The 144179-nt window shown below is 44.4% G+C and overlaps 1 protein-coding gene across 4 annotated transcripts; it reads right to left on the bottom strand.

The window, feature by feature from the left end:
• Positions 1-34132: 34132 nt before the first annotated feature.
• On the bottom strand, positions 34133-142141 carry ST3GAL1 (ST3 beta-galactoside alpha-2,3-sialyltransferase 1). Of its 4 annotated transcripts, none has more exons than XM_069957069.1 (9): positions 141941-142141; positions 108452-108511; positions 70846-70905; positions 59558-60163; positions 54097-54290; positions 51120-51299; positions 43304-43349; positions 38152-38271; positions 34133-36831 (listed from the first exon to the last, which is right to left on the bottom strand). In XM_069957069.1, exons 4-9 carry the CDS (start codon positions 59870-59872, stop codon positions 36658-36660), a joined length of 1029 nt encoding a protein of 342 aa, XP_069813170.1. In that variant the 5' UTR covers positions 59873-60163; positions 70846-70905; positions 108452-108511; positions 141941-142141; the 3' UTR covers positions 34133-36657. The 4 variants fall into 4 exon arrangements, with proteins under 4 accessions (XP_069813170.1, XP_069813173.1, XP_069813171.1 ...); XM_069957072.1 differs by lacking the exon at positions 141941-142141 and adding an exon at positions 118596-118680; XM_069957070.1 differs by lacking the exon at positions 141941-142141 and adding an exon at positions 113101-113298.
• Between the last annotated feature and the right edge of the window lie 2038 nt (positions 142142-144179).

Raw genomic sequence — 144179 nt, 5'->3', positions numbered from 1 at the left:
GCTATATAAATGGGGGGAGCGCACAGGGGGGCTATATAAATGGGGGGAGCGCACAGGGGGGCTATATAAACGGGGGGAGCGCACAGGGGGCTATATAAACGGGGGGAGTGCACAGGGGGGCTATATAAACGGGGGAGCGCACAGGGGGGCTAGATAAATGGGGGGAGTGCACAGGGGGCTATATAAACGGGGGGAGCGCACAGGGGGCTATATAAACGGGGGGAGCGCACAGGGGGGCTATATAAATGGGGGGAGCACACAGTGGGGGGCTATATAAACGGGGGGAGCGCACAGGGGGGCTATATAAACGGGAGCACACAGGGGGCTATATACAAGTGAGGGAGCTCACAGGGGGCTATATTCAAGTGGGGGAGCTCACAGGGGGGCTAAATAAGGGGGGAGCACACAGGGGGGCTATATACAAGTGGGGGAGCTCACAGGGGGGCTAAATAAGGGGGGAGCACACAGGGGGGCTATATACAAGTGGGGGAGCTCACAGGGAGGCTATATACAAGTGGGGGAGCACACAGGGGGTATATAAAACTGGGGGCAGCACACAGGGGGTATATACAACTGGGGGCAGCTCACGGGGGGCTATATACTAGTGGGGGAGCACACAGGGGGTATATACAACTGGGGGGGCACACAGGGGGTATATACAACTGGGGGGAGCACACAGGGGGTATATACAACTGGGAGCAGCACACAGGGGGTCTATATAGTATACTGGGGGAGCACACAGGGGGTCTATATAGTATACTGGGGGAGCACACAGGGGGTCTATATAGTATACTGGGGGAGCACACAGGGGGGCTATGTATAACTGGGGGATCACGCAGGTCTATATATAACTGGGGGAGCACACAGGGGGGGTCTATATACCACTGGGGACAGCACACAAGAGGTATATACTACTAAGGACAGCACACAAGAGGTATATACTACTGGGGGCAGCACACAAGTGGTATTTACTACTGTCGGCAGCGCACAAGGGGTCTATATAACTGGGGGCAGCACACAGCGGTCTTTATTACATTGGGACTGCACAGAAGTGCCTATATGCCTCACTACTATACTGGGGCACAGAACATACCTAATTATTAAGTGGGAGCACAGGGACACCTTTAATCTGTGGGGGCACAGAGGGGCGTAACTACTATATAGACGTAGAGGGGACCTAACTACTGTATGTGTTGGAGCCTAAAATATTTCTCTGACAGATTCTGGAGGGAAGATTCCCAGCCGGGAGAAGACTTCAAGGTGGCCGGCGCTGGATGGAGTGAGAAAGAAAAAGAAGTAAAAGACGCTGATCAGAGAAGACGCCTCCTGTAAGTCACTGGATGTAACTGCACTCTGTTATAGGGTCTGTAGTGATAGGGGTCATGGTGTGGCAGTATTATGTTATGGCATTATTGGTAATATCTTCCTGTTTTGTTCAGAGCAGTTTTGAGGTGATATGTAATCTCTGTATGGTGGTAGCAGGGTTATAAGAGGACTACTGGGGGGGGGGAGCGCATGTCGAGGGGGGGAGGGCATGGGGGGCCCCAGACATTACTTCGCTCGGGGCCCCAGAAATGCCAAGACCACCCCTGGCCACAGCTAGGGGAGTCTGGCGGCAGTTTTCACCCCATCCCGCATTTTACTGAGCTTTTCCCTTTTACGGTATCAAGAGGGAATACCCTCTATAACATGATTGTACTCTTATAAACAGGGGTCTCAAACTCGCGGCCCTCCAGCTGTTGCCAAACTACAATTACCATCATGCCTGGACAGCATGATGGGAATTGTAGTTTGGCAACAGCTGGAGGGCCGCGAGTTTGAGACCCCTGCTCATAAGGCATATGGAGGGGGGTCACAGGATGACGCAACCCTCCATATAGGCCTAGGGACAGATCACCAGATGCGGATTCCACAGCTCACCCCTGCTCACGGCCGCGTGCATCTCCGTCTGTGCCATAGACTCCATTCACATTATGGAGTCAGCGCCAAAATTCCTCTGGGAACCCCCGCCCGTGGACTCTGCAGCAAATCCCGTGACCTCCCATTGCAAGACATGGTGTAGGTGAGGGTTCTGAGCAGAATTTCTGCGCTGTTTCTGTAGTGTGAACAGGCCCTTACAGTCTTGGGATAAGCCCATTGCAGTATACACCCCCCTTGCTTTTCCCTTCCTTGGTGGTTGTGTTTTTTTCAGCCATACTAGCTATGTAACTATGTTACTATGACTTTTGCACTACTTGTTGTTGCTCTGGGATATTTATCGACCCATTTACCTTTTCTACATTTTTTTTCTACTTTACCTACAGAAATCTCTTCTTTCCTGGACTCGGTGCTGACATCTGCAGATAGAGGCTGATACAGCTACATAACCCGTCTTTGAACTTTGTGCGAATCATTGGCGTTATCAAGATCTCGACGCGTTTCGCTTCACATGGACAATATCCCTGCTGGTTGTTATTGGAATCTCATCAGCTACCAGCATGGGAATCCCTAGCCGCTGCTCACGTATCCCCCGTCACTAGTAACCTCTTCACTCCCATCCGTCTCCTACTCATTGTCCTGCACAATGCTCTCAGGCATGTGGACAAATATTGGCGGTGGGATTATCTGCCTGGTGTGGACAATGGGGTCGGAATTGATGATTAATATTCTTTTCCTTCTGTCCCTCTGTTTACATTCCTTATAGGTTAGAACAGGTGAAGAAGCTGAAGCACCTGCGACATCAATGACAGAAGAGAGTGAAGGGCTCTTCTACACAGGGGTAGGAACCATCTATGGATTGTCCCATTGGAGTGCACATTATGCTGCTAGAAGTCCAAGGCCATTCTACCAGTCACATGAAGAACAAGGAGCCATGCTGATCATGTGACTGGTGAATAGGTGGCACCGGGGTAGTAGAGTGGGATCTATGTCTGCCCATGACTCAAGATTGCTAAGATCCAACAAAAGCGAGAAGCACATACAGATGTAGCCAGGCTTAACATGAGTTGTAGCAAGGGTTAACTTGATCACAATAATACGTTTAACTTGACTTATTTAACTTGACTATATTTACGCCCTGTTGTCGGTAAGGGCGTTCAGAACGGGGCTGAGCTGCGACCCTGCTCTGAACCGCCGCGATCCCAGGTGCCGCAGCAGCCGAAAGCAAACAAGTGCTGATCTCATTGATCTATGCTGCATATCTATGCAGCATAGATCTTAATGAGAGATCAGTGCACTTATATTAGAAGTCCCCCAGGGGGCTTCTAGTATAAGTGTAAAAGTAAAAAAAAACATGATGTTTTTAATCAAAAGCCCCCTCCCCTAATAAAAGTCTGAATCCTTTTCCCATGTACTAAATAAACGTAAACAAATAAATAAACATGTTTGGTATCGCCACGTGCGTAATCGCCCGAAATATTAATTTATCCCATTACTGATCTTGCACAGAAAATGATGTAAGCGCAAAAAAATCCCAAAGTGCAAAATTGCGCAATTTTGGTCGCATCAAATCCAGAAAAATTGTAATAAAAAACGATCAAAAAGTCGCATATGTGCAATCAAGGTACCGATAAAAAGAACACATCATGGCGCAAAAAATGACACCTCATACAGCCCCATAGACCAAAGGATAAAAGCGCTATAAGCCTGGGAATAGAGCGATTTTAAGAAACATATATTTGTTGACAATGGTTTGAATTTTTTAACGGCCATCAGATAAAAGAAAAGTTATACATGTTATATATCGTTGTAATCGTAACGACTTGAGGAACATGTATATGAAAGTCAGTTTTACCCCAGGGCGAATGGCGTAAAAACAAATACCCCCCAAATAAACAAAATGCGTTTTTTTTTTTCCAATTTCACCATACGTTTATTTTTTTTCTGGTTTTTCCAGTGTAATTTATGCAAAAATTCAGCCTGTCATTGCAAAATACAATTAGTGACGTAAAAAATAAGGGCTCATGTGGGTTTCCAGGTGGAAAAATGCTATGGCCTTTTAAGCACAAGGAGGGAAAAACAAAAACGCAAAAATCGAAATTAAAGGGGTTAAAGGCGAAGTCCGGCGAAAAATTTTAAGTATTGTATTGCCCCCCAAAAGTTATACAAATTACCAATATACACTTATTATGGGAAATGCTTATAAAGTGAATTTTTTCCCTGCACTTACTACTGCATCAAGGCCTCACTTCCTGGATAACATGGTGATGTCACTTCCTGGATAACATGGTGATGTCACTTCCTGGATAACATGGTGATGTCACTTCCTGGATAACATGGTGATGTCATGACCCGACTCCCAGAGCTGTTCAGACTGTGGCTGCTAGAGAGGATGATGGCAGGGGAACACTGAGGGACACAGGGCAGTGGGGGGACACTGAGCATCCCCCTGCCATCATCCTCTCCAGCAGCCACAGCCCGCACAGCTCTGGGAGTCGGGTTGTGAATCACCATGTTATCCAGGAAGTGACATCACCATGTAATCCAGGAAGTGACATCACCATGTTATCCAGGAAGTGACATCACCATGTTATCCAGGAAGTGACATCACCATGTTATCCAGGAAGTGACATCACCATGTAATCCAGGAAGTGACATCACCATGTTATCCAGGAAGTGACATCACCATGTAATCCAGGAGGTGACATCACCATGTTATCCAGGAAGTGACATCACCATGTTATCCAGGAAGTGACATCACCATGTTATCCAGGAAGTGAAGCCTTGATGCAGCAGTAAGTGCAGGAAAAAAGCACTTTATAAGCATTTCCCGTAATACGTGTATATTGGTGATTTGTATAACTTTTGGGGGGCAATACAATACAATTCGCCGGATGTCTCCTTTAACATAGCTCCCTGACACAACCGTTGCGTCAGGGATCAAGTTAACCCTGGCTACAACTCATGGTAAGCCTGGCTCCATGCCATCTCCTAATTTTAACAGGATAGAGGAAAAGTAGATTTTTCCTGGAATACCCATTTAAAAAAACCTTTTTTTTTACCTATCTCATGCACACTCATCATCACTAGTCCTACAGCGCCATCTGTTTTATTCCAGCTCAGCTGCATCCATCTATTTCGTTACTGTAACTGGGCCATGTGATTACCGGCCTGACCCACAGAAAATAACAGTGCTTAATATGTCGGAGGAAGCGGTCTGTCCTGGGTCAGCTGACTTCCTGTGAATTACATGATGGCTTCATAACCTATCAATCTCTCCTGGCAGCTCACAGACTCCCCCACTTCACCTCCTACTTTCTTGAGGCCTTGTTCACACATTGAACTTTAACAGCTTTTTATTGTGGTTTGACACTTTTTTATGAGCAATTGCACATAAATCAATATAAATGCAATGTGTCAACCACCTGAAGCCTTCTGGTTATAGGTCAAATCACAAAATGACCAAAAAGCAAGAAGAACAGACCCCACCCCATCTATCTAGACAAGATCCTCGCCATTATTCTCTGATAATATACTTATCCCCTGACCCATAATATAAAGCGTCAGTGCTACATAGCAATCTGTATGCTAAATCCCACTGTCTTATTGCAGGAGCTTTATGAGTACAAGCCCTATAGCCCAATGGGAGGTCATCAATGGGATTTTTTATTGCTACTTAAATAAGATGGAGATGCGCCATGACCTTTACCGTCACAGTCCAGTAATGAGGCAAAGTCCATCCCGTCCATTGTAAATTACTGAAGGTGAATGGAGATCTGATATACCGTCCTATGTACAAGCTGCAGAAGGGATGTAGCCGAGCTTAGATACACACAGAGGGGGATTATATTGCTAGGAGGCGCAGAGTAGTAATGTCTTGGTTGATCTCACACTTGCATCTCTTGGTTCGGCCTTGCACCATGTACTACATACTCAGCTCTGCTACTTCCTCCCTCTGTCTATTGGACCATCTCCAGGTATCTTTTTTAGTATTTATTCATCTCATCATAATATGGCATCACCATGTAATCTAATGGAGGCCCCATGGCGGCCATCTTTGTACACCTATTAGGCCCTTTCAGAGGCGAGGCCTGCATGCTGGGTCGTGTTCTGGAAGAGAGAAAGAAGGGGGAAAAAAAGAGGACCTCTGATTATAGCAGAGTCCTATAAATAAAGGGAGGATGTAGCAGAGCTGAGCAGAGCCGGACTGGGGCTGAAAAGCAGCCCGGGCACAAAACCCCCACCAGCCCCCATATATATCGTTGCCCCCCCCCCACACACACACACACCCATTTTGCCAACTATTTCCAACAGAAGAATTTTTAGCTCTACTTAGTCACATTACTTTCTTACATATGTGAAGCCCCGAATTATCACAGAAGAAAAATAAGTGTACACTACCAATATAATTAATAATACCGCCATACACTGACCATATAGTCACCACATACAAGGTGTACACAGATGCAGCAGACTATTACACCCTCAAGACTACAGAATAGAATACAGCAGTGATATTACATACCAGGTGTACACAGATGCAGCAGAGTATTACACCCTCAAGACTACATAATAGAATATAGCAGTGATATCAGCTACCAGGTGTACACAGATGTTGCAGAGTATTACACCCTGCAGACTATAGAAGAGTATACAGCAGTTATCAAACGCAGTCACAGGTAGAATACTGAACAGTTACAGAGGCTCTGTCCGCTCTCCTGTCATTGTGCTGTTCCCCTATCAGACTCCCAAATATATTATCCCAGACCCCTGACTAAATGGAATCTGCCTCTTACTCGCACAGTAAACACTTGCTGTTATTATTACTATGTCACACACTATTAGTACTATTATATAGTGTGTGAGCAGCAGGACTGTCCTCAGAAGATGCAATATTAGCTGTCAGCAGGGGTGGACACAGACAGCAGAGGATCCCTGTGCAAGGATGTGCCTGAGCCCCCCATAACCTAAGTATCCCCCCACTCTTGCCCCTACATAAGTGATTACACTGGACTCACAGGTGGCGTCTTCTGTGATCAGAGTCGCTCACTTTCTTTTTTCTTTCCCATCAGGCCCGGCCATCATGACTATTCTCCCGAGCACAATTCATCTCCACAGAATCTGCCAGACAAACAATTTAGGCTCCTGGCATTAGCACCATCCTTACTTCTATACACAGTCCCCATGAATTGCCACACACTGTAATAGTGCCCACTCTGTGCCCATATAATAGCCCTCTCTGCACCCCCATATAGTATACATAGCCCCCTTTGTGACCTCATATAGGGTATATATATCCCCACTGTGCCCCCATATAGTGTATATATCCCCACTGTGCCCCCATATGGTGTATGTATATATATATATATATATATATATATATATATATATATATATATATATCCCCACTGTGCCCCCATATAGTGTATATATATATATCCCCACTGTGCCCCCATATAGTGTATATATATATATCCCGACTGTGCCCCCATATAGTGTGTATATATATATATATATATCCCCACTGTGCCCCCATATAGTGTATTTATATCCCCACTGTGCCCCCATATAGTATATGTATATCCCCACTGTACCCCCATATAGTGTGTATATATATATATATATATCCCCACTGTGCCCCCATATAGTGTATATATATATATCCCCACTGTGCCCCCATATAGTGTGTATATCCCCACTGTGCCCCCATATAGTGTATATATCCCCACTGTGCCCCCATATAGTGTGTATATATATATATATATATCCCCACTGTGCCCCCATATAGTGTATATATATATATCCCCACTGTGCCCCCATATAGTGTGTATATACATATATATATTATATATATATCCCCACTGTGCCCCCATATAGTGTGTGTAAATATATATATATATATATATATATATATATATATATATATATATATATATCCCCACTGTGCCCCCATATAGTATATATATATCTCCACTGTGCTCCCATATAGTATATATATATATATATATCCCCACTGTGCCCCCATATAGTATATATATATCCCCACTGTGCCCCCATATAGTATATATATATCCCCACTGTGCCCCCATTTAGTGTATATATATCCCCACTGTGCCCCCATATAGTGTATATATATCCCCACTGTGCCCCCATATAGTATATATATATCCCCACTGTTCCCCCATATAGTGTATATATATATCCCCACTGTGCCCCCATATAGTATATATATATATCCCCACTGTGCCCCCATATAGTGTATATATATCCCCACTGTGCCCCCATATAGTATATATATCCCCACTGTGCCCCCATATAGTATATATATATCCTCACTGTGCCCCCATATAGTATATATATATCCCCACTGTGCCCCCATATAGTGTATATATATCCCCACTGTGCCCCCATATAGTATATATATCCCCACTGTGCCCCCATATAGTATATATATATCCTCACTGTGCCCCCATATAGTATATATATATATCCCCACTGTGCCCCTATATAGTGTATATATATCCCCACTGTGCCCCCATATAGTATATATATATCCCCACTGTGCCCCCATATAGTATATATATATCCCCACTGTGCCCCCATATAGTGTATATATATCCCCACTGTGCCCCCATATAGTATATATATCCCCACTGTGCCCCCATATAGTATATATATCCCCACTGTGCCCCCATATAGTATATATATATCCTCACTGTGCCCCCATATAGTATATATATATCCCCACTGTGCTCCCATATAGTATATATATATCCCCACTGTGCTCCCATATAGTATATATATCCCCACTGTGCCCCCATATAGTGTATATATATCCCCACTGTGCCCCCATATAGTATATATATATCCCCACTGTGCTCCCATATAGTGTATATATATCCCCACTGTGCCCCCATATAGTATATATATCCCCACTGTGCCCCCATATAGTATATATATATCCCCACTGTGCCCCCATATAGTATATATATATCCCCACTGTGCTCCCATATAGTGTATATATATCCCCACTGTGCCCCCATGTTCGTATGCCCCCTCTATGCCCCATATAGTTTTTAAATGCCCCCTTTGTGCCCCATAGTGTTCTATGCCCCCTCTTGCCCCCTACAATGTATAAAGTACTTCTGTGTGCCCCCTTAGTTTTATATGCCCCATATGGTTTTTAAATATCCCCTCTGTGCCCATATATAGCTTTTTCCATGCCCCCTCTTTGCCCCAAATACTTTTCTATGTCCTCTGTGTCCCCTTGCTATGCTATGCCTCCTCTGTGCCCCGTATTTTGCCACCACCCACAGTGCCCCACCAGCAGTGACCCATCCATAGTGCCCTACCCCCGAAAAAAAAAAAAACATCATCTTACCTGTCACACGTTCCTGCCGCTCCTCCCCCGGCAGCGCGCGTCTTCTCGCTCATCTTCCGGCGCAGGCAGCATAGTACAGGAGACTCTGCCTGGGCCGGACGTCGCAGCCCCTATCAGACGTCAGAGTGTGCGTGTGTCTTTAAGACGCACACGCTGACGTCACACGCTGACATCACACGCTGACGTCTGATAGAGGCTGCGACGTCCGGCCCAGGCAGAGTCTCCTGTACTATGCTGCCTGCGCCGGAAGATGAGCGAGAAGACGCGCGCTGCCGGGGGAGGAGCGGCAGGAACGGGTGACAGGTGAGATGTTGTTGTTTGTTTTTTTCCCCCCTCCCGGCCCACCACGCAGTCTTCAGCCCGGCAGCGGCCCTCTGCTACTGATTAAGCAGCACAGCGGCAGAGGGCCGCGGCGGGGCTGTTTATTTATAATGTCTTTTTTTTTTTTTTCTTTGCAGTCTGGGCGGCCCCCGGACTGGTAATCCGGCCAGCCCAGCGGGCATTTGCCCGGTTTGCCAGATTACCAGTCCAGGCCTGGAGCTGAGTATGCAGTACAGTGGCTGCTATAGAACAGTGGTCAGTCAAGTTATTGTTCAGTAATGGACAACGACTGGTACAGAAGAATAGTTCATCGAGGAATTCTTCAGTAATGGAGATGTAGCAGAGCTGAGTATGAAGTACATAGACTGGTACAGAAGAATAGTCCGTTAAGCCATTGTTCAGTAATGAAGATGTTGCAGAGCTGAGTATGCAGTACAGTGGCTGGTACAGAAGAATAGACCGTTAAGCCATTGTTTAGTAATGTAGATGTAGCAGAGTTGAGTATGCAATATAAGAGAAACAAAGCAGAAGAGGCATCAAACGTGACAAAAAAGGGTCAAATCCAAACAGAAATGCAGGACGCCCCCTGTACTGTACATAAAGTCTAGATTAGAAATCTCTTACTTTTTCACCAATACAGCTCCTATGCAGACCTATGCAGACCTATGTGTTTCCCTGGTTACAGACTACAAATAAACCCAGTGTGTAGTCTGATCCTCCCCCCTATAAACAGTAATGGAAGAACTTACAAACCCCAGCAAGACGTTCACATCAGACACCTTGCCGGGTGTGGTGTAGACTTTTCCCAGCTCTATGACCTTCTTAGCTACGTCCCCGCACCAAGGAGTTAATATTGAGATCCCTTCCTTATGCTGCGTTCACACAGAACGATTATCGTGCGAATTTGCACGATATCGATCGAATCCGAACGATAATCATACATGTAAACGCAGCGAACGATCGAGCGACGAGCGAGAAATCGTTCATTTTGATCTCACAACATGTTCTAAAATCGTTGTTCGTCGTTCACCAAAAATTCGCAGATCGTTCCGTGTAAACAGTGGTTCACCGATTTTTCCTATGTGCGAGATAGGCTTAAGCGATCGCAAAACGAATTTTCCGTACGATATATCGTTCCGTCTAAATGCTGATCGTTATAAAAAAAATCGTTACTTCGAAATCGTTAATCGTACAATCGGGCGAATTATCGTTCCGTGTGAATGCAGCAATAGGTTACACAATCATAAGCAGTCATTACAAGGAGGACTTTTTTCTATTCTAGTATTCTTGTCCTTACTACTTCACATACTGTTCATAGGGCAGAAGACAGCGGTAGAGCGCCCCCTGCAGGACCATATCTATTACCAGGCGTTGTTTTTATGACATGGAAAATTACAACACGATCTCAGTATTTACAACACCCATATAAATCCCTGGGAAAGAGTGACAACCCTCTGCACGGCGGCCGGGACCTTGCAGGTGTCTGCAGGTATCTGTTTGTGTAAGAGGCTGAGAGACGTGCAGCTGCCACCAGGTCCATGTGGAGACAGTCAGGATTAACCCCCTCACCACCATGGCCCAGTTCACTTCTAAACTAGACAAAACAAGCAATCTGCTATTCATTTTCCTATTGGAGCATCTGCAATAAAAGGGGTTTCCAGGTAAAAGGCCCAGAGGGATCTCAGGCACATAGGAAACCATTAGTAGTATAAATGTAGGTTGGGGCCCTGTCACATGTAGGTAGGGGCCCTGTTCTGTACCTTGCATTGGGCCCAGGAGCTTCTAGTTTAAAGGATTGTAATGTAATAGCGCCACACTTGTCCATAGGCAGTGACTGGTATTGCAGCTCACCTCCATTCACTTGTAGCGGATCTTATAAAACTTTTCTTTCAAATCAACTGGTGTCAGAAAGTTTTATAGATTTGTAATTTATGTCATGTCAGGAACTGTCCAGAGCAGCAGGGGTTTTCTATGAGGATTTGCTGCTGCTCTGGACAGTTCCTGACATGGACAGAGGTGGCAGCAGAGAGCACTGTGTCAGACTGGAAAGAATACCCCACTTCCTGCAGGACATGCAGCAGCTGATAAGTACTGGAAGACTGGTGATTTTTAAATAGAAGTAAATTACAAATCTTGATAACTTTCTGAAACCAGTTGATTTAAGTGAATTTTTCCCGAAGTCCCCCTTTAATTGTAATAATTATAGATGAGCACAATTTGAGCATGCTTAAGTCCGATCGATCAGCATTTGAATATTGGTGATTGAAGAAGTTGGATGCCGCCCTAGGGAGTGTGGGTAATCATGGATACAGGCATAGGATGTCAGGGCATGATGGGAGTTATCATTTTGCAACACTTGGAAAGCCCCAAGTTGGAGAACTTTGTCTTATAGCATCAACTCAACATGGAGAACCAATACAAGGGGCAGAGTGACAGTCATGGTATATACTCCAGCTCATGGGCTCTGGGTGAACGGCACTTGGGATCAATTGCCCTGACTTTTCCAGCATAATGTCTATTGACCGTCCTGGCCCCTCGGGCCCCACCCAGGATCAGTGCGCTCGGGAATATAGCCAGGCCAGTGGTGCAGGATACTAGTGAGCGCACAGAACAATGGCCGGCTGTCGGTATGCCGGAGACAGGTGGATTTGTTTTCTTACGCCTTGGTTACTTATTAAGAGCTGATAAACAGCGGGCGGTGCGGAGAGGCGGTGGGAATCCATTATTACGGGATCGAGAGGTAATCATTAATCCTGCATCACGAGACCGCGCAGACAATGAGCCGCTCCACAAACAACACACGTTCCCAATAAAAACACTTTTTGTGACTTATAAAAACTTTATTTTTTGTGTAAGCTGATTTTTTTATTTATTTGTGTAACCTTCAGTCTGGACACGTTTAATAAATTTATTTATTTCTGATTAGAGACGAGCGGAGAGGCCGAGCTGTTCAGGTTCAGCAACGTTCTCCAAATTTGGCTACTAGCGGCTGGAGAAGTTGGATTCTGTAACGACTAGAGTTATGGATCCACAGTACCACCGCTAGCGATGACACAGCCGCACCAGGAAGTCTAAGGGTACGTGCACACTACGGAATGGCGATGGAAACCCGTTTCGGATCCCGCAGCTCGCACTGGCTCGCAGACTCTGGCGGCTGCACGTATTTCAGCCCGTGCCATAGACTCCATTCTGTGCACAGGCAGATTCCACCGTCCGTCCAAAGAATGAACAGGTCTGTCATTAACGGTGAGGGTCTGACTGCTCCCGAGTGCGCTTCATAGCACCTTCGAGACCCATGACATACAGTTGCGTCAAGGGTCATCTACAGGGGCTGGCTGGCACATTTTAGCCTGGGGGGCAGGTACACAGCAGTGGCCCATGAGTAGCCGGCTAGCGGCCCATCCTTCAAGGACCACTCTGGTCCTTACCTTTTATTACGCTCCCCACATCGGTGCGAGGAAGGTAGATGCCACCCACTCCAATACTTCCTCCAGCGGCAATGTTCTCACACTTCGGATAACACATTGAGCCCTTCCAGTCATTTGTAAACAAGGAATTCCTACTGTTCCCTGTGAAGGGGTCGGAAGACACTTTCCTGTATAAGTCCATGGGACGGCTCAGCGCTGACACAGAACCATAGTCCCATAGACTTACATTGACAAAGAGACTTCTGGCCCTTTCACACAGAGCAGTAGGAATTCCCTGGTCACAAATGTCCAGAAGGGCTGGAGACATTATCCAAACTGTGCTGCTGGCAGAAGTACAGGCCCGGGTTATCATCCACCATCCCTGCACTGATGTTGGGAGGGTAATATTTGGTAAGAGCACAATTGTGCTGATGTGGTTTTCAGCTGCACAGTATAGATTTACTGTGCATCTCCCCGAGGCTACCAGTCACTGAGTATAAGATGCTGGGAAAGCTGGGTGACCTCCATTACACTGAGTACAATACAAGATGCTGGGAAACTGGGGTTTCTGTATTTTCACCATAGTCACTTTTCCCTTCACATGATCACTTTTGCTGTCGAAATTCCCCCTGCCCCCCTCATGTGCGCACCCCCTATTAGTAAAAATAATAATAAATATGGGATGCTGTGTGTGTGTGGAGGGGGGGGGGGGGCTGCAGGGGATGCTGTGTGTGTGTGTGTGGGGATGGGGGGCTGCGGGGGATGCTGGGAGGGGGGGGTAGGATGGGGGGCTGCAGGGGATGCTGGGAGGGTAGGATGGGGGGCTGCAGGGGTTGCTGTGTGTGTGTTGGGATGGGGGTCTGCAGGAGATGCTATGTTCGGGTATAGGGTGGTCTGCAGGGGATGCTGTGTTTGGAGATGGGGGGTCTGCAGGGGATGCTGTGTGTGTTTGGGGATAGGGGGGGGGCTGCAGGGGATGCTGTGTGTGTTTGGGGATAGGGGGGGGGGCTGCAGGGGATGCTGTGTGTGTTTGGGGATGGGGGGGGGGCTGCAGGGGATGCTGTGTGTGTTTGGGGGTAGGGGGGGGCTGCAGGGGATGCTGTGTGGGGGGGATAGAGGGGGCTGCAGGGGATGCTGTGTGTGTGGAGGGGGGCTGCAGGAGATGCTGTGTGTAAGGATGGGGGGGTGCAGGGGATGCTGTGTGTGTGGGGATGGGGGGTCTGCAGGGGATGCTGTGTTTGGGGATAGGGGGCTGCAGGAAATGCTGTGTGGGGGGGATGGAGGGGGCTGCAGGGGATGCTGTGTATGGGGATAGGGGGGCTGCAGGGGATGCTGTGTGGGGGGGATGGAGGGGGCTGCAGGGGATGCTGTGTGTGTGGGGAGGGGGGGCTGCAGGGGATGCTGTGTGGGGGGATGGAGGGGGCTGCAGGGGATGCTGTGTGTGTGTGGGGATAGGGGGGCTGCAGGGGATGCTGTGTGGGGGGGATGGAGGGGGCTGCAGGGGATGCTGTGTATGGGGATAGGGGGGCTGCAGGGGATGCTGTGTGGGGGGGATGGAGGGGGCTGCAGGGGATGCTGTGTGTGTGTGGGGATAGGGGGGGCTGCAGGGGATGCTGTGTGGGGGGATGGAGGGGGCTGCAGGGGATGCTGTGTGTGTGTGGGGATAGGGGGGCTGCAGGGGATGCTGTGTGGGGGGGATGGAGGGGGCTGCAGGGGATGCTGTGTGTGTGTGGGGATAGGGGGGGCTGCAGGGGATGCTGTGTGGGGGGGATGGAGGGGCTGCAGGAGATGCTGTGTGTAAGGATGGGGGGTGCAGGAGATGCTGTGTGGGGGGGATGGAGGGGCTGCAGGCGATGCTGTGTGTGTGTGTAAGGATGGGGGGCTGCAGGGGATGCTGTGTGTGTGGGGATGGGGGTCTGCAGGGGATGCTGTGTTTGGGGATAGGGGGGTCTGCAGGGGATGCTGTGTTTGGGGATGGGGGCTGCGGGGGATGCTGGGGGGGGTAGGATGGGGGGCTGCAGGGGATGCTGGGAGGGTAGGATGGGGGGCTGCAGGGGATGCTGTGTGTGTGTTGGGATGGGGGTCTGCAGGAGATGCTATGTTCGGGTATAGGGGGGTCTGCAGGGGATGCTGTGTTTGGAGATAGGGGGGGCTGCAGGGGATGCTGTGTGTGTTTGGGGATAGGGGGGGGGCTGCAGGGGATGCTGTGTGGGGGGGATGGAGGGGGCTGCGGGGGATGCTGTGTGTGTGGAGGGGGGCTGCAGGAGATGCTGTGTGTAAGGATGGGGGGGTCCAGGGGATGCTGTGTGTGTGGGGATGGGGGGTCTGCAGGGGATGCTGTGTTTGGGGATAGGGGGCTGCAGGAAATGCTGTGTGGGGGGGATGGAGGGGGCTGCAGGGGATGCTGTGTGTGTGTGGGGATAGGGGGGGCTGCAGGGGATGCTGTGTGGGGGGATGGAGGGGGCTGCAGGGGATGCTGTGTGTGTGTGGGGATAGGGGGGCTGCAGGGGATGCTGTGTGGGGGGGATGGAGAGGGCTGCAGGGGATGCTGTGTGTAAGGATGGGGGGGTGCAGGGGATGCTGTGTGGGGGGGATGGAGGGGCTGCAGGCGATGCTGTGTGTGTGTAGGGATGGGGGGGCTGCAGGGGATGCTGTGTGTGTGGGGATGGGGGTCTGCAGGGGATGCTGTGTTTGGGGATAGGGGGGTCTGCAGGGGATGCTGTGGGGGGTAGGATGGGGGGCTGCAGGGGATGCTGGGAGGGTAGGATGGGGGGCTGCAGGGGATGCTGTGTGTGTGTTGGGATGGGGGTCTGCAGGAGATGCTATGTTCGGGTATGGGGGGGGTCTGCAGGGGATGCTGTGTTTGGAGATGGGGGGTCTGCAGGGGATGCTGTGTGTGTGTGGGGATAGGGGGGCTGCAGGGGATGCTGTGTGGGGGGGATGGAGGGGGCTGCAGGGGATGCTGTGTGTGTGTGGGGATAGGGGGGGCTGCAGGGGATGCTGTGTGGGGGGGATGGAGAGGGCTGCAGGGGATGCTGTGTGTAAGGATGGGGGGGTGCAGGGGATGCTGTGTGGGGGGGATGGAGGGGCTGCAGGCGATGCTGTGTGTGTGTAGGGATGGGGGGGCTGCAGGGGATGCTGTGTGTGTGGGGATGGGGGTCTGCAGGGGATGCTGTGTTTGGGGATAGGGGGGTCTGCAGGGGATGCTGTGTTTGGGGATGGGGGCTGCGGGGGATGCTGGGGGGGGTAGGATGGGGGGCTGCAGGGGATGCTGGGAGGGTAGGATGGGGGGCTGCAGGGGATGCTGTGTGTGTGTTGGGATGGGGGTCTGCAGGAGATGCTATGTTCGGGTATGGGGGGGTCTGCAGGGGATGCTGTGTTTGGAGATGGGGGGTCTGCAGGGGATGCTGTGTGTGTTTGGGGATAGGGGGGGGGGGGCTGCAGGGGATGCTGTGTGGGGGGGATGGAGGGGGCTGCAGGGGATGCTGTGTGTGTGGAGGGGGGCTGCAGGAGATGCTGTGTGTAAGGATGGGGAAGTCCAGGGGATGCTATGTGTGTGGGGATGGGGGGTCTGCAGGGGATGCTGTGTTTGGGGATAGGGGGCTGCAGGAAATGCTGTGTGGGGGGGATGGAGGGGGCTGCAGGGGATGCTGTGTGTGTGGGGAAGGGGGGCTGCAGGGGATGCTGTGTGTGGGGATAGGGGGCTGCAGGGGATGCTGTGTTTGGAGATAGGGCAGTCTGCAGGGGATGCTGTGTTTGGGGATAGGGGGGGCTGCAGAGGATGCTGTGTGGGGGGATGGAGGGGGCTGCAGGGGATGCTGTGTGTGTAGGGATTGGGGTCTGCAGGGGATGCTGTGTGTGTGGGGATAGGGGGGCTGCAGGGGATGCTGTGTGTGTGGGGATGGGGGGCTGCAGGGGATGCTGTGTGTGTGGGAGGATGGGGGGCTGCAGGGGATGCTGTGTGTGTGGGTATGGGGGGCTGCAGGGGATGCTGTGTGTGGGGAGGGATAGGGGGCTGCAGGGGATGCTGTGTTTGGAGATAGGGGGCTGCAGGGGATGCTGTGTGGGGATGGGGGGCTGCAGGGGATGCTGTGTGTGTGGGGATGGGGGGCTGCAGGGGATGCTGTGTGGGGGGGATGGAGGGGGCTGCAGGGGATGCTGTGTGTGTGTGGGGATGGGGGGCTGCAGGGGATGCTGTGTGTGTGTGGGGATAGGGGGGGCTGCAGGGGATGCTGTGTGGGGGGGATGGAGGGGCTGCAGGCGATGCTGTGTGTGTGTAGGGATGGGGGGTCTGCAGGGGATGCTGTGTGTGTGGGGATGGGGGTCTGCAGGGGATGCTGTGTTTGGGGATAGGGGGGTCTGCAGGGGATGCTGTGTTTGGGGATAGGGGGGGTCTGCAGGGGATGCTGTGTTTGGGGATAGGGGGGTCTGCAGGGGATGCTGTGTTTGGGGATGGGGGGGTCTGCAGGGGATGCTGTGTTTGGGGATAGGGGGGCTGCAGGGGATGCTGTGTTTGGGGACAGGGGGGGGGGGCTGCAGGGGATGCTGTGATTGGGGATAGGGGGGCTGCAGGGGATGCTGTGTGCGTGGGAGGATGGGGGTCTGCAGGGGATGCTGTGTGCGTAGGGATGGGGGTCTGCAGGGGATGCTGTGTGTGTAGGGATGGGGGTCTGCAGGGGATGCTGTGTGTGGGGATAGGGGGGGCTGCAGGGGATGCTGTGTGTGTGGGGATGATGGTCTGCAGGGGATGCTGTGTGTAAGGATGGGGGGGTGCAGGGGATGCTGTGTGTGGGGGGATGGGGGGGCTACAGGGGATGCTGTGTGGGGGGGGGATGGGGGGCTGCAGGGGATGCTGTGTTTGGGGATAGGGGGCTGCAGGGGATGCTGTGTGGGGGGGATGGAGGGGGCTGCAGGGGATGCTGTGTGTGTGGGGAAGGGGGGGCTGCAGGGGATGCTGTGTTTGGAGATAGGGCGGTCTGCAGGGGATGCTGTGTTTGGGGATAGGGGGGGCTGCAGGGGATGCTGTGTGGGGGGATGGAGGGGGCTGCAGGGGATGCTGTGTGTGTAGGGATGGGGGTCTGCAGGGGATGCTGTGTGTGTGGGGATAGGGGGGCTGCAGGGGATGCTGTGTTTGGAGATAGGGGGGTCTGCAGGGGATGCTGTGTGTGTGGGGATAGGGGGGCTGCAGGGGATGCTGTGTTGGGAGATAGGGGGGTCTGCAGGGGATGCTGTGTTTGGGGATAGGGGGGGCTGCAGGGGATGCTGTGTGTGTGTGGGAGGATGGGGGGCTGCAGGGGATGCTGTGTGGGGATGGGGGGCTGCAGGGGATGCTGTGTGTGTGGGGATGGGGGGCTGCAGGGGATGCTGTGTGTGGGGAGGGATAGGGGGGCTGCAGGGGATGCTGTGTTTGGAGATAGGGCGGTCTGCCGGGGATGCTGTGTTTGGGGACAGGGGGGGGGGATGCTGTGATTGGGGATAGGGGGGCTGCAGGGGATGCTGTGTGTGTGGGGATGATGGTCTGCAGGGGATGCTGTGTGAATGGATGGGGGGGTGCAGGGGATGCTGTGTGGGGGGGGATGGGGGGGCTACAGGGGATGCTGTGTGGGGGGGATGGGGGGCTGCAGGGGATGCTGTGTTTGGGGATAGCGGGCTGCAGGGGATGCTGTGTGGGGGGGATGGAGGGGGTGCAGGGGATGCTGTGTGGGGGGGATGGAGGGGGCTGGAGGGGGCTGCAGGGGATGCTGTGTGTGTGGGGAAGGGGGGGCTGCAGGGGATGCTGTGTTTGGAGATAGGGGGGTCTGCAGGGGATGCTGTGTTTGGAGATAGGGGGGGGGCTGCAGGGGATGCTGTGTGGGGGGATGAAGGGGGCTGCAGGGGATGCTGTGTGTGGGGAAGGGGGGCTGCAGGGGATGCTGTGTGTGGGGATAGGGGGGCTGCAGGGGATGCTGTGTTTGGAGATAGGGCGGTCTGCAGGGGATGCTGTGTTTGGGGATAGGGGGGGCTGCAGGGGATGCTGTGTGGGGGGATGGAGGGGGCTGCAGGGGATGCTGTGTGTGTAGGGATGGGGGTCTGCAGGGGATGCTGTGTGTGTGGGGATAGGGGGGCTGCAGGGGATGCTGTGTTTGGAGATAGGGGGGTCTGCAGGGGATGCTGTGTGTGTGGGGATAGGGGGGCTGCAGGGGATGCTGTGTTTGGAGATAGGGGGGTCTGCAGGGGATGCTGTGTTTGGGGATAGGGGGGGCTGCAGGGGATGCTGTGTGTGTGGGAGGATGGGGGGCTGCAGGGGATGCTGTGTGGGGATGGGGGGCTGCAGGGGATGCTGTGTGTGTGGGAGGATGGGGGGCTGCAGGGTATGCTGTGTGGGGATGGGGGGCTGCAGGGGATGCTGTGTGTGTGGGGATGGGGGGCTGCAGGGGATGCTGTGTGTGTGGAGATGGGGGGCTGCAGGGGATGCTGTGTTTGGAGATAGGGCGGTCTGCCGGGGATGCTGTGTTTGGGGATAGGGGGGGCTGCAGGGGATGCTATGTGTGTGGGGGATGGGGGGCTGCAGGGGATGCTGTGTGTGTGTGGGGATGGGGGGCTGCAGGGGATGCTGTGTGTGGGGAGGGATAGGGGGGCTGCAGGGATTGCTCTGTAGGCTCCAGTAATTACCTGGCTCCCTGCAGACCACCATCTCTTCAATTTTCCGGCTCCTCTATCCAGGCTGTATTAGTGGCAGCTGGGGGGAGAGAGCAGCCCCTAGTGGCCGGAGGGAGAAGGTGCAGCAGTTTACTTTTAACTATAAGCCTCATAGGCTTTAGTTAAAAGTATAGGGGTCTGCTAAGGGGGCGGGGCTTGATGGCGTGGAGGGGGCGGAGCTTCAGCGGCGGCCCGCAATACAGCCTGGCCTCTCAGCGCTCTTAGGTGACAGAGAAAAGAGCGCTGGGGAGGCAAGAAGCTGCAGGGCGGCCCTGACACCATCAACCAGCTGTCAGTGAGTGACAGCTGTGCGGCCCTTCAATGAAGTGGGGAAGAACGGCCCGGGGGGCAGATGCCACCCTGCCCCCCGGCCCAGCCCGCCCCTGGTCATCTAGAGGTTAACTGAGCCGGCACACGCTTACCCCAGGGGGCAGGCGGGCCAGCACCAGAGGAGACAGCAGGAGTGAAGAGTGGGTGAGCCGCCCTGCGGGACCAAAAAGGAGGCTACGCTGGGCACCTGCTTGTGGGGTCCGGCACCTGCCATCAGAGAGCAGAAGGAGAACGGGTGCGGCAGCATGAGGCACCGTCACAGCCATGACAGATGCCGCCTTAGGGCTGTCAGGAGAACATGGAAACAGACTATGGCCTATGGCCGGATCCATCTTTTCTAGTACTCCCTTGGGCTGCTTCCAACTTCTCCAGCCACCGGTGATCAAATGCAGAATATTCGGGTTCGGAGAACGTTGCCATAGCACTGTGTTTTATACCGTAGTTTTTATATAGTTATAATGTGTTCTTTTTTTTGTTTGTTTGTTTTTGTTTTATTACAGGAAAGTGGTAACAAAAAGTTGTAAATCTGCAAAATAAAATAAAGGAAAAAAATTATTATGAAATATTTACAAATCCTGACACATCAGGAGAGCGAACACTGATCTGCAACCAGGCTGTAGAGCTCACAGAGCATTGTCTACACTGGATACAGCTGAGAGCAGGACTAGCTATGTACAATGTATCAGTCTGGAGTCCGGGCTGTAGAGCTCACAGAGCATTGTCTACACTGGATACAGCTGAGAGCAGGACAAGCTATGTACAATGTATCAGTATGGAGTCCAGGCTGTAGAGCTCACAGAGCATTGTCTACACTGGATACAGCTGAGAGCAGGACTAGCTATGTACAATGTATCAGTCTGGAGCTCACAGAGCATTGTCTACACTGGATACAGCTGAGAGCAGGACTAGCTATGTACAATGTATATGTCTGGAGTCCAGGCTGTAGAGCTCACAGAGCATTGTCTATAGACAGGACTAGCCATGTACAATGTATCAGTCTGGAGTCCAGGCTGTAGAGCTCACAGAGCATTGTCTATAGACAGGACTAGCTATGTACAATGTATCAGTCTGGAGTCCAGGCTGTAGAGCTCACAGAGCATTGTCTATAGACAGGACTAGTTATGTACAATGTATCAATCTGGAGTCCAGGCTGTAGTGCTCACAGAGCATTGTCTATAGACAGGACTAGCTATGTACAATGCATCAGTCTGGAGTCCAGGCTGTAGAGATCACAGAGCATTGTCTATAGACAGGACTAGCCATGTACAATGTATCAGTCTGGAGTCCAGGCTGTAGAGCTCACAGAGCATTGTCTACACTGGATACAGCTGAGAGCAGGACTAGCTATGTACAATGTATATGTCTGGAGTCCGGGCTGTAGAGCTCATAGAGCATTGTCTACACTGGATACAGCTGAGAGCAGGACTAGCTATGTACAATGCATCATTCTGGAGCTCACAGAGCATTGTCTACACTGGGTACAGCTGAGAGCAGGACTAGCTATGTACAATGTATCATTCTAGAGCTCACAGAGCATTGTCTACACTGGATACAGCTGAGTGCAGGACTAGCTATGTACAATGTATCATTCTAGAGCTCACAGAGCATTGTCTACACTGGATACAGCTGAGTGCAGGACTAGCTATGTACAATGTATCAGTCTGGAGTCCGGGCTGTAGAGCTCACAGAGCATTGTCTACACTGGATACAGCTGAGAGCAAGACTAGCTATGTACAATGCATCAGTTTGGAGCTCACAGAGCATTGTCTACACTGGATACAGCTGAGTGCAGGACTAGCTATGTACAATGTATCATTCTAGAGCTCACAGAGCATTGTCTACACTGGATACAGCTGAGTGCAGGACTAGCTATGGATCAGTTTGCCAGCTGAATATAAACCAGATTGTTCTCATTCATGGACAACAAATATCTGTAAATTCTGAGCAGAAGAAACACACAGTATATAATGACGCGCTCGGTTCTTCTGTCCCATCCCTGCCCCCTCCATGAGGAATAGCGAGGTCTCCAGCACCTGCACAGGTGATCAGTTATAGATCGGCCCTGGAGGCCTCAATATGTGCTTGTTCCTTAGTGTTCTCTCCATTTCCCCCCTGACCTGGTTCCCATTTGTCTGGGATTAGTGACTGTGACCAGTGGAGCCAGTAAGTGGCCGTAATATCCCGGGGCCGCGAGTGATGGCCAGGAAATCAACAATTAACCCTTTAGATGTGTGCAGATAAAACTCCACCAAAAAGAAGAAACAATGGGAGTTTACTTTGTACTTACAGGTGGGAAGTGTCAGGCTGCGGACCAGCTTTGTCTGTCCAGGTATGATGGGATTAGTAGTTTTGCAACAGCTGGAGGGAGGCAGGTTCCCCGTCCCTAATCTAAACTCAGTATTTATCAGCTGCTGTATGTCCTGCAGGAAGTGGTGTATTATTTCCAGTCTGACACACTGCTCTCTGCTGCCACCTCTGTCCATGTCAGGAACTGTCCAGATCAGAGGCAAATCTTTATAGAAGACCTCACCTGCTCTGGAAAGTTCCTGACATGAACAGAGGTGGCAGCAGAGAGCACTGTGTCAGACTGGAAAGAATACAATAAATTCTGTATATCCTATTGAGTGGATTTAATCGCCGTCCACATCAATGTGAATATCTATGTATGTGTATACAGTATGTGCAAACATTGATGCAGATGGTCATCTAGACAGCAGGGCCCTATGACATCCCCAATCCCCTCATAGGACCATTGAGGCATCAGAACTATAAATGACTGCGCCGATCTCCCACACACAGGATAAAATGTATCCAGATTTTTCCATCTATCACTTGTGGAAGTTGTCACGTTCAGAATGGCGGACAGGTGTTATATGGGATTAGACCTGTCGCCTCAGGGCAAGATGGCGGAGGGCACAGGCGCAGCCACATCTCATTTACTGGAGTCATAAAACCTGCAAAATGTAAAGTAAATGACTTTAACATTCTCAGCAGAGAACACAGAGAGCGTGATCTGCGGATAACAAGGCCAATGGCTTATTAATAGAGCCGGAGTAGGAACACAACCTCCCCACCTCAGACCTAGAGGGCGATAAGGAAATTATTAATATTACACACACGTCTATAGCCTCAGTCATGTCTTCTACTTCTATATACATGTGTATCAGGTAAACATGGGGGGAGGGTGGAGTGTTATACAATACCAAGTGATAACCACTGTACTACCCAAATAACTAGGGGTATAATGGGGAACTCCAGCAAAAAAAAAAATTCTAATCTTCTGGTGCCAACAATTTGTCATTTACTTCTATTACAAAATCTCCAGTCTTCCAGTACTTATGAGATGCTGTATGTCCTGCAGGAAGTGGTGTATTCTTTCCAGTCTGACACAGTGTTCTCTGCTGCCATCTCTGTCCGCGTCAGGAACTGTCCAGAGCAGCAGCAAATCCCTATAGAAAACCTCTCCTGCTCTGGACAGTTCCTGACATGGACAGAGGTGGCAGCAGAGAGCGCTGTGTCAGACTGGAAAGAATACACCACTTCCTGCAGGACATACAGTAGCTGATAAGTACTGGAAGACTGGAGATTTTCAAATAGAAGTTATTTACTAATATGTATATCTTTCTGACATCAGTTGATTTAAAAGAACGTTTTTTTCGCTGAAGTTCCCCTTTAAATAAAAATCTAAAACACTCTTAACTATCCTGGAACATGGATATCAGTATTAATCTTGCCTCATCATAGACCAACAAGGATCCTGGATATTAACTGCTGAGGAAGTAAACGACAAGGGGTATTAATGTACAGTGATCCCTCTGTGGTGCCCCCCTGGGGCGCTCCACCGGTCACTTGCCAGATGGTGCTGTGTGAAGCCACTACTCTGGTGATTGGTCGGGGTATAGCTCAGCCTGTTATTGTACTGCTGTGACGCCAGTGCCGATTGGGCACACAGGTATGGGGGCACACCTGCTCTGATTTTAGGATGGCTGGCTATACCCTTTCCCCTGTGGTCGGTGACCTGCCGGGCTACTTATCACAGTAGTGGAGCTGTGACCCACACGGACTATTGGTACCGATACCCACAGAAAGGGGAGAGGACCTGAGGATGGAATAGTGACAGTGTAGGTGCCGGAACAATAATCACTGAGTCCTGTTACCATAAATAAGATCTTTACTGTAGAAATACTCGATACAGCAGCAGATAATAGACTTCTGAGACACAATCTGCGTTAAGAGCTTTTGGAGCAGAAGAGCTGAACTGACTTGGTTGTGCGCTAAGAGGTAGAGCGAGCTTAGAGTAGTAAAGAGGAGAGGAGTCCCAACCCAGGGTAGAAGTGTGCTCTGCCAGAACTTTAGAAGTAATATAAGTAGAATACTGAAAACTTGAGAATAGAAGACAACTTGTGCCCATGTTTCGACCTTTGTTGACGCTGTACCACCTGGTGCCCTACAGTGACGGGTGACCCATCCTCCTAGGGTGACACAAGCCCTAGACCTTGTTACCTGAGCTGAGCAAGGTGGCCAAAATACCTGTGAGATAGAGTACTTAGGCTTGTAGCAACTTTGCTCTATCCAGATCAGTTCGTCTTGTTTTAGGATACTGTCCTGCACTTTTAGAGATGTTCACGGCAGGGGTTGGGGTGATCTCTGACTTATCCTCTCCTGAACAGTTTAGCACTGCATAATAAGGGTAAGTTTTACTTTGGAGAAGAAAAGAATCTCAGTGCTTCCCATATGTCTGTCCACTACCACACTCACGACTAGACTACACTGGACTGTTCTTCTGTCCCTGTTAGGGGACCTGGCATAAGCCAGGGCCCAGCTTGACTTCAGCAGGGACTGTCCTGTCTTGTGTCCTCTCTGTACAGGAACCTGACTAAGACTGAGCTACTTCCACTTCCTCCCACCAGTGTAAAACTCCTCCTACAGGGACCTAAGTGAACTTCTCTACAGGGACCTAATGGCCCTATTCCACGGGTCGTTTTAGAGGAGCAAACGAGCGCTATTAGCGCTCGTTTGCTCCTCGTTCCCCGCTCGCTGCCGCCGCTATTCAACGCGGCTGCAGCGAGCGGGTGAGTGCGGGAGGGGCGGCGGGGAGCTGCGGGGGGGCTGCTCGGAGGATCGCTGATCGTCCGGGCAGCCCATAGGATATAGCAGCGTCTGCTGCCGATGCTCCTATTCAACGGAGCGCCGGCAGCAGATCGCTGCTATATCAGTCGCTTGTTTGTCAACATGTTGAAAAACAAGCGACTGCAACGATCAGCCGACATGAACGATGTCGGCTGATCGTTGCACTCTATTCCACGGAACGATTATCGTCCGTAGCGGTCGATATCGTCCGAAAACGAACGATAATCGTTCCGTGGAATAGGGCCATTAGTGTGTGTTCACCTCTTATTTAATATTTTCAACATGCAATGGTCCTTTCTTGGCCATCGTAACTTGAGACCAGACTCAACATACAATGCTATGCTATCTTCTACGTAGAAAGTCATTTACAGTCTCCAGTCGCTCTTTCTGACTGTTGTGTGTAAGGACTTGCTTTATCCATTTTATTTAGCTGCTTATTTTCCTTTAAATCTTATTTTTTTTCTAATTTTGGGACAACATTTTGGCGATTCAGAACCAATTACTAGTTTTCCATAGAATTTTTGGTCTCAACATACAATATTTTCAACGTACAATGGTCGTCCTGTGACCAATTAATATCTTATGTTGAGGGACCACTGTATAGCCCTCCTAAACATTTGGCAGTTGCAGTACCACTTATCACCACTGAGGGCAGCAAACACTTCCCATAGAAAACAATTCAACAACGCCCCTTTCCAAATAAAGAGAAACAAAGAGAAGGTCCGAACTTCAGGCATTTATTGGATCAACTGAAGGCAACTTGCAGTGAAATGGAATCTATAGTATCATGATCCTGAAAGGGGTTATCATTATGTGACACAAACCCTAAGAATGTAATTTTCATAACGAATTGAATGGTGGGTACACAGCAATTAATCTGATAGTTTGTATACGGGGCAGTTAGGGGTTTATATGGGTCAGTGCCGTACTAGTCATCGGGAACTTATAGCCATATAGTGGTCAGATGCTGCCCTCTAGTGGCGGAACAACAATTTACAGATAAGATTACAAGATAGAAAGTATTTTTTTTCTGTGATATTCTGTTCAATATTTTTTAAGGTAAGGTTGTATAGTTAGAGACAGAGGGAATTTATCAATACAGACATAAAAGGCATCATTGTAAGGGAAGGCGCCATTTTATACCAGAGTTACAGAAATAGCACAAGCTATGTCATAAAACGTCACAAATCGCTGGCAGATGCTTTACCTCACATCACACAATAACTGACAGACTACATACAGTATTTGTATAGAGCATAGTGCAATGGCTGACAGACTCTACATACAGTATTTGTATAGAGCATAGTGCAATGGCTGACAGACTCTACATACAGTATTTGTATAAAGCATTTTTTAGTGAAGCTCCACTTACCGGGGTCTATTGTCAGGTGAAGGTCCGAGCTGAACATCAGTAGGAAACGTGTTTTGTTACTTTTCATAAAGGTTGTTGAGCTATTTACATTCAGAATTGATGCCCCTGTGTGCTCTCCCCCTGTAGTATATAGCCCCCCTGTGCGCTCTCCCCTTGTAGTATATAGCCCGCCTGTGCGCTCTCCCCCAGTAGTATATAGCCCCCCTGTGCGCTCTCCCAGTAGTATACAGCCCCCCTGTGCGCTCCCCCCCAGTAGTATATAGCCCCCCTGTGTGCTCTCCCCAGTAGCATATAGCCCCCTGTGTGCTGTCCCCCTCCCATATGACATAAAAAAACAAACACTTATACTAACCTGGGTCTGGTGTCTCCTCTTCTCTTCCCTCTTGTGGCCGCACTGTAGCAGTCACAAGAGACCGCTCTCCCCTTGTCCTGGTGCCAGCGCAGTAACGTCACTTGAGTGCTGACACCAGGGGCAGAGTGCGGCCTCTTGCAACCGCTGTGGCTGCCAGTGAGGGGTGACTGACAGAGAGGGAGCCAATGGCTCTCTCTCTGTCAGTGCTGCCGCCGCATGGTAGGTGTGTGCGCTTGTTATCTATCTATCTATCTATCTATCTCCTATCTATCTATCTATCTATCTATCTATCATCTATCTATCTATCTATCTATCTATCTATCTCCTATCTATCTATCTATCTATCTATCTATCTATCTATCTATCTATCTCCTATTTATCTATCTATCTATCTATCTATCTATCTATCTATCTTCTATCTATCTATCTATCTCCTATCTATCTATCTATCTATCTATCTATCTATCTATCTATCTATCTATCTCCTATCTATCTATCTATCTATCTATCTATCTATCTATCTATCTATCTCCTATCTATCTATCTATCTATCTATCTATCTATCTATCTATCTTTACTCCATCCTTTTCACATGATTACAGGAGCAGCAGAGTTTTCCTTCAGATTTTCGGACATAACAGACAGAACTAATCTAATCTCTGTTGTCTCTGGGGGAGTGTAGTGGGCATGCTCAGCGCTGTACAGTAATCACACAGCAGGGAGAGGCAGAGCCGTCCCTATCACCAGACCAATGCTTCTGCCGGCATCACATTCATCTTTCTCACACTGAGTCTGTAGATGTAACGGTCGCATCCATCGTCCTATCGATTTCTATGATTGAGCTTTGGTCTTGTCCTAATGTGTTTTATGGCAGGAATAGCGATTGTTTTCTATCCAGTTACCTGACAGACAAATAGATATTTTTCTATCTCATCTGTTGCTATATAATGTGTTAGAGCGGCCATTGGACTTCCCATAGGAATCATTCTATGTTTCTGGAAGGAACTTTCATCTTACTATTTGGAAACCATCAACAAGCAGACTGACTGCTGTTTATGGATCTTATACCTGACTACCTGCATGGAATATTCATGAGTGACTAGAACTAGTTTGGCTGTGTGGTCCGGTGAGCAGGAAACCATAGTCCTGAGACTTCTAACAAGAGTAACAACCCCTCATTAGCCGCTTGCTGATGGTTTCCCGTCAGTTTTTTGATAATTTCTGTACAGTGAACTGAAAACTAAGTGAAAGACATAAAAAAAACCTGGAGATGTAAGTTCCCGAGGTGTCGGGGGTCACATCCAGGACGAGGCGTGACATGTTTTTTTATGTGTTTTTTCCTTTTCATGATATTTTTTTCCTCCTAAGACAGAAGCTGAAGATGAATCTCATCCGTGGCCGTTAATTTTTATGATGAGTAAAGTCATTAGAATCAATCTCCGGCCGTCATATCCAGGAGCCGCTCCACTTGTATCTTTCATTATTACCATCTGTTCCAGCAATAAAAATGTCGGAATCCCGTCCATAAAATAACATTATCTGCAGGAATAAAACTGATGGATTGGTTGTGTGACAAATGGAGAAGAGGAGGATCCTGGGAAACCGGAGAAAGAACACCGATACCTGACAAAATGACGGCAGCGTCCAGTGACATCACCATCCTATTATATACACAGTGACATCATCATCCCATTATATACACGGGTGACATCACCATCCTATTATATACACAGTGACATCATCATCCCATTATATACATGGGTGACATCACTATCCGGTTATATACATGGGTGACATCACCATCCAGTTATATACACAGTGACATCACCGCCCGGTTATATACATCGTGACATCACCATCCGGTTATATACACCGTGACATCACCATCCGGTTAAATACATGGTGACATGATCCCATTATATACACGGTGACATCACCATCCTGTTATATACACGGTGACATCACCATCCAGTTATATACACGGGTGACATCACCATCAGGTTATATACACTGTGACATCATCCCATTATATACACAGTGACATCACCATCCAGTTATATACACAGTGACATCACCGTCTGGTTATATACACCGTGACATCACCGTCCGGTTATATACATGGTGACATCATCCCATTATATACACAATGACATCACCATCCGGTTATATACACGGTGACATCACCATCCTGTTATATACACGGTGACATCACCATCCTGTTATATACACGGTGACATCACCATCCTGTTATATACACGGTGACATCACCATCCTGTTATATACACGGTGACATCACCATCCTGTTATATACACAGTGACATCACCATCCGGTTATATACACAGTGACATCACCATCCGGTTATATACACGGTGACATCACCATCCTGTTATATACACGGTGACATCACTATCCAGTTATATACACGGGTGACATCACCGTCCTGTTATATACACGGGTGACATCATCCCATTATATACACAGTGACATCATCCCATTATATACACAGTGACATCACCATCCGGTTATATACACAGTGACATCACCGTCCTGTTATATACACAGAGACATCACCGTCCTGTTATATACACAGTGACATCACCGTCCTGTTATATACACAGAGACATCACCGTCCTGTTATATACACGGGTGACATCATCCCATTATATACACAATGACATCACCGTCCTGTTATATACACGGTGACATCACCATCCGGTTATATACGCTGTGACATCACTGAACCACTTATAGACATAGATGGACTCCGCTATCCAATCATAGACTACGATACTACACAGTGAGGTCACACTGCAGCTAATATCTATTAGCTCGACAATCTGCTTATCAGCCTTTGAAGTCTGTGCTGCTCCACCTCAGGTGCCTGGAAAAGCTGGATCCAGTCCTGGCAGAAGTTTCCCAGGACTGGATCCAGCTTTTCCAGCCACCCAGGGTGGAGCGGCACAGACTTCAAAAGCAGCCGGCTGATCAGCAGATTGCCGAGCTAACAAAGCGATTCGCTTACTTTATACTGTAAATTCTCTCATCCCGATTTTTTAATAATTAACGACAACCCCGACAAGATTGTTTATCGTTAATCTGATCGTTAATCGTTCGCCATATTACACAGAACGATAGTCGATAGTTACTACCATCATTTACCCCATCTGATCCCAGCAAATGAAGGAACGACGTGCAATTACACTGAGCGATTAGTGAACGAATGGGGACCGATTAACGATGATTTTAGGGTCAGATCTAGATCAACAACATACAAACGATTTTTCGATTGTTGCCTGCAATTACACAGAACGATTATTGTTTAAATTCGAATGAAACAACGATTTTTCTCACAATAATCTTCCCATGTAATAGGGCCCTGACTAGTCTAATAGTCTACTTTTAAAAATTTTTTTTTTACTAAAAGTGGGAATTATGAGCCGACTCTAATCACCTCTTGTATAAATATGTCTAAATTTTTTATTTCCAAAACATATTCCGTCGATGTACCAAACATTCAGGCTGTACCCGTATAAAAAAAAAAAAAGTGTGGAAATTTTAAAATTTATGTGTCAAAATTAACATTTTGTGACATCATTGAGCGTTCACTAACTCCACAAAAAAACAAACAAAAAAAAAAAAAACAACAACCGCTTGCTTTAAATTCATTTCCGATTTTATTTCAAGTAAAATAAATGTGTATAGTAATTTAGAATACAAAACAATAAAAAGCAACATTGCACGAGAGACTTTGGTTTTCTACACAGAATTTTCAATTTTTATTCTTTTTTTTAAAAATTTTTTTGAAAATCAACATTACATGTAAACCATGGAGAAAGTATGAAAAAAATCATCAATGATACAAGAAGCCGGTGATCACAATGACGCAGGAAGTTACTTCTCTACTCATTCAATACCAGTGTCTGCAGATCTTTGGCACCCTATAGTCCGGGGGAGGGAAGCTTGTCGCTAAACTACAATTCCCATCATGCCTGGACAGCCAAAGCTAACGCTCCACAAGCATGATGGGAGTTGTAGTTTTGCAACAGCTGGAGAGCCAAGGTTCCCTACCCCTGCTGTAGTCTAATATTTTCCCATAATTCCAGATCATTTTCAAATAAGATTTATTGTTTTTCGAGACAATTGGAAATTCTTCTTTACTTTTTTAAAAAAAACTGTACCCTCTGGATGTCAGACTATAATACACAACCAGAAGCTATGTAATACACAATTCAGAAAGCTAAGAAGCACTCCTGTGATTTTTTTTTTATTAATTCATAAATATAATTCAGTTAGTATTACCTAATTTAGGTTTTCCTTTTTATCTAAAAAAAATAAAATAAAATAAAACAAATCCTGGAATCCTTTCCTTTAAATGGTCCATGTGATCTCATGGTGACCCCCCTGGAAAATATTTGTGTTTCTGTGCTCTCAATGCAGTCGCTATCTTAGCCAGAACTTCCTATATGATGAAGCTGCACGGACTGTTCCACACAAATTCATCCCAAGATTAAAGGGGTACTCCAGCAAATTTTTTTTTCTTTTAAAACAACTTGTATCAGAAAGTTATACAGATTTGTAATTTACTTCTAATAAAAAATCTCCAGTCTTCCAGTAATTATCAGCTGCTGTTTGTCCTGCATATCTATGTCTTTGTCTATGACATAAAGCAGCTGATAAGTACTGGAGACTTGAGATTTTTTAATAGAAGTAAATCACGAATCTCTGGCACTTTCTAACACCAGTGGATGTAAAAGATTTTTTTTTTCTGCTGGAGTTGCCCTTTAAATGATCCTTCATCCACATGATAGAGGATACCAATCTAATTGGTAGTGATTCAACCATTGGGATCCCCAATAATCAAAAGAACAAAGATCCTTTGTCCCCCAAGTGAATGGAAAGACATTGGACATTGGCAACCACCACTCTACTACACACTCTATCGGACGCTGAACTTGAGATAATCCCTTTAAGAACTCTCAATACCATCTATAAAAGGTGAGGGGACTTGCCAAGACTTGCAAAATTTCAGTCCCTAACAAATCTTTAAAAATAATAGTGGTGGCTCCATCTGTAACACCATGACTAGAGATGAGCGAACCTGGAGCATGCTCGAGTCGATCCGAACCCGACTTTCGGCATTTGATTAGCGGTGGCTGCTGATCTTGGATAAAGCCCTAAGGCTATGTGGAAATCATGGATATAGTCATTGGCTGTATCCATGTTTTCCAGACAACCTTAGAGCTTTATCCAAGTTCAGCAGCCCCCGCTAATCAAATGCCGAACGTTCGGGTTTGGATCGACTCGAACCCGAACCCGGTTCACTCATCTCTAATCATGACCAAGCTAACCTAGGTAGATGGTCCAGAGAAGGTTACAGAAGCATCTACTAACACTTGTTGACACCACGTTGACGTGGCCTCCATGTTTTTACCCCACTATCGTCATCACGCACATACATCTTTGTCTCCCCCTAATACCACAAACATCAAGGTTCAAAACATTTGGTGCCATAAAGACCCCTTGTTGCGTCAGGGGTGTAAGACCAGTAACACCTGCAGGTCCTACAGGAGAACCTTGAAGATACTTGCAGCAATTTTAATTCTCTCCATATTGGAAGGTCATAATATGGTCGCATATATGGGTCTGTATTATAGCATCATCACCTAGATCCTACATGGCGCCTGAAACTCAGAAAAGTTCTCTATTAGGGATGAACACGACTCCAGCAGACTCAGGTCTACATGGTCTACAAATCCTGGAGAACATGGATACCACCATAGGTCATAGGCTGTATCCATGACTGCCATAGGCTGTCTGTATCCATGTTCTCCAGGACTCCCGAGGGCTGCATCCAACTTCTTCAGTCACCGGTATTCAAAGCCAAATGTCGCGCTCATCTCTATTTTCTTAGAAATACAATGCAATAGACTAATGGAGGATCCAAGTGTTTTTGGCCACAATACAAACTATTTTGTAGCCATATTATTGTCTTCAGACAAGGGGCTTAAAGGGGTATTTCCGCCTACAAAATGTATGCCATATCCACTCGAAACTGCATAAAACAGTCTGCTCTGCATATCCCATAGCCTTGCAAGCAGGATATGCCATTAATGTTAGAGATGGGGGGGGGATCCCTTTAAGTCCTTCCTCTCTGCTTTAAAGGGGTTATCCTGCGCTACAAAAACATGGCCACTTTTCCCCCTACTCTTGTCTCTAGTTCAGGTGCAGTTTGCAATTAAGCTCCATTTACTTCAATGGAACTGAGTTTCAAAACCCCACCCAATCTGGAGACAACTGTAGGGGGAAAGTGGCCATGTTTTTGTAGCGCTGGATAACCCATTTAAATCTACTGCATGTTTCTAGCTTCCAGTGGTCAATCTAGCAGCAAATATTTGACTATATAAAAATAATTATAAACATATTTGGCACAGTTGCTGAGCTTCTACACAAAGTCAATACAGTTACAGTCTAAATAGAGTGGTTTACACGACAAAAAAAATTCAAAAATTCAAAAAGAAAACCCATAACAGAGGTAGATGATGTAATCCAAGATCGAGAAGGGATCATTTAGTCTCTGCAGTGATGGAAGGTGCATAGATCGGCTTTAAAAGATTTTATGGAAAATGAAAAAAATTACAACAACAAAAAAAGAATCACATTTTTTAAAGATGAAGCTTGTAGTGGAAAAAAAAAAAAAAAAGGATAATAGTCATCTATACAATAACTCTCATTAGAGTCCATTTGTTTTCCAGCAAAGGGTATAAAAACATTAAATTATTTTGAAAATGTATATAAATTTGTTTTTAACAATACAATAAAGGTATACACTGCATAGTATTTCTGACATCAACATTTGCACAGGTTTTACATAAAAACAAAAAAATTACATGTTTACACAAAGTAAATGGTAATACTATATTGTTCAAAAATTTAGAAATTTGAATTTTTTTAAGTAATACTTTTTATTTTAAGCTCCATTTAAAATGATGGATATTGGTGAGAATTGGTGTGTACGTGCAACACTTGTTTGGCTCAAAAGATAATAATACTAAAATTAATATTAATAAAATGGTGGTGGCCATTAAGTGGTCTGTTTGATCTCATTATAACTTTAAGGGATTTGTTTAGTACTATTTTCACACTCTTTTCGAGGCTTTTTGAACTATAAAAAAAAGTCTGTGCCCCAAGCAAAAAAAAAAAAAAAAAAAAGGTCTGAAAAGAATTTTTTGGCAGTATTTTCAGGTTGTTTTTTTTTTTTGGACCACCAGGAAAGCTATAGCCCAAAAAAGGGAGACACAAAATATGTGCCAGAATGCCAACATATTTTGGCACATAATTTGGCACTGAATTTTAAGGATGCAAAGAACAGTTTTCCCATTGTATTCCATAGGGAAAAAAATCATAACCATTAAAAAAACTTTAACGTGAACTCGTCATTAAAAATAAAAAAAAATTAAATCGATTATTTATTTTGAACATAATTTTTTGCTACTTATTTTTTCTATATTTATCTATATTCTAAAATAATCTTGGAAATTAAAAGCTTCACTCTCTGGGTCTAATAAAAAAAAAAAATGTTCTCAAAAAGTTCCCTTTAAAATGGCCCAAAAACATAGTGGGAGACTAGCGAGAGAAGTCTTCTGATTTGGGGTTATATGATTATATCCTGTAGATACAAAAAGCTAAACATACAAATTAGCCCTTACTGTAACATAAAATACTGCACAAGGCATAAGAACACCAGAATAAGACACCTGGCTCATGGACTACATGTCTACTGGTGATTTGGAGGTTTGTTCTGGAACCACATGGTAATTGGCAAATTTATGTAATACAGGGATAAAACGGGGGCCAATACTTTTACAATTTAGATTTGTATGTTTTAATTTTTTTTTTTTTTTTTTTTACCAATTACTAATTAATATTTGGTAACCAGGCTCTTTTTCTCCCAACACTATGGCGATAGCTAATCCCTATGTAAACAGGGATGCACAGGATAAAAATAAAAATAAAATAATAGCCAGTTCTTTTTTTCCCCCCTTGTTGCTTATATAGCACTACCCTATTCCACAGATTGTCACCATGTATGTGTCCCTTTCCTCAATGGGGCTTACAGTCTAATTTCCCTATTGCAAGCAATTTTATTGAAAGTCAATTAACCTATTGGCAAACTTTTGTTCTTCTGGGTTTCCTCCCACATTTTAAAATGGGTAAAATACAGATTCCATGCCATTGTTGCCTGTTGCCATTGGTTGACAAAGCTGTCCATTTGGCCAACAGCCCCTTCACACGTGAATATTTGGCTTGGCTGAGCATTTATGTGTTTTGAATGGAGATAGGTAGGGTAACCTGTTGGGTGGTGAGACTCCTCTGATGGCTGCTTATTGCTCAGAGAACTTAAGGATTGAGCAATTGAATTCTAACCTGCCCAACGCTTCTCTCTCTCAGCATCCTCGGGGGACAGTCTGGAGGCCATCATACAGGATAGGTTGCACTCATGTCATGTTTGAAGCCTTACATTGACCTACGCATCAACATTGTGTTTAAAAGGGACACTAAAGGGCAGCCTGAGATGTTGCTGATGGGCCCACAGAGCCAACCTGCCAAAAATCGGCAGGTCCAGAAAACTTTTTTCTAATGAATATGGGGGAATTTATTGTGGATCATAGGGATCAAACATCTCATTGGTGCATTGGCCAAATTGCCTAAAAAACTTTTATTCTAAGGATAACCTAAGCCATAGAACAATAACTTAAAGAAAGAGAAAGAGGTGTCCTACATGGGGACAGGAGGATAGCTTACAACCTATGCTAATACTTGGCCTATATTCACGTCAAGACCTTAAAATAAATTATAAGCCCCCACCCTGTCCATCATTTTCTGGAAAAAACAAACAAACATACATAAATACCCCAGTGGTATCCGTTACAAATAAATAACACTTGTGCTGAGGTAATAACACACAAAAAAAGTTTTAAAGCCAAAGTAACATTGTGTCTCTTTGTAGTGTTTTTTTTGTTTTTTTAATTTGGTGCATTTCCTTCGAGATATAAAAAGAAAAAAAAAAAAGAGAAATTGTTGCCGAAAAAGCTTAATCATGATGAAGATGTTTTGTTTTTTTGCCAGCTTCGATATGAAAGAGATTACCAGACATCAATTGTATAAAATAATGTACAAAAAGGTACAAATTTTTCGACATGGAGGTGAAGTTGTGACCTCAACTCACAGAGTACAAAAGTCAAATTTTAGGAATCTAAGACGCCAAGGATTAGAAGGTCGAGATCAACCTCGTCTTGGACGTACAACAGAGATTGCACCCAGATGGTCCTCTTGATCCCGGATGGTCCTCAAGATCCCGGATGGTCCTCTTGATCCCGGATGGTCCTCTTGATCCCCTGATGTTATCAAAAATATTTTGAATCCTTTATAATCTGATAAAGGTTCTATCAATCTACAACATGAACTAGAGGAACAAAGATACCGGAGGGTTTCCAGAGAATGTCTATTAGGTGATCTCCTTGGATTTTCAGACGATCACACAGTAGGACTTGAGTTCCATTTCGTGGTCTTTATTGTAAAGCCATACGAAACTCTTCTAGAAGAAGCTCCCAGACTTAACCAGAGAGTTTGCCCCATCTCCATCGGCCCATAGTTATTTCTCATAGTAAATACTTCAGAACTGATTGCACAAAAACCACGTTACCACTGTCTTCCAGAAGACCATAGATAGGGGATAGGACAATCCACCGTATACTGCCTTCAGGTGGGTCATCTGCCTCGGAAAACTTTGATTTTGTTGATAGAAGTAAGGTTTCCTATGATTTCTGCTTCAAAGTCTCCGTCATGGACACCAGTTTGCCTAAAGGCTCCAGCGGATGGGTTGTTCTCCCAGTAATGATGCCAATTTCCTTTGCTGTCAGCCCCAAAACCGTACAAGTCCACCTGCAAGAAGAGATGATTCAAAGCAAAAATTACAAAACAAGTACATTTTTGATTAGTTGGCTGCAAGACCCCCATCAACCGGTAGATCTAGCCAGGAGAACTGCATGGAAGTGTTCCACTCCCCAGCCTGGCATTTGATCCACCACTGCGACCAAGCCAGGAAGCCAGGAAGCTGCCCTGCTCTTCTCCTGGTTGTATCTAGAGATCAGTGGGGGTCGAAGCACGAGGACTCCAACTGATCAGAACTTTTAAAAAGTTCTTAAAAATTACCGTAACTTTAAAGTGACTCTGTACCCACAATCTGACCCCCCCAAACCACTTGTACCTTCGGATAGCTGCTTTTAATCCAAGATCTGTCCTGGGGTCCGTTCGGCAGGTGATGCAGTTATTGTCCTAAAAAACAACTTTTAAACTTGCAGCCCAGTGCCAAACTGCTGTGGCCTAGAGTATCTGTGTCCTAACCGTGCACCACCCCTCCGTCCCTCCTCCCCATCCTCTCCAACATTAGGAATGCCACTGGCAGGATTTTTCTTATTCCTCTGCAGTAAAAACTACACATGTGCCTAATGATCCAGCCCATGTGCCGTGCTAACACAGGTGATGAATAGGAGAATACCTGCCTGGAGCATTCCTAATGATGAGAAGAGCGGGGAGGAGGGCTGGTGCAAAGTTAGGGGACAGATATTGTAGGCCACGGCCGTTTGACACAGGGCTTCAAGTTTAAAAAGTTGTTTTTTAGGACAATAACTGCAGCACCTGCCGAACGGACCCCAGGACAGATCTTGGATTAAAGCAGCTATCTGAAGGTACAAGCGGTTTGGGGTAGGCAGATTGTGGGTACAGAGTCGCTTTAAGTGAATTTTTTAGGTTTCATTATGGTTGACTAAAGCCCTTAAAAGTGGTTCAAGTTTTTAGACAGGTCACTGTAGGCACTTAAAGGGGTTTCTCAAGGCGTTTACACTAAGGGCCTATCCTGTTCAACCATCAACAGGCCTGGAGCATCAAGTTACTGCAGTGCAACTCCTATTCATTTCAATGGGAGCTGAGTTGCAGGACCCCGACACTGTCACTACACAAAGAACATAGCCTGGCCGCATTCAATTGAAGAGTTGTGCTCTAGTTCTCTGCACTGGGTGACCACCATGACAACCACAGTAACAGGGAACCCTGCACTACACCAGCACCCTCACCCCTTTACCCCAGATTTGGAGGGGCTTCCGCCCCAACCCCCCCTTATCACAATGTAATCACATACCATATATTATATAGTGAGACTATCCCTTTAAGTTACACCTTATGTGCAGGGTATATGATTCCTACCTGATCACAGATGTGAAGAGCAAATATAACACTCAGCATCCCAGTAGACGGGTAGCGCCCATGGTGGAATAACCACCGGTCATATATGTATTTCATGAAGTCTGGGTGGTAGACAAGAATCTGTTACAGAACAAACACAATAAAAATATTATTCATTATAATAACAATATAAATAACAGTAGCAACAATAAAAAGTCCCAGAATTCCATGCGCTTTAGCACAAGCCCAGGAGGAACCGCCAGGACTGTACACATGGTTCATGAATAGAATATGAGCATTACAGTAATAAGAGAGAAGGTGCAGCAACAACAAGATAGAGGTACACCATGTACTTGAGCAGTAATACCCTCCACCTCTATATCTGGAGAGATCAGCGATTTCCCAGTCATTTATAGTATCTCTCCAACAGATGTAGCCCTAGCCTAAGGCGAAACATGTTGGGAGGGAGGCCACCTCTAATAACAGAACAAGTCATCAGCTATTAGTCATATGATAGGAGCCCATCACACATCACTGGGACTTGTTAGCACCGCTGACTAGTCAGATCCGAACTATATATAAGGCGACGGATATAACGCTGCATATAGGAGAACTTAGTATCGCAATTGCACTGGACAGAAAAAAAAAACGATAGGGGACTTGTGTTTGTTACATTGTTTAGATACTTTTGTACCACGCTGGGCAATGGATCATCAGGATGTGTTAGTGCACAAAACTAGGATCCTTATTTTTTTGTGGCGTAAACTTGGACCAGATGCACCAGATTTATCATCAGCCTGAGCCACAGGGTAAACTAGACTAAGGATGTTCCAGATTTAAAGGGGTATTCTGCTCAGACATAACTTTTGATATGTTGCTGCCTAACAATTCCTTCCATACTTTGTATTATCAATTCAGTCTCCTTCCCCCAGTTCTCAGCTCCTGCTTTAGGCTGAAGACAAAAAAAAATCTGAGTGTGAGCTTTTTTTTCTGTTTCTCCCTCCTCCCCCCTCTCTTTTGAGACGGCTAATGTAAACAATTTATTATTTAGCAAAAAGTAACACGCACTATAATGCTCATGAGCACCCTCCACACTTCCGAACTCCACCAGTCCGGACAAAACATCCAATATATACAATAGTAGTGAAGGAAAAAAGTGATTTGCTCACCATGTAGCCGCCAACTTCGGGTTATGAAACCCACTGTGCTCCAATTGTAAGGAGCAATATACTCACAGAGTCGATATGACTTAAATCTTTTTTATTTTATTTTCTTCTTTTAAAGTGAATGCAGCATAAAGTTAACATGCTCACAGCTGATGTTTCTCTCAGACTCGGACGCCCAAGTACGTCCTCCTCGCGGACGTTTCGGAGGATACAGACTCCTCCTTCCTCATGCGCGAGGACGTAAGGGAGAGGGCGGGATTATAATGAACCAACATTTAACCCTATAGGTATCGCCAATAAGTAGTATAACATGCAATATAACACAATGCTACAAATTCATTATAATACGCATGATAGTTGGGTGGGACTAAAGGTAATAACTATGCGTGCTCAATATTTACAAAAATGCACTAAAGCTACACACTTCATTGAGTCCGTTAGGGCTCAATGTTTCTAATTTGGAAATCCAATATGTCTCATGACGGAGTAACCGCTTGCGGTTCTCCTCTCTGTCTGCACACAGCTCAACCTGCTCCACAATTTGCCATCGTAAATCACAGATATTGTGTCGGTTTTCGGAAAAGTGTCTCGCAACGGTTGTCTCCCCAAACGGTCTCTGCTCTTCATTTTTTCTATTATCATGTTTAATGTCAAACTTACGTATAGCCGTTTTATGTTCGTTAAGGCGAATTTTTATCGGGCGGCTCGTCTGTCCGACATACCCTAGTCCACAGGGACATTTAAGAAGATACAACACATTTTTATCATTACAAGTAAAAAAGCCCTTCACTGGGTATTTAATACCTTTTCTAGGATGGCTAATATACTCCCCTTTTATGATGGCACTACAGTGTTGGCAGGATAGGCAGCTGAATGTGCCTTTACGTCTGCTAGCTAGAAATGTCTGTTTAGAAATTTTCTTTTTAGCTATATCGCCTCTAATTAATTTGTTACACAGTGACTTATTTTTTCTATAGCAGAAAATCGGGTTCTCTTTAAAGATGTTATTATACTTCGGATCACTTTTTAGCAGATCCCAATGTTTCAGAACACATTTTCTGATGATGTCAGCATGTCGGTCATAAGTAGTACAAAATACCAATTTTTCTTTTTTATCTGTTCTAGTATGTTTTTTCCTTAAATCATCTCTCTGTAACTTTCTTACTTCTTTTTCTGTTCTTTCAACCTCATTTTTATTATAACCCCTCTCTTCAAATTTCACCTTAATCTTCTCAGCATTTTTCTTATACTCGTTCTCAGTACTAGCTATACGTCTTGCTCTAATGAACTGTGATTTGGGTAAGCTTTTGAAGACATGGGGGGCATGTTGGCTTTCGCGATGTAACATATTATTACGATCGGTTGGTTTGGAAAACATCGTTGTCTCAAACCCCGTTTCCTGTTTTATGATCTCTACGTCCAAAAAATGGATTTTAACGGAGCTGTATTCCAATGTAAATTTTATGGACTCGTGACATTTATTTAAAGTCTCTACGAATGCCAATAAGGAAGATTCGTCTGACGTCCAGAGCAGGCACACGTCATCCACGTATCTCAACCACGTGGACGACGTGGGCATGATCGGGACGACAAACGTCTCCTCAAAGGCATGCATAAAGATGTTGGCTAAACTTGGGGCTACCGATGATCCTATGGAAACGCCATGGGTCTGCAGAAAAAAGTCGTCATCAAATCTAAAGTAATTCTTACTCAGGACGAGTTCTAGCAATCCCATAAGGAAATTTATCATATTATTACTCAACTTGATATCTTTGTTGAGTTGTTCTCTGATACATGCCATGCCCTCATCTTGCGGAATGTTGGTATATAAACTCTGCACATCAAGTGTACAGAGGTAAGTGACATCTTTACTATTTATTTGTTCCATCGCATTGAGGAAATGGCATGTATCCACAAGAAACCTGTCCAATTTCTTCACAATTTCCTGTAAAAAGGAATCAACATATACTGACAAGGACTGTAGCAGCGACCCGGAGCCTGAAACAATAGGCCGCCCGGGTGGGCTGCTACAGTCCTTGTGTATCTTGGGTAGGAGATACAGAATAGGGACACGAGGGGTCTCTATGTATAGAGCATCGGCTGTTTTTTGCTGAATGACGCCACCTACCACTCCTTCATTGATGAAGGAATCTACCTCTACTTTAAACCGCATTGTAGGATCTCCAGGTAGTTTACGATATGTTTTTTCATCACTGTGTAACAAATTAATTAGAGGCGATATAGCTAAAAAGAAAATTTCTAAACAGACATTTCTAGCTAGCAGACGTAAAGGCACATTCAGCTGCCTATCCTGCCAACACTGTAGTGCCATCATAAAAGGGGAGTACATTAGCCATCCTAGAAAAGGTATTAAATACCCAGTGAAGGGCTTTTTTACTTGTAATGATAAAAATGTGTTGTATCTTCTTAAATGTCCCTGTGGACTAGGGTATGTCGGACAGACGAGCCGCCCGATAAAAATTCGCCTTAACGAACATAAAACGGCTATACGTAAGTTTGACATTAAACATGATAATAGAAAAAATGAAAAGCAGAGACCGTTTGGGGAGACAACCGTTGCGAGACACTTTTCCGAAAACCGACACAATATCTGTGATTTACGATGGCAAATTGTGGAGCAGGTTGAGCTGTGTGCAGACAGAGAGGAGAACCGCAAGCGGTTACTCCGTCGTGAGACATATTGGATTTCCAAATTAGAAACATTGAGCCCTAACGGACTCAATGAAGTGTGTAGCTTTAGTGCATTTTTGTAAATATTGAGCACGCATAGTTATTACCTTTAGTCCCACCCAACTATCATGCGTATTATAATGAATTTGTAGCATTGTGTTATATTGCATGTTATACTACTTATTGGCGATACCTATAGGGTTAAATGTTGGTTCATTATAATCCCGCCCTCTCCCTTACGTCCTCGCGCATGAGGAAGGAGGAGTCTGTATCCTCCGAAACGTCCGCGAGGAGGACGTACTTGGGCGTCCGAGTCTGAGAGAAACATCAGCTGTGAGCATGTTAACTTTATGCTGCATTCACTTTAAAAGAAGAAAATAAAATAAAAAAGATTTAAGTCATATCGACTCTGTGAGTATATTGCTCCTTACAATTGGAGCACAGTGGGTTTCATAACCCGAAGTTGGCGGCTACATGGTGAGCAAATCACTTTTTTCCTTCACTACTATTGTATATATTGGCTAATGTAAACAAGTCACTGGCAAGCTTTATCTGCAACATTGTAACTTCTTTGTAATGCTGGGAGGATCAATCACAATGCATTCATTAGCAACCTCAGATTAACCCTCCCAGCTTTACAAAGAAACTACAACTTTGCAGATACAGCCTGCCAGGGACTTGTTTACATCAGCTGTCTCAGAAGGGGACGGGAAATACAGAGGGAAAAGCTCCCACACAGATTTTTGTGTCTTCAGCAGAAAGCAGCAGCTCATAACTGGGGGAAGGAGACTGAATAGATAATAAGTATGGAAGAAATTGTTAGTCTCACCAGGGGCAGCAACATATCAAAAATTATGTTTGAGTGGAATACCCTTTGGAAGGGATTTTTCTGATGAGCTATTCACAGGAAAAGTCAGTCAGTCAGTGATCATTGGGGTGGTGACACTGGCACCCCGACCGATCAGCTGTTCAGTGTTTAGGATAGAAGCAGCAGCTGGCTCCAGTCACTGTGTAGTGGTCGGACCTCGTTACTGCAGCTCAGCTGTCCATTTTAACTGTGCAGGTGATAAGTGGGGGGTGGCAGGTGTCGGTCCTCGCCGATCAGGTATTGATGACCAGTCAGGGGGACAACTCATTGTATGTTTTTTTTACCAGAAAACCTTGCTAAATATTATGCAATATTAGTAAATCTGCCCAATTGAGATTGCTGTATGTAACAAATAGATAACATTTATTAGAGATCCATAAATGATGTATCTATAGGGATCAGTGATCCTTCAGGACCAGTTGTAGATAGAATACTCTATACTGCTCACCTTGTCTTTGGTGACTTTGATCTTGCGCGGTACTGGAGCATATGTGCTGGAAAAGGATAAGAAGAGAAATATTACTACCAGAAAGTAGCAGCAACCATACAGTACACCTGAAAATACTATCCAGCTGCTATGTCCACGTCACTATAACAGTGGTTATCGCCTAAGGAGAGCCTATCTGCCTTATTCCTATAGAGGTTGGCCGGAGTGACAACGCACATTCATACAGAACAATGCTGAGAGCTGCTGTTCTAAAACTACATAGGAAGACTGCTCTCTGCTGGAGATAGGAGGAACTGCAGGAAGGACCTGTGACCAGGAACAGCTATTGCAGTGAGCAGGTGACCGACAATCGCTAGAGAAGTGTTGTCCGACCTATGGCAAAACTATCGAAGCTGGCAAACTAGGATATCACTGTATCCAGCAGCCGACAGGGTCTTCTTTGGCTGGTTTCCCTGAGATCAGTGATCTGTTTGCTGCACTGGTCTACTATGCATTGCTCCCACCTAGCCTTCACACTGATGAGGGGCAACACCCTGAAACAGCTGTCTGTGGATGGATACCTGGCCTTGGTATTCCCCTGGTCCTATCATCAGACTCGTAACTGAGTTTGATATTGACTGAAGGAGCCACTTAATATGGTGGTTTTGGTGGTCTCCATAAATGTCCTTCCCTGGAGGCATAGCTGGCCAGTCCTGTGTTTTGAGACTCCTAACTGAGGCTCTGCGGACCTTTTTGAATATCCATATATCCCAGGGAGCAATGCACCTAGAATATCACTGCATTGAGTGCTTTCACCAGCAGCCGACAGTGTTATCTTTAGCTGGTCTCCCTGAGATCAGTGATCTGTTTGCCTTAGTATCCTGGACTGTGGCCTTGTGTTAGGTCCATTCTTGATAGTTGTTAGTTACACAATTACTCACAGGGTCTACACCCAAGTACAATAAGAAAATCAAGGGAGGAACAATTGGGACTTGCCACAGAGTGGTCTCACCATAAGTGTCATACATAGGTAGAAGATAAGTGTCCCTTATGTTCCATTAGTTCACAGGAAGGTCTGGGTTCTGAAGATAGGACCTTGAGCTGGTCCGTCATGTCAGAAAGTCACGGTATCTTCCAATCACCAAGACTTGTCCTCTCCGTCACCTATGTCAACTCTACGTATGTCCCAATCTGTATGTTTGAGGGTAACATAATTTGTCCTCAAGATTTCCAACTCCCGACTCCCATAAGACAAAGGCTTTCTAAGGTCACAAGAAGCTGCCGATGGGAATTCCATATGAAATCGACCCCACCACGAGAAGTTCACAATCCAGGGCATGAATAGAACATTCATATGAGGAGTCTTCAGGGCACAATGGTTTCCTGTCTGAGGACCCCCTTCTCCTCCACCCGGCAGATGTATGGAGTCACAAGGGGACTCAAGAAAATAAATAAAAAAAAATCGGCTTATTGTTGCAGAAAGCAGCGGAGCCTTGTGACAGCCGATAAGGGGCAGTCAGTGGAGGAGGCGGCAGCTGTGTGACCGGGACCTGAAACTCAATCATCCAAGAATCCCCGAGCTTCAGGTCTCAAGGCGGCCACTTCAAGCCAATAAACCCGAGCGAATAGGGGCCATTGTCTCATCTGAGCAGACAAAGTGACTTCTTATTAAGCCACTGTAATGGATCCTAATCCCCTCTCTTAATTATACGGAAAATGAATGATGCATGCCAGGGCAACGGCGGGGAAGAACGGGGAGATTCTGGATTGAAAAGATAACTCTAACCAATTCTACAACAGAAATAAAGAAATTTAACGATTTCAAAATTTCAAATTTGTGACCATGTTTTCCTATGTATTCCTAAATCTGGATATTCACCTCCATTTACCACCCCCGAAAAGGATTAATTGAACGGTGAATTTGGTTATACAGGCTACAGGATTGCTCAATGCTTGCAACGTCTAAACACAGGGGCACATTTATCAAGACTTGCATACTCATAAACCAGTCTTAGAGGGGTTATCCAGTGCTACAAAAACATGGCCACTTTCTTTCAGAGACAACACGACTGTTGTCTCCAGTTCAGGTGCAGTTTGCAATTAGCTCCATTCACTTCAATGGAACTGAGAAGCAAAACCTACTCCCAAGCTGGAGACAAGAGCGGTGCTATCTCTGGAAGAAAGTGGCCATGTGTTTGTAGTGCTGGATAACCCCTTTAAATAAAGCCCCAGCCCCTTTTTCCCAGCCGGATTTACGCCTCTTAGTAAAGCCAGCCGGCCATTGTGACACAAGCCTATTAAATTATTAAATCTGGCGCGGGAGGAATCCATGCCTCCTCCCTGCTTGCTGTGAAAATCTGCCTCTTTTCCAGGACCACATGATGATGTCCCCCCCCAAAGTCTTTAAAGGGAACCCATCACCATTAAAATGCTACCTGAGCTATCACCATCATGTTATAGAGCAGGAAGAACTGAACAGATTAATATATATCTTTATGGGAAAAGATTCAGTATAACTTGTAATTTTTGATTGAAATCTCTGATGTTTCCATGCTAAAGAGTCCAGTCCATTAAGTGACCCCACCCACTGGACTCCTTAAAACAGAATGATCAGGATTTCACTCAACACGCTACAAGTTATACTGAATATTTTCCCACAAAGTTATATATCAATCTGCTCAGTTCTTCCTGCTCTATAACATGATGGTGATAGAATAGATAGCATTGTCTTGGTGACTGGAACCTCTCAAATGCTTAAATGGAACCTGTCACCCAGACAATGCTATTTAATCTATCACCATCATTTTATAGAGCTGGAAGAACTGAGCACATTGATATATAACTTTGTTGGAAAAGATTCAGTATAACTTGTAACATGTTGAGTGAAATCTCTGATCCTTCTATGTTAAGAAGTCCAGTGGGCAGGATCACTCAAAAGACTGGACTCTCTAGCATGGAAACATCAGAGATCTCAATAAAAAATTACAAGTTATACTAAATCTTTTCCCACAAAGATATATATCAATCTGTTCAGTTATTTCAGCTCTATGACATGATGGTGATAGATTAGATAGCATTGTCTTGGTGACAGGTTCCCTTTAAGCACCTAAAGAGGTTCCAGACTGTAGACAAGGAGGATTCCTTGACATTAAGCTTAACAGAAATTAAAGGGGTATTCCAGAGGAGAAAAGATATACAGATTTGTAAATTACTTCTATTTAAAAATCTCCACTCTTCCAGTACTTATCAGCTGCTGTATGTGGTGTATTCTTTTCAGTCACACACAGTGCTCTCTGCTGCCACCTCTGTCCATGTCAGGAACTGTCCAGAGCAGCAGCAAATCCCCACAGAAAACCTCTCCTGCTCTGGACAGTTCCTGACATGGTCAGAGGTGGCAGCAGAGAGCACTGTGTCAGACTGGAGAGAATACGCCACTTCCTGCAGGACATACAGTGGCTGATAAGTAATGGAACACTATAGTTTTTTTTTTAGTTTTTTTATTAGGAGCCATTTACATATCTGTATAACTTTTCTTATAACCTTTCGAGATGACAGGTACACTTTAAGGAGACGAGCTCTAAAGTTTACAACTTGCAGGTTTCTTTGAGAGATTTATTAGAAAATATTCAGCAAAAAAGTAGAAATATTTCGGTCCAGCATCGGGAGAACTTTGCTGTGTGTAGTCTTATTTTACCATCCTAAAGTAGGTCAGAGACGACGGCTCCTAATTACCAGGCGGCTCGGCCCGTCTCCGGCAGAATATCCCAAATTCAGCTTTTTTCTCCTCACTTTTAAGCTGTAAATTTTCCCAGCCGTCTGTGGATAGTAAGAGAGTGTGATGTATATAAAGGTGAAAGAAAGACGGTAACGGCGTGGGCATAACCGCCAGACACAGATCTAGCTGCCTCGGCATAACCGCAACGTAAGATTTATCAGAGGAGAGAGGCCGAATGTGCACGGTATATTCCGGAAATCCTGACAAAGTCCAAGTAAAGACCTCAAAACTCTTATCTGAAAAATGGAAGACAACCTGTACATTAGGCCTACAACTCTTTGACCCTGAAGCACTGGTTCCTCCCCTGCACAGGACACATGGTATATGCCACCAACACTTCCTGTATTCCCTGTATTCTGAGGCTGTTATTAGAGACAGATTTTCCCTAACAACAGGCAGTGGACGGAAGACTCCAGGGAATGAAGACACCTAGTGGCCAAGAGTTAACAGATGTTTTTCTAGGGTATAGGGTCCTTTTTGGTAAATGAAATGACATACAAAGATATTAGTAATCACACAGGCTATCACACGGAGGGAAGTTGTTCGAAATGACAGCGACCATAAGGCCATGCTGGTGGTGGGGTCAATGGTGCCTACGAGTAGGAGGAGTAGTTTGGTTGGAAAAGCTTCAACCCAATAGACCTGCATGTATCTCGTGACTCCATGTAACATGGACATTTATTCTGGACAGCGGCCCTAATGGCCATAGGGGGCACTGTGTTCGTGTGCACTGGGGCGTGGCTTCTATGAGCAGCTTACACTAAGGAAAAACTCTACTGCATTCCAATGAGATAACATGTTACGTTACATCCCACGGAGGACATAGCTGTCCAGGTCGGTGGTCTTCATCCTACTAGACGTTGGAGGGCCATGAGTTGGAGACAGCTGGTCTAGGCGACATTCATATGGCCATCATTTTCACATAATTTCCCCTGAAAATTGGATTTTCCTGCATTTTTGTTTCCATCCAGAACATGAAAACCAATCCTGATGTCCATTGGTGGAGGACTCCTCACCACACGTCGTCTTTTTTTTTTTTTTTGGACAGCTGTCATTTTGGGACCAAATAAAGGCTGTAATTTCAAAACAACGGCTGTTATTTGTAAAATAGTGGACGTTAACTGGGCTTAAAATGATGGCCGTCCAAAAAAAAGGCCTTCAAGTGACCTATTACTGATCTCTTTTGTAACAAACTGACCAAGTGCATAAAGAGTTTTTTTTTGTCTTCAATTACTTCAAGTGACTGAAATCTTCTTTGGGAAACCCATTAGGCCATCTGAGATACCGCCATCTTGGAGTCATCTACCATATGGGTGTCTCCTTACTTTTGAGACATTCTGTGCTGTTTTTTTTATTTCCCACGGATGAACATTAACAAAAAGAATTAGCGTACACTTCCTTTCAGGGACCGGTCCTCTGGTGGTCCATATCGGAGATACACCACCACTATCCACCCTGTGACAGCTCCTTTATATAACGGTGCGGGTAAGTCCTTGTACTCGGTAACCCTGATATCCAGGTAACTGTGTTTATAACAACTCAAGGGTAAAATCATAAATCTTGGAAAACGTTGGCTTTGTCTCCTTACATTGTTGTAACCAGCCGATCCGAGTCTGATCATAAGGTAACATTGTTATAATCAGCTACGGTTGCTGCTTGACTGATCGGGATGAATCGGCTCCGTACACGGATGATAAATTCTGTCACTGTAAGCGTCAACGGCCATAAATGTTTGTTTTGCTTCTTCAGGCTGAGAGACGGCACAGGACGATAACATGGAAACAGTAATATAGTAGTTATTATAGTAGTTATATTCCTGTATATAGGAGCAGTATTACAGTAGTTATATTCCTGTATATATGGGGCAGTATTATAGTAGTTCTATTCTTGTATATAGGAGCAGTATTATAGTAGTTATATTCCTGTATATAGGGGGCAGTATTATAGTAGTTATATTCTTGTATATAGGGGGCAGTATTATAGTAGTTATATTCCTGTATATAGGAGCAGTATTATAGTAGTTATAGTCTTGTATATAGGAGGCAGTATTGTAGTAGTTATATTCTTGTATATAGGAGAAGTATTATAGTAGTTATATTCCTGTATATAGGGGCAGTATTATAGTAGTTATATTCTTGTATATAGGAGGTAGTATTGTAGTAGTTATATTCTTGTATATAGGAGCTGTATTATAGTAGTTATATTCTTGTATATAGGGGCAGTATTATAGTAGTTATATTCCTGTATATAGGGGGCAGTATTATAGTAGTTATATTCCTGTATATAGGAGCAGTATTATAGTAGTTATATTCTTGTATATAGGAGCAGTATTATAGTAGTTATATTCCTGTATATAGCAGCAGTATTATAATAGTTATACTCTTGTATATAGGAGCAGTATTATAGTAGTTACATTCTTGTATGTAGGGGCAGTAATATAGTAGTTATATCTATGTACTCAGGTTTAAGTAATATAGTAGTTATTCTCATAACTACTTAGTCCTGTAACATTGGGGTTGCAGAACCATTCCATGGCCCCCCTTCCCTGTTTATGCACGCTTTGCGGGGTTAGCGGTCGCTGACCAACAGTGTGAAGTTAGTTTAGGGACCCATGTGAACCAGGAGATCGGCACGTGGTACATGGGGCAATATGGTTTGATCAAATTATATACCAACATCCTGGAGTTGGTTTTTAAATGTAACATAGTGGCATTAGTATCAGCCATAGATGTGATGTGCAGCAGCTCCTTTCTCTCCATGTCGTAGTTTATTTTTCTCCCTTATCTAAGCAGTTGGCACTCCCCTTCGTAAGACCCACATGACCCAAATTAGCCGGATATACCTGTGCTCACATGTCAGTACCTCCTGTCTTTCCCATTCTATCTGCAGCAGTAATGGCGAGTACAAGAGCATATTCACACTTGTGTTGTTTAGCGGCAGCTTTCTCCGCTGGTGGTGCCAACTGGTTTTTGGGGGGGCACTTGGGGATTGGTCCTGTGACATTGGGGTTGCAGGGCCATTCTATGGCCCTCCTTCCCTGTTTGTGCACACTTTGCGGGGTTGGCGGTCGCTGACCGACACAGTGTGGAGTTAGTGTAGGGACCCATGTGAACCAGGAGACCTGCACGTGGTACATGGGGCAATATGGTTTGATCAAATTATATACCAACATCCTGACGTTGGTAACCAAGTGGCATTAGTATCAGCCATAGGTGTGATGTGCAGCAGCTCCTTTCTCTCCATGTCGTAGTTTATTTTTCTCCCTTATCTAAGCAGTTGGCACTCCCCTTCGTAAGACCCACATGAACCAAATTAGCCGGATATACCTGTGCTCACATGTCAGTACCTCCTGTCTTTCCCATTCTATCTGCAGCAGTAATGCCGAGTACAAGAGGATATTCACACTTGTGTTGTTTGGCGGCAGCTTTCTCCGCTGGTGGTGCCAACTGGTTTTTGGGGGGGCACTTGGGGATTGGTCCTGTGACATTGGGGTTGCAGGGCCATTCTATGACCTCCCTACCCTGTTTGTGCACGCTTTGCAGGGTTGGCGGTCGCTGACCGACACAGTGTGGAGTTAGTGTAGGGACCCATGTGAACCAGAAGAGCGGCACGTGGTACATGGGGCAATATGGTTTGATCAAATTATATACCAACATCCTGGCGTTGGTTTTTTAATGTAGCCTTTCTCTCCATGTCGTATAAAAAACATCCACAGATCCATCCCACACAGCACTTAAGCTCGCCCCAAACACTAAAACTAAATGGAACATAAAAGAAACATGAAGAAAATAAAAGAGATATAGGCAAGGCCTATGCTAAGTGTCCCAGTCTCCCATGGCACCTGTGTGTCACTCTCTCAGCACGGCGTGGGCACAGATTGCTGATCTTGCACGGTGTTCGGTGAATACCAAATAACACATTAGTGATGCAGATACAGAACTAATGAGATTAAGGTCTTGTGGAATTGTAAGCCATCCTGGAGATGTGAGTACAAGACAATCTCCAGGGTCTGTGAGGATCAGGCCGATGCCTATAGTTTCTGAATACCACAAAGTAACTTACAAGTTTATCGTCCCAGTGGTCAGAGCGCTGACAATCCACTGCAGGTCAAGGGTCTTGAAGGGGATGAGGACCATGCTGACGTTATCCGGAAGGTTTCGCACGCTCTCTGGGTACACAAAGTGGTGGGTGGTCTTATTGCCAACGTCCTTCTCAAATCTTGTGGTTGGAGCATGGTTCATCCTGGAAGAAAGGCAAAGTTTGGTCAGACTATTAAAGATACAATGCACTATATTAACTTCAGTGAAATTCACTGAAAATCTTTTTTTCTAAAAAAAAAACTGTTGTCAAAAAGTTATATATATTAGTAATTTACTTCTATTTAAAAAATCTCTAATCTTCCAGTACTTATCAGCTGCTGAATGTCCTGCATGAAGTGGTGTCTGACAGTGCTCTCTGCTGCCACCTCTGTCCTTGTCAGGAACTGTCCAGAGCAGCAGCAAATCCCTATAGAAAATCTCTCCTGCTCTGGACAGTTCCTGACATGGACAGAGGTGGCAGCAGAGAGCACTGTGTCAGGCTGGAAAGAACACACCACTTCCTGCAGGACATTCAGCAGCTGATAAGTATTGGAAGACTGGAGATTTTTAAATAGAAGTAAATTACAAATCTATGTAACTTTCTGAAACCAGATGATTTTGCAGAAAATTTTCGCTGTACATGTAAAAAGTTTACCATTTCAAAAGTTGCAGTAAACTCTGGGATTGAATTCTACATCAGATACAAGATCTTTGCTTGCTGTCACTGAAATGGAGTATTTTTTGGAAACGTTGGCTTGGGCTGCCCAGGCATGATGGAAAATGTAGTTTTGCAACAGCTGAAGGGCCACAAATGTGACACCAGAGCCATATTCTCATATACCAGTTGCTGCGATACCAGTTACTAGTTGGTGAGCGGGTGAGGAGCGCTATATTGTAGATGTCGTCCCCACCAACACGTGTATAAAAAGCCTAAATAAATCTCATAAAGACCATTATGAAAAGTGATTTTCATTTAAATGTAATTCAACTCCGATAAAGAAAACATCTTTATTATATCAGAGAAGCGTCCCCAGAGCCCCAATATCTAACCCAATTTGGGAGAGGATGACATTTCATTTTAAATGACTGTCTGGCAGCTCATTTCCCATCTGAAGAATGAAAATACAATGTAGACAAGTTGTGAGCATGGATTCTGATCCCAGCGAGAGCGTCGGGATTAGGAACATGAGTCATAGGGCTGAGAAACAACCAATCAGGCTATTTATTGTCAGTGAAAGAAAATACACAGCCTTATACGTCCAATAGGTAAAGGGCATAAAAACAACTAACAACTATAGTACTGCTCCTATATACAAGAATATAACTGCTATAATACTGCTCCTATATACAGGGATATAACTACTATAATACTGCTTCCTATATACAGGAATATAACTACTATAATACTGCCCCCTATATACAGGAATATAACTACTATAATACTGCTTCCTATATACAGGAATATAACTACTATAATACTGCTCCTATATACAAGAATATAACTGCTATAATACTGCTCCTATATACAGGGATATAACTACTATAATACTACCCCTATATACAAGAATATACTACTATAATACTGCTCCTATATACAGAAATAAAACTACTATAATACTGCTCCTATATACAAGAATATAACTACTATAATACTGCTCCTATATACAGGAATATAACTGCTATAATACTGCCTCCTATATACAAGAATATAACTACTATAATACTACCCCTATATACAGGGATATAACTACTATAATACTACCCCTATATACAAGAATATACCTACTATAATACTGCTCCTATATACAGAAATATAACTACTATAATGCTGCTCCTATATACAAGAATATAACTACTATAATACTGCTCCTATATACAGGAATATAACTACTATAATACTGCTCCTATATACAGGAATATAACTACTATAATACTGCTCCTATATACAAGAATATAACTACTATAATACTGCTCCTATATACAGGAATATAACTACTATAATACTGCTCCTATATACAGGGATATACTACTATAATACTGCTCCTATATACAGGAATATAACTACTATAATACTGCTCCTATATACAGGGATATAACTACTATAATACTGCTCCCTATATACAAGAATATACTACTATAATACTGCTCCTATATACAAGAATATAACTACTATAATACTGCTCCTATATACAAGAATATAACTACTATAATACTGCTCCTATATACAAGAATATAACTACTATAATACTGCTCCTATATACAGGAATATAACTACTATAATACTGCTCCTATATACAAGAATATAACTACTATAATACTGCTCCTATATACAAGAATATAACTACTATAATACTGCTCCTTAACTTTTGATATGTTGCTGCCCATGGCAAGACTAAGGGCCAGTACACATGGAGTAAAACAGGCGGAATTATCCTGTCGGCCTGTCTCATACAGGTAGTCTATGGGAAGGCTTGCGTGCCTGCTCTCTGTGTCTGTCTACTCAGAAGAATTGACTGGCCCTAAAAATTCCTTTCATACTTGTTATTACTCTTAGTCTTTTTCCCCAATTCTCAGCTGCTGGTTTCTAATACAAAAATCTGTGTGTGAGCCATTCTCTCTGTCTCCCCCTCTTCCCCCCTCCCTTCTGAGACAGCTGATGTAAACAAGTCCCTGGCTCTAATGTTGCAGATAAAGCCTGCCAGTGACTTGCTTACATCAGCCGTCTTAGAATAGAGGGGGGGAGTAAGGGGAGACAGAGAGAACGGCTCACACAAAGTGTTTTGTGTCTTCAGCAGAAAGCAGCAGCTCAGAACTGGGGAAAGGAGACTGAATAGATAATAACAAGTATGGAAGGAATTGTTGGTCTCATCATGGGCAGCAACATATTAAAAGTTATGTTTGAGTGGAATACCCCTTTAATTCCTAGCGGGCCTGCTTGTCGCAATGTTGGCCCATCTCACCTTAACACAAAGTCGTGGCTATCAATATCCTGTCCGTATTCTGAGCCTTTGAGGTTCCCGGAGTTGCCCACTACGGCACACGTTCGGCAACGGTAAGGGTCATGGTCCAGCAAGTTGTCGTCCCCTGGAATAACTTTGAACATTTCTTCGATGGCTTTGTTGATATCCATCGGGTTCCTCTCGCCTTGTAACCTCTGTGTGCAGAATAAAAAGAGATGAATCATTTATATGAAAAATTTGCACTCAAGGAAATCAAGGGGGTCGTCCCACCACAGGGAAGTCAATGAGATATGGAGTCAATTTATAAATAATGGGGGTCTGGAGCTTTAGCTTTTCTTTTCAATTGAATAGGCCATATACTAGTGACTACAAGTGGCACTGTGCATGGAAAATCTGAAGGGGTCACTTCCTTTTAAAGGAGTACTCATGTCCATCTTTTTTCTTTCATCTTAACCATTGTCAGAAAGTTATATAGATTTGTAATTTACTTCTATTTAAAAATCTCCAGTCTTCCAGTACTTATCAGCTGCTGTATGTCCTGCAGGAAGTGGTGTATTCTTTCCAGTCTGACACAGTGCTCTGTGCTGCCACCTCTGTCCATGTCAGGAACTGTCCAGAGCAGGAGAGGTTTTCTTTGGGGATTTGCTGCTGCTCTGGACACTTCCTGACATGGACAGAGGTTGCAGCAGAGAGTACCGTGGCAAACTGGAAAGAAAACACCACTTCTGGCAGGACATACAGCAGCTGATAAGTACTGGAAGACTGGAAAATTTTATATCAAAGTAATTTACAAATTTGTATAATTTTCTGACACCAATTGATCTAAAAAGGAAAAAAAAAACAAATCGCCGGAGTTCCCCTTTAAGCCATGGCCACAAGAGTAGAAGTCTCAGTGCTTTATACTATTATTGTTAGACCTGTAGGGACTATGCTATAAATATATCTCAAATACCTGTGGTTGAACAAAAAACGTTCACCAGTGTACTTTACTACCTATCAAATATGTTGATATCCATACTAATAAGATTACCAATTTAAAGGGATATGTGGGCTCCAGAGAGCCCCCCATCATATATCAGCAAGAAGAGAGAAGATCTAAAAAGTTTGTCTGTCCCGGGAGAACGTGGCATGTCTGTTCAATATATAGAAAATATATAGGAAAAATGAGATGTGTAATACTTCACTTTGCCAGTGGTGGCACTGTAGGGAAGCTGAACACTTGCATTCAGCTTCCTTAACAGATCAGAGCTGATCACTGTAATTCCTAGACATATCATGTTCTTTATAGAGTCTTATTTGATCTGGCAACCCCTTTTAATTTTGAGCGATATATAAAATTCCTTTAAGTTGCTATGTATAGGGACCAAGAGTTATTATTAGATATAGGACCCTAAAGGAGTTCATCTCTACTGAAATCCTAAACGCAACCATAAATAATGAAAGAATGGGCTGGGGTCAACCCGAGGGGCAAACATGGGCCCATGATAGTCCCACTTAGTGTGTCTAGCTATGGTGGAGGTCAATGGGGCACACTGTGATTCAGTCATCCCTAGAGGCTATATCACAAGGCTTTGACACCAGGCTACAGCCCCGGCTCAATCTACCATTATACTAAATCCATTCATACTACTGGGAGATGTCCCCCGATGGCCTCACAGTCACGGATTTAGTCCTGGAAATACAGTTACTGAGTTCCTACCTCCTTGTAAATTAGAATTAATGAGCAAGACTCTGCCAGCACCCTATGTCAGCACTACATGAAATGGCAGCATATATGAAGTCACACCTGAACTACATATCCGGCCCCATAGTACCACTGATGACAGCCAATTAATGGAATAAGGAGACTTATAGTCTGAGGAAGCAAGTGTGAAGAGCAAAGTCACAGCGTAGGCGGACCCCAAGTGTTATAATAGCTACATTCATACATCTTCTCACATACTAATTCACATAACCTGACAATTTCTGACTACATGTGAAACAACCTAATGAGGGAGCAGAACTACAACCTGGAAGGAACCTACAGAGGAGGAAAGATTTTATTAGAAAGAGAATAGGAAAAGTGTAGGGAGTATGCAGAGGGTACCTAACAAAAGTCCTTAATAAGGGGGAAATTCTGCAGAGCGAAAGTAGTTATATTCTGCAAAAATATATATTACTGCTCCTATGTATAATACTATAAATACTATAATACTGTCCCCTATATACGAGAATACAACTACTATACTACTGCTCCTATATACAGCAATATAACTACTATAATGCGGTTCAGGGAAGAAACAGAGTGCTGCACCTCACACCAATGGCTGATACTAGTGCCCCTAGGCTAAATAAAAAACACATCAGAATTTAGTGTATGAATTGATCAAGCCATACTGCCCCATGTACCTCGTGCCGGTATCTGATACACATGGGTCCCTACACTAAGTCCACACCGTGCCAGTCAGTGGCCACCAACCCCGCCGGCGTGCACAGCCAGGGAACGGGGGCCATGGGACGGCCCTGCGACCCCCATGCCACAGGACCAGACCCAAAAACACCACACCAGAACCCGGCCAGCACCGCCAGCGGAGAAGGTCGCCCCCAAGCAGCACAAGTCTGGATAAGGTATTACACTCACCATAGCTGCAGCAAACAGAATGGGAAAAAACAGGAGGGATTAAAACCATGTGCACTCAGGTGTCTCCTGCTAATTGCGGTCATGTGGGTCTCACCAGGAGGAGTGCAATACACGGAGAAAAGAGAGAAACAAAGTGCAATACCTCATCCAGACTTGTGCTGTTTGGGGGCGACCTTCTCTCTCCAGTTCGTATAACTACTATAATACTGCTCCTATATACAGCAATATAACTACTATAATACTGCTCCTATATACAGTAATATAACTAATATAATACTGCCCCTATATACAGGGATAAAACTACTATAATACTGCTCCTATATACAAGAATATAACTACTATAATACTGTCCCCTATACACGAGAATATAACTACTATAATACTGCTCCTATATACAGTAATATAACTAATATAATACTGCTCCTATATACAAGAATATAAATACTATAATACTGCTCCCTATATACAAGAATATAACTACTATAATACTGCTCCTATATACAGGAATATAACTACTATAATACTGCTCCTATATACAGTAATATAACTAATATAATACTGCTCCCTATATACAAGAATATATCTACTATAATAATGCTCCTATATACAGCAATATAACTACTATAATACTGCTCCTATATACAGTAATATAACTAATATAATACTGCTCCTATATACAGGAATATAACTACTATAATACTGCTCCTATATACAGGAATATAACTACTATAATACACGGAAACTGGAGAGAAAGGAACGGCTGCACATCCCATCTATGGCTGATACTAATGCCGCCAGGCCTATATTAAAAATCAACACCAGAGTGTCTGTATATGAATTGATCAAGCCATATTGCCCCGTGTACCACCGTGCAGGTCCTCTGGTCCACACGGGTCCCTACGCTAACTCCACACCGTGTCGGTCAGCGACCGCCAACCCCGCAAAGCGTGCACATGCAGGGAAGGGAGGCCATGGAACGGCCCTGCAACCCCAATGTCACAGGACCACACCCAAAAAGCCCCACCAAAACCCAGCCAGCACCACCGGCGATACTGCTCCTATATACAGCAATATAACTACTATAACTACTGCCGTCAAACCCATCATAGCCCACCGCAAGAACAAAACCATCGCTGATGCCATTAAACCACCATCCTTGAGTAAAAGGAAAGAAACCTGGCTCAGTGCTTCCATACCTGATGGTAATAAGAGGTGTGGAAATTGTTCCTACTGTCCCCAACTATTAACTGTAGCTTTCATCACCCTGAACGGCGTGGAATGCCGGATCAGCAGTCTAATCACATGCAAAACCACATTCGTGGTTTATGCCATCATCTGTGACTGCGGACGGTTTTATATAGGGAAAACTAAACGAGCCCTAGCCACCAGATATAAAGAACATTGCTACTCCGTACGATCAGGGAAAGGCGTACCCAGACTTATTGAACATGTACGCCAGGCTCACCAAGGGAATACCAGATGTCTCAAGTTTTGCGGGTTGGAAAGAGTTAATTTAACCTCAGGAGGCGGAGATCGCCATCTCAACCTACTACGCAAAGAGACTCTATGGATCTCAAAGCTCAATGCACTTGGTCCTTTAGGGTTAAACGAGCGTAATGAATTTGCTCCGTTCGTTTAACTCCTATTTTAATCTGTCTGTTTCACTTACACTTATATGTATTTAAGCACCTCCTTAGTGGCATGGCGTCATTCCGTAGACCGGAAGAAGCGTGGGAACACGTGAAACAATTGTTGTCTACACCTGAGAATACACCTGCCTCCACTCCCCCCTCCCTGCACGTTTGGATGTAACCTCCATTAAAGTACCCCAGCGGCACACTACATCGGTGAGTGCACGTATCTTTGACTTTGCTATTGTACATAACTACTATAATACTGCTCCTATATACAGTAATATAACTAATATAATACTGCTCCTATATACAGGAATATAACTACTATAATACTGCTCCTATATACAGGAATATAACTACTATAATACTGCTCCTATATACAGGAATATAACTACTATAATACTGTCCCCTCCATACGAGAATACAACTACTATATTACTGCCCCCTATATACAAGAATATAACTACTATAATACTGCTTCCTATATACAAGAATATAACTACCATAATACTGCCCCTATATACACAAGAACATAACTACTTAGTGTACTTAGTGTAGTGACCCATGTGTATCAGATACCTGCACGCGGTACATGGGGCAGTGTGGCTTGATCAATTCACATACAGAATTCTGATGTTTTTTATGCAGTCGAGAGGTACTAGTATCAGCCATAGGTGTGAGGTGCAGCACTCTTTTTCTTCCCTGAACCGTATTTTGTTTCTCTCTTTTCTCCGTGTTTTGCATTCCTCCTGGTGAGACCCACATGACCGCAATTAGCAGGAGACACCTGAGTGCTCATGGTTTTAATCCCTTCTGTCTGTCCCATTCTATCTTTGATAGCTATGGTGAGTGCAATACCTTATCCAGACTTGTGCTGTTTGGGGGCAGCTTTCTCCGCCGGTGGTGCTGGCTGGGTTTTGGTGTGGCATTTTGGTGTGGTCGCTGACGGCACAGTGATGTTTTTTGGTTAGGGACTCATGTGTATCAGAAGACCTGCATGTGGTACATGAGGCAATATGGTTTGGCCAAATTATATACTAACTTCTGATGTTGGTTAAATGTAGCTGAATAAGCTTTCGTGTCAGCCATGGGTGCGATGTGCAGCCATTTCTGTCTTTTTGGCTTGTGCATATAACTACTATAATACTGCTCCTATATACAGGAATATAACTACTATAATACTGCTCCCTATATATCTATCACTCACCATCCACCACCTGTACGTGCTCTCGGACACCTCGTCGTTCTGCTTTGTCAGTAATGGCGGGATGCTGTGGTTAAATCTCTCATCGAACCAGGCAGAGAGATCAGTTTCGGACACACAGGTGTCACAGCTACACGGTCTTCGCACGGACGTCATAAATCGAATGAACGGACCTGAGAACCTGAAGTATTTTTCCGGGTTCCATAGGACAAGCCCAGAGCTCTGGGTGTAGTTAAAGAGGAAGGACATGAGGGTGATGGCGAAGAGCGCCAACGCCAGGGTGAAGAGCCGTATCCTCCTGCGTATTATGGCCACCATGATTTCGGTTGGGGAAAATCCTCTATAGAAGTTACCAGGAGCTGTAAAGCGTTCAAAAAATTGCTGCAAAATCCTGTTATTGGTCAGTGTACCAGTGTATGGTACTCTATAAATTAAGGGTGGTACTCCGGATAAGAGGTCCTCATTTTCATACACAGGATCTAGATGTGTCCAGGTCCTCAGTGATATCTAAGACGTCTCCACAATCACCAAATCCAAAAAGGTTTTGTATCCTACAAGGTTCCCAGATCGGCTCTTCTGGACATCCTGATTCTCCCACACATCTCCCACCTGTAGAGAGAAAGAGCAGAGTGTTACCATATGTGTGCTCGGCACCCACCAGCTGCAGCTGCATCCCCCTCCTCTCCCTCCTCCTCCTTTACTATTTTACACTAGAAGGACTCTGTGAGGACCAAGGAGGACACAGAGCAATGGAAGCTGCTGGAATGTGAGGAAGATGCCACGTTTAATGGTTGGGATTATAGTGGAAGGGACCCACGTGGAGGACCCCTTTAAATGACGTCTCTGTGGTCTGTTATCCTATATGGAAATGGTTCTCTTAGAAGGATGACCCCTTTAATGTCGGTCAGTGGAGTGACACACGAGCATGACTACCTCTATCTAAACAAGGATATTCCTCCGGCTTGTGGAGGGAAGGGCTAGACAGACTTTAGTCTAGACCGAACTAAACTAAAAGCTGAGCAGAATTATGAGTGCAGCTCCTGAGGTGACCACAGTGAATACAGCATTAGCACAGGGACAGCCTGAACTTGGATGCTGCAGTATATGGCGGTGCCATAGTAAAATTATTATATCATGAAATCCACAAAAAAAAAAAAAAAAAATTCCCCTCCATCCCTGAAATTAAGAACCCGATAGTTCACCCCCTGGTGACCTTCACTCTCTGGCTGTTGCAGCATTTTTTAATCCACTTGCAGCTGAGCAGCGGCTGCCAGTGCTGTCCGTGTATTAATCAGCGTCCTGACAGCGCCGCTGCCTGTCTGTGGATTCCGTGTGGGACCTAATCCCGCTCACAGCTGAGATGTAGATAGAACTGTATCTATCGACATCAATACAAAACTCTCTCTAGTTCTGTTACAATGTACTGGTCCAGATAGTCTAGACTGGATACTATTGTAAATTTACGGTATGTTCAACTATGACATTTATTTCATGTATCAGGAACGGGGTTGGGCTCGGGTTAGCTCCATGCCACGCGAGTTATCTACATCCTACATAGCAGGGGTCTTCAACTGGTGGTCCGCGAGGCCAGCTGTCCGGACCCCTGCAGCAGCTCAATATACCTGTATACTGAGCTGCGCACTGCACAGTAACTATGAGCTCCCTCGGCTCCCTCCCTGCCGGTCACCCCTCACTGGCCGCAGCGGTCACAAGAGGACGCTCTTTGCCTCTGGTTTCGAGTGATATCACTGGAGCGCCAATGCCAGAACAAGGGGAAAGCGGTCTCTTGTGACTGCTGCAGTGCGGCCACAAGAGGGAATAGAAGAGGAAACGCCGGACCCAGGTGAGTATAAGTGTTTGTTTTTTTATATTTTATGCTATATGGGAGGGGGAGAGCGCACAGGAGGACTATATACTACAGGGGCAGACTTCACAGGGGGGCTATATGGGAGGGGGAGAGTGCACAGGGGGACTATATGGGAGGGTGAGAGCGCACAAGGGGACTATATGGGAGGGTGAGAGCGCACAAGGGGACTATATACTACAGGGGGAGAGCGCACAGAGGGACTATATGCTATATGGGAGGGGGAGAGTGCACAGAGGGGCTATATGCTATATGTGAGGGTGCACAGGTGGGCTATATACTACAGGGGGAGAGCGCACAGGGGGGCTATATACTACTGGGGGAGAGCACACAGGGGAGCTATATACTACTGGGGGAGAGCGCACAGGGGGGCTACATACTACTGGGGGAGAGCGCACAGGGGGGCTATATACTACTGGGGGAGAGCACACAGGGGGGCTATATATTACAGGGGGAGAGCGCACAGAGGAGCTATATACTACTGGAGGAGAGCGCACAGGGGGGCTATATACTACAGGGGGAGAGCGCACAGGGGAGCTATATACTACTGGAGGAGAGCGCACAGGGGGGCTATATACTACAGGGGGAGAGCGCACAGGGGAGCTATATACTACTGGGGGAGAGCGCACAGGGGGGCTACATACGACTGGGGGAGCAACAGGGGACTATATACTACAGGGGGAGAGCAGACAGGTGGGCTATATACTACAGGGGGAGAGCACACAGGGGGGCTACATACTACTGGGGGAGCAACAGGGGACTATATACTACTAAGGGGGGGAGCGCACAGGGGGCTATATACTACAGGAGGAGAGTGCACAGGGGGCTATATACTACTGGGGGAGAGCGCACAGGGGGGCTATATACAACTGAGGGAGAGCTATATACTACTGGGGGAGAGCACACAGGTGGGCTATATACTACAGGGGCAGAGCGCACAGGGGGGGGCTATATACTACTGGGAAAGCGCACAGGGGGCTATGTAAGGGCTGGTGAGAGAAAAAAATGCCAGTTTTGCCACTAATAAGCAGCAATTCTGCATGTAAGTAGTTCAATAAAGTTTGTGAAAAGTAACAAAACACGTTTCCTATTGATGTTCAGCTCGGACCTTCATCTGACAATAGTTAGTGGACAGTCACTAAAAGTTGTTGAGTACCCCCTCATCTATAGTCATGTCTGGTCTGTACTGGTCTATAGGTAAAGCAGAAGGATCCCATTTATTGACAGCAAACAGAGATCTTGGAAATGATACAAAGTAACAATACATAATATAAAGCAGCAGAACTTTCCATGATATAATAACCTCTATTTACATAATACAGACCTCAATTTTTTTTTTGTAATGAAAACAAAACTTAGTTTCCGCTCAGAGACAACAACCATGATCAGCTTACCTGCCGTCATGCAGACGCAGCAGAGCTCAGCTTGTTAGATGTAGCAGAGCTGAGTGGAGGGAGCTCCTGCATTATTATATGAAGGCAAACTCAGCTCTGCTACATCTTTCCATATGAATGTTCTAAGCAAATAAACAGACTGGACACTGGGGAAATCACTGAAGTGAAGCAATGAGCGGCTGAAGCTCTGGGCGCCTGTCATGCTTAGTCAGGGGATACCGGCTGAAAAGAAGGTGTCATCGCCCCAGAATTTTTTTTAACCCTGATGAAGTCATGTCTGGTTCCCGCTATAGAAGGGCTGGAATCTGCTGAGGTCACATTTACAGCACTGAATGACACAGAGGAAATCACCCAATGTCCACAGCGGCCAGGTCATTCAGAAGACTGGGCCGTCCATTCATCCCAGAGCCAGGTTTGTATTAGTCCTCACGCAATTACATGTATTGCTACATAGAAGGGAGGGGGGTGTACGGAGGTGGCCTGGTGCAGGAATAGAATGCAAGAACTACAGTGAGTACTGACACAGCCGGGGAGGAAGGGGAGGCTTCCATTTATAACAATGATGAGGACGCTCCAGCTGTTGTACAACTACAACTCCTATCAAGCTTTGCTAACCAAACCTTTGGATTTCTTTCAAATCAACTGGTGCCAGATATTTGTAATTTACTTCTAGTAAAAAAAAAAAAAAAGAATCTCCAATCTTCCAGTACTTGTCAGCTGCTGTATGTCCTGCAGGAAGTGGTGGATTCTTTCCAGTCTGACACAGTGCTCTCTGCTGCCACCTCTGTCTGTGTCAGGGACTGTCCAGAGCAGCAAATCCCCATAGAAAACCTCTCCTGCTCTGGACAGTTCTTGACACAGAGGTGGCAGCAGAGAGCACTCTGTCAGGACAGGAAAGAATACACCACTTCCTGCAGGACATATAGCAGCTGATAAGTACTGGAAGTCTGGAGATATATATATTTTATATATATTTTTAACAGTAGTAAATTACAAATGTCCGTCACTTTGTGCCACAAGTTGATTCGAAAGAAAAACATTTTTGGAAAACAATCCCTTTAAGGGCATAATGGAAGTTGTTCCCAAACCTGGGGCTCTGTATGTGTTGCAAAATTATGACTCCCATCATGCCCGTTATAGGAGTTGCCCAATTTCCCCTTTGTTTGTCCAAGATAGTTTTCCCCAACTTGTAGCTCTGCACCTACTGCAAAACTACAACTCCCATCAGCCAAATTGTGGCAGTGCATGCTGGGTGTTCTAGTTTTGCAACATTTGCATTCCCTACATGGGGCTCAGGATAGACGACAACTTCTCTATTATATGCATATGCTACGACAGGGAATTTACACTGTATTGGGTATGTTGATGTAATATAGGGATCAACCTAATTAGCCAGAAAAGAGAAGTGTTGCAAACTGCACCTCCTGTTCTGCTGCATTGGCCCTGACCATGTATAATATGTGGATGGGCCCTGACCATGTATAATATGTGGATGGGCCCTGACCATGTATAATATGTGGATGGGCCCTGACCATGTATAATATGTGGATGGGCCCTGACCATGTATAATATGTGGATGGGCCCTGACCATGTATAATATATGGATGGGCCCTGACCATGTATAATATATGGATGGGCCCTGACCATGTATAATATGTGGATGGGCCCTGACCATGTATAATATATGGATGGGCCCTGACCATGTATAATATATGGATGGGCCCTGACCATGTATAATATGTGGATGGGCCCTGACCATGTATAATATGTGGATGGGCCCTGATACATGTATAATATATGGATGGGCCCTGACCATGTATAATATATGGATGGGCCCTGACCATGTATAATATATGGATGGGCCCTGACCATGTATAATATGTGGATGGGCCCTGACCATGTATAATATGTGGATGGGCCCTGATACATGTATAATATATGGATGGGCCCTGACCATGTATAATATATGGATGGGCCCTGACCATGTATAATATGTGGATGGGCCCTGACCATGTATAATATATGGATGGGCCCTGATACATGTATAATATATGGAAAGGCCCTGACCATGTATAATATATAGATGGGCCCTGACCATGTATAATATATTGGGGCTTTATCATGAGAAGGACAAATAGCTCAAGGTGGACTCCCCCTTTAAATGTCCTGGGAACTGCATAGACATGTGTGTCCCTCCAGCACTGGTCTGCATGATAACACAGAAGCAAACAAACTCCCTAGATTGTGGTATAAGCGGCCATGACCCCCCACCCCTCACATGTCAGCAGCCATGACCCCGCCATCCGTCAGCAGCCAATCCAACTTCCCTGCTAAAAGAAAAAACATTTCTTATCTGTTGAAAAACATTCCCCACATGCCTGCTGCATGTGGTCAGCGGATGCCGAGGACTCTGCCCATCTGCTGCTAGGTGCACAGCTGTATATACTGGGACACGACCACTGCCCAGGAGGGGCGCTGTGCCTAAAGTCAGCAGACAATTCCTATATCCATTGGATACAAGTGCAGCGGCCAATGGCCTCAGGAAATACGGGTGTCAGAATATCTGCAAAAGGTAAAGAACAGCGCCCCCTACTGCCAATTACATAACAGGAGAAGGGAGTAGCTGAATAATTCTGAGCAATACTTAAAGGGGTATTCCGTCCAAAGTGACCATCTAATATGGTGCTGCCTTGGTGCAGAACATAACAAGCAGCTTCTTCTTACCTTTCTGCGCCCCCCAGGTCTCCTCCTACAGCATTTTTAGGTCCCTGGCTGAGCAATCCCGCCCCCACTTCCCGCCTCAGTCAGCGATTGGCTGAGCAGGCTGGTACCGCCAGACAAGGCGGTCTTAAAAATAGAAGCGGGATCTCTCAGCTGGGACCCGAAGATAATATAGGAGGACACCTGGAAGTGCACAGAAGGGTAAGAATAGGCTGCTTGTAATGTTCTGCCCCAGAGCAGCAACATATAAAAGTTTACTTTGGGCGGAAAACCCCTTTAAGAAAGTCAGGGCTCACAAGGGGCACCCTAGGTTGTCCATGTCTTCTCCCACCAGGGACTGTTCAAACAAAACAAATAAAAACAATAAATAAATTACTGCTTTGTTCCAAAAACAGTGCCACACCTGTCAACTGGTTGTGTTCAGTATTGCAACTTGGCCCTATTCTCCTGGCAGCCATGTTTTTCCAATCCTTGATGACCCCCCCCCTTAAAAGGGTTATACCCATTCCCTATAAACATTTATATATATATATATATATATATATATATATATATATATATATATATATATACTGTACAGCAATATAACTACTATAATTCTGCTCCTATATACAGGAATATAACTACTGTAATACTGCTCCTATATACAGGAATATAACTACTATAATACTGCCCCCCTATATACAAGAATATAACTACTATAATACTGCCCCCTATATACAGGAATATAACTACTATAATACTGCTCCTATATACAGGAATATAACTTCTATAATACTGCTCCTATATACAGGAATATAACTACTATAATACTGCTCCTATATACAAGAATATAACTACTATAATACTGCTCCTATATACAAGAATATAACTACTATAATACTGCTCCTATATACAGGAATATAACTACTATAATACTGCTCCTATATGCAGGAATATAACTACTATAATAATACTGCTCCTATATACCAGAATATAACCACTATAATACTGCTCCTATATACAGGAATATAACTACTATAATACTGCTCCTATATACAAGAATATAACTACTATAATACTGCTCCTATATACAAGAATATAACTACTATAATTCTGCTCCTATATACAGGGATATAACTACTATAATACTGCTCCTGTACATAGGAATATAACTACTATAGTACTGGTGAATGATTTCTGTTTTCTGCGTATTTCAGACGCCCCAATTTTTTTTTTTTTAACTTTCAGATAAAATCTGAACTTACCCAGAGGAAACATAAACCTGCCCCCCTCCATATGTGCTGCACTATCTCAACCTGGAGGGAAGGAATGTTCCGGACCCCCGAGTGCCTGTGCCTCACATATCTCTGGACAAGGGGCAGGTGGGACACAGATGCTGGAGTCCAGGGGTCTGTGCGTCAACATGTTGTATATTTGCATTTCTGTCCTGCAGCTATTTAACCTGTCTGATGGCAAATACAGATGTAGCAGAGCTGAGGTTGTCATTTAAATCAAAACTGTGCATCAGTGACCTCAGCTTAAAGGGGTTGTTTACCTTTTTTTTCTTTTGAATCAACTGGAGCCATAAAGCGCAAGAGATTTGTAATTTACTTCTGTTAAAAAAATCTCAAGTCTTCCAGTACTTATCAGCTGCTGTATGCCCTGCAGGAAGAGTTGTATTCTTACCAGTCTGCCACCTCTGTCCATGTCAGGAACTGTCCAGAGCAGCAGCAAATCCCCATAGAAAACCTCTCCTGCTCTGGACAGTTCCTCACATGGACAGAGGTGGCAGCAGAGAGCACTGTGTCAGACTGGAAAGAATACACCACTTCCTGCAGGACATACAGCAGCTGATAAGTACTTTAAGACTGAAGCTTTTTTTATAGAAGTAAATTACAAATCTCTGGCACTTGCTGGGACAAGTTACTTTTAAAGATTTTTTTTATGAACTACCCCTTTGAAGGCATTGTCTCTTGGAGTCTCTAGAGATCTGAAACCAACCCTCTGTATCAGAAGTCTGGGCCATTACTCTGTCCCCCCACAATACAGCTTCATTTCTACAGATTAGGAGCAGTGTATAGCCACATGCTTCTACAGAAAGCTAATACATTGGATGGCCCCTATGATACTGGGGTCTATGTAGTCACTGTACAGCCCAGGGCTGATTAATGTGGGACCAAAGGGGTTAAAGAAAAAATAATATTTACTGAAACTATTCAAAACACTAGTTCTCCATCTACGTCATGTTCTCTCACTATGAAATACAGGAAGGGAGGACGGCTGTATCAGTCTGATGTACTGCACCGCACCCTGGTACTGCCAGCCTGATACTACAACATGGAACAAAAACACAAGGAAATGATCTGAAAGTATAGAAGACTGATGTCATAGGAGAAAGTTACCAAACCTCCACCTAATACTCCTGGAAAAAAAGACCTGATGGTATATTATATTGTTGTATATAGCAGCAGTATTATAGTAGTTATATTCCTGTATATAGGAGCAGTATTATAGTAGTTATATTCTTGTATATAGGAGCAGTATTATAGTAGTTATATTCTTGTATATAGGAGCAGTATTATAGTAGTTATATTCCTGTATATAGGAGCAGTATTATAGTAGTTATATTCCTTTATATAGGAGGCAGTATTATAGTAGTTATATTCTTGTATATAGGAGCAGTATTATAGTAGTTATATTCTTGTATATAGGAGCAGTATTATAGTAGTTATATTCCTGTATATAGGAGCAGTATTATAGTAGTATATTCCTGTATATAGGAGCAGTATTATAGTAGTTATATTCTTGTATATAGGAGCAGTATTATAGTAGTTATATTCCTGTATATAGGAGCAGTATTATAGTAGTTATATTCTTGTATATAGGAGCAGTATTATAGTAGTTATATTCCTGTATATAGGAGCAGTATTATAGTAGTTATATTCTTGTATATAGGAGCAGTATTATAGTAGTTATATTCCTGTATATAGGAGCAGTATTATAGTAGTTATATTCCTGTATATAGGAGCAGTATTATAGTAGTTATATTCTTGTATATAGGGGCAGTATTATAGTAGTTATATTCTTGTATATAGGAGCAGTATTATAGTAGTTATATTCCTGTATATAGGAGCAGTATTATAGTAGTTATAATATTGTACACAGGGAACACTATTACAATAGATTATGCATTGTCCAATACTATAATTTCTTTCTAACATTGTTATGCCTTGTTCTATAGTAGTGGGGCCCCTGTATACCATATAATTGGGAATTGTCTTTTCAGACTTACCTTATTAGTGTTTCTTTGAGTCAATGACTTTCCTCACAGCTCACCATTCAAACCCTCTATGTTGAACATGTAAGTATATCTGTGTAATAATACAGCACTGTAGCACCTGACACACAGTATAACATTACAGCTTCAATATTTTATAGGGAGGAATTACAGCAGGAGCTCAGATATTACTGCTCCCTGTGATCTCTGCACATTGCGGATGGAATCACTTCACCATGCAGCGACCCTCCCAGTCACTGTGATTACATGGCCGTAAAAGAGTCAGATTTACCTTCCTATTGTTCAGAATCTGATCATTCAGAAACCCTTATAATCCAGTACAGAAAAAGTGCAAAGTACATCCTCCAGCGATTTACAGTGAAAAGCAATGTGACCCCCCCCCCCCCCCACTTCAATGTGAGGGAATACAAACACAATGTTATGGATGCCGCAACTGGAACGGTCCATGCCCAATATGAATCTGTGTTATATACCCTACACCCCCAAATAGAATTCTATGGGTCCACTAAAAATCTTACAGTAATCTGAAGGTGACATATCTTTAGTACTCGTCATTACAATAATGCTCATTTGGCCGATAGCTGTTTCTAACATCCCCACTATATTCATGCATGCTTCTCATTTGAGCGTACAACTGTTTTAAAGGGTTTGTTTACAATTTTTTTTTTTTTACAAATCTCTGGCACCAGTTGATTTAAATTTTAATTCTAATAAAAAATCTGCAGTCTTCCAGTACTTATCAGCCACTGTATGTCCTGCAGGAAGTGGTGTATTATCCAGTCTGACACAGTGCTCTCTGCTGCCACCTCTGTCCATGTCAGGAACTGTCCAGAGCAGTAGCAAATCCCCATAGACAACCTCTACTGCTCTGGACAGTTCCTGACATGGACAGAGATGGCAGCAGAGAGCACTGTGTCAGACTGGAGAGAATACACCACTTCCTGCAGGACATACAGCAGCTGATAAGTACTGTAATACTGAAGATTTTTTAATAGAAGTAAATTACAAATCTCTGGCTATTTCCGGCACCAGTTGCTTTGAAAGAAAAAAAAAAATAGTGAACAACCCCTATTCAACATTCCTGATCTTGCTTACCCTGACACCATTTGCCAGGGATACAGCTGGGACAACCCCATATACGTCATATAGATGAGCACTTTAATGCATATGGCCACCATATCTTTGCTTCTGTTGATCCGTGGGACGTCCACATATTACAGTGACATCTCCAAACATTAAAAGGCTAATATCACTAACATATGAACCAAGTGAGCACCATATGGCGGCACACAGCACGTCTGTACTACATGTGCCATTCTAAAATCTCCGCCAATTGCGCAATCTCACCATAGGGGTAAGAGATTTTTTTTTACTTATTTCAACATAATTGTAAATCCGCCGCCGTATCCTTCTCATTATGACCCCAAAAAAGTGACACATGCAAAGATTTTACCTTTCGTGTCTCCGTCTTAGGTTGTAGGGAAAAATCCTTTTACAATGAAGGGGGTGGGATGGGGCGAGGGGAGGGGGTAGGGTCGGGATTTCTTAGTTACTTTCTTTTTTGGAATTCAGCTCCAAGCATACAAACAGCTGAAATCTGGATTTCATCAATCTCCCCCCCCCCCCTGGGTCTGCGGCCCCTCCGGCAAGTGAAAGGAATCTGCTAAGGAGAAGCGAAGATGGACGGGATCTGAACAAGCAGTAAAAGAGAAACTTTTATGGTGCTACATGGGGACAGCCATTGTGATCCTTCTCATTATTCTTTATAAGAAATTGCCCCTACATTGCTACCACCAGGGGGTGCTGTGGAGCCAAAGTCATTAGCAGCCTCAATCACAGAGCCTATATACACTGCCACACATTACATCATATAGAACCACATACTGGAGTCAATGGGGTATAAACTCATGGATCCCTGATCACTACACTGATTATAGGGATTTATAAATGCCCCCCATCCCCCCAGCTCTAATCCCCACACTTCTCCCTAATCCAAACCTTCTATACATTCAGGACACACAAAGAGTCATACCTGCAGATAAAAGGACGCAAAAGCTGCTTCCAAATTCACAATGACGGGTGGATGTCACACCTGAAAAATAAAAACAGCAGGTATATAAAAAAAAATTGAGTAGATACATTGGATTAAGTGTGAGTGCAGCTCTGGAGTATAATACAGGATGTAACTCAGGATCAGTAATGTAATGTATGTACACAGGGACTTCACCAGCAGAATAGTGAGTGCAGCTCTGGAGCTATCACCATTATAAAAATATGTCAGTAAATTATTTTGTGCTAAATATTCTGTCGAAATGTTGCTATAAGCTGGGCATTCCCCCCCTTTAAGCCCCTCTCTCCTCTGCCCTTGAATAGTCTTGTTAGCTGAGCTTCATCCCTCGCTTCTTAAAATAAGTGCGTCAGTGAAGTATGACATAAATATCTGGCGCACCTGCAGTCTCTTTATGTTGCCTTCCTCGCCCGTCCCCGCCAGTCTCATCAGATGGAAGGCTCTGACTTTACCGTCTCTGGGTAATTAGCGGCTAATTGCAGGGAATAGCTGTTTGGAATTAGAGATACGGAGCGGCGTACGTGCGATAATCAGGTGCTAAACAGCGCCGTACGGTTTTCTGCCGCCTCTGGGCACCCCCGGCTGTTATTATACATAAGCATAGGGGGAAAATTGAATTAATGGCACTTATTACCACCGCAATGGCGCTGATGAAGGTAGAAAATCTCTCTGTGTTCTTTACTAAATGTAGGTGGCGTCAAACGAGCCGTGATTGCTAAAATGTGACATAATCTCCGGGGAGCGGATGAAGGCACCGCCATGTAGATGCTGACATCCCACCTACTATATACCGCCATGTACATGCTGACATTCAACTGACTGTATACTGGCATGTAGATGCTGACATCCCACCGACTATATACTGCCATGTACATGCTGACATCCCACCGACTATATACCACCATGTACATGCTAACATCCTATTGACTGTATACTGCCATGTAGATGCTGACATCCTACTGACTGTATACCACCAGGTAAATGCAGGCCTGTGTACTGACATCCCACCGACTGAATACCAGCATGTAGATGCAGGCCTGTATACCGACATCCCACCATGTAAATGCAGGCCTGTATACTGACTTCCCACTTACTGTATACCGCCAGGCTTAGCCAAAAAGACACTTGTTATGTTCATTTGCCCATTTAAGTCTATAGAGTGTACATAGCAGAAGTTTGCCTCCTAAAATCTGTTCATGGGCCCTATACCTAGCAACCAATGATTTTAAAGATTTGTCACCAATCTCATGCAAAATGTCACCAAAAATGTGGTTTTATCCATCTCTGAATTTGTGGGCATTGGTTATCAATCAATAACACACAGGAACAGTGACTCGTCTCTAAGACAGGTGTCCCTGCTGCTGTACAGTTTACGCCTTGCGCTTCAGTTCCTATAGGAACAGAGGCTCGTCTCTTAGAGAGGTGTCCCTGCTGCTGCACAGTTTATGCCTTACAGGTCAGTTCCTATAGGAGCAGGGACTCCTCTCTTAGACAGGGGTTCCTGCTCTTGTAGTTAGTTTCCATGGCACCCTTCAATGACAGAGTTGGATGAAATGGAAATTACATACAGAAGCAGGGACTCCTCTCAAAGGCTCCTGTACACTGAGTGCTAGGCGTACACGCTATACCCAGTCACACAGTTTATTGAATTTTAGTGAATGCACGCCTCACTTCTCAGTGTACAGGAGCAGGGACTCCTACCCTTTGACAGGTGTCCTTACTTCTGTACAAAAACCAAACTGACCATTGAATTTCATGGCTGATTCTAATCAATCCTCTTGAATAGAATTTCGAGACATTCTGGCATCTCTATTTTTAAGCCTTTGAAGCAACCTTGAATCCCTCAGAACCTACAATCAAAGATACACATTGTGTCAACTCTGACTTTTATGGGAACTTCACATGAAGAGGAAAAAAATGTGACAATGGGAATCAGAAATACTGGATTTGCTATTAAATACAGGTATCTGAGATTAGAAAAAGAAAGGAATATCTAGGCTGCGTCTGGTCTGGTATTATGTATACCACTGTTGATCAGCGTATCTAAGCCATTCTTGTAGAATCCTCTCTGTTGATCATGCGTGATACTTTTTGACCAGTGTATCTAAGCCTCTATCTTTTGGCCTGTAAAACAGTGTACCATGATACCCTGCTGCTCAAGGTGTCTACGATACCATTGTATCTAATCTTCTAAAATGTGATAATACAATACAGCACCACCTTGATGTCCACGCTAGAGCATGTTACGCTTATTTATATCTCCTGGAGACCCCCTCATACTGAGGATGAATAGCAGAATTACTGTAAAACGAGTCTGACTATAAGAGGGGAGCTGCCCCATACACTTTACACATAGTGGGGGTATATCAAAGACTCCCTCTTCTGAAAACGAGGACCAAAATTTGAAGAGAGTGTGATATGTCTAGTACATGCTCCTAGGGGGCGGGACATGACAAGGATCCACCCCTGAGGTTCTGTTGTAGATATAACCACATTGAGAAGGGACATCAGGGAAAACATTTTTGTCCATTACCCAGGACCCATATCATCTACTTTCAATATGTGACCAGTAGACGTCACTGTGTTCTTAATATGCAGCGACCCCTGGTGGCAGGAGATTAACCAGTATACATGACCTGTCTCTTGGTTCTTTTTGTCTGTCTAAATAATGACCAAAATCCCCATGACTGCATTTCGCTCACAGGAGTGTTTCACGCTGTTCTAACCCGTCGATCACGCAAATGTAATAAAACGACTCCTGTGACGTTGGGCGTGAGTCACTTCTCTTCCATTAACGTGTCAGCGTGTTGGCTCGGATGGATCATTAGATTCTCTTGGATCTGCCTTGTACAGATGTTGCTCAATTTTTCTTCTGCTTAAATTCATTTAAGATAAATGTAAAAAAAAAAAAACACAAAAACCATCGCACAGAGCAAAAACATTCAGAGCCGAAAATGCTCCAACCTAAACAGAAACACATGTGTAACGCTACAGATATTATCCATGAAGAACAGAGAGCTGGAGGGCAGGGGGGCGGCTATGGGGAGAACCATTCCAGCCATGGTGTCTACGGGACCCGAAGGCTCCTGTGTCATATAAGGTGGCGCAGATATTACAGGAATAAATGGTAGGTGGGGAACTTGTCATAGATTCTGCCTTGTGCCCCAGGAGCTTGACATTTTACTTCTTAAAATCTGTTCATGGGCCCTACACCTAGCAATGAATGATTTTTAAAGATTGGTCACCAATTCCATGCAAAAGGTCACCAAAAATTTGGTTTTATCCATTTCAGAATTTTTGGGGATTAGTCATCAATAAATCACACACACACAGGAGCAGGGACTCATCTCTAAGACAGGTGTCCCTGCTGCTGTACAGTTTATGCCTTGCAGTTCAGTTCCTATAGGAGCAGCGACTCCTCTCTTAGACAGACGTCTCTGCTGCTGTACAGTTTATGCCTTGCACTTCCTATAGAAGCAGGGACTCTTGTCTTAGACAGGGGTTCCTGCTCTTGTACTAAGTTTCCATGGCACCCTTCAATGACAGAGTTGGATGAAGCAGAAGCAGGGACTCTTCTCAAAGGCTCCTATACACTGGGAGCTAGGCGTACATGCTATACCCAGTCATACAGGTAATCCTCTGCACCTAGTTCATTGAATTTAAGTGAATGTACGCCTCACTGATTATCCTACAGGAGCCGAGACTCCTGCCCTTTGACAGGTGTCCTTGCTTCTGTAGGAAAACCAAATAAGCCATAGAATTTCATGGCTGATGCTAATCAATCCTCCCAAAGAAGAGATTCTCGCATCTGGTATTGCAACACTCACTTAAAGGGGTATTTCATACAGGTAAAATAATTGTTAAATCTTCCCCGCTCTGGAGCACTAATAATTCATTCCATATGTGTCCAGGCCCGGATTGGTAATCTGGCAAAGCGGGCACATGCCCGCTGGGCTGCCAGTATTACCAATCCGGGGGCCGCCGTTCCTGGCCCCCATGTGCGCCGGCCCTCAGCAGTGGCTGCAAGAATAGCGCAGCCGGCCGCTGCGCTATTCATTCAGCCTCTGCAGAGGGCCGGCGCCCTGGCCCTTTAACTGTGAGCGTTCAAGATGAACGCTCACAGCTTGCAGCGGCCGCACTCTGCCTCTGACTGACAGAGCCAGGGAGCCATTGGCCCCCGGCCCTGCCAGTCACTCCTGTGGCCGGCCAGTCTTCCTAGCTGGAAGGTGTCAGGGCCGGCCCGGGGCTGCAGACGTGCCGCGCGCAGGCACGTCTGCAGGCACCTCTAACAGGACCCCAGCGGCTGACGTCACTTCCCTGACGCGCCGCTGAGGACCTGTGAGAAGAGACGCCGCCGACGCGCTGCAGCAGGGAGAAGAGGCTGCAGACTAAAGATCCGGGACCGGAAGGAAGAAGCTGCCGGGAACGAGGTGACAGGTGAGAATGTGTGGTTTTTTTTTTTTAACCCCTTAACATGTGGCCATGGTGGGGGGGGGGCACAAGGGGGGGGGGGGGGTATTCGATATTGGGGGGGAGGCACAGGGGGGGGGGGCTATTCAATATTGGGGGGGAGGCACAGGGGGGGCTATTCTATATTGGGGGGGAGGCACAGGGGGAGGCTATTCTATATTGGGGGGGAGGCACAGGGGGAGGCTATTCTATATTGGGGGGAGGCACAGGGGGAGGCTATTCTATATTGGGGGGAGGCTATTCTATAGTGGGGGGAGGCTATTCTATAGTGGGGGGAGGCTATTCTATATTGGGGGGAGGCTATTCTATAGTGGGGGGAGGCTATTCTATAGTGGGGGGAGGCTATTCTATATTGGGGGGAGGCACAGGGGGAGGCTATTCTATATTGGGGGGAGGCACAGGGGGAGGCTATTCTATATTGGGGGGAGGCACAGGGGGAGGCTATTCTATATTGGGGGGGGGCTATTCAATATTGGGGGGGAGGCACAGGGGGGGCTATTCTATATTGGGGGGAGGCTATTCTATATTGGGGGGAGGCACAGGGGGAGGCTATTCTATATTGGGGGGAGGCACAGGGGGAGGCTATTCTATATTGGGGGGGGCTATTCAATATTGGGGGGGAGGCACAGGGGGGGCTATTCTATATTGGGGGGAGGCACAGGGGGAGGCTATTCTATATTGGGGGAGGCACAGGGGGGCTATTCTATATTGGGGGGGATGCACAGGGGGGGGGGCTATTCTATATTGGGGGGAGGCACAGGGGGGACTATTCTATATTGGGGGGAGGCACAGGGGGAGGCTATTCTATATGGGAGGATGCACGGGGGGAGGCTATTCTATATTGGGGGGATGCAGGGGGGGGCTATTCTATATTGGGGGGGGTGCACGGGGGGGCTATTCTATATTGGGGATGCACAGGGGAGGCTACTCTATATTGGGGGGATGCGGGGGAGGATATTCTATATTGGGGGGATGCACAGGGGAGGCTATTCTATATTGGGGGATGCACAGGGGGGCTACTCTATATTGGGGGATGCACAGGGTGGCTACTCTATATTGGGGGATGCACAGGGGGCTATTCTATATGGGGGGATGCAGGGGGGGCTATTCTATATGGGAGGATGCACAGGGGGGCTATTCTATATGGGGGGATGCTCAGGGGGCTATTCTATATGGGGGGATGTTCAGGGGGGCTAATCTATATTGGGGGATGCAGGGGGGCTATTCTATATTGGGGGATACACGGGGGGGCTATTCTATATGGGGGGATGTACAGCAGGGGGGCTATTCTATATGGAGAGATGTGCAGCGGGGGAGGGGAGGCTATTATATATGGAGGGATGTATAGATGAGGATGTATAGAGGAAGATGTTGCTGGAGCATGAAGCCTAAAATGTCTGTCTGGCAGATCCCGTGGAGAGGAGTCATGGCCAGAGAAGCCTTCATGATGGCCGGAGCCAGATGGAGAAGAAAAGGTAAAGTGGACATCTCTTCATGCAGAGAAGACGCCTACTGTGAGTGACAGAATGTAACTGCACTATAATCACTTATAAGGTCTGCAGAACCTTTATACAGCTGGGATCTACCTCAGTATCAGGGGTGTCAAATTCAGGCCCTCCAGGTGTTGCAAAACTACAATTCCCATCATGCTTTAGCTGTCCAGTCATGATGGGATCTGTAGTTTTGTAACAGCTGGAGGGCCGGAGTGTGACACCTGTGTTCTCTGGTCACTGCTTTGGGAGAATATTGGTCTTTATATAGCGGCTGTTATTTGGTGGATAGTGGTATTATCCAGTCACCGTATGCTGAGAGTAGTGGACATGGTGTGATGGTATTACTCGTCCTGTGTATTCTGGTATTATTGGTAATATTAGTGTTTTATATAGTGGATTGTATTCAGTCACAGTGTAGTGGTATTAGTCACTATGTGGTGATAATGGCCGTGCTCATGGTGTGGTGATATTATTTGTTACTTATATACTGGTAGTATAGGAAATATTGGTGGGTTTGCTTAGTAACAGTATGGCAGTAACGTGTACAGTATGGTGATAATATTTGCTTACTGGTGTTATTAACTATGAGAGTATCATGCACAGAAAGTTCTAGATAGATAGATAGATAGATAGAGAGATAGATAGGAGATAGATAGATAGATAGATAGATAGATAGATGGGCAATAGATAGATAGATAGATAGATAGATAGATAGATAGATAGATGGGCGATAGATAGATAGGAAATAGATAGGAGATAGATAGATAGGAGATAGATAGATAGATAGATAGATAGATAGATAGATAGATAGATAGGAGATAGGGAGGGAGATGGATAGATAGGGAGGGAGATAGATAGATAGATAGATAGGAGATAGATAGATAGATAGATAGATAGATAGATAGATAGATAGGAAATAGGAGATAGATAGATAGATAGATAGGAAATAGGAGATAGATAGATAGATAGGAGATAGATAGGAGATAGATAGATAGATAGATAGATAGGAAATAGGAGATAGATAGATAGATAGATAGGAGATAGATAGATAGATAGGAAATAGGAGATAAATAGGAGATAGATAGATAGATAGATAGATAGATAGATAGATAGATAGATAGGAGATAGATAGATAGATAGGAAATAGGAGATAGATAGATAGATAGATAGGAAATAGGAGATAGATAGATAGATAGATAGATAGATAGATATCCAGTAGGAAATATCTATCTACCAGCTTATTATGTAGCTTTGATTACACATGAGATCACAACCAGCAGACACATTTTAATAATTAAAACCTTACTACTTATACCGCCATTATATGGAGACATAGTCAGGATAAAAGGATTAAAAAAAATATAGTAACTTTTGTCCAAAAACAGCACCACCCCTGTCTTCAGGTTATGTGAGGTATTACAACTTGGCTCCATTCACTTCAATGGAACTGAGCTGCAATACCTCACTCAAACTGAGGTATGGCGCTGTTTCTGGAAGAAAGTGGCCATGTTTTTCTCCTTTAAAGGGAATCTGTGAGGTCCGTACCAGGTCTAGGGCTGTAGATCTCAGCAGACAGGTGTGAGGGAGATATCACTGACAGGACCTTTAATCCAGTGTAAACTTTTATAATTGTCCTTTTCATTACCAACTAAAGTTTCACAACAGCAGCCGCAGCAGCAGCACCCTATACGTCCATCAGTCAGGGCAGGAAGGGGCGGAGGCAGAAGGTGCTGCTGTGGTTCCACCTCTGTGACACTTCAGCTGGTAATGGAAAGAATGATTATAAAGGTTTACACTGGACTAAAGGTCAGGTCCCTGACCTGTACGCTGGGTTCTACAGCCGTGTACCTGGTATAGACCCCACAGGTTCCCTTTAAGGGCACGTTCATACCTAATCCAATGCAGATTTGATGCTTCAGATTTAATCAGTTGAAATGAATGCATAAATATGCCGCATCAAATCCACAGCAGATTATGTTATAGCATTATTTTTAGGTGCTGATGGTGGGTTTCACATGTTTAAAGGGAACTAATAAGCCCGTTTGAGCTGATATGATTTTTATTCCCCGGCTCGTGACTAGATACAAGCGGGGAAGTAGTCATGGTGGTCGGCTCCCCGCTCGTATCTAGTCACTGCGCTCTGCCTGTCAGCGCGCTCAGAGGGGATGATTGACAGGCAGAGAGGTCCGTTACTGGCCTCTCTGCCTGTCAATCATCCCGCCGAGCGCGCTGACAGGCAGAGCGCAGTGACTAGATACAAGCAGGGAGCCGACCACCATGACTACTTCCCCGCTTGTATCTAGTCACAAGCCGGGGAATAAAAGTCATTTTCTCCGTTATAAAGCACCTGCTGCGGCCGTGGTCGGTACTTGTCGCGGCAGCTCCAGGTGCTTTATACAATGCTCCAGGGAACTGATCGGTTGATTGTTTCCCTTTAAGGGAGTAGTGGGGGACATGGCTAAATGAAGCAGAATTGATATACCATGATATGGTATGTGGGCTGCTGGGGTTTGATTGCCAGGGCTGATTTTAAGTCCCAGTCCGGCCCTGTATGTGTCATTACCTGTTCTGTCTCCTATCCCCAGTTCTGAGCTGCTACTTTCTGCTGTACACACAGAAAATTGTGTATGAGCTGTTCTCTCCATCAAATGCCAAACGAGGGGAGGTGGGTTGATAAGGTGACTCCATGTACCTTTGGAATGAGCCTATATGGAGAGCCACCTCCTGTAATTTCAGCTGTGGGACTCTAGAATCATTTCTGTTGTTTGTTTAGAGTGTCACATGATCTGTCTCAGTGCTAAGAAGGATAACCTGAGGGCTCCATATGGGATGAGTCCTAACCCTGTAGTCTGTATAAACAAAAACTCCCACCGCTATTCATGTTTCGCTGATCGACCGGGCAGCCCATAGAATATAGCGGCGGTCTGCTGATGCTGCTCCTATTGCGCAGATCGCTGCTATATAAGTCGTATGTCTTTCAACATGTTGAAAGACGAACGACTTCCAACGATCAGCCAACATAAACGATGTGGGCTGATCGTTGCCTCCTATTCTACGGGAAGATTACCGGCCGTTATGGCCGATATCGGCCGAATATGGCCGATTAGCGTTCCGTGGGATAGGGCCTTTAGGGTCCTATTAAACTGAGCGATTTTTAGCGATTAACGACTAATGATCGCAAATGAGATTGTTTATTGTTAACCTGAAATTGTTCACCATATTACACAGAACGATGGTCGTAATGCTGCGTTTACACGGAACGATTGTCGTTCGAATCTTCACGATAACGATCGCATTTGAGCAATAATCGGCTTGTGTAAACACAGCAAATGATCAAGCGACGAGCGAGAAATCGTTCATTTTGATCTTTCAACATGTTCAAATCATCGTTGGTCGTTCGCTAAAAATTCGCAGATCGCTTTGTGTAAACAGTCTTTCATCGATTTGCCCTATGAGAAGGGCTTAAGCAATTTTAAAACGATAGCAATAACGAATTTCCCAAACGATATATCGTTCCGTCTAAATGCTGATCGTTATAAAAAAAAACATCTCGTTACTTCAAAACCGTAAATTGTTCGATTGGGCGAATTATCGCTCTGTGTAAACGCATTAGTTAAGATCGTAAATACGATTGTTATTGCGATCGTTATTAGGATCGTTTGCTCCATCTGTTCCCAGCAAAACAATGGACAATGTGCAATTACACTGAACGATTAGTGAACAAATGCGGAACTGGAGTGAACGAATGTGGAATTACAGCGAACGATTAACGATAATTTTAGGTTCAGATCTAAATTAACGGTCAACGACATACAAACGATTTTTCGATCGTTGCCTGCAATTAGACAGAATGATTATCGTTTAAATTCGATATGTCGCACGATAATCGTCCATGTAATAGGGCCCTCAAATGGGTTTTCCAGGATTAGAAAAACACAGCTGCTTCATTCCAAAAACAGCGCCACCCCTGTCCTATGGTTGTGTGTGGTATTACAACTAGGCTCTAGTCACATCAATATAACTGATCTTAAAAGTGGCCCCACGTCTGGAAGAAAGCATCTATGTTTTTCTAATCCCAGATTACCCCTTTAAGAAAAATTTTGAGAGGAGTGAAATAATTGTCCCCTGATGAAGAGCAGATTCATAATGTAATGGAAACTCCAGTGATCACCTGTAATCTGTGGATTTACAGTGTTCACAAGTGTCCAGTTTTTTCAGCAGCGCCACCACAGGAGAAATGAAGTATTACACCGTGAAAGTAATGCATGGAGGTGCCTGGTCCTCCAGAGGGAGCTCCCTGTATCTGTTCTTTCTAACAGATGAGTCCAGAACATGGAGGAAGTTTTGTATGAAGTTGCACTTTAAATAACCCCATGTTCTCAATACCTGGTAAAGCTGCGATATTGAACTCAGTTTTTCACAATCTTCTAAAAAAAAAAAAAAAAAAAATAGTAATGGGAAAAAAAACCCCGGTCAGAATCCCCCGCGGTGACCTCATTGGCCATGGAGTGATTTGCTCTGTACACCACCATGATTATAAGAGCCAAGCAGATGATCGGAGCTCACCGGGGCTTACAGCCACTGCAACATGTGAAGATTGGCCGAACATAACGCAATATAAAGCTGGGAATTGGGGATTTGTTCTGATGAGGACGGAGGATTAGGGGAAAAAAAAAAATCTTTGCAGCAGGTCAAACTGGGAAATCGAGAGAAGAAAAGTGATGGAAGAAAGTTAGGACGGACAAAGGCGATTACGGCAATGGGGTATAAGGATAAAAACGGGGGGAAACATCCTAAATACCCTAACTGTAGGGGGCGCTATAGGAGCGGAAAAGGAGGGAAATCTAATGGAGAGAAAATAGTTAAAGAAAAAAAAAAAAAAAATGATGCAGACCTATGTGGCCCTATTGTTACAGACTATAGGGAACCCTGAGCCCTATATACACATAAATGTTCGGCTAACTGCTACCTCTCCTGATCCCTACATAGGCATCAATGTTTGGCCGACCACTATCTCTCCTAATCCCAATATACACATGAATGTTCCGCAGATCACTATCTCTCCCGATTCCTACACATCAACGTTTGGCCGACCACTCTCGCCTAATCCCTATATAAGCATTTATATTTGGCTACCCGCTCTTTCGCCCGATTCCTACCTATAAATGAATGTTTAGCCGACCACTATCTCTCCCAAACCATACCTATACATGAATATTGGCCGACCACTATGTCTCCCGATCCCTACATATACATGAATATTTGGCTGACAACCATCTCTCCCGATCCCTACCTATACATGAATATTTGGCCAACCACCATGTCTCCCGATCCCTACCTATACATGAATGTTTAGCCAACCACTATGTCTCCCAAACCCTACCTATACATGAATATTTGGCCAACCACTATTTCTCCCGATCCCTACCTATACATGAATGTTTAGCCAACCACTATGTCTCCCAAACCCTACCTATACATGAATATTTGGCCGACCACTATTTCTCCCGATCCCTACCTATACATGAATGTTTAGCCAACCACTATGTCTCCCAAACCCTACCTATACATGAATATTTGGCCAACCACTATGTCTCCCAAACCCTACCTATACATGAATGTTTGGCAGACCACTATCCCTCCCGATCACCACATACACATGAATGTTTAACAGCTCTTGCTCCCGATCCCCCGATGGTTAAGTGTCTTTTAAATAGCGGTGACTGGGACTAACCTCCGATTGGTGGGAAAAGTACTAGGAAGATTGGTGGAGACAGCGAGGCACCCAAGCTAGTGATTGGACAACAGATAACAGTGGAACATACAAGTTAACCCTTAGCATAGCTTCAGATGTGCCCAGAGACACGGGAGAGTGAGACACCAAGTGGTGATGGTGCGGAAGGGCACCCATCATCCCAGAGTGTGACACCTGACGAGGTTACCTTTTGACAGGTGGCATAAGACTTAGTGGCACACCTGTCCTGGGACACTACAGAGGCAGGTGTACTGGGGGGACTGTAGCATAGTCAGGAACATACCCAAGGGTCATTCCCATATAAGCAACCAGCCAGGGGGGAAATAGTTGTAGTTTTTACAACCTATCTATAGAGTGATCTTCCATGCCTTACACTAACTAATCATCCCTTTCTCTAGTTCTCGGATATCTTTATGCAACTATTGCCCTAACTTGTACTGCATACTGAAAACATAGCGGCAAAACCAGTGCATTATAAAGGGCTAATATAATCCTTTACTCTATAGAAGCCAGGGCTATAAAGTACAATATCTCATCGGCTTTTGATGCAGCAGACTGACATTGAGTGCTATAATTTAGTTAATCATTGCAGACACATTCACAGAGTCCTATAAAAATTTTCCCATGTAATGTAACTTTATGGTGACTCCCACCTACTCCCTCACATTCTAAAATATCAGAGGATCCCTCTCCTCCCCCGCTCCCCCCCTCCAGCGGCAAGCGCATACGTTAAATTACAAAGCAGCCTGTAATTACCATCCTAGATCCCTGCAGTGCCGGCGCTCTGTCTCTGTCTTGTATCGCCAAACAGAATATTTTTCACTTAAAATTAACAGATCAATTATGTGTGTGCGCCGCTGCATAATCGGATGAATTATTAAACGCCCTGACAAATAGAGAGGATGCGCAAATCCTACAGGACGCCTGAGGGACGAGCAGCACATCTCACACTGAGAACAAAGTTTGCGGAGTCCGGAAGATCTGTGCCAAGTTTAATAGGTTTGATCATCACAACGAGAGGGGAATGGTAATGGAGACGTATGCAGAGTGGGACACAGCCTGGCCCACACATCCAGCAATAGTGACTGATGAGATAGGAGTATACATAGCATATAGAGGGATCAGCATGGAGATAATAATACATAGACTATGTAGTTTACTACTAGGAGGTGGAGGGGGTATATTGAGTATCCTTGCGCATAACACCCTGTGCAGCCAAAACATGATAAGGGAGCGGCCTTTTTGGCAAATATTTAGAGATTTATTCTTCTACATAGGGGAAGAATTAAAGTAGTTATATTCATGAATTTAAAGAGCAATATTATAGCAGTTATACCTACTATTGTAGTGGCCCATATGTACAAGAATATAACTAATATAATACTTCTACTATATACAAAAATATAACTACTATAATACTGCTCCTATATACAGGAATATAACTACTATAATACTTCTACTATATACAAAAATATAACTACTGTAATACTGCTCCTATATACAAGAATATAACTAATATAATACTTCTACTATATACAAAAATATAACTACTATAATACTGCTCCTATATACAGGAATATAACTACTATAATACTGCTCCTATATACAGGAATATAACTACTATAAACCACTATAAACTACTATGACCAGGGTCGGGTTTTTACCTGGAATACCAGAAATAAAACAAAAGGCCATAGCAACAAAAAGAAAAGCACTTTCCATCAAAAAGCTATGGATTACGGCACAACGGACTCTGACTCTAGTCAGTCTGACAATGGCAATAAACATAGGTCGGACCCCAGCAGATCCAGGGGTAACCCTTTAGGAGGCCGATCCGGAGAGGGCGTACGAGGAGGCGGAGACACAGACCGCAAGAGAGCCCCCAAACGGAAGCAGGTATCCTGGAAATAACCTCTACCAACACAACTCCCCTTGATCCTCCTAACGTTGTCAACATTTCAGGAGTAGATCTACCGGACGGCTGCGATTCACTATTAAGTAAAGGGTTAAATTTCGGCCTTCATGAAGAATTCTCGTATGAAAATTTTGAAGTTGATTTTTTCAAGGCTATTAGAAAAATAAATCTACATAAGTTTTTCAATATTCATAAAACATCTATGCCTAACTCAGAGCTTTCCACCCCTCAGTATCATATTGGCCCTCTGGGCTTCTTCATGCCAGAAGAATTGACTATCCAAGATTTATCAAGTATCCATACCTTATCCACCTTAGACGGGGAACAACCTGTATCACATCTAGTGGTTCAAACAGACGAGCCTTTTTTAGGAGGAAAGCCCTCAACATTTTCTCCTCAGATTCCTCCAGGCGGAGCCATTGATATTTTTTTTAAATCTGTACTCCGGGATGCTAAAGCTCAAGTATACCCTAAGCCTGAGAACAATCTGACACAGAGTGAGAAACGAGCAATGGATTGGCTTAAAAAACGACCCGACCTGAAAATTGTGCGTGCAGACAAAGGTGGCTCTACTGTCATCATGCAAAAGAAACACTATTTAGAAGAGGCTTATCGCCAACTCGGCGAGACGATCACATACGTCAAGATTGACAAAGATCCCACCATCAAGATTAAAGAGCGATTGCGGGGACTACTGCACAGAGCAGTGGCTAATAAAGCCCTTGATCAGAAAACAGCTGAAAAGCTCATCCCTGATTCCCCTCGCATCCCAAAATGGTATTTGTTACCAAAGATACATAAGTCGCTGAGCCGGCCGCCGGGCCGTCCTATCGTTTCGGCGGTCGGCTCGGTGACGGAAGGAGTATCACAATATCTTGATTGGGCCCTTCGCCCCCTGCTCCCCACCTTTGCTACTTATTTGAAAGACACGAATGACTTTCTGCACGCTTTAGATACCATCTCTTGGCAGTCCGGTTATTCTATGGCGTCCATCGATGTCGAGAGCCTGTACACCCGCATCCCTCATGATGCGGGTGTGGGGGCTGTCGACCACATCCTTGGGCGCACGGGTCAATCACCTGCCTATAGATCCTTTATTAGTGAAGCCCTTTTGTTTGTCCTAGGTAACAATTGTTTTACGTTTGAGGGAGATTGGTATCGTCAGGAGACCGGCACTGCGATGGGCACGCCGGTCTCCTGTACGTATGCCAATCTCTTTCTCTCTTGGTTGGAACAAAATTTGATTTTTTCTGTTAACAACCCTTACATTAAGTATATTGTTTCTTTTTTCAGATATGTGGATGACATTTTCATTGTTTGGAATGCCTCATCTGAGACATTCCTTGAATTCGTCACATATCTGAATACTCATAATTTTGTGAATATGTTTTTTACATCCAATTTTGGTGGTACCAAGCTTGAGTTTTTAGATGTTGAAATTGAAATTATTGATAATTCTATCCACACATCAGTCTTCCGCAAGGAAACTGCATCTAACGCCTTGTTACACTACTCTAGTTCACACCCTCCATCTGTGAAAAAATCCATACCCTATAGCCAAATGATCAGAATTAGACGCATCAATAACCATGACGAGTCCTTCCATGTACAAGCCAATCAGTTGCGCAGCCGTTTGTTGACCAGAGGTTACCCCTCTGACGTCATCAACGACGCGTACCTTAAAGCCTGTAACATAAGCATTACCTCTCTACGTAAACCTAAACTAAGAGAAAATAAGTTCCACAATGACAGCCTTAAAAGGTTCACGTTCTCCTTCCAAAACTCTTCCATGAATGAGACCCTGAAAAATATTATCAGGAAGCATTGGTACATTTTGGAGCAGGATGAGGATATAAAAAGTGCCGCCTTTAACAAACCCCTATTCACTTTCAAGAAAAGTAAAACTATAGGTGATATATTTTCGGCCGGTAAAGTTAATCGCCCTAAGTCCTGGCTTACTAAGTCCCTGCCCTCGGGCAATAGACAATGCGGACAGTGTCAATACTGCCCCCAGGTGTTGGCACAGTCATACATCGTCCTCGGAGGCATTGAATGCTTTATAAAGCAATTCATAACATGCAAAACGACCCATGTTGTATATGCAGTCATCTGCCCCTGCCATAGATACTATATAGGGAAAACCAAAAGAGCCATGTGGGTCCGTTTTAAAGAGCACCTCTATTCCCTGCAATCCGGTAAGGGTGTTCCGCGCCTCATTAATCACATACGCAATGACCATGCAAATGACGCTAAATGTTTAAGAATTATAGGCTTGGAAAGGGTTAATCCCCCTAGCAGTGGTAGCGATTGGCTTAAACTTCTTTTGAAATGCGAGACAAAATGGATTATCCGATTGGATGCCACAGGGGTGTCCGGTCTCAATGAGAGAAATGACCTCAATGCTCTACTATTTTAGCATGTTACTCCGGCTTGGTTTTAATGTGTTTTTCATATGTGTTTTTTGTAATTTATAACTTTTTGTATTATTTTCACATATGTCACATGACCTATAAACACACCCCCACCTGTGTTAGACACGCCAGACCTGACGAAGCGCGATAGCGTGAAAACGTTCGTCTGATTGCACCTGCTCCTCCACCTTCCCCCTTCCTTGCTTTGTTCATGCCTGGATGAATAAATGAATGTTTTCGGCATCTAATGGTGAGTGACCGCCTCTCTCTTTCTACCTTGTTCCATAACTACTATAAAACTGCCCCTATATACAAGAATATAACTACTATAATACTGCTCCTATATACAAGAATATAACTACTATAATACTGCCCCTATATACAGGAATATAACTACTATAATACTGCTCCTATATACAGGAATATAACTACTATAATACTGCTCTTATATACAGGAATATAACTACTATAATACTGCTCCTATATACAAGAATATAACTACTATAATACTGCTCCTATATACAGGAATATAACTACTATAATACTGCTCCTATATACAAGAATATAACTACTATAATACTGCTCCTATATACAAGAATATAACTACTATAATACTGCTCCTATATACAAGAATATAACTCCTATAATACTGCTCCTATATACAAGAATATAACTCCTATAATACTGCCCCTATATACAAGAATATAACTACTATAATACTACTCCCTATATACAAGAATATAACTACTATAATACTGCTCCTATATACAGGAATATACTACTATAATACTGCTCCTATATACAGGAATATAACTACTATAATACTGCTCCTATATACAGGAATATAACTACTATAATACTGCCCCTATATACAAGAATATAACTACTATAATACTACTCCCTATATACAAGAATATAACAACTATAATACTGCTCCTATATACAAGAATATAACTACTATAATACGGTTCAGGGAAGAAAAAGAGTGCTGCACCTCACACCTATGGCTGATACTAGTACCTCTCGGTACAGAATTCTGTATGTGAATTGATCAAGCCATACTGAACCATGTACCTCGTGCAGGTATCTGATACACATGGGTCCCTACACTAAGTCCACACTGTGCCGGTCAGCGACCACCACCCCCGCAGGCATGCACAGTCAGGGAAGGGAGGCCATGGAACGGCCCTGCAACCCCCATATCACAGGACCAGACCCAAAAATGCCACACCAAAACCCAGCCAGCACCACCGGCGGAGGAAGCTGCCCCCAAACAGCACAAGTCTGGATAAGGTATTGCACTCACCATAGCTATCAAAGATAGAATGGGACAGACAGGAGGGATTAAAACCATGAGCACTCAGGTGTCTCCTGCTAATTACGGTCATGTGGGTCTCACCAGGAGGAGTGCAAAACACGGAGAAAAGAGAGAAACAAAATACGCAGGGCCGTCCCATGGCCCCCCTTCCCTGACTGTGCACGCCTGCGGGGTTTGGTAGCCACTGACTGGCACGGTGTGGACTTAGTGTAGGGACCCATGTGTATCAGATACCGGCACGCGGTACATGGGGCAGTATGGCTTGATCAATTCATACACAAAATTCTGATGTGTTTTTTATTTAGCCTAGGGGCACTAGTATCAGCCATAGGTGTGAGGTGCAGCACTCTTTTTCTTCCCTGAACCGCATAACTACTATAATACTGCTCCTATATACAGGAATATATCTACTATAATACTGCTCCTATATACAGGAATATAACTACTATAATACTGCTCCTATATACAGGAATATAACTACTATAATACTGCTCCTATATACAAGAATATAACTACTATAATACTGCCCCTACTGTATATACAAGAATATAACTACTATATTACTGCTCCTATATACAGGAATATAACTACTATAATACTGCTCCTATATACAGGGATATAACTACTATAATACTGCTCCTATATACAGGAATATAACTACCATAATACTGCTCCTATATACAAGAATATAACTACTATAATACTGCCTCCTATATACAGGAATATAACTACTATATTACTGCTCCTATATACAGGAATATAACTACTATAATACTGCTCCTATATACAAGAATATAACTACTATAATACTGCTCCTATATACAGGAATATAACTACTATATTACTGCTCCTATATACAGGAATATAACTACTATAATACTGCTCCTATATACAAGAATATAACTACTATAATACTGCTCCTATATACAGGAATATAACTACTATAATACTGCTCCTATATACAAGAATATAACTACTATAATACTGCTTGCTATATACAGGAATATAACTACTATAATACTACCCTCTATGTACAAGAATATAAGAGTAATATATAATATTATAACAGGATTCAAATGGGAAGAGCCATACATCCATATATCTATAGATAGATTGTAAAAAGTTTTATGTTTTTCGTTATGGCAGGTAAACGTTAAAAGTAGACGCTGCCTGCCCTAGTTATACATGTCAGGAAAGTAGGAAGTTCTATGCCGGTTAGCACCATACACGACCAGCAATTGCTCATCTCTGGCTGCTCTTCTCTCTCTTTGATCTACTTCTTTTGTCTTTGCAGAAAATATTCATCAAAGCTTTTCCATCTATAGAGGAGTCGGCGATCACCTGTGATTCATTAGCCGGGTGCACAGCTGCAGAACCTTCTTATTTACAGAGACTTGTACTGGAGCAGGACAGGAGCTCATTACATCCTCATTTGTCACTTCAAAGAAGAAGCTCTTAGATCTGCGGCTAATAGGAGTAATTGTTATGAAGCTGGAGAAGGATATCCAATGAATATGTATTTATTGGGTAATAAAAACTAAAAGTATAGGAAGCAAAAAACATGCGGCTAGGTCCACGCTTCTGCCGGAACTCCATTAACAGTCTGCATCATTAAGTACAATGAATTTAATGGGGTCCAATGGGTTTCCGTCCCGTACAGAGTTTTCTTTGTCCTGTCTTTTAACAGAACCTACAAAGGAGCTCTGGATGGAAAACTTATAGGAGCAGTATTATAGTAGTTATATTCCTGTATATATAGGAGCAGTATTATAGTAGTTATATTTCTGTATATAGGAGGCAGTATTATAGTAGTTATATTCTTGTATATAGGGAGCAGTATTATAGTAGTTATATTCTTCTATATAGGAGCAGTATTATAGTAGTTATATTCCTGTATATAGGGGGCAGTATTATAGTAGTTATATTCTTGTATATAGGGGGCAGTATTATAGTAGTTATATTCCTGTATATAGGAGCAGTATTATAGTAGTTATATTCTTGTATATAGGGGGCAGTATTATAGTAGTTATATCCCTGTATATAGGAGCAGTATTATAGTAGCTATATTCTTGTATATAGGAGCAGTATTATAGTATATTCTTGTATATAGGAGCAGTATTATAGTAGTTATATTCTTGTATATAGGAGCACTAGTATAGTAGTTATATTCCTGTATATAGGGGCAGTATTATAGTAGTTATATTCTTGTATATAGGGAGCAGTATTATAGTAGTTATATTCCTGTATACAGGGGGCAGTATTTTAGTAGTTATTTTCTTGTATATAGGAGCAGTATTATAGTAGTTATATTCCTGTATATAGGGGGCAGTATTATAGTAGTTATATTCTTGTATATAGGAGCAGTATTATAGTAGTTATATTCCTGTATATAGGAGCAGTATTATAGTAGTTATATTCTTGTATATAAGAGCAGTATTATAGTAGTTATATCCCTGTATATAGGAGCAGTATTATAGTAGTTATATTCCTGACTATTATTCTAGTATAATCAGAGTTGCCCTTTATAAACACTCAGTATATACACTATGACTGCACAGTCTCCTAGCACTCTACAATATAATATTAGCAGTAACATCTCCAGGTGATTACATGATATATTCAGGACTACAGATAAACTTTCTCGGCTTCCTGATCCCATTATATAATCTAACAAAGTACAATGACAAACCTGGCTCTTTAAATCCATTCACAGAAGGACACATAGCTCTGTAGCCGCCTATATAACCCTAATGACTTGTGCTTTTGCCTGGAGCGATGTACTTTTCAGAGCTTTACGTACAGGTTATTAGCACACAATAGTATAGGATTACCAGGGCACTTGAGTAAGCGTGCAGAGACAGGCCGAAACAATGACAAGGTAAGTGACTCATATCCCGAGTGCTGCCGTGCCCAGGCTCATCCCACCAACATCAGACAACCAGAAATATTACTGTCACATGCAGTTTATTTAAAAAAAATGACATAATGTTAGTGTCCCTTTAAGTCTTCGAGTCCCAGTAGATGTCTATAGAAATTGTTGATCTGGTTCCATCCCTCGCACGGACATCTCTGAACACGCAGGACGTTATAAGATACAGAGTGTTGTATATAGAAAGATCAGCAGGTCCCCTCAGGCACATGTTCCGGGATGATCCGCCTGCTGGGAGGACATTAGGATATATGCTGACCATGATAGAAATACACAGGGGCACAGTCCCGTACGCTGCACTTCTGGGTTAACCCTTTACTCTGACACTAGTTCTACATCATTGGCTAACAGCACAATCGGGAGTTTAGGGGGGTCTCCTTTTTTGGGGTTCTGAGACAGATCCTATAGGTAAGCGTGCTTTACAGACTGTCACTGCCATTTACCTCTTAAAGCTCAAATCTTCCAGCTGCTGTATGTCCTGCAGGAAGTGGTGTACTCTCTCCAGTCTGACACAGTGCTCTCTGCTGCCACCTCTGTCCATGTCAGGAACTGTCCAGAGCAGGAGAGGTTTTCTATGGGGATTTGCTGCTGCTCTGGACAGTTCCTGACATGGACAGAGATGGCAGCAGAGAGCACTGTATCAGAATGGAGGGAATACACCACTTCCTGCAGGATATACAGCAGCTGATAAGTACTGGAAGACTGGAGATTTTTAAATAGAAGTAAATTACAAATCTGTATAACTTTCTGACACCGGTTGATCTGAAAGAAAGATATTTTTGCCGGAGTACCTCTTTAAATCACCATGGCCTATCCTTCCTGCATCATCAGGGGAGAGTCAGGACACCCTATTACACAATAGATAGTCATCCCGTCCTGTTAAAATTGAAGGGTTTGGCAGATATGATGAGGGTTATCTGGGATGAGAAAAACAAAACGTCTTATCCCCATTCACTTCAATGGAAAAGAGGTGCAATACCACACACAAACTAAAGACAAGAGTGGCGCTGTTATGTATTCCTGGATAACCGTCTAATCTGTATGGGCTCTTATCACAATAAGAATGCTGGCAAGATTTTTCATTTTAGTCTGTATTCAGAACATCATATAGCTCTTGTATTGGAAAACAACTTTAGAACAGATGTAGCAGAGCCGAATTACTATCTCTTGTACAAAAAGCATGGTACCACAGACTCAGCAGCAAGGACTTTGTTATGATGCACTATGGCAGCGGTCTCCAACTTGTAGCTCTCCAGATGTTGCAAAACTACAACTCCCAGCATGCACAGACCGCCACCACATACTTTGGCACCGATTAGAAACAGCAACAATGAATTTGTCATGATGCTCTATGGCAGCGGTCTCAAACCTATGGCTCCCCAGCTGCGGGAAAAGCAACTATGGCACCACAGGTTAGAGATCTATGCCATAGTGAATAAACAACAGCCTTACTGGGCATGTAATGGTTGTGTGGGCATGCTGGGAGTTGTACTTCTGCAACAACTAGCAAGCCACTGCCATAGTACATCATGACAGTCATCGCTGCTGCACGGACTCACAGCTGGTTATGTAACTTTCTTTTGCACTATGATAAAGCAGAGTCTGTACCTATGGACTATCTATGGTTCCTTTGGCCCTTTATGGACCATAAAAAGTTGTGCCAAAGAAACCAAGCTCAGCAAAATATCCGACAAACTCAGCTCTGCTACATTCGACAAACTCAGCTCTGCTGCATCCGACAAACTCAGCTCTGCTACATCAATGAACGGTCCATGCTGCAGTATATACTTAGACTACCTTGTGCCCAGATCCCTGCAGCGGGACCCCAGGGTGACTCCGCCAGCCTTATGTAATGAAGCCCCTCACCCTGCGCCCCCCGCTGTGTCTCTTCCAGTCCCGTACTGAGGCATCACTCACAGATCTGTCTGCATGTTAATCATGGCGACATCTTGGCTCTGAAGCTCCGAAACTAATCAAATTTGGAAGGGCAGTTTACTCTTGGAATTGAATGTACTTGAGTCGTGGCCATCTGATATCTGACCAAGAACGTGCGCCAAAGATGATGAGCCGCGCTATAAAAGCTGTCAATGTGCGGAGCTTATTAATTCACGGCCTTTTATCTGACAACACGGCAACCGAAAACGGATCAAACAGGATCCCGTACACATGAACACCGACCACATCAGGTGCCGATATCTGGCGGAGTTTGATGTACATGGCAGCGTCCCTGGCGGCAGGCAGGTGATGGGTTTCAGAGTGAGCAGAAGAGATAAGCTGCCATCAGCGATGCCTGGCAGCGGCTTATTAGCTTCTACCCATTATAGGGGAACTCCAGGTGATTTTTCTCTTTCAAATGAACTGGCGTCAGTAAATTATATAGATTTGTAATTTACCTCTATTTAAAAATCATTAGTTTTTCAGTACTTATGAGCTGCTGTATGTCCTGCAGTAAGTGGTGTATTCTCTCCAGTCTGACACAGTGCTCTCTGCTGCCACCTCTGTCAATGTCAGGAACTGTCCAGAACAGTAGCAAATCTTTATAGAAGACCCCTTTTGCTCTAGACAGTTTCTGACGTGGACAGAGGTGGCAGCAGAGAGCACTATGCCAGACTGGGAAAATACACCACTTCCTGCAGGACATACAGCAGATGATACATACTGAAATTTTTAAGTAAAAGTAATTTACAACTTTGTATGACTTTCTCACACCAGTTCATTTGAAAAATGTAAACTCATTACTGTGGTCACGGAATCCCTAGAATATGAAACTCAGACTCAGAACAAAAAGTCAGGACTTTACATTGGGTAAATGTCAATCTCCACAGAACATTCTAGTCCAATGTTCAAAAATTATAGATTAAAAAAAAATTACAACCAGTTCAGAATGGAGACGTCTCCAAGTTGTAGAGCTACTAGTTCCGTGAAACCTCTGTCCTGTTACTTTTCATCTAATCCCCCCTCTTTGTTACTTTAACCTAAATATTTCATCCGTCATGGATACAAAGAGCTGCAGGAGGCTGGCGGCTGTCAACAAGACCAAGGAGCAGCCCTACAGGGTACGAGGATAGGCAAGTACTTTGTTTATTATGTTCCCGCACCCCTCTGCCTTCCTCTCATTTTTTATTTTCATGGCACTTCTCCTTTAAAGGGGTTATTCAGGCTTACAAAAACATGGACAGTTTTTTTTTCAGAAACAGGCCCTTTCTGTCATCACTTTGGGTGTGGGGTTTTGCAGTTCAGTTTCATAGAATTGTAATATAACCACCAACCTAAACTAAAATCCTGGGTGTAGTAGTCCCCATGACCTTCTACCAGGAAGGAAAAACCAAGCTGAGGAAGGTCTCCAATCAAGGGAACCACCCAAGTAAGGTATCCATCCATAGGCAGCTGTTTCGGGGTATTTGTCCCTCATCAGTGTGGAGCAGGATTCTTACTAGTGGGAGCAAAGCCTAGTAAGTGGATGCAAAAGAATGATAGTTGACCTTAGGGAAATCAACCAAAACACCATGCAGACACCATCACGTGTTTCTCAATGTCAGTGAGCTAGCCAGACCTTTTATCGAGAAGGAACAACCAAGCCAGGGAAGGTCTCCAGTCAAAGAAACCACCCAAACAAGGTATTCCATCCACAGACAATGTCATGGTGTCTCTTCAGTACATTTGCATATTTGATTTCCCAGTTCCTATATTTACTGACATTAAGAAACAAGTGATGGTGTTTCCGCATGATTGGGTTGATCTCCCTGATGTCAGCCATCATTCTTTTGAATCCACTTACTAGGCTTTGCTCCCACTAGTAAGAATCCTGCTCCACACTCATGAGGGACAAATACCCCGAAACAGCCGCCTATGGATGGATACCTTACTTGGGTGGTTCCCTTGATTGGAGACCTTCCTCAGCTTGGTTTTTCCTTCCTGGTAGAAGGTCATGGGGACTACTACACCCGTGATTTTAGTTTAGGTTGTTGGTATATAGCCCGAAACAGCTGTCGGTGGATGGATACCTTGCTTGGGTGGTTTCCTTGACTAGAGACCTTCCTTGACTTGGTTGTTCCTTCCCGCTAGATTGTTTGGCTAGCTTACTGACATTGGGAAATACATGATGGTGTCTCTGCAGTGTTTTGGTTTATCTCCATCATACTTTTGCAGTGACCATGACTTACGGAACACTAACAGAGAAAGTCTTTGTTGTAATGCATTGGAAAATGGAACATCAATATCACAGGACAGTCGTGGTGATCGTGACCGCTGGAACACTCACAGAGCAATGTCCTCATTATAGTCCGTTTTATTGAGAACCATTGAAATCACAAGACAGATGTGGAGACCATGACCAACTGAACACTAAGTCCGAACATTCGCTGTGTAATAAACTTTATAGAGAAACATTGAAATCAAGTGACAGTCGTGGTGACCGTGACCGACGGAACACTAAATCTGAGGAACGTCCTTGTTATACAACATTACGTTGGGAAACATTAAACTCAAAAGACAGCGGCGGTGACCGTGACCATCTCAACACTAAATCTGAGGAGCGTCCTTATTGTAATAGGGTTCATAGGGAAATATTGAAATCATACGACAGTCGCAATGACCGTGAAATCATATGACGGGCCTGACCAAGAGAATCGGAGAGGCATCAATTATAGAAGAAACTACATAGGGAAACGTTGAATTCAAGTGTCGGACGCAGTGACCGACCTGAGAGGTAAGGGCCCTATTACAGAAGGTCCTTACTGTTATTCTTTTCATAGGGAAACAATACAATCCCACGACAGTCTCTGTGACTGTGACCATCTGAACACTAAATCCAAATTGTCATAAGGAAACCTTAAAATCCCCCGACAGTCGCGGTGACCGTCACCGGATGAACAGCAACGCTGAGGAAATTCCTTGTTGAAATATATTTCATTTCTCTTCAATTTTCGAAAATCAAATTGTGTGGAAACCCGGGGGAGGGCGTCTTCCCAGCAGAGCTGAGCGGGAAGGTCTTGGCATCCAGGAATGTGATAAGTCATCCACACCGCTCCTTCACTCCCAACCGCCACCCGCTGCCAAGTGCACTAAATAAGGTCTGTTCAGAGACCCTGAGACCTGAGCCGTGCCCAGAGGGGGCCCCAGACAATGAGGCAAAAATTGGAGTTTGGACAAGAGCGAAATGAGCTGATGAGAGACAGGTAGATTTCCATCCTGGCCCCGATGTTATATGGTAGATTACAGGGAGGAATAGAAGAGGAGAGGAAAATCTCAGGACATGATCCATTCTCATTATGTGGATCCTTTTTCCACTACGCCCCACAGAGCCCAATGGCTTACAATACACCGCCGGTGTCAGTCTTCACTGCTCCTCTGCCATTATGTTCACAGCAGATGCCAAAATCGAGATCCTCTGTAAGCTAAATATATTGGCAACATCTATCTCCAGTTCTGATTTGCTACAATGTATCTATCTATCTATATTATATATATATATATATATATATATATATATATATACACACACACACACACACACACACACACACACACGAGTCCTTATCAATCCCTCACTATAGGTGAAAGCACATGGGCAGCATCCAATCACACCATTGGCTGATACGTCCCGGCCCAGGAACCACGTGAGCTCACATTAGCATGATATGGACACTTTATTATCCATCTGTCCATTGCATCTAACAATAACTGTTTGCTACAAAGTATCCAGTGCAGGCAATCCTCTGGTTTGTTACAATGTACCAGTAGACAATGTCTGCTAATGTAACGGCGGTAGTCCAGGCTCGTCCCCCACAACAGGGATGACAAAGATTGGACGTCATTGGAGCAAACTCTTATGGTGGGTTTACACAGACAGATTTATCTGACAGATCTTTCAAGCCAAAACCAGGAACAGACTATAAACAGCGATCAGGTCATAAAGGAAAGACTGAGATTTCTCCTCTTTTCAAATCCATTCCTGGCTTTGTTTTCCAAAATCTGTCAGATAAATCTTTCTGTGTAAACGCACCCTTAGACCCCTTCACACATTTGTGATTTGTTATCAGGAAATTCTGTAAACTTCTGGACCCCAAGGTTTCTATTGGGCATGGATACCCTTCGGGATATTGCCTGGAATTGTGGCACGGAGGCCCCATAGAACCCCAGAATTCTGGACAGCTCAGGATGCACTTGAGGAATCTGTCCAGAATTCCGGATGCATAGCATGGCAGCCCAAGCTGGCTCCAGCACCCGGGCAACTACCACCTGGTGCTGGCCCTTTAACTGTATTTGCTCCTAATCAGGAGCACATACAGTTAATAGCAGTGATGTGATGGACCGGGCTGGGAGCCATCAGCTGAAGACCCTGTCAAACCCTTTTGTGGCCAGAGGCAGCATTATACCTCTGTCCACAAGAGGCCGCTACCTCCCCCCGGCCTTGTGGCTCAGGAGTGATGTCACTCATATGCACACTGGTGTCACAGGTGACATAACTGTAGTCAGTGCATCAGGTATTATTGCAGGGGATATAACTATAGTCAGTGTATCAGGTGTTATTACAGGTGATATAACTGTAGTCAATGCATCAGGCATTACAGGTGATATAACTGTAGTCAGTGCATCAGGTATTATTACAGGTGATACAACTGTACTCAGTGCATCAGGTATTATCACAGGTGATATAACTATAGTCAGTGCATCAGGTATTATTACAGGTGATATTATACACAGTGCATCAGGTATCAAAGGTGATATAACTATAGTCAGTGCATCAGATATTATCACAGGTGATAACTATAGTCAGTGCATCAGGTATTGTCACAGGTGATATAACTGTAGACAGTGCATCAGGTATTAGCACAGGTGATATAACTATAGTCTGTGCATCAGGTATTAGCACAGGTGTTCTTTGTATTGGATATGCTTATAACATGACCTGTTGGTGGGCCTTCAGTACTGCAGTTGGGGGAACCCTGCCATGGTGCCGACCCATTATAGTCTAACAGTGACTACGTTCCATCCATGTGTAAGCATAGTCTCATAGCCTAAGCCGTCACTGGATTAGATTCCCTCACAGACAGCAGAGATCTTGAAATCCATAAGGAACCAATACAGGCAGGACGCTGGGAAAGTGAAGAATGACTCTTTGTGACCAGAATCATCATGGACCCCGCATCTCCCTGGCAATAAGGAGACGTATTCCTTGTTATGTCCTAGTAAAGTTCCTCGCCATTGTCTGCCCATAGTGATGTAGTAATGACGCCGCAGCATTCCCACCGCCCACCACATCCTGAAGAATAGACTTAATTAATTTGATTTACGCCGCCGTCTTACGAGTGTACCGCAGGGAAGGATTACATGGCGTACATCGGCCAGCGGCCAGGAGATGGCACTACAGGGCGATTACTCAACGTCCACAGAGATGATGAAGAAATCACACTTATATGGGCAATACCTGCCAACTCTAAATCCCTACTTTTTGGAGTTTTTATTTAACAATGAGTTACCTAAATGTTGATGAGTGAAGCACTGTAATGTACCCCCCTATGGTGGCGGAGCACTGTAATGTACCCTCCCATGGTGGCGGAGCACTGTAATGTACCCCCCTATGGCGGCAGGCACTGTAATGTACCCCCTATGGTGGCGGAGCACTGTAATCTACCCCCCTATGGTGGCAGAGCACTGTAATGTACCCCCCTATGGCGGCAGGCACTGTAAATGTACCCCCCTATGGTGGCGGAGCACTGTAATGTACCCCCCTATGGTGGCGGAGCACTGTAATGTACCCCCCTATGGCGGCAGGCACTGTTATGTAACCCCCTATGGTGGCGGATCACTGTAATGTACCCCCCTATGGCGGCAGGCACTGTTATGTAACCCCCTATGGTGGCGGAGCACTGTAATGTACCCCCCTATGGCGGCAGGCACTGTAATGTACCCCCCTATGATGGCGGAGCGCTGGCGCAGGAATTCACGCGCTTCCTTGAATTTCACATCTCATTAGACGGAGCAGCGTGACCCGATCACCGAGCAGGAAGGATTAGACTTTCCTCTAATATTATAATTCACTGAGGAATTCTGCGTCCAGGACGATAAGAAGGAACTAATGAGGAGCTGGAATGTGAGCGGTGCTGATCCATGATACCGTATCTAAGCCTGACCGATTACACCGTATCTGAGCCCGACACATTACACCGTATCTAAGCCCGACCCAATAAAGGAACCCCTCATAGCTTCCTACAGAATCACAGCAGATCAGATAGAGACTGTCCGCCATCACGATATGAGTGCTGTCATTTATTAGACACCCCGTCCATAACTAAACTTCTGTTCTGTTACTTCCCAATATACTTGTTCGCAGTTCTTCACTAATTCAAGATCTCTGCTTGCTTTCTGTGAATGAGAATGTTCCTGCTTATTTGCAGAATCTAAAAAAACCTATACAGATCTAATACTTCTCCAGTCTGAGGGTTATCTAGAATAGTATCCAGTCCAGTCCAGTAGACAATGCTCTGTGAGATGAACAGTCTGGAGTCCGGGGTTACTTACCTGCACCGATACATCGTAGCAAAATATCACTGCACGCAGAGTTTCAAAGTAACCTACTGAAATCATTGTCTATCCAGGCATCTCCTACTCTTCCATCTACTCTCCTGTCTCTTATCCATCTCCCCATCTATTATCCATCTGTGCTATCCCCCTCCCATGCCTCTAGAATAGCCTTCTAAGCTTCTGTGCTACCCTACTACCATCTATTGTCCTATCCATTGATCTTATCCTCCTACCCCGCTATTGTCTTCTATATCCTATCCTCCTCCCCCTCTATTGTCCCATTTTTCTATCTTCACCCTTCCATTTCTCCTAACCTTTACCCATCTATCATCTATTCTTCCGATCATAACCATCTATCATTTATACTGATAACCATTCACCAACCCTTCTCCATCTTCCCTCCTATCACTCTATCCTCTAAATCCAAAGTCCATCCTTTTCCAACATTACAAACTGCTGGGAGTTGAAGTTTAGCAACACTTGGAAAACCACAGGATGGGGAACTACTCCAATACATCTATCCTTCAAACCTCCTATCCACTACCCTACAAACCTCCCGTCCACTATCCTCCAAACCTCCTGTCCACTATCCTCCAAACCTCCCGTCCACTATCCTCCAATCCTTCCATCCACTATCCTCCAATCCTTCCATCCACTATCCTCCAATCCTTCCATCCCCTATCCTTTAATCCTTTCATCCACTATCCTCCAATCCGTCCATCCACTATCCTCCAATCCTTTCATCAACTATCCTCCAATCCGTCCATCCACTATCCTCCAATCCTTCCATCCACTATCCTCCAATCCTTCCATCCACTATCCTCCAATCCTTCCATCCACTATCCTCCAAACCTCCACACTCTCTTTTCCTCTCTTTTATTACTATAGTATCCCACCATACATGCTGCTCCCCTATGGGGTTAATACCCATCATGGCGTCCGGACCATTAGCACAGCAGGGTGATGAGGTTTAGCTCAGGTCACCGTCGGCTTACGTGGAGGCTTTGTTAATCACAATGGCATTTATAATATCACCAGATTGGGGGGGAGGGGTTGTATTATATTGTATTGGGTTATTTTAATCCAGTAATTCTCCCTTTCTCTTTGCCGCGGACGGCAGGTCAGCTTCGCCCACAGCTGGGGCTGGCAGATAATGGGCAGCGCTGTTATTAGGGATGTCATCTGCGCCTGGCTGCCGCTTTCACTCTGCACAATGGCGGATAGATTCTCATTTATCGGACAGGACGCATCACAATCTCTTTATAGTTGGTGACATTTGAAAGGCGTTGCCACCGCCAGCGAAAGCGGCTTTAGGTAGCGGCTCGGCACCAGTCCAGCACCCGGTTATCAATTTTACCACACAAAACCCGAACGACGCTGACAATTGGCATCAGTCAAATTGCTTGTGACAGCGGCTGATAGTGACAGCTATTCCAGGCAGTGGGAGCATCTATTGCGCTAGTGTTCGAAATAACTTTATTAGGTCATCTTTCCATAAACAACAGCTAGACTAGATCTAAAGATGCAGCTCATCCTGAGCTTCCTGTTTCATAAATAGAATACAACCACTACAGTGAAGACTGCCACACCGAGGGAAGGAAGGAGCGGGCGGGGGGGCTGCACATGGATGGGGATTTATATGGCTTTTGTATGTTTTACGTCTCTTTCCGTCAGGTGCTTTTATCAAATGTGACCTTTCCAGAAATCAGTCGCTATGGCGCGGAGGGGGGGGGGGGGGGATTTGGGCGTGCACGAGGGTTTGGGTTGCGTTAATGGCCGAGCACTCGGCAGTAAATACCATTTTAACGTATTTCTGGGGGCCGTTAAGAGCAGATAACGGAAGCGCCAGGCGCTCGCTGGCTCGCGATCCCGCAGAAGAGGATTTTTTTTTTAAAGAAAAGTAAGTGCTCGCCCGTGGGATGAACGCAAGGGGCACGGTAGTCTGATTTGGGAAACGGTTGCGTGTTTGTGCCAAGGCTTGTGGTCGATCAATGCTCACAGTCACATGCGTCACTTAAAACTGTTACTAATTTAAAGGGGCCGCTAACACAAGTTGTCGGCTTATTACAGTGCAGGAGCGTTATAAGAGGACACTCCTATCAATGCTTTTGCAGAGCAGGGAACTTAAAGGGGTTGTACAGGATGAGAAAACAAAGCTGCTATCTGCACAAAAGCGCCACCCTGTCGTCAGGCTGTGTGTGGTATTGCAGTCCAGTTGCATCAAAGTGAATAGGGCTGCGTTGTAATACTAAACACAAACTGAGGACAGGGGTGGTGCTGTTTTGGGACTAAAGCAGCTTCATTTCTGGATAACCTCTTTAAGCTCTAATCTCCACCATTCAACACATTAAATGGGGGAGATTCATCAAACATGGTGTAAAGTGAAACTGGCCCAGTTGCCCCTAGCAACCAATCAGATTCCACCTTTCATTTTCCCAAGAGTCTGTGAGGAATGAAAGGTGGAATCTGATTGGTTGCTAGGGGCAGCTGAGCCAGTTTTACTTTACACCTTGTTTGATAAATCTCCCCCTATGGGGATGACTAAGGGTCAATTTACACAGAAAGATTATCTGACCGATTATCTGCCAAAGATTTGAAGCCAAAGCCAGAAACAGACTATAAACAGAGATCAGGTCATAAAGAAAACCCTGAGATTTCTCCTCTTTTCAAAATTATTCCTGGCTTTTCCTTCAAATCTTTGGCAGATAATCTGTCAGATAATCTTTCTGTGTAAATGGACCCTTAGCTCAGAGTCAGGCTCCATATAGCTCTTGTTACAGGCCATGCAACTTCTGTACAAGTTAAAAACATAGCTGTCTTCTACAAAACACAACGCCACCCCTGTCCTCAGGTTGGGTGTGGTATTACAATTCAGCTCCGTTCACTTCAATGGAACTGAGTTGCAATACCACACCCAACCTGAGGCCAGGAGAGGCGCTGTTTCTGAAAGGAAGCCGATTTATTTGTTATCCTGGATAACCCCTTTTAGACTTGCAGTTTTCCATGACGTAACCTTAAAAGATGTGAATACGCCTTTAAAATAAAATATGAATTCAGCTCTAAAGACTCAATTGCTAATTTTTTATTTATTTTTTTGCTAAATCCTCCATTGTATCCGGATTTAATTGCACGGTTTGCGGTACGATCCGGCAAGATAAAAAACTGTCAGCACAAGACAGCGGTGCTCGCCTCATACCTGGAAGAACAAGGCTTGGTACAAAGGCTGAGAGAATGGAACAGCTGCCTGAGAAGCTTTCAGAGCCAAAATACCCGGCACCGAGAGAACACAAAACCACAGGAAAAAGGGAGCCAATAAAACAACACAAATCGCTGGAAAAATTGCTCCAATTATTAATTGGTTGACGGCGAAACAAGGAGTCAGGGCGACCGCTCGGCAGACGGGGCGGCAAAAAATAAAAAATAGGTATTTAAAGTATGTTTTTATATATTTCATTATACATTTGTTGGCGGTGAACATTAGGTCAGACCAGGTAACAGGACAAGACGGCCTATATCTGTTGGTTATGACCTATATGGGTCCACATGCTTCCCCAATGAGGGGTACTCTTGAAAAATAAAATAAATAAATTCACCAATCAACAGGTGTCAAAAAGATATAAAGATTTTCAAATCTCCAGTCTTCCAGTACTTATCAGCTGCTGTATGTCGTGCAGGACACAGTGCTCTCTGCTGCCACCTCTGTCCATGTCAGGAACTGTCCAGAACAGCAGCAAATCCCAATAGAAAACCTCTCCTGCTCTGGACAGTTTCTGACATGGACAGAGGTGGCAGCAGAAAGCACTGTGTTAGGGCGGGTTCACACAACGGACAGCTGACGGAATTCCGCGGACATTGTCCGCGAGAATTCCGTAGTGTGAACCCGCCCTTAGACTGGAAACAATACACCACTTCCTACAGGACATACAGCAGCTGATAAGTATGGGAAGACTGAAGATTTGATTTTGAAAAACCGCCAGAGTACCCCTTTAATTAGTCAAAAAAATTTTTTTAAAAAAGGCCACTTTCTCTGCAGTTTTGGCAGCATTATATGTTCTTGGGGGAAAGTCACTAAACATACACTTTTGGAGTTTGCAAAGTTCACTTCCCTTTTGTGGTCTGGTTCAAAGGATTTTCCTGCCAAATTTGGTACCCCTATGGGTACAGATCTTGCTCCCCACATGGCCTCCCTCGCTCAATTGGCGAACCGCGCGGTCTGCAATTGTGGACGACATGTGGATGGCGCTCCAAGTGTCACTAACAATCACGGTCAAAACACTTTGACGACTATGGAGCCCAGACTGCAAATAAGAAGGACCTGCTCTTATACAGTCCGGGCTCCGGGCTGTGTCACAGATATTCTCCATAGATTATACAGTCCATACTTGCAGATGCCCGATTGCTGACCACAAAATGCGGTCGTGTGAAGGAAGCGTATTACAGGTGATAAAATGTCGCCAGATTACAACCCACTTAAAGGGGTTCTCCACTTTAGACAGGGCTAATTGTCAGGTCATGTTCACATACCGATTGGTGTCAGTGAAGCAAAAATATATTGGCGGTTTGTTGGGTGTTCTTGGTGCAGGAATAGACAATAAGGCCAAGTTCAATGACAGCAAGCAGGGATCTTAAAAATGGTGAGGCAACAAGGCTGCAAGATTGTTTGCATATAGCCTTTAACATTATCTTTACTAATCAGTAGTCTCATTATTTGTAGTTATTTATACCGCCATGCTATCCCCCCGAGGGCTGTACAACAGATGGCGACAGCGTATAAAACCCTGCAAAAATATAATTTTACGGATTTTACGCTCGGACCGGTGACAGGGAACCATTTTTCTCCCACAGAATTGACCATTATTGTTTGTGTCAGTTTATGGGACGTAGGAATGAACTCTGGCAATGAGTGGCAGGTTATTAATAACACCGCATAACAATACTGCTCATTCTACCAGAAGCTGAGAGTGTCTGACCATCTGCTGGACAGGAAAGATGGAACATTTAAGAGGGCACTGGGGGTAATAATATATCACACGGATACTATAATAATAAGTGACTAATACACTGTCATCCCCAAACACTGCCTCATAGTACTACAATGCATAACTACTATAATACTGCTCCTATATACAAGAATATAACTACTATAATACTGCTCCTATATACAAGAATATAACTACTATAATACTGCTCCTATATACAGGAATATAACTACTATAATACTGCTCCTATATACAGGAATATAACTGCTATAATACTGCCTACTATATACAGGAATATAACTACTATAATACTGCTCCCTATATACAGGAATATAACTACTATAATACTGCTCCTATATACAGGAATATAACTGCTATAATACTGCCTACTATATACAAGAATATAACTACTATAATACTGCTCCTATATACAGGAATATAACTACTATAATACTGCTCCTATATACAAGAATATAACTACTATAATACTGCTCCTATCTAAACATTTCCTTTAGGCTGGGTTCACACACAGTATATTTCAGTCAATATTTAGTCATTATTTAGCAACCTCAACCAGGAGTGGATTGAGAGCACAGAAAGGCTCTGTTCAATGTTGAAATTGAGTGGCTGGCCGCCATATAACGCCAAATATTTGCTGTTAAATTGAAATAATGGCAGTTCTTTACCGTTATATGGCGGCCATCCACTCAATTTCCACATTGTGTGAACAGATCCTTTCTGTGTTTTCAATCCACTCCTGGTTGAGGTTGCAAAATATTGACCAAATACTGACTGAAATATTAGGCTGGGTTCACACTACGTATATTTCAGTCAGTATTGTGGTCCTCATATTGCAATCAAAACCAGGAGTGGATTAAAAACACAGAAAGGATCTGTTCACACAATGTTGAAATTGAGTGGATCGCCGCCATTTAATAGCAAATATTTGCTGTTATTTTAAAACAACGGCTGTTATATTGAAATCATGGCCGTTATTTACTGTTATATGGCGGCCATCCACTCAATTTCAACATTGTGTTTAATCCACTCCTGGTTTTGGTTGCAATATGAGGACCACAATACTGACTTAAATATACGTAGTGTGAACCCAGCCCAACTCTGTAAAGATCATTGTCAGGAAAACAATACACAGACTCCCCCATCCCCTCCTCCTCCTCGGGACTCTGGCTGATAATGTGGTAATATTGTTATGGATCAAAACAGGAAATTAAAACAGATATTATCACCGGGAAGATAAATGCCAATATTATTACCGGGAGCGGAAGACAGTGACATCACACGCTATTGTCACTGCCAGAGCAGGGAGACCGAGCTCCTAAATACTCAATCAGTGGTAAATAAAAGTTATAATAAAGGGAAAGCTGATAGATAGATAGATAGATAGATAGATAGATAGATAGATAGATAGGAGATAGATAGATAGATAGGGGATAGATAGATAGATAGGAGATAGGAGATAGATAGATAGGAGATAGATAGATAGATAGATAGATAGATAGATAGATAGATAGATAGATAGATAGATTAGATAGATAGGAGATAGATAGATAGATAGATAGGAGATAGATAGGAGATAGATAGGAGATAGATAGGAGATAGATAGGAGATAGATAGGAGATAGATAGATAGGAGATAGATAGATAGATAGATAGATAGATAGATAGATAGATAGATAGGAGATAGATAGATAGATAGATAGATAGATAGATAGGAGATAGATAGATAGATAGATAGATAGGAGATAGATGACATAGATAGATAGATAGGAGATAGATAGATAGATAGATAGATAGATAGGAGATAGATAGATAGATAGATAGATAGGAGATAGATAGATAGATAGATAGATAGATAGGAGATAGATAGATAGATAGATAGATAGATAGATAGATAGATAGATAGATAGGAGATAGATAGATAGATAGATAGATAGGAGATAGATAGATAGATAGATAGATAGATAGATAGATAGTTAGATAGATAGGAGATAGATAGATAGATAGATAGATAGATAGATAGATAGATAGATAGATAGGAGATAGATAGATAGGGTCTGAGGGTCACACTTGGCCTCGGCTCAACCTATAAATAACAGAGATTTAAAGGCCAGTCCAGAACTCCTGTTGTATAACCTAGTATATACCCGCCTCAGTCCCAGCCGTGCAGTATATAGAGAATTCCTCACATACCCTTTGCCAGAAATAGATCTACTTGGTCATTTGAGGTTAATGGAAACAGTCACAGGGAGGTGCGAAATGCGTCCGGAGAGCGAAGGAATTTAGCAAAAGGACGATAATTGCATTTTACATGACGGGAATCCCGACTAAAAAGCCTTTGTCCACTAGAGACGGTGCCTGGTTTATCACAGTGCACAGAGGACGTGCAGGATGAGACGGAGTCCACGCATTTCATTACAAATCCGGGAAAACATGTATAGGAAAAAGAGTGGAAACTCCAGATCACTATGGATTCTTATTACACAGAATGGGAGAAGACGCCCAGAAAGATCAACAAGTGAAAGTCATCGCGTTTCATCGAGTATTTTATGACTGTGTATGGGCCAGAGCCAAGACAAGAAACAGATGACTAGATAATGACATCACTTCCTGGGCAGTCTGATAGAGTTATAACAAATTCAATTTGAAATTCTAAAAAAATAATTGGCAATTCTGCAAATCTGACAATTTGCTTCAGATCAATCACATCTCCTGCCTTGTCCATCGTATTCCGTTCCTGTAAGGGTATACAAAACACCGGCAGATCACCTTCTATTGGTCCTTTCAATTACTATTTTAAAAGCTTTAATAAGCCCCGCCCCTGAGGAGCCTGAAATCATAAAAAGGGCAGAAACCAGCTTACAAATCTCACCCCATTTCAGACCAGTTTACAGGATTGTCCCAACAAAGTTGCGGCTGTTGCCAATAGTCCCTTAGTGAGTCCGGCAAAGTCCTTGTTAATTCTAGGCAGGACCCTGTAAGCGGGGGTGGGGTTATAGAAATGAGCACTAAAATCGCAACATGGGGGTCAATCACCGATTTCTCCTCTCTACACCCCCTATAAATGGAGGATCTCTGGGCTGTTCCGCTCCATGTAGCTGATTTTCCGGGAGAAGTATGGTGGATAGCTGAGACTCCGTAGAATATGACTGGGGAGGATTAGGCAGCAGATTTGCTTCTTGTGTGTAACAACCTTCATTTTCCCTATGATAATGCGGAGCGCAGCTTAAAGGATTGAGCGGCCAATTATAGAAAGACTTGTCGCCTCCTAATCCCCCAGGAACCAGCTAATGTGTTCTTCAGGCCTAAGCTCCACTCACCGATTTCACTGCTTTTAATTATTATCCAATTCATCACTGGCACCGAGGAAAAAAGCGTGAGGTGAACGGCGCAAATGTTACCGAGAAAACGGGAAATCTACATAAGGGGGAAGGGGAGGGGCGACTGTAGTGATGGGCCTCAGCAATGACTGACAGGGAAGGGAGAGAAGTGCAGGGAGCCTGAAGCCAGGTCATACTGCTACTCCAATCTATCTATCTGTTTATCAATCACATACCTTTTTGTTATAATTTTAGGAGAAAAAAATTAGTTGCAAAAACCATAAAAAATAAAAAACAATCTACTGATCCAGTTCTACCCTGTATTATATGTCAGTGCTGGATTATCAGTCTTTCTGGATTATAAAGTGATAGTAAACCAATTCTGCAGTCCTTTCCATTGATGGTGCATTGAGATGGTAACAATGATTTGTACTCACGTTTTTGTCGTGCGGTCCGTGCGGCTACACTAAGGCTGCGTTCAGCGATGTCGCTGTATCCTATGAAGAAGAGAGCGGTGTTAGTGGATGATCCTCTATGATACATACAATGTCTGCTTCATGCCCCCATAGGCCCTATGCTTGCCTCTGATACTCTCACATAGTGTTATCGGGTTGTCAATGCTCCTCGCCCTTCAGTACATGTACTGTTATATAGTTAAAGGGGGAGTACATCTGCTCTTAGTCAGTGTTTCTAGGCCTGGATCCAGTTTCTAGGATACATGGTTGTCATTTCAAAAAACTTTATTCACAATAATACAATATCACCAAAGCCTCCGCCCCTATCCAGCCGCCTCAGGTTAGGGCCCTACCAGCTAACAGCCCCCATGCTCACAGGATAGTCCCAAAAACCAGACCCCTAGATGTGACTTCACAGAGACATTCATAGTTATTTGAGGGGTTATCAGTCAGCTTAAAATAAAATCCCGATGTCTTGTGACCCTTTAGACCAGGGATAGGAAACCTTTGGTCCTCCAGTTGTTGCAAAACTACAACTCTCATCATGTCTGGACAGCCAACGGCTGAAGGGCCAAAGGTTCCCCATCCCTGTTTTAGACAAAGGGGGAGATTTATCAAACATGGTGTAAAGTGAAACTGGCTCAGTTGCCCCTAGCAACCAATCAGATTCCACCTCTCATTCCTCACAGACTCTTTGGAAAATGAAAGCTGGAATCTGATTGGTTGCTAGGGGCAACTGAGCCAGTTTCACTTTACACCATGTCTGATAAATCTCCTCCACTTAGTGTGAAAATTGCGCAGATTTGCCATTCAGGATCCTAGAAAGCTGAGTGACAAGACAAAGAACACTGTCATGGCAGCCATACTGATTGCCACCCAGCTTTACCGGAAACTGATGCAACCTGCTTAGTGGTCATTAAACATTCACCAACATTGTTGCGGTCTATTGTCTTTTCCAGAATCCTGAAACTTCATAATCATCCAGGAATATATCCGCCATTTCCACAACGCTGTGTAACAATGTCACACACACAACATTCATAACCCTGGGAAAGCTGAGTGACAATTTCTGGGGAATCTCATCACACAGCTTTCCCGGACTCCTGAACACAGAATTTGCCAAAATCTTCATATTGCGGCACAATCGTCTTGCAGGATCTTAGTGAAGCTCGGTCACAATTACTGGGGATTCACTCAGCTTTCCTGTACTCCTGAATTCCATATTTGCTCAGGTAGAGTAATGTTTATATTTAGGCACAATAGCCATTCAGGACCCTAAAAAGCTGGTAAGGGCAACCACATTTGTTACATCCATTTCTCTGAAATGATTATATGGATGTTCACATTTGGGCACATCAGCCATTCAGGATCCTAAGAAAGCTGAGTGACAATTCCCAGGGTATCTAATCACTCAGCTTTTCCAGACTCCTGACTGACGAATTTGTTTGATTATAGGAATCAGCACATTAGCCAGTGAGGATATTAGGGAAGCTCAGTGACTATTACTGGGATTCACCCAGCTTTCCCAGACTCCTGAATGCCATATGAGCTCAGGTATAGAAATGTTCATGTTTGGGCACATTAGCCAATCAGGATCTTAGGAAAGCTCAATGACAACTCCTGTTGCATTACTCAGCTTTCCCAAACTCCTGAACTCCATATTTTCCCCCACGCAAATTTAGGTAGTTTGCAATTCAGAAATCAGGGAAAGCTGGGTGACTGACATTATCCGTTGCATCTGATCACTCAGCTTTCCCAGACTCCTGAATACTATATTTGATCAGGTATAGAATGGTTCATATACAGGGACAATAGCCATTCAGGATCCTAAGAAAGCTTAGCAAGCTGAAATGGGAACCACATTGGTTTCTTTGAATCGTAGGGTGATGACCAGTATGGCAGCTGTTACAGTCACCTCTTATATGGATTGTCACTGAACTTTTCCAGGGTCCTGAATGGCAAATCCATATAAGAAGAATGGGAAAGCATAAGACGACTGTATACGGGGTGTCACCCAGCTTTCCCGGATGAAACTGAAACTATCTACATTTGTGGGTGTAGACTGGGGGATGGTCAGCACTTTTGGGGCTTCATAGAAAGATGGATGTTTGAAGCATACTCCTCTCCCCAAGACTGTGGCCCCTAAACGTCATCCCCTGCAGCGGCGACAGCTCCTTCCCCCAGAGCAGAACTCGCCTCGTTGTTCTTCCCTTCAGGACCCGATGACTATAATGACGCAGGGAGGGAAGCGGCGGCTGCAAACAAACACATTACGGCTCCGCTGATTTATGACTATTGCCTATAAACGCGGCTGATGGATCGTGTTTTCTCGGCGTAAATTCATTCCCAGACTGGATGACAATAAATTGGCAACAAGAACACGACGCAAATCATAAAAATATGAAGAGAAAGACGTCAGAGACGGCGCTGCGATCAGTAGGGTTCAATATATCGATGCAGCAGAGTTGTGTGTGTTGTTTAACTCTATATTAGGATAGCTCCGAACCAGTGTGCTCCAATCTGCTGCACAACTACAACACCCAGCATGCCCTGATAGGCGAAGGATGTAAGGACATGCTGGGCAATGTAGTAGCTGGAGAGCTGAAGGCTGGAGATTACTGCTGTAAATGGGGCATGCTTGGAGTTGTAGTTTTGAAAATCACAGGCTAAATATTACTACAAGCGAACAAAGCCTAATATAATGTACACTGTGCAAACACCATTCACAGGATTGCCCCATCCAATAGACATCTTGACGGGTCATACTGCAAAAATAAGCAACCTAGGGGGCGACCCCATCAAGATCCCTGGAGAAATGTGGATTCTTCATGGATCACCATAAATACTTTGTTGCCCAGGGCCTCATTCTACAAAACCCTTCCTGGCCAGATGGGGGAAGCCAGTGGCATAGCTACCATAGAGGCAGAGTAGCAGTTGCTATGGGACCCGTGCAGGAGGGGGGCCCAGGGGAGAAGGTAAGGTGTCCTACTGCTTAAGCCCTTATGTACTGCAGTGTGTAAGTGTCCCAATGTTTACTTAACATGCTGCAACAGAAAAAAGGGTTGACAAGCAGAAGACAGGAGATCTCTCCTTCACTGCTCTGTATACCTCTGACCTCTGTTCTCCAGCTGCGCAATCAAGTAGGAAAATATACAGAGCTCTGTGGAGAGGTCAGGGGTTATCAGTGCATCAGCAGTAAAGCATATTATATATATATATATATATATATATATATATATATATATATATATTATATTATATGCGCAGTGCTTTGTGTTGTGCATAGGGGAGGAGGGGCCCCTAAAAACCTTTTGCTATGGAGTTCCATGAATCCTAGCTACGCCCCTGAGGGCAGCCCAGTTGTCAAAGGTCAAAGACAGATGACAACATGGCCCCGAGACCAGCCCAGCCAAAGGGGTATGACGGTACATCAGTGGCTTCCTGCTCCCTACTGAAATAAATAGGCGGGCTAAGCGAGCGGGTTTATGGGGAAGCAGAAAAGATCATTGATAGCTGAAGGCTATTTGCACAGGGGTGAAGATCATCACTTCTAGAGTCCCTCTGTGCATCTGTGCATTACCCCAGATGAATCTCAACATGGCCAAAGGGTCATCTGACAGACGTGGATATCTCTCCATTGAAAAAAGTATATACAACGAATAGTCCGCAGCACTCCAAGTTGTGAAACAAAAAGTGGTATGCCATTCTCAAGCGTAGAGGCTGCCGAAACGTCGCGTCTATTTGCTGCATGTCACTATTTTTGATATTATGATATATTTGGAATAAATACCACTTTTTGTTTCACAACTTGGAGTGCTGCGGACTATTCGTTGTATATGGACATTCATACCCCTGGTTGGGGAATCTGCTGGCACCAAACTACGTTTTACAAGGTAGTGCTGCTTTTATATTCTTTTTCCATTGAAAAAAGTAGCCATGATGAGCAAGCGGGTTTATGGGGAAGCAGGAGAGGCCAAAGAAGAATTGCTGCACAAGGGTCAGGGCATTAGCCTTGATGGATTTCAATGTGGCTCGTAGCCCAGGAGGGCTATATAGCAGTAAGTAAGAAGATGTGATGAGCGAGCGGGTATATGAGGAAGCAGGAGAGGTAATTTTGTTATAAAAGCATTTTTGACCCAGGGTCATAGTGGTCACTTACAAATTGTGAATTATCCCCAGAGGGCTGAAGCCGACACAACCAGAATAACCCTACTACAACTGTGCGGCCGCACAACCCCACGACTGTGCGGCCAGGTAACCCTACGACTATACGGCCAGGTAACCCTACGACTATACGGCCAGGTAACCCTACGACTAAACAACCACATAACCCCACCACTAAACAGCCACATAACCCTACGACTAAACAGCCACATAACCCTACGACTAAACAGCCACATAACCCTACGACTAAAAAGCCACATAACCCTACGACTAAACAACCACATAACCCTACGACTAAACAGCCACATAAACCTACAACTGTACGGCCAGATAATCCCGCTACTGTGCGGCCAGATAACCTGACAACTATACGGCCAGATATTCCCAAGATTTTTCTCTCTTTGGAATAACTGTACAGGGATAGATAGAGCTGTACAGAGAGAGATGTAAGGTAAGAAGCTGCGTACCGTCTGCTCTAGTGTGAACGTGACGCGAGGGCGCCGCTCCGGCTCCAGTGTCACAGCGCAGGGTTATAAATAGAGGCGGCTGCTGCGTGCGTGAAACGAGGGGACACGGAACGAATGTCGACAAGGAGGCACTTCTCTGAGCAAACACCATTATTAGCCGCGTACGCTTCCATTCCCAGAGCCGCGTCCGCTGATGAAGTCAAGTCAGATGTCAACCGAGCAAGACTTAAAATAGGACGAGAGAGGGAAGTCATGTGCCCCCCACCTCCCTCCCTCCCCCCTCTAATCGCAGCCCGGCATGTCACAATCTATGTGCACACAGCAGACACATTGTACCCTGCAGGACTGTACACAATGGCACAAGAAACAGACGCTCCTGTCAGATGTAGCAGAGCCAAGTCTGTCCGCGTTTATAACGACTGATCTCACACAGTGTTACCTGTGGATTTGCTTCGGACTGCAGCTAGACCTACTGAGTTAGCAGAGCTGAGTTTGTCGGCTTATATACTTCTCATATGTGGAGTTGTGGCAAAGGACAAAGTCAGCTCTGCTATATCAGAAAAGCTAAACTCTGCCCCCTAACTACCAAATAGATTTGGAAACTGACAAACTTAAAGGGGTTATCCAGCCTTAGAAAAACATGGCCACTTTCTTCCAGAGACAGCACCACTCTTGTCTCCAGTTTGGGTGCAGGTTTTGTAACCAAGTTCCGTTGAAGTGAATGGAGCTTAATTACAAACCACACCTGACCTGGAGACAAGAGTCATGGTGTTATTGAAAGAAAGCAGACCTGTTTTTAATGCTGGATAACCCCTTTAACTATACTGACAACGCTAACTCTGCTGTCCCCAGCAAACTGGTCAACTACTAAAGTCTTCCATTTCTGCAAAGTTAGCTCTGCTATGAACATGGGCGGCTTTAAAGGGGGTTTTCACCAAAAAGTTTTTTTCTGTCAAATCAACTGGTGTCGGAAAGTGCTAGAGGTTTGTAATTTTCTCTTATTAAAACAATCTCAAGTCTTCCTGTACTTATCAGCTGCTGTATGTCCTGCAGGAAGTGGTGTATTCTCTCCCGCCTTACACAGTGCTCTCTGCTGCCACCTCTGTCCATGTCAGAGCAGGAGAGGTTTTCTATGGGGATTTGCTGCTGCTCTGGACAGTTCCTGACATGGACAGAGGTGGCAGCAGAGAGCACTGTGTCAGACTGGAGAGAATACACCACTTCCTGCTAAACATACAGCAGCTCATAAGTACTAGACGCCTTTTAAAGTAAATTACAAATCTCTTGCACTTTCTGGCAACTGTTGATTAGAAAGTTTTTTAGTTTTTTTTTGTGAACTACCCCTTTAATATCCCTAATGATTTCAGCTCTGCTACTCCATCAAACTAATCTTGGCTACCCAGCTATGCTCTGCTGACAAATTCAACTCTGCTAGACCCAGAAGCTTTGATCCACCCACATATGATAAGCTCAGCTCTGCTACACTCAGCTCTGCCAAATATTGTATATTTCAGTCAGTATATTTCAGTCAGTATTGCAACCAAAACCAGGAGTGGATTAAAAACACAGAAAGGATCTGTTCACACAATGGTGAAATTGAATGGATGGCCGCCATATAACAGTAAATAACGGCCATTATTTCAATATAACAGCCATTGTTCTAAAATAACAGCAAATATTTGCCATTAAATGGCGGCCATCCACTTAATCTCAACATTGTGTGAACAGATGCTTTCTGTGTTTTTAATCCACTCCTGGTTTTGGTTGTAATACTGACTGAAATATACGTAGTGTGAACGCAGCAATAGAGAGTAAATGGGTCGTGTTACGCCGCAACTATAATCTGACAATCGCTAATTTTTTTGCAGCTATGGGGCGGCTGACCATGTGACTCTATTCACCTACATCAGCTGCCATTCACTATGATGGTGATATCCTGCAATGCCAAAACTCCGGCCTAATGGAATATCCTGAGGATCATATGCCACAGATGTCCGGAGTGTGAATATATATATATATATATATATATATATATATATATATATATACATATATATATACACATATACACACATACACTAATGAAGCCTCCAGATTCCCCCAGCGATCACAGGAAGGAGAGCAGAATCCCAAAAGGAAGAGGAGTTCTCAGAATCTGGAAAAGTAAAGACAATTCCAGAAGGATCCACAGATTACAGCTCCAGATGCAGCTCCATACACTCCACATGGGGCTCATAAAGCCATCGTATATCTCTAGGACAGTGGTCTCCATCCTGTCGCTCTCCAGATGTTGCCAAAGTACAACTCCCAGAATACATGGACAGTCAGCTCCTGCAGAACTACAACTCCTATCATGCCTGAACAGCCAGCTCCTGTAAAACTACAACTCCCAGCATGCCTGGACAGCTATCTCCTGCAGAACTACAACTCCCAGCATGCCTGAACAGCCAGCTCCTGCAAAACTACAACTCCCATTATGCCTGGAAGCCGGCTCCTGCAGAACTACTAATCCCAGCATTACCTGGACAGCCTTATGGTACTTTTCCACGGAGCGATCGCACGATTAACGATTTTGAATGAACGATGTGTTTTTTATAACGATCAGCGTTTAGACAGAACGATACATCGTACGGAAAAATCGTTATGCGATCGTTTTGCAATCGCTTAAGCCTATCTCACACATAGGTGAAATCGTTGAAAGAATGTTCACACGGAACGATCTGCGAATTTTTTTGCGAACGATCAACGACGATTTGAGAACATGTTGGAAGATCAAAATGAACGATTTCTCGCTAGTCGTTTGATCGTTCGCTATGTTTACACGGAACGATTATCGCTCAAATGTGATCGTTATCGTGCAAAAACGAACGATAATCGTTCCGTGTAAAAGGACCATTAGTCTTACTTTTTTCTTCGGTATATGCCATCATTTTATGATCATGGTGGTCTAACTTCTGTTCCCGCAGAGAAGAGGAAGTACCAGGCTGCATGTTACATAACACAGATTACATGTTAGTTACTATCTTCTCTTATCTCAGTGACAACCACAATGTGCCATGCAATATCTGTAGTAATAGTAGTCAGGAGGCACGTGCCACCTAATCGTATCTCCAGCCACGCAGAATATAAGGAATTTGGAAATCTTCTGCACATCTGAGACCAGGGATACAATGTGGCTGGAGAGTTCCAGGAATAGATCCAGCATCCAGGGGTCTGGGGGCTGCGGGGAGTGGGCTGACTTCTCACAAGAAGAAGCTGACTCAGGATTCTAACAAGAGGCAGAGTAAGCTCAATGCCCTGTGCATGTCCTGGAAGCGTAAAAGCAGCATAAGACAGGAGCGACAAGGTAAAACAATACAACATAATGTAACGTCACTCTATGGGTGATAAAACTTTACTATCATATATCACTACAAGGGCAGGTCAACAATTACCATACAAATAACAACTCTGCGCATAATAATACCATCATACAGCGCAGCCAGAAATGTACTGTACAGTGACCAATAGTCATGATACACAAATACTATATTACAGTACAGAAATACTACTATAACATAGTGCAAATACTACTATAAAAAAGTGCAAACAATAACAACCCCATGCATAAATAATACTGTCATACAGTGCAAAGATAAATGTACTGTACAGTGGCCAATAGTCATGATACACAAATACTACATTACAGTACAGAAATACTACTATAAAACTGTGCAGAAATAACAACCCCATGCATAAATAATACTGTTATACTGCGCAAAGATAAGTGTACTGTACAGTGGCCAATAGTCATAACACACAAATACCACAGTACAGTATACAAACACCACAAAAGTCCCCAAATGCATGATTCTAATGCCAAACAGTGCACAAATAAATCTACCATACAGTGCCCAAGTAATAGAATACGGCGCATAAATAACACACTACAGTTAACAATTACAATACAGAGCAGAAATACCACAAAAGAGTGCACAAATAACTGTTTTGAATGATAACTGTACGTTGTGTGAATAAAATAGTCCAATATCAACACACAGTGCCCAATTAATAGTGTTGCAATATAATGCACAAGTACCGCCACACTGTACACAAATAATATCACAATATAGTACAGAATCACCATAATACACGCTGTGATTATTCACATAATCACAATAAAGTAAACACATACTGCCGCAATAGAGAAAACATGTAACAAAGAATATCAAAATAAAGTACACAAATATACAGCAAACATATAATAAAGTGCTCAAATAATAACAGAATATAGCACACAAATAATACCACAATATAGTGCAGAATTATCATAGTAAAGTGCTCGAATATCACAATAGAGTACACAAATACTAGAACATATACATATTAAAGTGCTTAAAATAATATCACACTATAATAGACAGATACCACAATACAAGAAGCATAGGAGAGTCAAATAACACCGCAATATAACTAACATATAATATAGTGTGCAAATAATATGTTCATGCACTGTACAAATAATTCCACCACCTACTGCCCAGATCCTACCAACATACAATCCACATACATAACATTACAATACTACAACTATCCTGCCCAGACAGCAGTAGGTGGCGGTCATGTGTTCTCAACTGCACCGAGCCCCCTCCATTACGTGCTGCAGAGGTCATCAATGTTATAGTCCTTTAGTTTAAAGGGTTTGTCCAAGTTAAAGGGATTATCCAGTGATAGAAACACATGGCCACTTTCTTCCAGAGACAGCACCACTCGTCTTCAGTTCATGTGCGGTTTGCAATTAAAGGGGTTGTCCAGAGAAAATCGTTTTCTTTCAGATCAACTAGTGTCAGAAAGTTATATAGATTTGTAATTTACTTCTATTAAAAAATCTCTAGCCTTCCAATACTTATCAGCTGCTATATGTCCTGCAGGAAATGTTTTAGACTCAGTGCTCTCTGCTGACATCTCTTGGCGAGACAGGAACTCTGTCTTGGTTTTCTATTAATCCTAGAAAACTCTAGAAAACCTCTTCTGCTCTGGACAGAGGTGGCAGCAGAGAGCACTGTGTCAGACTGAAAATAAAACAACATTTCCTGCAGGACATACAGCAGCTAATAAGTATGGAAAGACTTGAGATTTTTTAATAGAAGTAAATTACAAATCTATATAACTTTCTGATTTCAGTTGATTTGAAAGAAAAAGATTTTCGCTGAACAACCCCTTTAAGCTCCTTTCACTTCAATGGAACAGAGTTTTTCTATTGCTGGATAAGCCCTTTAAAAAAAAATGGCTGCTTTCTTCCAAAGCAAAGAAGTTGAGCTGCAATACCAGACATAACCTGAGGACAGGGGTGACGCTGTTTCTGGAAGAAAGTGGCAATGTTTTTCTAATGCTGGACAAACACTTTGTGTGAGCTGCAACCAAATATGACAAACGTCTCCAGAGAAGAACTACAACTTTCAGCATGCACGGTACAGTTTCCATAGGAATGGATTTTGCTACAAAGTACAACCTACCCCAAGGGATGCGGTGCATGCTGAGAGTTGTAGTTGCAGCCTGTACCATCCATTGCAGATCAGAACGTTCCTTGGTCCTCCTCCGTCTGCCAGACTAAACCCCCCTGTGATCCCTCCCTCCGCCGTTCTGGCGGGAGTCTCCGAGGAATGGAAGGCGCTAATCTCCTTTCGCACATTTGGAGAGTCGACACAACGTGATCTCTCATCTTCCACGCAGACAATTCTGGCAGTAAAAAGTTATCTCCCACTTTAGTGACAGATGGTCGCCGTAAAACCTGCCGCAGGACACATCCGCCTGGAATATGGACGCCGCTTATAAAAGGCGACACGAAGCCGGAGAGGAATAAAAAGAAGAAAAAAAACAATTCATAACGGAAGCTGGAGGACTAGAGATACGGTGAAACGCCGAGAATCCGGGGAAATCTGGAAATACAGGAAATGTAGAACAATGTCTCATCTACCTCCCCTGTACACAGGCTGTGTGTGTGCGGTACTACAATTCACCTCCATTCACTTCAATGGAACGGGGCTGCAACACCACATACAACCTGGATAATCCCTTTACAACATGATTCTCATCTCCACTACCTGAGTTGGCTGATACCAGATAGCAATACAGTCAGGGTCAGCTAGAGATACTGTCACCATCTCCAGTCACCTAGAGATAACCAGAAATGGCTGACACCAGATAGCAATAGCTAGCAGCCATATCCTCTGCACAGCAATAGATTGTGATCCACCTGAGATCCAGACCCCTCCCCGCCCCGACATAACGGAGCAGGAAACCCAACTAGAGAGAGAAGGGAATGGCTGATAACAGTGAGAACTAGAGGAAGATGCTTAGGGCTGAGAGAGGAGTATACTGTAGGAGAGGACTAATGACTGTCCCTTTAAGTGTGGATGCTGAGCTTTAGGGTCCTGTATGTCCACTGAAGAGGTAATGGCAGCACTGAGCAGAAGTGGCAGCCACCCAGCCTGAAGCTTAAAGGGATATACACCTAGAAATACTCAGACTGGATGTGCAACGCAATGGCAGGGCTGCAGCCGAGATAGGTGACCATGCTGGATCTGAGACAGCTGTGTGTTATACTGGTGCTGCTGGTCAAGGGTGTACATGCCATAGAGACAAAGGATGCTGGGAGTTGTAGTTTAACAACAGTTGGAAAGCAAAAGATTTGGGAACACCGGTATGAATATCCTAGGAGTTGTAGTCTTCCATAGCTGGAGAGGAACAGGTTAGGGAACACTGGTGTAGGCATGCTGGGAGTTGTAGTTTTCCATAGACGGAGAGCCACAGTTTAGGGAACACTGGTGTAGGCATGCTGGGAGTTGTAGTTTTCAATAGCTGGAGAGCCACAGGTTAGGGAACACTGGTGTAGACATGCTGGGAGTTGTAGCTCTGCAATAGTTTGAGGGTGTTCGTGCAGGCAATGGATTTAATAATAAAGATGTGAGAAGTGAGGTTGTACATGGCAGATGTTGTGGCCAGAAGGGATGGAGTAATGTGGCCACAGGAGCCCGGCACACACCGTGCACAGGAGGCCGGCACACACCGTGCACAGGAGGCCGGCACACACCGTGCACAGGAGGCCGGCACACACACACCGTGCACAGGAGGCCGGCACACACACACCGTGCACAGGAGGCCGGCACACACACACCGTGCACAGGAGGCCGGCACACACACACCGTGCACAGGAGGCCGGCACACACACACCGTGCACAGGAGGCCGGCACACACACACCGTGCACAGGAGGCCGGCACACACACACCGTGCACAGGAGGCCGGCACACACACACCGTGCACAGGAGGCCGGCACACACCGTGCACGGGAGGCCGGCACACACACACCGTGCACAGGAGGCCGGCACACACACACCGCGCACAGGAGGCCGGCGCACACCGCGCACAGGAGCCCACCGGCCTCTTACTACTTCCCATGCACTCCCTGGCTCAGCCTATAGATGGCAGCGATGAGCAGCAGCTGGGATACAATGTAACTATTACACAAAGATACAAAGTAACAAATCATCAGCAGCACATCCTCCTGAAACCCGGATATTATTGCAGACGGAGCATCCACAACCCTTCACAGAAGCGGGCGTTGGCTAAAGACCATGAATGACTGGATATCCTCCACTTCTCCGCATACATGAAGACTCCTTCAATCCACATTTTCTTATCTAGTTTGACGGAAACCATATCCTGAAAAATGCGGCAATGGGGATTTTGCTTAAAGGGGAACTCCTGCAATTTTTTTAATTAACTGGTGTCACAAAGTAATATAGATTTGTAAATTACTTCTATTTAAAAAAAAAAAAACTCCAGTCTTCCAGAATGTATCAGTTGCTGTATGTCCTGCGGGAGGTGGTGTATTCTTTCCAGTCTGACACAGTGCTCTCTGCTGCCACCTCTGTCCATGTCAGGAACTGAGCAGAGCAGCAGCAAATCTCCATAGAAAACCTCTACTGCTCTGGACAGTTCCTGAATTGGACAGAGGTGGCAGCAGAGAGCACTGTGTCAGACTAGAAAGCGTATACCACTTCCTGCAGGACATACAGCAGCTGATAAGTACTGGAAGATTACAAATCGGTATATAAAGTTCTGGTACCAGCTGATTTGAAGGAAATAATTTGAAGGAAATAAGTCCCCATAGATGTGTATGGGCATCATACTACAGCTCTACACAACCAAGAATAGTGATTTACAAAGTAGCTACCTATAGGTGGCACTAGAGAGACTCTTCCCTCTGGGGAGACTTAATTAGCATATTTTTTCCCAGGGAGCATTGCCCGACCCATACACCAGCTGCATCTCCTCAAGGAGTAGGTCAGTTTGCAGGAATAGGGGTGTGCATCAGTAATATTGTACTGGAGGGTCTGAAGTGCCAAGGGGGAGGGGTTTGTCTATGAGGGCACCTACAATGGCAGACATGACAAAGAGCACCTCTCCTGATCATAACAGCTGAAAATGGAAAAACTTGTTAGAGTGAAAAGCAAATAAAATAGAAAACCTTCCCGGAGACGACCCCCCCCCCAGACCGCCAGCGTCTGATAATCCGGTAATGGGAGCTGTGTAGCTTTCCTGCTACTAGTGATGATTCATGGCACACATCCCATCTGCCGCACTCTGTCTGGAGATCATTGTCTGTGCCGGCAGAAATCTCATCCCCCAAAATGAGGCAAATATTTGGTCTCCGGCCGCTCCGCGCTCTGTCATTTGTACTCGGCTCAAAAGTCAATGTCCTGTGCAATGTGATCAGAGACGTCCTGCAGGAACAGCCAGAAAGATACACAGCTCCGGACAGGGAATCCTATAGGGGTGTTATGTGTGGTATCTAACACTGAGAAGTGGGGTGCAGGATAGTGACACTTGGGGTACAGGATAGTGACACGCTGACACCTGGGGTACAGGATAACGACACTTGGGGTACAGGATAGTGACACTTGGGGTACAAAATAATGACACACTGACACTTGGGGTACATGATAATGACACTTGGGGTACAAGAAAATGACACTTGGGGTACAGGATAATGACACTTGGGGTACAAGATAATGACACTTGGGATACAGGATAGTGAAACTTGGGGTACAGGATAGTGACACGCTGACAATTTGGGTACAGGATAATAGCACGCTGACATTCGGGGTACAGGATAGTGACACATGGGGTGCAGGATAGTGACACTTGGGGTACAGGATAATGTTATACTGCCATATAGTACGCAGTGTAATTGGCTTCTGGAATTTGTTGGTCGCTGACCGGTTCTGAGCAGTTCTGGGCAGTGCTCCCTCTATGTACTCAGTGTTATCTGCAGATTCCAGGGCAGCGGCTTTGACTTCCTGCACATCACTGACCACGTCGGCACCGGATCACTGATCACATCTACTGCTACTGATCTCTTCTGGACACAAGAGCTTCCAATCCCACCAGGCCAGAGGAGGAGGCCGACTTCTTTAGGCTGTGTTCACATCTTGCCCTTCCCGCTGCAGTGCGACTGATCACTATGACTAATTACTATGACAATGTGTGGATATCACTTATAAAGGGGTCTGGTTTAATAAACCTAATTGAAATACCATAGTTGTATAGTTAAAGGGATAGTCCAGTATCAGAAAACACCATCACCCCGATGTCACTAACAGTACTCTACAATGAACTAAAGAACTATACAATGTGTATTGTCTCCCACTCCCTGGGCTCCTCCCTCTTGTCTGAGTTCTAGCTCCACCCCCTGAGTGATGTCACCATCTCTGACCAGCCCCTCCATCAACACCTCCTAGTCATATACACAGATATATCTTCTCCTTTACAGAGAATAAGGTTTATAAACCATGCTGTCTTGTGATGAAGACGCTATAGAAGGAGCAGACAGAGAGTGCATACAGCAGGTGCTGCAAGCTGGAAGTAGTGCTGGGGGAAGGAAGTGATGGAAAGCTGAGGAAAAGCAATGCATTCTGGGAATCGTAGTACCGAGCAACTGCTCAACCAAGGAGTACAGAACTAAGAAGCCTAAAACAAATGAATTTTTTGTGAAATTTCAGGGTACATTACACACATAGCAATTATTTCTATCACCCCTGTGTAATCATTAATTTCTCTTTATTACTTTTTTTTTTTTTTTTTTTAAATAATATTTTATTCAAAGTTTACAACGATACAGTTATACAGTTTAGAAGACAGGCTGGGCCTATACCCTTGAAGTAGCTTTCAAGTGCGAAATCCCAATAACTTTTAGGTACACAATGTATTGAGTATGCATTCACGCGGCAGGTCATACAAAAAATGCCCGTATTAATCATGAAATATATCTTAGCCCCGCCGGAGCTTCCCAGTCACCTGTCGATATCAAGCAAACACTGGAGTGTCTTTAGCAAAAACAAACAAGATCAAAATAGTCATAAAAAGAAAAGAAAAACATATCAAACAATACAAATCCCATATAAAACCACGGCATTCCCATGTGCGAGTCTCCAGGACGAACACTGATATAAAACGTATACAGTCAAGGCAAGAGAATTTTTATAAAGACAGTCAAGTCACCCTCTATTGAACATGAGCAGACACCTGCCCCTTTATTACGATAGGTAAGTAACCAGTAGATTATATGGCGCACTAGAGGGAGGGAAAAGGTGAGGTCATAATGAGAAAGCAATTAGGGTTCACTTCCTGGTCGTTGGACTTTAAGAATACCTAGTGATCCTTTTATATCTTCTGTAAGGTACCAGGTAGATTGTGTGAAAGATTGCATTATGGAGTGGATCTCAGTGTGAGAGAAGTATGCCTCAATGAAACGCCTCCATCTGCAGAAGAGCGGTTCAGTCAGTTTATCTTTTTCTCTCAGGGCAAGTCTGCGTTCCACATAAAAGAGATGTTGTAATCTCTCTATCACTGTTGTGAGAGTTGGTAAGGTAGGTTTTATCCACTCCTTGAGAAGGCTCAGTTTGGCCACCATTACTATGTAATGGGCTAAAGTAGGGAGATAGGAGTAGGGTTCTCCCGAGTCTACCGGGTTTAGACTAATGTGGAACAGTGCTTCCATTGGAGTTAACCTGGACGTAAATGAAGTGACCCTGTGGATAAGGTTTGATACCTCCCTCCAGTACACCTCTAGGCGGGGGCAGTTCCAAATACCGTGGAACAAGTCAGTTTTAGGGGTATCACACTTTGGACAGGCTGGTCTGCGCTCCGGAAGCGATATAGATGGAGGAAACGTAAATGCATAAATAGCATTGTGAATAAGCTTCAACTGCGTTTCCCTCCATTTCTCGTTTACAATACGCTTACGGAAGGCAGTCATTCCAGTCAGAATATGTTTAACCATATCAGGGGTATTCAGCACTGTGCCCTAGTATTTACCCGGGGGTACACTTGAAGATGGTAGTAACCGCGGGAGCAGTTTCCTATACAGCAGAGAGATGGAGTTCCCAGGGGGGTGTAGTAGCAAGGAATCAAAGTCATTTGGACATGCCTCTGATGCCACGTCTCGTAGTTTGGAAGTGAAGTAGGACTTGATCTGGTAGTATGAGAGGAAGTCGGTGGATGATGTTTGGAACGTAGTTCCTATCTCTGGCAATGTGAGCCAGCGACGTTCAGCTGGGTGAAGTAGGTCTCCCAGGACCTTAATCCCCCTATTCCTCCATCTAGAAAGAAGCCCGCTATTATCCCCTGGAGGGAAGTCTGGCACGTTCCACAATGGGTAGTGTTTGGAACACTGGAAAGGCCTATTGTAGGACCGCCTGACTTGTTTCCAAGCCAATATAGTATCACGGATGACAATGGAGTGTTTCACGTCCGGGGGGAGCACAGAGAGAGGACCATGTAGAACAGCCATGAGATCCCAAGGTCTTGATAACTGTCTCTCCAAACGTGTGTTGGAGTGGACGGTAGTGTTATGCTGCCAATCCAATATATGTCTGAAAAGGCATGCTAAGTTATATCCACGGATGTTGGGGAAATTAACCCCCCCTTCGCCCCTGGATAGCATAAGTTTTGAGAGAGCGATCCTCGGCTTCTTGCCAGCCCAAATGAACCTAGTGAAAGTGGATTGTAAGGAAAGAACGTCTGAATGTTTGAGCAGCATGGGTATAGTTTGGAGTGGGTATAGGAGTTTGGAGAAGCCTGACATTTTAACTAAATGACACCTACCCAACAGAGAGAGGGGGAGTGAGTGCCACCTATATAGGTCGGAGCGGATTTTATAATAAAGCGAATAAAGGGGGGTAGTTCAGGTCGTATAGAGAGTGGGACGTTTTACCTATCTTTATTCCTAAATATGTTATGGCGGATTTTGCCAGGGTAAGACCCAGGCTGGACAAAGCATTAGCTTGCCTTCTTGGAGGTTGGAAAAGAGGGAGCATTTCCGACTTGCCTGTGTTTACCCTGTAACCAGAATAGCTACCAAAATCTCTTAGCACCTGTACGATGTTGGGTTTAGTACATTACTTATGAGCTGCTGTATGTCCCGCAGGAAGTGGCGTATTCTCTCCAGTCTGACACAGTGCTCTCTGCTGCCACCTCTGTCCATGGCAGGAACTGTCCAGAGCAGCAGCAAATCCCCATAGAAAACCTCTCCTGCTCTGTCTGGACAGTTCCTGACATGGACAGAGGTGGCAGCAAAGAACACTGTGTCAGACTGGAAAGAATACACCACTTCCTGCAGGACATACAGAAGCTGATAAATACTGCAAGACTGGAGAATTTTAAATAGAAGTCAATTACCAATCTCTGGCACTTGCTGTGACCAGAAAAAAATTTGGTGAACAACCCCTTTAATCTTTTCCGACAAGATCACATCAAAACAATAAGTAACACCGCCATATTGTGAGCATAAAAAATACCAATAAAATAGCCCTGGAAGCGCAGGCGGTCAGTCCCCATGGAGTCTGGTGCCAGTAATGACGCTTTTCCTACGTGCTTTACCCTATAAAGAGGAAAACTGTGAATAATCTTCCCCCTTTATGTTATTTTACATTGGAGAGAGAGAGATTCCCCCGACGTTCTGAGGCCACTTATGTGCGTAACGTCGCCCCAGGCGCAGACATGAAACGCAGGAGATGGCGGAGATGAAGGGAAGCTGCACATCACATGACGCCTTCAGACGCCACACTCCCCCTGTGTAGCCAACACCGACGCGCTTTGAAGCCGGAGCTCCGTACACGTTACATGTTCCCTCCATCAAACATTGTTATTCACTGCCTGTCCTCCAGGGGGCGACGTGCAGATGTAGCAGAGCTGACGTCGTCCTCACACCTGCCACACATCATGGTCTATCTATAAAAAAAAGGACCCATAGGGGGAGATTTATCCAACATGGTGTAAAGTGAAACTGGCTCAGTTGCCCCTAGCAACCAATCAGATTCCACCTTTCATTTTCCAAAGAGTCTGTGAGGAATGAAAGATGGAATCTGATTGGTTGCTAGGGGCGACTGAGCCAGTTTCACTTTACACCATGTTTGATAAATCTCCCCCATAGTATTTCACTCCGCTTTCCCAGACCCCTGAATGGACGACCATTCTGGATTCTAGAACATCACCTTTCCTGACTTCCGCTATGCTGTGTAGCTTCAGGATTGTAGAAGAGATGAGTAGTAGCGGCCATATTGGTTGTCACCCAGCTTTCCAGACTTCCGCTAACCTGTCAGATAGATCACTTAGGGTTCGGAACTGACAGCGACACAGGTCATCCAGACTTCAGTTATGGGTCAAACTTAGTCTGATAAACCATTCAGCATTCTAGGAGAGCTGGGTGGTAGTAGCAGCAGCAGTAATATAGGTTATTTAGCTATAAGCTATGCTTCTTAAAGGGGTAGGTAAAAAAATTATTTTAAATCAGCTGGTATCAGAAAGTTATACAGATTTGTAATTTACTTCTATAAAGATCTCCAGTCTTCCAGTACTTATCAGCTGCTGTATGTCCTACAGGAAGTGGTGTATTCTCTCCAGTCTGACACAGTGCTCTCTGCTGCCACTTCTGTCCATGTCAGGAACTGTCCAGAGCAGGAGAGGGTTTTCTATGGGGATTTGCTGCTGCTCTGGACAGTTCCTGACATGGACAGAAGTGGCAGCAGAGAGCACTGTGTCAGACTGGAAAGAATACACCACTTCCTGCAGGACATACAGCAGCTGATAAGTACTGGAAGACTGTAGATCTTTAAATAGAAGTCACCAGAGTACCCCTTTAACTAGTCCTATAGAACACTAAGGATTCTGAGCTGGCTAAAATTAGTCATATTAGTTGTCACCCAGCTTTCCTAGATATCAGTTATGCTCCATACCCAGTCTAATAAACCAGTCTGATTCTAGGAAATCTGGGTGGTGGTAGCCATATTAGATCACTCGAAATAGTGGGGGGAAAGCTGGGTAAGAGAAGCCATAGAGGATGTTACCCAGCTTTCGGGTAATCCTAATAACTAGTGTGATAGGACACTCAGGATCCTGGGAGAGCTGGGTAACAGCAGCCGTACAGGTTGTCACCCAACTTTCCAGAGTTCACCTATACTTTATAACTAGTCTGATCTATCATGCTGGATCCTGGGAGAGCTGGGTAACTGCAGCCGTACAGGTTGTCACTCAGCTTTCAAGTAATCCTCATATCTGGCCTGATAGGACACTCAGGATCCTGGGAGAGCTGGGTAACTGCAGCCGTACAGGTTGTCACCCACCCTTCTGTAAGCAGTGTACGTTTTTAGCCCCCGTGTACACAGCGTGCAGGGTCACACCACTGTTCTAGGCGGTTTTAACCAACAGGATTTCCTGACCTCCCCCTAAAGGAATTTACAGCGGCGTGAAATCTCACATCCTGTGTCACCCGGAATCCCCCGCCTGAGCCTGATGAGGGTTGTGATACAGACACTACCCCTTCAATCCCCTGCCTGAGCCTGATGAGGGTTGTGATACAGGCACTACCCCTTCAATCCCCCGCCTGAGCCTGATGAGGGTTGTGATACAGGCACTACCCCTTCAATCCCCCGCCTGAGCCTGATGAGGGTTGTGATACAGACACTACCCCTTCACTGTATGCTGCTCAGGTGAAGAGCCTCTGCTGCTCTCTGTTATCAGCCGTATACGGCTGACTATAGTCATTAACATGATACACTCTGCTGCAGTTATATATTCCACTCACTTTAGTATTACTTTCCCTTTAATTAAAGGGGAACTCCATCCAAACATAAAGCATTGATTCCACAGAACATAGCACCAGCCCTTCAGCTCTCCCTGGACTAGACAAGCCGGCACTTACTGTCCATGTTCTCCCCCGCTCAGAGCTGATCAATCCATCTTCCACATCACACTACATCATCTCTACATATACAACCACTCACCGGATTATTAGATGGCGACACGACTCCACACATACGGCTCCCAGGCGTCCTGTACCTTCCCTTATCCTGAGACTATCATAGCTTTTATGGCTGGAAATTCCTGGAAAATTAGACGTCTCCGGATCAATACTGTTAGTGCCGGAGACCCATCTGTGTTACGGCACTATAATGTATATGACATGTCCGGGTAATTCTACTAGGGCTCCTGAGATCCTCATACATGGCTTATAATTACACTAAACACATAGACCCGCCACATACTTACTGCTCATATACTACAGACCACAAGGTCAAAGGCAAACAGTGACCTCCAGCTACAAAGATACCCAAGTCATGTACTGTATGTCTGCTACTCTGTAACTAGAGGGGCAGTATTATAGTAGTTATATTCTTGTATATAGGAGGCAGTATTATAATAGTTATATTCCTGTATATAGGAGCAGTATTATAGTAGTTATATTCTTGTATATAGGAGCAGTATTATAGTATTTATATTCTTGTATATAGGAGCAGTATTATAGTAGTTATATTCTTGTATATAGGAGCAGTATTATAGTAGTTATATTCTTGTATATAGGAGCAGTATTATAGTAGTTATATTCTTGTATATAGGAGGCAGTATTATAATAGTTATATTCCTGTATATAGGAACAGTATTATAGTAGTTATATTCCTGTATATAGGAGCAGTATTATAGTAGTTATATTCTTGTATATAGGAGCAGTATTATAGTAGTTATACACGAACTGGAGAGAATGGAACGGCTGCACATCCCATCTATGGCTGATGCTAATGCCGCTAGGCCTATATTAAAAATCAACACCAGAGTGTCTGTATATGAATTGATCAAGCCATATTGCCCCGCGTACCACCGCGCAGGTCCTCTGGTCCACACGGGTCCCTACGCTAACTCCACACCGTGTCGGTCAGCGACCGCCAACCCCGCAAAGCGTGCACGTGCAGGGAAGGGAGGCCATGGAACGGCCCTGCAACCCCAATGTCACAGGACCAGACCCAAAAAGCCCCACCAAAACCCAGCCAGCACCACCGGCGGGGAAGGCTGCCCCCAAACGACATAAGTATGGATATGGTATTACACTTACCATTGCTGCTCTCACAGAATGGGGAAGACATAAGGTCCAGACATGTGAGCACAGGCATCTCCTGCTAATTTTGGTCATGTGGGTCTTATAAAGGAGTGCTAGCTGTTCAGAGAGGGAGAACTGTGAAACACGAACTGGAGAGAATGGAACGGCTGCACATCCCATCTATGGCTGATACTAATGCCGCTAGGCCTATATTAAAAAATTATAATAGTTATATTATTGTATATAGGGAGCAGTATTATAATAGTTATATTCCTGTATATAGGAACAGTATTATAGTAGTTATATTCCTGTATATAGGAGCAGTATTATAGTAGTTATATTCTTGTATATAGGAGCTGTATTATAGTAGTTATATTCTTGTATACAGTAGGCAGTATTATAGTAGTTATATTCTTGTATATAGGGGCAGTATTATAGTAGTTATATTCTTGTACATAGGAGGCAGTATTATAGTAGTTATATTCTTGTATATAGGAGCAGTATTATAGTAGTTATATTCTTGTATATAGGAGCAGTATTATAGTAGTTATATTCTTGTATATAGTAGGCAGTATTATAGTAGTTATATTCTTGTATATAGGGGCAGTATTATAGTAGTTATATTCTTGTACATAGGAGGCAGTATTATAGTAGTTATATTCTTGTATATAGGAGCAGTATTATAGTAGTTATATTCCTGTATATAGGAGCAGTATTATAGCAGTTATATTCTTGTATATAGGAGCAGTATTATAGTAGTTATATTCTTGTATATAGGGGCAGTATTATAGTAGTTATATTCCTGTATATAGGAGCAGTGTTATAGTAGTTATATTCCTGTATATAGGAGCAGTATTATAGTAGTTATATTCCTGTATATAGGAGCAGTATTATAGTAGTTATATTCCTGTATATAGAAGCAGTATTATAGTAGTTATATTCCTGTATATAGGAGCAGTAATATAGTAGTTATATTCTTGTATATACTGTAGGGGACATGGGAATATTTACTGTGTAGCTGGAATTCCTCTGTCAGTGGGATCAGGGAGCCCCCAGCATCTGTTTATCAGTTGCACATGTTGTGACAGGCAGGGTGTTACAGATATCTTCAGTTCCTCAATCAGTTCCTAGTTTGATCTTATATTCAGGTATACGCCGCCCTCCAGTACACCAGGCATTTGCGGCCATCATTACACATCTGGTCGGACTCTTGTATAGAACACCTGGTAGATTCACTTCCTCGCTGTTCAGTGTTTGTTTTTCATCTTTTTATAGACGTCCTAAATAAATGACCCTAAACCACAATCCCTCCGGGGTAAAACAAATAAACCACATTATCAATACACTGAGGGGATATGGCAGTATAATATTTCTCTCATGTAATAAGCGCTGTGGAATCTGTTGTCGCTACACATTTAAATATTAATATTATCATGTATTCCTTTACTTCTGCAGATCCTATAACCTGTCTCCTCAGATTCTGCAGTCTCATATTTTCTTCCTTATATTTCTTAGGTCATCTAGAAGAAATAGACAAATAAATTAAAGTATGACTGCAGCATCTGACTACAAAGGGTTTGTTTGTAGTCTGTTACCATGGAGACACATAGCCTGCACAGCATCTGTAGAAATAATGTAATAGGAAGTTTTTAAAGCATTCTTATTGCAAATTTGCTTCAGTTCTCTTTTTCTATGCATTCCCAGCTGTTTCCCAGAACTGATAGCTCTATGACATGGGGGAAAGCTTGGTGTTAACAGTAGGGCAAAATTTAAATTAAATTCACTATTTGGTCACACTTAAAAAGAAAGTCAAAATTGACAGCTGAGTAAATTTTCCCCATTGTCTAACAGGACTGGTATACATATAATGTGTTAGAAAAACTAAAGGGGTACTCCGGCCAAATTTCCTTCTTTCTCGTCTTTGTAAGTTAGTAGTAGTTACAATCAACTTGGGGCAGAAAGTTATGTAGATTTATAAGTTATTTCCATTTAAAAATCTCCTGTCTTCCAGTACTTATCAGCTGCTGTATGTCCTGCAGGAAGTGGTGTATTCCCTCCAGTCTGACACAGTGCTCTCTGCTGCCACCTCTGTCCATGTCAGGAACCTTCCAGAGCAGTAACAAATCCCCATAGAAAACCTCTCCTGCTCTGGAAAGTTCCTGACATGGACAGAGGTGGCAGCAGGGAGCACTGTGTCAGACTGGAGAGAATACACCACTTCATGCAGGACATACAGCAGCTGATAAGTACTGGACTGGAAATTTTTAAATAGAAGTAATTTACAAATCTATATAACTGACACTATATATATAACTGACTTGACACACATAAACTTCCCCAGCTTTGTAGGATGTACTGCTGCTCCAAATGAGATGAAAATCAGACCATGGGCACTTCAGATGATGCACTTACCATTTATGAACAAGTCAGCTTTACATATGCCGTCCTTCAAATCTGACACTGATGCAGGGATGTCAGGGTGGACCTGGTCCTTGAAGTCACATGGGGTGAGATCAGGTGAGCGCATCTGTGAAAGCCTCAATTTATGCCAATAAAATACCCTTACTACTACAGCGCCACCTATTGGTGACTTTTTCTATTTTTTTTTTATAAATTTAATAACTGGAGAGCGCATCATCTGGAGGGCCCATTGAATTGTCCTTGCCATGTATGTTGGTTTCACACAGTTCAGAGTCCAGCCAGGACTTGCAGCCATAACAAGGAGGCAAAACATGCTTCTATATTAGTGTGAACCCTGTTTATACACAGTACTTGTCAATTACTGATCACCAATCAGTCAGGTCAGTGCCCAGTGGGGGGGGGGGGGCACAGATTTGCCCCATTGCTATAAGCTTCCTGCTCATTCTTACGCCTACCAGTCCCTTATGTGGCTCACAACCCAGTACCCAGAAGTCACAGACACATAGAACCTAAGGCACACCGCTATAATGGGGGCATTTTTACATTTCAGCGCTCATACTATACACATAGGATCTATTCCTGGACCCGCGGTCGGCCTGGAATTTGTGAAGTGTAAAAATAAACCTGTGTTAACCTCCTTAGGTTATACGTGTGTTGGTCTAAGGCGAATAAAGAAAAACCATATGAACCATATGTATACGGAGGAACTTTACTGCTAAATTGTTACGTAAAAAAAACCATAAATATATATAATAATTATTATTATTATTCATTTTTCACATCAAAGAATTCCGCTCTTCTCCAATGGCTTTTAAGTAGAAAAAAAAAGAAGTGGGGGAAAAAAAGAAGTTACAAAAAGTTTGTGCTAGAATTCCAGAAACTTTTTTTTTTTTTCCAGAAAGATTTTTTTTTTCCATTTTTGCTCGAGTGACATACTGTATATGAGTTTTTCTATTGAACAGAATCACGTTCTAGCCAAAACTCCATCCGTCTGGGACGGAGACTACGAGAACTGCATGAATCATAGACTATTTAAAGTGTTCGAATTTCACTCGTCAATAATTATTATTATTATTATTATTATTATTCAGTTTTCACATCGAAGCATTCCCCTTTTCTCCGATGGCTCTAAAGCAGAAAAAAAAAAACTAAATGAAACAAAAAAGTTACTAAAAGTTTGTGGTGGAATTCCAGAAAGTTTTTTTTTCTAGAATTTTTTTTTTTTTTTACATTTTTGATGAATGACCCCCTACGGCTCGAGCGACATACTGTATATGAGTTTCCTATTGAACAGAATCGCGTGCTAGCCAAAACTCCATCCGTCTGGGACCGAGACTACGAGAACTGCATGAATCAGACTATTTAAAGTGTTCAAATGTCACCAACCAATTCGCAGTTAAGAGAGACCACCGGACCAGCCCCCACACAAATTCCATAGTGACGGCCCCCCTGAGGTGTTATACTGACATCCAGCCAGACCCCCACCCCAGGAAGTGTGAGCTATAATCTACATCCTGTGCCTGTATGGAGGGAGTCCCACCTAACGCTGACACTTCCTGGCAGACTTATTACACCTCCACAGATGATGTCATCCCCTCCCTCCCGACCCTTCTAGATCCTTCTATAGCACGTAGGGAATCTTGGCTCTCCAGCTGTTGCAAAACTACAACTCCCATCATGCCTGGACAGCCAAAGCTAAAGCTTTGGCTGTCCAGGCATGATGGGAGTTGTAGTTTTGCACCAGCTGGAGAGCCAAGGTTCCCTAACCCTTGTCTATAACTTTTTCCTTGCACTGAGCTCACAGACTGCAGGCAATGGCAGATGTGCTGGAATAGGATAATGCACAGACCTGACGGGGTGAATATTGTTTGGAGGGGGAGGCAGAAGTTTCCGAGTCTCTGCCACAGATAAACATGGAGATTACGCTTATGCTGTTTTCTATGAAGACTGCCAGCCGGTGATAAGCTTGTTACTACAAGGAGTTTATCCCAGAGGTCACCGACTACACAGGAAGCTGAATGCACCGTATGATGTATAGACCGCCATAGGAGGAGGATTAGTGGGCCGCTGCTCACGCCTGGGCAAAGGGGGTCACAGGACAATGACATAGGAGACTATGACACAAACTATAAAGATGGTGGCCGTCGCCGCCGCAGAGGCTTTCTAGGGGTCTTTACACAATGTCGTATTGATACATTGATATTTGGGGGTTCCCAGGATGGTGACACAAAGTTTAGGGTCTCCCTTGTGACATGTGGGAGATGTCAATGGGTTCCAGTCACAGTTACATGCAGGGGATTCCAGACTAAAGGGGACCCCCGACTGAGGTCTAGAGTAATAATCTGGGTGGGGTTCACGGCAACCATGTCTGGGGTCCCGAGATACAATGACATGGGGCGGACCCAAGGACAATGGCTATTTAGGGTCACGAAGGCATTGGAGGGATGCAGGCGGTGGTATACTGACACTCTTCAGGGTCTTAGGTCATGTGGGGGGGTTCCTAGGATAATGGTATACTAACAATCTTTGGGATTCCTAGTAACAATGACATGGGGGGGCTCCTAGGACAATGGCAAACAAGATCCAAACATCAAAAAACAGATGACTCTCTGCACAGGCCGCTGTATATGTAGACTGGTTTAATAATGGTCCAATAACAACGGGTTTCGAGGTAAACACCTCTTCCTCAGGTCACAGATGTCTTAGTAATATGACAGAAAGGTCTTCTCTTTGAAACGCGTTGTTATTGGACCATTGTTAAACCAGTCTAATGTGGGGTTGAAGAAAAAACATATATTCAGCAAGTAGATGCAATGCTCTGTAGTGATGATAGTCTGCACAATAGTAAAGCAGCGAGGTGGCCCCCGTAGTGTCCCTCTAGGTGGCCTCGAACAAGTCTGGACGTAATGCCAAGAACATCAGTTTCTCATCCAGTATATGCGACATAAGGTAAAGTGCTAGAGACAGGCTATGTAACTGTTGGTAGAGGTGTGTATTTTGTTATTGTTTCTTTTTCCTTATCTTTGCTTATAACAAGACACTTAATTAAGGAGAAGCTTCTCAGCTTGAACACAGTTGTCTCATATGTCCTTTCTGATCTTACGTAGACTGCAGCTGCCCTAAACTTATTAATGTCAAGCACTCAAGTATACCTGTGTCAGGTGTTTAAAGCTGAACTTATCACTACCTACACGGCGGCGCAGAGAACCATCTGGTTTTTGAGGGGTGGAGCCTTTACCAGTCTGTACTACCTGGAGGTATACGGTGTATTTGGCTCTGGAGCTACAACCTCTGATGTATATGGTTGTTTCATGCATTTTAATGGTTTTTGACTTGGACAACACGATCAGGTGAGTGCGCGTCCACTCACTACTACACATCCCTTCAGTTCTTATATGACGTCCAATGATGTTTTTTCTTTATTTTTTTCAATGGCAAACAGGCACTCTTGGGGTCCAAGTAACAAAGACATAAGGGGATCTCAGGCCAATGACACTCTGCCGCTCTTTGGGGTCCCATGTTACAATGACATGTGGGGGGATCCCAGGCTGATATCACACTGACGCACTTTGGGGTCCCATGTTACAATGACATGTGGGGGGATCCCAGGCTGATATCACACTGACGCACTTTGGGGTCCCATGTTACAATGACATGTGGGGGGATCCCAGGCCGATGCCACACTGATGCTTTTTTGGGGTCCCATGTTACAAAGACATAGGGGGATCTCAGGCCAATAACACACTGATGCTTTTTGGAGTCCCAGTCCTTGGGGTCCAACTTATGTGGCGGGATCCCAGGACAATGGTATACTGTAACTTGAGACCCCAAAGAGAGTACTGTGCTAGGGTCCAGATGTCCCCCTCATATCATGGTGACTTGTAACTCTGAAACGTGTCAGTCTGCCATTGTCCTGCACTCAAATATCAGCGTATTATTGTCCTGTACCCCATATGTGAGTGTCTTATTGTCCTGGGATCCCCCATGTCATTGTGGCTGGGGACCCTAAATAGTCTCACTGTGCCTTTGGTCCTGATCCCAGGACAATGGCACGTTACTCTCTTTGGGGTCCCAAGCTGGGGGTCCCAGATTTTGTACATACTTTGCACACCCACATCCTTTGCTTTAGTGTTTTTCTAACCCCATTTACCTGCATGGAAGATGTTCAGATTTTTCCCCCCACCATGAAGAAACATCGTCCGCCATGGCAATAATCGTCGTGTCACTTATTTCTGACGGATTATCCCTATTGATAACAATGGCTCTCAATGATTCTCGGTAGAAATCTGAGCCTCTGCCTGGGGTTTTTCATGTGAAATACACGTCAGATTTTAATCCGACATGTGAACAGAGACTTAGGGATGGTAGGACAAAGACTCGCTGAAACTTTATAGGGGGTCATTAAATAACATCCTAATGACACTTTGTGAGGGTCCCTGACAATGAGTAAGGTTTCCCAGGCCATCGGGGGTCCCAAGTTAAACCAATAATAGGGATTCCCACCATACGCTGATGCTTTGTAGCATCCCAGATCTTGCTGACTACTACAGGGTCTAGGAACAAAGTCTGACACCAATTGATTTGAAAGATTTTTTTTCCACAGGAGTACGAGATGGTGGACTCTCCTGGTGCATCATTGTGTCATTGCTTTGGGACCTCCAGTGTCAGCAGTGTCCCCCAACCTGTGGCTCTCCAGGTGTTGCAAAACCACAACTCCCATCGTGCACTAACAGCTTTAAAGGGGTACTCCTGTGAAAAAAGTCCTCTAGTACTTATGAGCTGCTGTATGCCCTGCATTAAGTGGTGTATTCTTTCCAGTGTGACACAGTGCTCTCTGCTGCCACCTCTGTCCATGTCAGGAACTGTCCAGAGCAGGAGAGGTTTTCTATGGGAATTTCCCTGGAATACCGCTTTAAGGGTTTTTTACATGGGGGAAAAGCCATCACAATTACAAAAAACATATGATTATAGATGACATATCGTTTGAAGGTTACTGTACTCGCTTTAACGCTTGCCATCCATTTGCGAATCATCTTCCCATGTATACGTTCCCCTGCCCTGGAGTGGAGCAGAGTGAACCGTAGCGCTCAGGCAGCGCTCGCTCCTCGCAGCTGTCGTACGTGTACTCACACACATATACACACCGCTTCATGGTTAATAGCTCCCATAAGTTTGCAAACTGATCCTTTCCCTGAGAGCCCACGCTGCCTCATTCTGCTGTGCGTTCAGCCAAGGAAATCCTTAGCTGGAATGAGGAATAGATCCCATTACATGTTCTCCAACCCTGCACAATCCCCCAGACGCATAGAGCTGCTCAAGCAACCGGGCGTCTTCCACCCACAGAGCGGACCCCTGGCCAAGGTGCCCGCAGGGTTGGTTATACCTGACTTAGGAAACACAAGAGACCCAAAAGAACAAAGATCAAAGTGCAAACATAAAGGACAATGAGATCAGTGTATGGGGAGGAAGGCTGCAGCACACTATAACACAATGCATGGCTATTGTTACTATCCACATAGACAGCATGTCCGCTAACCTGGAACCCCGGATCCTAATAAATCAGCACAATGCCACTCAGCCAGGGCAGAGCCCACAAGGTAACGGGCAGCGTCAGGTCGTGCACAGAATATTATAATGTAATATATCTATGGAGACTGGATCATCTGGTAGCAGAAATCCCAGCAATCCCTGGCAATGTGAAATTCCTAGAAAGTGCAGCTGATACCAGGCAACGTCTGTGCAGTCTGAATGCACTGGAAGCGGCTGCCCGCAGACTGCTCCTTCAGGTGGCATCAACTCCTATACATCCAGGCTGTAACAAGTACGGCGCAGATAAGTACATATGGAATGTCTCCATCCCGGTCATTGTCTTCCTCTATAGGGACAATGACCAAACTCGCTAACCAGACTGCATAGATGGGAGACAAGTGGCAGCAGATACCCAGCTACTATCCCACTATATCCAGACTGCATAGATGGGAGACAAGTGGCAGCAGATACCCAGCTACTATCCCACTATATCCAGACTGCATAGATGGGAGACAAGTGGCAGCAGATACCCAGCTACTATCCCACTATAACCAGACTGCAGAGATGGGAGACAAGTGGCAGCAGATACCCAGCTACTATCCCACTATATCCAGACTGCAGAGATGGCAGACAAGTGGCAGCAGATACCCAGCTACTATCCCACTATATCCAGACTGCAGACATGGGAGACAAGTGGCAGCAGATACCCAGCTACTATCCCACTATATCCAGACTGCAGAGATGGGAGACAAGTGGCAGCAGATACCCAGCTACTATCCCACTATATCCAGACTGCAGACATGGGAGACAAGTGGCAGCAGATACCCAGCTACTATCCCACTATATCCGGACTGCAGAGATGGGAGACAAGTGGCAGCAGATACCCAGCTACTATCCCACTATATCCAGACTGCAGACATGGGAGACAAGTGGCAGCAGATACCCAGCTACTATCCCACTATAACCAGACTGCAGAGATGGGAGACAAGTGGCAGCAGATACCCAGCTACTATCCCACTATATCCAGACTGCAGAGATGGGAGACAAGTGGCAGCAGATACCCAGCTACTATCCCACTATATCCGGACTGCAGACATGGGAGACAAGTGGCAGCAGATACCCAGCTACTATCCCACTATATCCGGACTGTAGTCTGCTATCCTCAGTAGCCAGGATGCAGGATCTATAGCATCCTTTATATAGAGAGATGGCACAAACTGCTATGCTCAGTATATATAATACACAAAATACTTTCCAGTACATTCAATATACCTAAATACTGTATATAGGCTGCAATATCTACACAAAAACTTAAGCCATAGACTTCATGTCAAGAGCTGCCCAACTGGGCATCATCCACCATAGGCTGGACCTCTAACATCCGCAGTATTTATGCCACTCAACCTACAAACACAAAGCCCATAACCAGTATACAGTGCACACTACACCAACTACTATCCTTACAGTACACAAACTACTATCCTCAATATACAGTGCACAAACTACTATCCTCAATATACAGTGCCCACTACACTACTATCCTCAATATACAGTGCACACTACACTACTATCCTCAATATACAGTGCCCACTACACTACTATCCTCAATATACAGTGCACAAACTACTATCCTCAATATACAGTGCACACTACACTACTATCCTCAATATACAGTGCCCACTACACTACTAACCTCAATATACAGTGCCCACTACACTACTATCCTCAATATACAGTGCCCACTACACTACTATCCTCAATATACAGTGCCCACTACACTACTATCCTCAATATACAGTGCACAAACTACTATCCTCAATATACAGTGCACACTACACTACTATCCTCAATATACAGTGCACACTACACTACTATCCTCAATATACAGTGCACACTACACTACTATCCTCAATATACAGTGCACACTACACTACTACCCTCAATATACAGTGCACACTACACTACTATCCTCAATATACAGTGCACACTACACTACTATCCTCAATATACAGTGCACACTACACTACTATCCTCAATATACAGTGCACACTACACTACTATCCTCAATATACAGTGCACACTACACTACTACCCTCAATATACAGTGCACACTACACTACTATCCTCAATATACAGTGCACACTACACTACTATCCTCAATATACAGTGCACACTACACTACTATCCTCAATACACAGTGCACACTACACTACTATCCTCAATATACAGTGCACACTACACTACTATCCTCAATATACAGTGCACAAACTACTATCCTCAATATACAGTGCACACTACACTACTATCCTCAATATACAGTGCACACTACACTACTATTCTCAATATACAGTGCACACTACACTACTATCCTCCATACACAGTGCTCACTACACTACTATCCTCAATATACAGTGCACACTACACTACTATCCTCAATATACAGTGCACACTACACTACTATCCTCAATATACAGTGCACACTACACTACTATCCTCAATACACAGTGCACACTACACTACTATCCTCAATATACAGTGCACAAACTACTATCCTCAATATACAGTGCACACTACACTACTATCCTCAATATACAGTGCACACTACACTACTATCCTCAATATACAGTGCCCACTACACTACTAACCTCAATATACAGTGCCCACTACACTACTAACCTCAATATACAGTGCACACTACACTACTATCCTCAATATACAGTGCCCACTACACTACTATCCTCAATACACAGTGCACACTACACTACTATCCTCAATATACAGTGCACACTACACTACTATCCTCAATATACAGTGCACACTACACTACTATCCTCAATATACAGTGCACACTACACTACTATCCTCAATACACAGTGCACAAACTAATAATCCACACAATCCAAACTGCAGAAGTTACCACATCCTATATATCCAGATGGCACAAACTACTATACACAGCAGAATACACAAAATACTATCTTGTAAAGCCAAGCAGCACCAGATGCTCTCCTCCATACAAGCTGCTACTTCTCAATATCAGTACTACACAAACTACTAACCTCTATCTACACTGCACATACTACTATCCTCAGTATCTACACTGCACATACTACTATCCTCAGTATCTACACTGCACATACTACTATCCTCGAAATCTATACTACACAAACTACTAGCCTCTATCTATACTGCACATACTACTATGCTCAATATCTATACTACACAAACTACTATCCTCAGTATCCACAGAACACCAACTACTCTGCTCAATATCCACACCACCAACTATTGTCCTTGATAGCTACAATGCACCAACTACTATCCTCAGTATCTACACTGCACCAACTACTATCCTCAGTATCTACACTGCACATACTACTATCCTCAATATCCACAGTACACCGACTACTCTCTCCTGTATATAAGCTGCCCATTACACTCTCTCCTATGCACAAATCTCTTTATATATCCAGGCTTCCCAAACTTATATCCTTCTCTTACCAGACATTATTAATAACTACTACCCTCATCACCCACATAGCAGGATCCACAATATTCTCTGGACCTAAGCTGCCTAAACTCCTCTTCTTCCTCCCAAACTCTTCCTCTATCACTACCATCTATATCCGCAATAATCATGTACTATACAAAGTCATCTCAGCAATAAGAACACTAGAACCACTACTCTCAATATAGATACAACACTAATTACACTTCACTATACACACTACTCTCCTCTATCCAGGCTACAATCCCACTACATTACAACTACTATGCCCAACATCCATACTATACTGTATCAACTACTATCTACAGTATAATCCAAGCTGCACAACATACCCTCTTCTGTAAGGGCAGCTATCCCTGTATACCCAGGCTGCCTAATCTCCTATCCTTACAGGTTCCTCTGTCCCTCTATGTCCCTACATTCTTCACTGTCCCTCTATGTCCCTACACTCTTCACTGTTCCTCTATATATAGTTTGCACAATGGACTATGTTAAATATCCATACTAAAGAAACTATTATCCTCTATATCCAATCTGCACAAATGCTATATACCCCATGTAGGCTTTCCCATCTCCTATCCTCCATATCCATCTATATACCCAGCTATATCCTAATGCACCAACTACTCTCCTCAATGTGCATGCTACAGCCCCAGTCTCCCGTGCATTGCCCCCAGTCTCCCGTGCATTGCCCCCAGTCTCCCGTGCATTGCCCCCAGTCTCCCGTGCATTGCCCCCAGTCTCCCGTGCATTGCCCCCAGTCTCCCGTGCATTGCCCCAGTCTCCCGTGCATTGCCCCAGTCTCCCGTGCATTGCCCCCCTGCTGCCTCCCCCCCTGCTGCCTCCCATCCTGCATGCCCACACACGTCTGCCTGGCAGGGTCTCCCAGTCTCCCCAGTCTGAGCTCCAGCCCCGCCGATCAGCAGACACATCACACACAATAGGAGAACACTCCATGGGAGCCACTTACCCCAGTGCACTGCGATGCCCCCTCCTTCTCCTGGCAGAATACAGTCAGTTCTCCAGAGCGCAACTCCCCTCTGCCCTCCCTCCAGCTCTCTCTCTCCCTCCAGCTCTCTCTCTCTGTCTCTCTCTGTCTCTCTGTCTCTCTCTCCCTCCAGCTCTCTCTGTCTCTCTCTCTCTCCAGCTCTCTCTCTGTCTCTCTCTCCTGCCTTCCTGTGACTCTGATATAGGAACTCAGGGAGCCACGTGGATTGGAGAAAAAAGCCAAACAGAGGAGGCTAAGCCCCGCCCCAGCACCGGAGACCGGGGCAATCACGGCGCAAATACCGCAGGGGGGAGCCAGTCCGGCGGCAGCGGCAGAGTGCGGCAATGGCCGAGGCGGAGGAGGCGACACTGTGGCTGCTGCTGCTGGCATACTGTGCGGGTGTGTAGCATCATGTATGTGGGTGGGGACCCCCGGGGACACAGCGCCCACCCGCCTCATCCTCATGCAGAACGGCACATTGTAGTATCAGGAGGGGGGGGGGCAATGTGCGAGAACCAACGGACAGCGAGAATAACGGACAGAACGGACAAAGATACAATGTAACATAATAGGAACGTAACGGTCTGCAGAGGTATATACAAGATAGTGATATAATAATCTGCAGAGGTATATACCTGATAGTGATGTAACAGTCTGCAGAGGTATATACCTGATAGTGATATAATAATCTGCAGAGGTATATACCTGATAGTGATGTAACGGTCTGCAGAGGTATATACCTGATAGTGATATAATAATCTGCAGAGGTATATACCTGATAGTGATGTAACAGTCTGCAGAGGTATATACCTGATAGTGATGTAACAGTCTGCAGAGGTATATACCTGATAGTGATGTAACAGTCTGCAGAGGTATATACCTGATAGTGATGTAACAGTCTGCAGAGGTATATACCTGATAGTGATGTAACAGTCTGCAGAGGTATATACCTGATAGTGATATAATAATCTGCAGAGGTATATACCTGATAGTGATGTAACGGTCTGCAGAGGTATATACCTGATAGTGATATAATAATCTGCAGAGGTATATACCTGATAGTGATGTAACAGTCTGCAGAGGTATATACCTGATAGTGATGTAACAGTCTGCAGAGGTATATACCTGATAGTGATGTAACAGTCTGCAGAGGTATATACCTGATAGTGATGTAACAGTCTGCAGAGGTATATACCTGATAGTGATGTAACAGTCTGCAGAGGTATATACCTGATAGTGATGTAACGGTCTGCAGAGGTATATACCAGATAGTGATATAACAGCCTGCAGAGGTATATACCTGATAGTGATATAATAATTTGCAGAGGTATATACCTGATAGTGATATAATGGTCTGCAGAGGTATATACCTGATAGTGATGTAACGGTCTGCAGAGGTATATACCTGATAGTGATATAACAGCCTGCAGAGGTATATACCTGATAGTGATATAACAGCCTGCAGAGGTATATACCTGATAGTGATGTAACGGTCTGCAGAGGTATATACCTGATAGTGATATAACAGCCTGCAGAGGTATATACCTGATAGTGATATAATAATCTGCAGAGGTATATACCTGATAGTGATATGACAGTCTGCAGAGGTATATACCAGATAGTGATATAACGGTCTGCAGAGGTATATACCTGATAGTGATATAATGGTCTGCAGAGATATATACCTGATAGTGATATATTAATCTGCAGAGGTATATACCTGATAGTGATATAACAGCCTGCAGAGGTATATACCTGATAGTGATGTAACAGTCTGCAGAGGTATATACCTGATAGTGATGTAACAGTCTGCAGACTGCAGAGGTATATACCTGATAGTGATGTAACAGTCTGCAGAGGTATATACCTGATAGTGATGTAACAGTCTGCAGAGATATATACCTGATAGTGATATAACAGCCTGCAGAGGTATATACCTGATAGTGATGTAACAGTCTGCAGAGGTATATACCTGATAGTGATATAACAGCCTGCAGAGGTATATACCTGATAGTGATGTAACGGTCTGCAGAGGTATATACCTGATAGTGATGTAACAGTCTGCAGAGATATATACCTGATAGTGATATAACAGCCTGCAGAGGTATATACCTGATAGTGATGTAACAGTCTGCAGAGGTATATACCTGATAGTGATATAATAATCTGCAGAGGTATATACCTGATAGTGATATAACAGCCTGCAGAGGTATATACCTGA

This window comes from Dendropsophus ebraccatus, chromosome 2 (genome assembly GCF_027789765.1).
Source record: "Dendropsophus ebraccatus isolate aDenEbr1 chromosome 2, aDenEbr1.pat, whole genome shotgun sequence".
Classification (NCBI taxonomy): Eukaryota; Metazoa; Chordata; class Amphibia; order Anura; family Hylidae; genus Dendropsophus; species Dendropsophus ebraccatus.
Note: the sequence above shows the minus strand (reverse complement) of the source record. Positions and strands in the feature narration are given on the sequence as shown.

Excerpts from the sequence above, each read along its gene's own strand:
- ST3GAL1 (XM_069957069.1), bottom strand. The coding sequence starts at position 59,872 with ATGGTGGCCATAATACGCAGGAGGATACGGCTCTTCACCCTGGCGTTG. Across the intron at positions 51,300-54,096 it reads AGCCACGACTTTGTGTTAAG|GATGAACCATGCTCCAACCA; the intron begins GTGAGATGGGCC and ends CCTTTCTTCCAG. Across the intron at positions 43,350-51,119 it reads ACCACTGGGACGATAAACTT|CACATATGCTCCAGTACCGC; the intron begins GTAAGTTACTTT and ends ATCCTTTTCCAG.